The 144179-nt window shown below is 39.4% G+C and overlaps 1 protein-coding gene and 1 non-coding gene across 3 annotated transcripts; one reads left to right on the plus strand and one right to left on the minus strand.

Moving 5' to 3' along the window:
- The first annotated feature begins 4425 nt into the window (after positions 1-4425).
- Positions 4426-69172, plus strand: MREG (melanoregulin). Of its 2 annotated transcripts, none has more exons than XM_021002877.2 (5): positions 4426-5325; positions 25643-25802; positions 63175-63265; positions 64988-65151; positions 67873-69172. In XM_021002877.2, the coding sequence occupies exons 1-5, from the start codon at positions 5231-5233 to the stop codon at positions 68005-68007; spliced, it is 645 nt and encodes a 214-aa protein (XP_020858536.1). In that variant the 5' UTR covers positions 4426-5230; the 3' UTR covers positions 68008-69172. The 2 variants fall into 2 exon arrangements, with proteins under 2 accessions (XP_020858536.1, XP_020858537.1); XM_021002878.2 differs by having other exon boundaries at positions 5307-5397.
- Positions 23748-23850, minus strand: LOC144454928 (U6 spliceosomal RNA). Its single transcript, XR_013483475.1, has one exon. It is a non-coding gene; the product is annotated as a U6 spliceosomal RNA (small nuclear RNA).
- Positions 69173-144179: the final 75007 nt, after the last annotated feature.

Consider the following 144179-nt stretch of genomic DNA (forward strand, 5'->3'; position numbering starts at 1 on the left):
GAAAGTGATGCAGTTTACTTCTGCATTAGACCTTGAGGACTAGAGCTGTTTCATTTTTTTCTCCTTGTAGCCCCAATGACTAGCACAGTGACTATTGCGTGGTAGGGGCTCAATAAAAGTTTGTTGAATTGAATTGCATTGAAGAGGATATCCCTGAATTCTCAGGGGGTGTAGCCTGCATTTGGAGAGTACCACTGACATGCATGTAATGTTACTGGGACATGATTTATCTCATTGTCCTATAACCTCATAACCTAGTGATTCTTGAAGTAAGAGATCTTTCTTAAACAACTTTGGGAGGAAGGGATCATTCAACTATTCTTTAAATATCAATAGATTCCAGTTATGGTGTTTGGGGGGTCACAATAAAGGTGATTGTTAGTCAGCTCTAATATAGCTTGGCAAAGCTAGACTGTCCCTGAGGGATTTACAGTATTAGCCATCAGATGCTCTCTGATAATAGTTGGGGAAAAGGCAGGGGTGACCCCTGTAGGGCAGGGAGGTAGGGGGAGGGTCTGGACTTCCCACACTGAAGGAAGCTGGGAGGAAAATAGGTAGAAAGAGGATGAGTGTGAAACTGGAGAACTTTTTTGGAAGAGAGAAGTAAATAGCTTTAAAGTTTGCTCTGCACTGGAATGATGATTATTTCCATTTCCGTGGCTAGTAATGATGTGGCTGTCTTGCCTCTGTGAATTCCTTGAAGGTAGATGGATTTGCTTTCTAATATTCATTCCAGGTCAATCAATAATACTTTATTTAATATTTATACTTCTATATAAAATGCAAAATGTGTTCTATTCATTCATATGGCATTTCTTAACTCCGCTTGTCAGCTGAGTTATTACTCCACAAAGCAGATACATCACAGACCCTACATGCACCTAAGGGAAACCTTCAAGAACCAAGTCTGGGGGCACTGGAAGAGAAGGGGAGCTGGAAGTACAGAGGTGGTGGCAATAGGGTTTTTGTCTTAGGGTGGAAGGAATGTAAAGCCTCTATTCTGAAGACCAGAGGTCCCTGAGTCCTGGAGGATGGAGAATGGAAAAAAAAATCAGATGAGCAGCATCATATAGGACAAAAGACTAGCCAAAGTCAGAAGACCTGGGGTCAAATCCCAGAAGTTTTGTTTTGCAGCTGTGTGATCCTGGGCCAGTCATTTTTGAGAGACAGTATGGGAAATGTCATGGGAATCCTATGGGACCTAAAATCACAAGATCCGATCTGGAATCCTGGTTCTGGCTTGTCTTTCCTTGCTCCTATGTTATTTAGTCACTGCCAAAGTGATTTTCTCAAAAGTCCACCCATCGCCCCCTCACCCCCCATTGGATATACTCCAGTGGCACCCTAGTGCCAAGATTAAATACAAATTCCTCTATTTGCCATTTAAAGCTCTTTGTAATCTGATTTTTTTCTTCCCTTTCCAGTCTTCTCATTTTACTCTCCTTCACACACTTTATAAGCCAACTACTTGCTGTTCCTTACACAACATTCCATCTCTGAGAGTTTCTCTTGCCTGAAATGCTAAGAGATCTCAAATTGCACCTTCTTCCAGAGGCTTTTCTTGGTCTTTTGCCTACTTGTCTGGACAAGTACGCGTGCACGCATGCGTGTGTGTGTAAATATATATGTATATATGCACAACATGCATGCATACACATGTGCACATATGTGTATACACCTATATTACACACATGTACACACATATACTGTGTGTGCACATACACACCGTGTATAAATATATGCATACATATACAACACATATGCATACACACGTGTGCACATATGTGCACACCCATATCATACATGTACTGTGTGTACACACACACACACACACACACACCCCTTAGAGTCAACATGGAGTAGTAGATAGAATGCTAGACTGATGTAAGGAAGACCAGAGTTTGGATCGCGCCTCAGTTACTTATTGGTTGTTTGAACCTAGGTAAGTCATTTAACCTCTGTGAACCTCAGTTTCCTCATCTGTTAAATGGGAATAATAATATCAATCATCTCTTGGAATGCTTTATAAATGCCAGATATTATTATTATATCTCTGACTCCGTATCTGTGATATTAAGGGAAAAAAAGTATTGAGAGGGGAAATAAACCATGCTTAGATGCGACCTATTTTTCAAGTTGAGTTGGAGGTTTTCCCTGTCTTAAGGAATCTGAAATGTCAGCCTGAACTTTTGAAAATGAGGAATTACACTAGTGAGTCACCCGTGACTCTAGTATCAGGTACCCAGTGGACCTTCCTAAGGGTTAGCTTCTGCTGCTGCTGGTGGTGGTGGGTGGGGTTGGTTTCAAGAACACAGAATGGGAACAGCAGAGCAATTTAACTATTTTCAGTCAAAAGGGAACCTTGGTACTCCCCTGACCTGATGTCAGAATAGGGAAGAAGGCATTGGTGAATTCCAAACTCAAGTCCCAGCAGCTCTCTTGTTAACTAACAGGGATCTGATTTACAGAAGATGGAGAAATAGTCCATGTGTTAAGTTTTTGGAAGGAAAAAAAATCATAGAAATACAGAGTGGTCAGAATCATCAGAGTGGACAAATACTGGGAAATGACACCAAGCTAGCTGAGTAGAAATGGGTCTTAAGGTCATAGGATCATTGCTTGTCATCTCAGGGAGGGGACGAAGGAAGGTGATGAAAGGGAGAGGGAGGGAGAGATAGAATTTGGACCTCTAAACTTTAAAAAATGTAAAAAAAGTTTTAATATGTAATTGGGGAAAATATTATTTTTAAAAAAAGATTACAGGATCATGGGATTGAGGGCTGGAATCATCTAATACAACTTCTTCACAGGTGAAGAGACTTGTGCTCTCTGGAAGCTTCCATTGAGGCAAACAATTACAGAAGGGCACCCCAAAAGTGTAAAAGGATGAACAGTAAGTGAAATATTGACATTCTACATAAGCACAAATACTACTGTAAGGAACAGTTTTGGTCTGTTAGTTTTTGTCGCTGACCTTTGATTTGAGAAATTATTAAGAACAAGTTGTGGTATAGTACAGCATGTGTATACATATACATATACATACATACATACATATATACACACACACACAGATGGGACATTGAAAACTATCATGCTTTGCTTAGTGCTATAGTTATAGACTGCACATAACTGTCACAGCAGCATAGAATTTAGAGATGTCCCTTACAGATTGCTTAAATCCCTCATTTTACATCCAAAGAAAGTGAGACTCAAGGAAGTTACACGACTTTTCCAAGAGCTCAGTTATTAAGTAGAATGGCTAGGAGTTAGAGAACCCAGGGATTCTGACTCTTGGTCCAGTGTTCTTTCAAATGATTCCATGCTGGCTATTTCCTTGTGCCAACTAAGTGGTGCAGTGAATAGAGTACTGAGCCTTGGGTCAGGGAGACAGAATTACAAATTCTGTTCTGAGACACTTACTTAGCCAGGTGACCCTGGGCAAGTCACTTAATTTCTCTGTGTCAGTTTCCTCATCTGTAAAATGAAGGATAATAACACCTCCCTCCCTCCCAGGGTTGTTGTTGAGGATCAACTAAGATAATATATGTAAGGTGTCTACAAATGATAGCTGTTAGTATTGTGATATTTCTTGCTGTCTTGAACTGTGATTTAACTTTACAGGAGTATTTATCTTTTCACGAGTTATTATCCCATGTAGATGGGAAGTTTCTTACGGGCAGAAACCAAGCCTTAAGGGATCACAGAATCATAGATTTAGAGGTGGAAGGAACCAAAGAGATCATGTAGTCCAATACCCCTCATTTTATATAGGGGACCCAAACATAAGGAAGACTTGCCTAAAAATGTCATGTACTTAATAAGTGGCCATCTGAATTTTAACCATCTTCCAACTTGAAATTCCATTCTCTTTATACTGTTAGCCTGCCAACTCTTCTATTTCTTTGTACTCTATGCAACATTTGCCACAGTCCTTGGCACCTAGGTGATCCTCAGTAAATCCACAATGGCTCAGAAGGCTCAGGGTGGTACCAAAAGACCTTGTCCTTTCTTTGAAGACCAATTACACTTAATAATTGCAATAACAGGCTTTAAAACTAAATTCTATGTTTCTCTTTCTTGTCCTAATCAACATACCCCTATTTATTAATGGGTTATAATCCTGCTTCTGCTTTCTAAGTTTGGGCAAATCACTCAGTCTCCCGGCTTTAGTTTCTTCACTAGGCCATTGTCCCATGAACTATCTAATATCAGTATAGTATTTGCATTCAGTGGGGGGAGGGCAGAGGGTTTGCAGTCCGGAATCTGAAGACCTGTTTCCACCAGTAATTTTGAGTGTGACCTTGGGCAAATCGGCTCACCCCTCTGGTGCTGAGTTGTCTCCTGCAAAACAAGAGGGCTGGATAAGGATCTCTTCCATACTTTTATCCTATGACCAGGGAATCTCCACCGGCCTTTGCTGCACAAAAATTCTATGACTCTTTAAGACATCTGCCAAAAGAAACTGACATTCAGTCTCCTTTAGGAGGAAAAACAAAACCAAAACAAGGAAGAGGAAGAAGGCAACAGGGGAGGAAGCCAATAAAAAGGTATAAATAGATGTACACGCCACCTCGTCCTCGAATAGCTCCAGGGCTCCTGCCTCAGCCCAGCATGGGGTCCTAAGATCTTACCCCGAGGGCCAGCTGTGCAGAGAGCACCTATAGGCGCAGGGAGAAGGTTAGCTTGGCTTTCACATCTGGCTGGAGTCCCCGCCTTCCTCCTTAGAGGGCAGCAGTGGTGACTTCCCTCGGGCCGGAGACGCTCCCAAGCCTGCACGGGGCATGCGCTCCACTTAGCACGGGGGAATTGAAAAGGAAAAGCAACTAGAAGAAAAACGCCTCCGCGAGCCTCTTAACATCCCGCTTCTGGATTCCTGAGTAGCAAAAAGAGCTGCGGGGAAGGACAAGAGAGAGGAGCCCACCGGCCATGTCTGTGGCACGGCGTTCTAGGCTTCGTGCTGGCTGTCCCAGGTTGGAAGCTGCCCCGGCCAAGGCGCTGGTGACCGTGACCGCAGCGTGATGCACCCGGCGACCGGCCCGGCGATGCCTTAGCGCTGACTCGACTGGCAGTCCGGCCGGTTTCTCTGCTCTAAGATCTGGACATCCAGCTGCTTTTCGGGACCTCGGCTCGCGGCGGACAGGGACAGACAGAGAGACGGGGACGGGACCGGTTAGGCTCCTTTCCACCCTGTGCTGCTGAGTCTCCAGGAGGTCCTGGACAGCTCTCCATGGGGCTGCGGGCCTGGCTGAGGACGCTTTGCTGCTGCTGCCCGTGCAAATGCCTGGGAGACCCGGACCTGCCTGAGAAGGAGCCCCTGCTCAGGTAAGGGTGATGCCAGGGAGCCAGCCGGCAGCCGGTGCTCTCCAGGATGCCAGGCTGGCGTCGGCTACGAAGGTAGGACCTGGGAGACCGCTGGTCTAGAGTTGCTTGCCTCTGATACTGTTGCTACTGGTATACGCAGCTTTTTATTCCTTGCGTGTGTCTGGCTCTGTGTGTGTGTGTGTGTGTGTGTGTGTGTGTGTGTGTGACTCTGTGTGACTCTGTCTACCCGTCCTTCTGACTACACTAAGTAAGATCCTCTTGAGCTTAGCTCTGGATTTATACCGGGTTCACTGCCATCCGCAGCACTTTCTTGGCTGTGCAGTTATGGCCTGAGAACACGGAGAGAGGCTTTTGAAGACACAAGTGATGGCATATGCTTTTGAGAGGGGAGGGGTATCCGTGTGTGTTTGTAGACCTTTGAGCAGAATGCCCCAGTTTAGAAGAGAGGGCACTGTGAAGTTATCTTGACCGTTCTGGAACGAGCAACTACGAGTGATGGGTTTCTCCCTTGGAAAAGAACTGGGTATTGTGTTTCTGTCGTCTGCTTAGGAGACAACAAGGAAGGTTCAATGTAGTTACTACAGGAAAGCAATTCACTGATTTTTAGGGGTTGGGGGAGGGATGCTTTCTTTGTTAAGGACAGTTCTGGCTCTGGAGAAGCCAAGAAAAGCCAAGAAAATTGCTGGGAGGGAAGCATCTTAATTGTTCAGATTAGGGTCAGCCTAAAAATAATGGGACCAGAATTGGAGGGACAGAGTAACTGACTTGAACTTGAAGACCTGGGTTTGAGTCCTGCCTCAGATACTTATTACTTGTGTTACCCTAGGCTGATTAACTTCTCTGGGCCTCAGCTAATAATAGCTAATATCTTAGATTTATATAGAACTCACCGTATGCCAGGCACTGTGCTTTACAAAGATTATCTTTACAAATATCTCACAACAACCTATCTGGGGAGGTAGGTACTATTAATAATAACACTAATAATAAGTAACATATAGTGCATATTATGTGCCACAGACTATACTAAGGGCTTTACAGATTGTAAATTTATATTGTGACTTTGTGTATTGTGATTTTCACAGTCTTCAGAGGAAGATGTTATTATTCATAATAATGATATCCAGTATTATATAACACAACTTTGGGAGGTGGGAGCTATTATCCCCATATTACAGATGAAGAAACTGAGGCAAACAGAGGTTAAGCAACTTGTGTAGGGTTACATGGTTAGTCAGTGTCTTTGGCCAGCTTTGAACTCAGGTCTTCCTGACTGCCGGCCCAGTGATCTGTCTGCTGTTTCACCTGCCACCCCTCCACCTGTTTCCTCATCTGTAAAATGGGAAGGTTGGATGTTTTTAAGGTCCTTTTCAGGTCTAATTGTATGATCCTAGGCGTACACTATTTTTGGGGTTCCATTTTTTCTTTTAGGCAATTGGGGTTAAGTGACTTGCCTAGGGTCATTTCAAGTGTTTGGTCTGAGGCCGGATTGAATTGAGGTCCTCCTGACTTCAGGGTCAGTGCTCTACCCACTTCGCCACCTAGCTGCCCCAAGGGTTCCCATTTTTTAGGGGGGCAAATGAGACACTCGGGTTCAAATCCTTCTTCAGACAATTACTAGCTGTGTGACCTTGGACAAGTTACTCAGTTCTCCCTAGGCCTCAGCTCTTCATCTGTAAAATGATTCCTGTGATCCTGTGATTTCTTTGGTGTAGGAGACTTCTCCACTGCAGACTTTTTTTTTTGACAATTTCTAAACTTAGCTACCTGGGCCATTGAGGAGTTGTGTGTGACTTGCCCATGTCACTCAACAAATTGACACAAACAGGACTTAAATCCAATCAATCAATAAGTATTACCAAGGAGTACTTAAATCCAATTAATCACAAATATTATCAAGCAGGGCTTAAACCAGTCAATCAGCATTTATTAGGCACTCTTAAACTCTGAGGAAACAAAGGAGATAAAAGGCAGTCCCTGCCCTCAAGGAACTTAACGTCTAATGGGAGAGAAAACAAGCAGGCAACTATAAATAAAACAAGCTATATATAGGAAATAATTAATCATGGGAAGTCATTAGAACTAAGAAGGCTTCCTGTGGAAGGTAGGGTTTTGGTTGGGACATCAGGGAAGCCAGGAAGATCAGTAGTCAAGAGAAGAGGGAGATCATTCCAGACATGGGATATAGCCAGAGAAAATGACCTAAGTACAGAGATCGAGGGTCTCATTTGTGGAACAACTAGGATGTTAGTGTGTCGGAATTGGATTAGAGAGTATGTCTTGTGGGGAGTAAGGCATAAGAAGAATGGAGAGGTAGGTTATGAAGGGCTTTGAAGGCCAAACAGAAAATTTTGTATTGATCTTGGAGACAAAAGGGAACCACTGTAGTTGATTGAGGAGGGGACTGATATGATCAGAGCTGGCTTTAGGAAAATCACTTTAGAGGCTGAATGGAGGATGGATTGGAGTGGGGAGGGACTTGAGGCAGGCAGAGCCAATCAAACGTTATTTCAATCTAGGCATAAGGTGATGAGGATCTGCACTAGGGTGGTGGCAGTATCAGGAGAGAGGGGGGCGGGCATTAAGGAGATGATGCAAAGGTGAAATCGACAAGTCTTGGCTACAGCTTGATGATGGGGGAGGAGGTGGTGAGAGAGAATGAGGAGTCCTGAATGACTCCTAGGTTGTGAGCCTAAGGGACTGGGAGGATGGTATTGCCCTCTCGAGTAATAGGAAAGGTAGAAGAGAGGGGACAGTTTAGTGGGAAAGATAATGATTTGTTTTAGACATGTTGAGTTTAAGATGTCTACTGGACATCCTTATTCACCCATTATGCCAGGCTGGATCTCACTTTGCCCCAACCTTATGATTTTTTGTGCACTCTTTTAGTTTGAAAAGATATAAGTGCCATTAGAGTTAGAGGATCTTTGTTCAAATCCTAACTCTGCCTCTTACTGTCTGTGTGAAGTTGCTTTTATCTCTCTAAACCCAAGTCCCACAGAGTGTGTGGGTTGGTTCCCTTCAATAAGCAGTGGGTTATAGTCGATCTCACTAGATGATTCCAATATATTATCACACTGTGTGAACCCTGGGCAAGTCTCTGGTCCTCAGTTTCTTTATAAGCAAAATGAGAGTTGGATTATATGACCTTGAAGGTCCCTTTTATCCCTCAGTCTCTCTGTGTGTGGACTGCCTTTGGGTTAAGGATCCAGAAGTATAAATTATTATTTCATGCCACAAACATACTCCAATGTTTCATGAGAATATCCCTCTTTCGGGAAATTTCAGAAATAGTACATTTAAAGTAAGACAGAATTTTGGTGGCATTCTGTAGTTTAAAACCAGTCAACCTCACATAGCATTAGTAGCCTCATAAAAAGGAGCATCTTTGAAACAAAGAAAACTAAACCCCACCACTGCTTTCCAAAAATATGAATTTTATTTGTGAGCTGGCTCACCTTCCAAGGTTCAGTATTTCCTGTCACATCAAGTCTAAACACTTCTACCCAGTTTTCAAGGCTTTGTGTAATCTAACCCCAGACTACCTAGCCAATCCAATTCTCTGGTGTCCCCACTCTTCTAGCAACTCTTTGTTCTGATCAGTTCATTCTTTCCTTGGACTTTCCTTCACGATGTTTGCTGTACTGGGAATTCCCTCTTTTCATCATTGTATGTCTAAATCCTACCTATCCTTCAAAGTAAAGCTCATCAATCCTACTTCCTTTCTAAAACCTTCCCTGCCTACTCCCATGCTCCTCTTCAAAATTTCTGTATAATGTGTATAATTTCTATTCTATGGTTATATACAAACATGCATACCATATAGATAATGAGTCACATTTAAATTAGGTTTTCAAATTGCTTTCCTCAAACCAACTTCATGATCTAGGGAATATAAACATTGTCATCCCCATTTTATACATGAGGAAACTGAAGCACAGAGAGGTTGTGACTTAGCATGTAAATCTAGATTTAAATTGAGAAGGGATTCTATATGCCATCTAATCAAATCCCCTCATTTTACAGAGAAGGAACTGAAGCCTTGAAGGTTTTTGTGACTTGTCTAAGGTCACATGATAGCAGTGACTGGCAGGACAGCCGCTATGGTTCCTCTTGTGTCAATGAGCAATTATTAAGCACCTGCTGTGTGCTAGGCATCATGATAAGGGCTGGGGATACAAAGGAAGGCAAAAGACAAGTCTCTGCTCTGCAGGAGCTCACAGCGTGAAGAGGAAGATAACATATAACAATTATGTATGAATGAGATATATACAGGATAAATTGGAGATAATCAATGGGGGAAAGCGTAGACATTTAAGGAATCTCTTGTGGCTTTTTGTAGAAGGTGAGGTTTTTGCAGGGACTTGAAGGAAGCCAGGGAAGCCAGGGGTTGGAGATGAAGAGGGAGAGAATACAGGCCAGTTAAAATATTCAGGTGGGAGATGTGTCTTGTATGGGACTCCAGATTCACTATTTTAGTCTTGCCTCCATAAGGAGATTGTAAGTTCTTTTATTGTTTTTTTTTTCTTTTGGCTAGGCAATGGGGTTAAGTGACTTGGCTAGGGTCACACAGCTAGTGTGTGTTATGTGTCTGAGGTCAGATTTGAACTCAGGTCCTCCTGAATCCAGGGCCGGTGCTCTATCTACTGCACCATCTAGCTGCCCCGAGATTGTAAATTCTTTTAGAGGGCAGGGGAAAAAGAAAAAATTTAGGTGCTAACTGGCATAGTGGATAGAGCCCTGGGTCTAGAGTCTGAGTTCAAATCCAACCTCAGACACTGTACAAGTTGCTTAATCTCTGCCTTCATTTCCTTAACTGTAAAAACAAAAATAGGACCTACCTCCATGGGTTGTTGAGAGGATCAAGTAAGATAATATTTATAAAGCACATAGCATAGTGCCTAGACCATAGCAGGTACTTAATAAATACTTGTTTCCTTCCCTAAAAATCTGGGTAGTTTGATAAAATCCAAGTTTTCTTAGACTTGATACAATATAAAAACTACTTTTGAACCATGGTTATTTTATTTTTTTTTAAATTAATTTATTTTGATTTATCAACAATCACTTCCATAAGCTTTTGAGTTCTAAATTTTTCTCCCCTTCCCTCACCAAGACGGCATGCAATCTGATCTAGGCTATACATATACATTCCTATTAAACATATTTTCACATTAGTGAGGTTGTAAGTAAGAATTAGAACCAACAGGAGGAACCACCAGGAAGAGGAAACAAAACACGACAGAAGAAAAAAAATAGCAAATAGTATGCTTCGATCTGCATTCAAACTCCATAATTCATTCTTTGGATGTGGATAGCATTTTCCATCATGAGATCTTTGGAGATGTCTTAGATTCTTGTATTGCTGAGAAGGTTAAGTCTATCAATATTAGTACCTAACTGATTAAACTGATCAAACAATGCTCGCCCCCCTCCCTTCTTTCCCTCTGCTGTAATAGGAGTTTGTGTCTTTTCCTGTAATGTAATTTACCCTAGTCTGTCTCCTCCTTTCTCAGTACATTTTCTTAGATCAGGTTAATCCACTTATTTGGATCTATTTAACCCACTTAATTAGATTTTTTTTATCATTACATCAAAGTCAACTTATACCCACTCCCTTTGAGTATACCCCTTTAACATGGTGTTCTCAAGGGTTACAAGTGTCATCTTCCCTTGTAGGGATGTAAACAGTTTCCCCTTATTAATAACATGTTGTTTCTGTACTGTTTACCTTTTTATGTCTCTCTTGAGTCTTGTATTTGAAGATCAAGTTTTCTGTTGAGCTCTTGTCTTTTTATCAAAAAGGTTTGGAAGTCCCCTACTTTGTTGAAGATCCATCTCCTCCCCTGAAAGATCATGCTCATTTTTTCTGGGCAAACCATGGATATTGTGAACATTGTATCTAGGAACAATCTTGGTTTGCCTCTATAGTCTCTTTTGAACCCAGGACTGGCCTGTCTAGAAACAGACCCCCAAATCTAAGGGTTTGACCTATAATTCAATTAAGAACATAAGACTCCCTTAGCAAATCCTTCTGAGCTTGTGGCTTACCAAGGTGATGGGTAACTGGCTATGTAATGCTAGACTGATGTCAATTGGGTATGACATCCCAGTTCTGGGACAGGACAGGCTTGGATGCCTGGCCAGGGTTGATAATGCTGGTAGGATGTCTTTGAGATGGTTATATGCTCTTTATCAACCTAAATAAACTGTTGGAATGAAATTCCTTTTGGAATACCAATGCTCTGGACTCATGTGCCATGAGCCATGGGTTGTTCTTTGGAGGAGAACCTCACATTTTTCTCTGCTCCACAGTTAGCTTAAGCTATGCTATTGTTTTCTCTAATGTCATCTCAGGTTTTAATTCATAAACATTACATTTGTTCTTCCCCCCCCACCCTTTTTATTTTTTAGCCCATGAACAACTTTCTACTTTATCCAATGGTTTGTAGACTTGAGTTTCCCTAACACCCAGATTTATGTGTGGTATTTCTACAGGTTCCTTGGGAAAGTGTGTTGTCCACAGAGAGACAGTGTCATTTTGTGGAAAATGGGTCGATGCAGAGGTGGAAGACCTGAACTTGAATAATAACTGACAATTGCTAGCTGTGTGACCCTGGGCAAATCACTTAAGCTTAATCTGAGCCTTGGTTTCCTTATCTACAAAATGGGAATGAGATACCATGGAAGGCTCCCTAAGACTTGGAGTCAGACTATCTTGAGTTTGAATCCTGGCTCTGTCACCATACACAATCCTGGGCAAATCTTTCACCTCTAAGGGCTTCAGGATTGATCTCTTTTAGCTGAAAAATAGAGTTGGGCTGAATGGCCTTTCAGATCTCTTCCAACCCTAACTAAATCTATGAACCAGTGATCCTGTCTCCCAAGTCTTAAATGACTCGCTTATGATCGAACAGCTAATAAATGTCAGAAAAAGCATTGGAACCCGGTTTTCTCTTGACTCCAAATCTGGTGTCTCTGTGGTGAGGTATAAAGAGAAGAGGAATGCTCATCGGTTACTGACCCTGACACTTAGTAATTATCTGACCACATTGGAATCACAGCATCACAGATTTAGAGCTGGAAGGGACTTCAGAGGCTTAGACATCTCGTTTTATGGATGAGGAGACTAAGAGGCAGACTGATTAAGTGACTTGCCCAAAATTACACTAGTGATAAATAGAGCAGAGTTAGAATTTGAACTCAGGAGCTCTTTTCCCTAGACTGTAAGCTTCAGAGGAGACATTTGGACCTAGGTCCTCTGAAGTCTCCTTATGTGCCATTAAGGACTCTTTTCTATATACCACACCAACACAACAGTCCATCACTCAGATGAGAGGCCCGCTAACTCCTGGAGGCTATTCTGTAGTCGCCTGTAACCAAGAGAGCCATGTGACTTCCCTTGGCTGCCCTGAAGAGTCAAGCAGAACACAATATTCTGGTGCTGAAATTGGACACCTTAGAGAGGGAGCCCTGGGGTACGGTTGAATGAGGGGTAAGAGCTGTAGCTTCCCTTGCACTGAAGGAAAGTGGGGTCACAGTGCTATTGTAAATGTTTTCAGAGGAATATCATTCCTTTCTAACTTAATGCTGCCACCAGATGAACTGACAGAAGCTGCTGAAAACGAGTGGCAGTTATGAGGATGGTTCATCTGAAGGTATCACTTAACTGTTTTGCCAAATGCTTTGCTATATCTGTCCTTCCAAAACTTTGGGGGGGGGGGAATAACAATAAAAATAATTACAATAACTACTGACATTTATATATCACTTTAAGGTTTGCAAAACACAGTATCTCATTTGAGGCTCACAACAAACCCAGGAGGCAGGCACTGAAGGCATAAGCTAGCCTCTTTCATAGGTGAAGAAACTTTAAGATGTGGAGAAATAACCTCCCTAAGGTTTCACGGCTAATGTCAGAATCAGGATTTGAACCTTCTAAGCCAAGTACTGCTCTAGAATGGGCATCTAATTCACAATTCTTAAATAAGCTCCTTAAATGGACTATGTTCCCTTTCAAGTTTTCCATGTCTTCATCTTGCATGGCTTGCTTTTTTCTTGTCTCCAAGTCCATCTGCAGTTCCCATATATATTATTAGTATGAGTGGCTGTGGCTCTGAATGGAGAATAGATATTTGTTCACTTAAATTATTTTAATTTTGTTTCATCACCTTTGTTTTCATTTTTTATTTGTTTTTACATCACCTTCATTTCCCAATATGTCCCTTCTTCCCCCTTCCCCTTACTACAAGAGAGCCATCCTTTGTAAAAAAAAGAATTAAAAAGAGAGGCAAAAAACAGGTTAATAAAAATAATCAACACGTCAACTAAGTCTTTCATTTCAAATATATATGTGTGTGTGTGTGTGTGTGTGTGTGTGTGTGTGTGTGTGTGTGTGTATACCCACATATGTATAATACACACACATATACACATGCCTCTGCAAAGAAGGGAGGTAGATGAAAATCTATTTCTGCTTTAGGACCTAGCTTGGCAATAACTTTGTAGTATTCAGTTTGTTATTGTTGTTTTCCAATGACATTGCTGAAGTCTTTGTATCTTGTTTTCCTGGTTCTGTTTGCTTCACTTATGCATAAGTTCACTGAAGTCTTCCCAGGTATTCTTGTCATAGTTTCTTAAAACACATTGCTACCCTTTAACATTAGTATTAATGTTCATATACCATGATTTGTTCAGCCTATCCTTGTTTCTAGTTTTTGGCTACAAAAGAGAGTGGCATGCTTCATTTTCAATACATTACCTAGAAACTATGGTGGTAACCCATCAGAAAAACAATGTAGCCTCAGCTTGCTATGGATGACTGGGCTCCATGTCTAGACAACTGTTTCAGTGAAGAGCATATCACAACTGGGGAGTGTGTAGGTAGCCCAACTGGCTTGCCCTGTCACCATGTTTCCAGGAAATCACCCTGTTTCCAGTAGTTTTATTTGGTGATTCAGGGGTGGGATAATAATAGCTGACATTTATATAACACAGATAATAGGTGCTTACATTCCATCCAGCACTTTGGGCACATGTGATCTCATTTAATTTTCACAACAACCCTATGCAACATTGTTATCTTCATTCTACACCTGAGAAAGCTGTGGTTCAGATGGGGGTTAAGTGACTTGACCTAGGGTCACATGGGTGATTGGCCCAGCCAGGATTCAAACTCTTTATTTCAAAACTAGTTCTCTCTTTAGTAGGCCATACCAAGGATACTGAGGAAAGCAACAGGGGTTCTTAACCTAGGGTCCTCTACCTTTTTTTTCCAATTGATTTTTAATTTTTAATTGATAATAATATTTCAATATAATTGATTTCCTTTGTAATTCTAAGTATTTTCTGCATTTAAAAATATTTTTATGAGAAAGGTCCATAAACTTCACTGGGTAGCCAAAGGTGTCTACAACACACAAAAAAGGGTTAAGAACTTCTGTGGGTCCTCCAGCATTGAGTAAGGCATTTACATTTACTATGTCTGTGACTCACTTTCCCCATCTGTAAAGCACAGATCCTTAAGTCTTTGGTGGTTCAGTTCCTGGGGAGAAGCCAATACCCAGCTTGTAATCTTATACTCTCTTGCCTCTCCAATCTTCAGTCCTCCTCTACCCAACCTGGAAGGGCCTTATGCTTTATTTGAAAGCCATTGCTACATCCCAGCATGCTGCTGCCTGGGCATCTGGCTGAAGGAGCTCACGTGGCCTACTGAGTCACTCAGGCATGTGCTCTTCATACACCCAAGCAAATACATTCTTGGCAAATTGTCTGCCTCCTTCTCACTGCCTCTATTTCACCACTAAACTTGAAGACAGTGAAAGCATACCTTGAGACAAATAGATTATATTTCAGCTTGGTCTATGTGAGAAAATACCTCCAAAAACAAGAGCTGGTCTAATAACTAAAAAAAAAAATCCTCAGCACCAGCAGAAAGTAAATCTTGTGACTATGTAGCCTTCAGCCTAAACAATGCATTCCTTAAATTTTCGTTTTTAAAATGTTCCATAGTTGGGAATTTCAGAGTTTGACACATGCTTGATTTTAGCATTTTTCCCCCCAAAGGGTAAAATACCTTACAAGATTAACAAGAATATCGGGTGCCTACTATACATCTAGAACTATCCTTGGTGATGTGGGAGATACAGTAGAAGTGTAATACTAACTTCTGCCTTCCAAGGAGCTTTCTCTGTAATGGGCGGGGGGGGGACAGTTTATATGCACTTAATAGATGCCTGTTTCTTCCCTTTCAACTCCTAAATTCTTCATAATTGGATAATTCAAGTTATCAAGTTTGGATCAATTTCAGTGAGGTGGCACCTTGGACCTGGAATCGGGAAGAGCTAAGTTCAAATCTACCCGCAGATACTTACTAGCTGTGTGACCCTGGACAAATCACTTAACCTGGTTTGCCTCAGTTTCCTCATCTGTGAAATGAACTCAAGAAGGAAATGGCAAACCTCTCTGGTATCTTTCCCAAGAAAACCACAAATGGGTTCATGAAGAGTTGAACACAACTGAATAGACAGTGAATTAAATTAAATTCAACAAATATTTGTTTAGCACATTGTGGGCAAAACCCAAGGGAAATATTATAAGATTGTCTTTCATCATAGCAGAGTAGATGTAGAATTGAGAAGACTCTGAGAGGTCATCTCATCCAGCCCTGTCTTTTTACTAAGGCTCAGGGAAGTTAAGTGGTCACATTTAATGCAAGGCCAAGATTATAGTAGGTGGCCCAGATGTGATATGAACCTAGGTCTTCTGTCTCATATTCCAATACTTTCTCCTCTGTACTGTGCTACATTTTCAAATACCTTTTAAAATATAGGGAAACCAGAAATTTGCACTATTTGTTGGATTTTGATATAGGTATATTTGTTTCTAACCATATTAGAATGTGGCATGTGACATCAACAAATCATATGGAGGCCTATTTAATTTTTAAAGCTGTAGATTTGTCTATACCATGTGGAATCAGTAAAACTCCCCCTCCTACCCCCTAGTTTTGCTTTGAGTTCAAATTGATAAGTGACTGTTATCTTCCCCATTACAATGCAAGTTCTAAGATTCATTGTATTTGTAGCATGTTGCCTGGTATACCATAGGAGCTTAATAAGTGCTTAATGATTGATTTCTTTTAAAACCCCATTCTAAGTAACATAGTAGAATCAATTAAGTAACCAGCCAGAGCTCTACCCATGAAATGATCGAGAACTTGTGTGTGGTAGTCACAGATTGGGACTCATTAGATAGTGTTTCTGAAATATTTATTAGCACCAGATGCTTGCTGGTGGCTACTAGGAAAGCAGTTTATTTTTTCTCATTTTTTTTCCTGCATTTTGTATTTTTCCCACATCCTTATTTTTGGCGTCTTGTATTACATTAATATAGTCTAGATGGCATAGCTAGATGGCACAATGGATGGAGTGCCAGGTGTGGAGTCAGGAATATTCATCTTTCTGAGTTTAAATCCAGCCTTAGACACTTACTAGTTATGTGACTTCCCAAAAAACTTAACCGTATTTGCCTCAGTTTCCTCATCTGTGAAATGAGCTGAAGAAGAAAATGGCAAAGCACTCTAGTATTATTGACAAGAAAATCCCAAAATGAGGTCATGAAGAGTTAGATACACCTGACAACTCACCAACAACATTACATTGATACAGTATGTAAATAGGGCTACCAAGGTAGACCCTCCCTGCCTTTGGAGGATGACCAAAATAATACAACTAGTAAATGAAAGAGCTGGGATTAGAACCCAAGCCTCCTATGTCCTAGCCTCAGTTGCTTTCCTTTTTTTTGGGTGAGGCAGTCAGGGTTAAGTGACTTGCCCAGGGTCATACAGCTAGTCACTGTTATGTATCTGAGACAGGATTTGAACTCAGGTCCTCCTGACTCCAAGGCTGGAGCTCCATCCACTGGACCACCTAACCGCCCCCATCATTTGCTTTCCAATGTTTCTTCAGTGACCAGGATTTAGAGTGGGAAGTTATATTAAGGGTAGTGTAGTCCAGTCCCCTAATTTTTAAAGAAAAGGAAACTAAGGCCCAGTAAAATCTCATGCCCAAGGTTACTCTGCTATTTGCAGAACTTGTTTTCATCATGTTTGGTGTTGGGCTGCCTGGCACAGTAACGCATGAGGCACAGGCCAGGCCAGGCCTGAAGATTGTGGTAGAAAGCAGGCAATGAAGGGGCTGAGCATGGGATTCCTGAAGGTTCAGGCAGGAAACCAGAGTCCCAGGAGATCAGCCAAGGCAAAGGAGGAGGTAGGAGTGAATTGGTCAGCAGAAGCTGCCCTGGCAAACTAGGTTGTCACCTCTGATCCCTATATAGCCTCTTGGCTTTGTGCACCTTGTGCTCTCCTAGTGGACCTGGGCCACACTGAGGATCCCAGGGTCGTTCTGAGAACCACTGAGATCTCAGGGTTAGAAGCCAAAGAGTCCAATCTGTACCTGAGAGTTTAAGTGGTTTACCCCAGGTCACGTAGTGAGGTGGTTTATGAATCCAGACTTTGACTGTAGACTCCCTCATTCAGTCTCTTTGTATTGTACCGCACTATTTCTGGCTGACATGGAGAGCAGCAAGGCTAGCTTTAACCCTTTCATTCCTAGGATTACTACTTATCCTACCATTTTTTTTTAGTCTCTTCCCCCTGTATCCATAACCTGCTGCTCCTGCCCAGATTCCAAGAGCATGAACTTTCTTGTCTGTGCACAGGAGAATTGGGTGAATGGCAGCAGCAGGCAGATGAGCAGTGAAGACAGCAAAATGTGGATAATGGAGTCAGAGGGGGGGCCAGGAGTCAGCCACAGTGGAGACCAACAAGGAATAGGGAGCCAGAAAGTTGCTGCATAAGATGGATTCCATCACAGTAATGGCCTGAGTCCCGTGCAAGTAGCCTGATGCTAGAGAATCAAAGGGAATTTGAAGGGGACTTAACAAAAGCCAGTAAGATAAGAGCACACATATTACCAGATTAGTGAAATTTGATCACTTACGGTTTGTATTCCGTGTGACCTAGGACAAGTCACTTAACCTCTCTGGGTCTCAGTTTCCTTATTTGTAAGATGAGAGGGTTGGATTTGACCTCTAAAGGCTCTTCCAACTCTTAATCTATGGTCCTATGAAGTAGATAGTAGTAGTAAGGTCACTGTGCAAAGCTCTAGGGGATACAAATATAAGAAAGCAAGATGGTTCCTGACTATTGTAATGGGGGAAGACAACACAGAAAGAGGGGAATTGGAAGTAGACTTTTGGACTTTTCCATGGTTACTTTGTGGGGGGAGGAGCAGGGATCAGCCCCAGAGGAATTGACCTACGGTCTGGGGTGTAGGAAGAGGCAGTTGGTGATACCTAGCTAAAAATATGCTTGCCAATCACTGTTCATGCACAAGTAGCCCTTAACTTTCCCACCTTCTTGCCTTTGCCCTTGCTGTTACCTTTGCCTATACCGGGGGCTCTTTCTCTACCTCTCTGCCTTTTGAAATCTTGCTCATCCTTTAAAGATCCAACACAAAAACTGTTTCCGCATCCAGCCTTTTCTTATTTTTCTCCTTTCCCCAAAAGCCAGATGCAATCTCTCTGAAACTTGAATAGTAGGTTTTTTCCCCACCTCTCCCTGGAGACTTATCATATTCTACCTTGTTCTCTAGTTACTTAAGTACTTGTCTTATCAGCTTTCTCTTCTCTCTCTCCATGCCCCCATCCCAAACTATATTATAAATTCCAGGAGGAAACTCTGTCTCAATAACACTCAGAGAGAATGTGTCTTCTTGTATCCTTGGCTGTGAGCTGCAAAGTGCCCACAAAAATGTGTTGAATAACTTTATAGCTTTTTGGTAAGCAAATCTGGTAATGCCATAACTAGGTTCTAAGGAAAGCCATTATATTTAGATTACCAGTAAAGACACAGGTAACTAACATCCAGATTCCTGTTGTAAGGAAGATGTTTCTACTCTCTTTTACTTGGAAATTTATTCTCTCTCTATTGGGACAAAGAATGGGAGTTTATGCTGTCTATGTAGAAACGAGGATTCCCTACAGGGATACAGGGTGGTTTAGTGGTAGGAGATCTCAACTAGTAGTCACAAGACCTGGGTTCTGGTGCTAATCATTTACTAGCTGGGTACAAATTACTTAACCTTTCTGAACCCCATTTTAATCACCTGTAAATATGAGGATAATACTTCTGGGAGGGAGGGACTGAGATAGATCATGCATGTGTGAGGTAAATTATTGATGAATGGAATCAGTGTTATATAGCCGGTAGCTAGTATTTGTATACCAGATGCAGTGTTAAGTGCTTCATAAATATCATCTCATTTGATCCTCCCAACAACTCTAGAAGATAGGTGCTATTATTATCTCCATTGTATAGTTGAGGAAACTGAGGCAAACAGACATTAATAACTTGTGCAAGGTCATACAGCTAGTAAGTGTCCAAGGTTAAATTTGAACTCAGACCTTCCTGACTTTATGCCTACTGCTCTATCCCCAGTACCTCCTAGCATTATGTATAATGACAAAAGAAGCTGGGAATCTTTTATGGGACTATGAGCTAATCACTTAACCTCAACTTCCTCATCTATAAAATGGGGTTACTAATGCCTGTAGAGTCTATCTCCCAGGGTTATTTTATGAGGTTCAAATAAAATACAGGTTGTCCCAAAAGTTTTTGGTGTATTAAGGCTTAAAACTTCACCAAGACTTTTGGGACACTCTGTATTTAGAAATCACTTTTCAAATATTAAAGTGCTATATAAATTACAACTTTTCCTATCATAGCTGTTCAATAAAGGGTTACATTTATAATTTAAAAAGAGAAAGTGAGTGAAAAGTTCAAAGACTTGGTCTGCAGCTCAGAGTAAGGCACATGATAGGACATGTAGGACATGGACCATGAATGTGGTATAAACACCATCTGCTCAGAGTTTATATCAATTGAAGACAAAATAGCCAGGAGGAAATTCTCTGAACTGATACACTGTTAGTAATATCATACCCAATCATTTTCATGCTCTACAGCCTCTGTTAATGTGACTTGAGGCCCCCATTCCTAAGTATTGGTCCTATCATGGTGCTTTCTTTAGGCAAGTGGTTCTAGGGTTAAAGAACTTATCCCTTCTCAGCCTCAATTTCTCATCTGTAAAATGGGAGTAATAATAGCACATATCTCCCAGGGTTGTTATGAAGATCAAATGAGATAATATTTATAAGGCACTTAGCACATTGCGTAGTATGTAGTAAGCTCTTACTAAATGCTTTTTCCATTCTCCCTTTCCTGACTTCAAGGTCAGGGGTATATCCATGAGAACACACTGCTGTGTCCAGAGCAGCAAGTTGTTTTCATGTTAACAGACCAAGGTGCAAATTAAGGCTAAAAGCTATTCAAAATTAGGCCAGTAAGTTTATCTTGTGAATTTATTTTGCCTTCAAAGATGTCAGCTTCATAAGTGTTTGGATAAAAAGGCAGACCTGAGTTAGGTTGGGAATGGAAGATTTCCTTGGTTGATTTTTGAAGTCTCTTCATGCTGCTTTGAGCTTTAGTCTTAAGCAAATAGAATAAACATAGCCATATGACCTTTGGAGGTGGACAGAAAAGTCCCTGCAGTTTGTATCATCAACAAAAAAAACGCTGGACTCATGAGTGTGGGACCTTTAGGGATCTAGTCCCTGAGCTCAAGGTCAATGGTGAGAATTCACTTTGAAACTCTCTGTAAAGAACTTTTCTCCTTACTGATTAGACTTTGGACACTATAATGTCTCTCCCAGAGTCCCTAGCAGAGATGATCAGCCTTTCTAAACCGTTCAGCATCTTATTAGCTGAGACACTATTAAAATAAAATACCGAAGATCAATTTGATAATTGACCCTTAGGGGAATTTGGAGGGAGAATCTCTGGGACTTTCTCACCCTCTTTACAGGAGCGAAAAGCATTTGTTCGGTATATAATGTCATAGGGGCCTCTCAGTGTGCTTTTGAATGCCTGATGTTAATAAAATATTTATTATCAGCAGATGGTTGTGGGGACTGTGGGAGGGAGGGGTGCAGGGAGCAGTGTGTGTGAGGGGGAGTGGTAGGCATAGTAGAAGCTCTCCTTTTCTGTAGGACCTTTCAGGAACTATGTATTCAATTCTTAATCCCACAAATTTGTAAGGTCCCCCATCTATTCCAGGCACTGGGCTAGGTACTTGGGATTACAACGAATAAAAAATAAAACAAAACAGGAAACAGTTCCTGCCCTCAAGGGGCCTATGTTCTACCAAGGAAATACAAAATAAAATAAGGAGTGATTATGGAAAAGGAGAAACCAAGCAGAATCAATCCCCTAGGAAAATTGGAGGAGAGAGAGAAAGAACTTTTAGCTGGGTTATGGGGGGAGGGGCAGATTTAGTGAGGGTCTTTGTAGGAGGTGATGCTAGGCAGATCTAGGCCTTCGGAGGAAGAGCAGGATTCTGAAAGGCTCAGAAGAGAAGGCACTAAAGTGGGGGATAGGGTGGGGAGGAAGGCATGGGCAGAGAACAGAATTGGCCTCTTTGTCTAGCATGGTTTTATTCCCTTTCTCCTAATCTTTCCGAAGGTTTTTTCACTCAGCCCTAAACCCCAGTGGCTATTAGACCACACTATGTTTACTTTGTACAAAGAGGCCTTATCAGAACTGTCAGGACGATTCTCTTCTCCATCCTTTTGGTACTGACTTTTCACTCCTTTATTCTTGCCTTCCTAATGGTCCAAAGTTATATAAGATAATTCTCTCACTTTTGGTTTATCTTGAGGAGTGGTGCTGTCAATGTGGGCGAGGGGAGGCAAAGAGTGAATATCTCTTATGGGATATAAAGAACAGTGGGACCCCGTTAGTGGGAAGCAGACCCAAACAGGTAGGGCTCTAACAAACTATTTGTGTGATGGGCATCAGAAATCTGGGCAGGCTATATACATATTCAAATCAATGACAAAGGACCTATGAAGAAACCCACCTCCAGAAAAAGAACAGATACAAGGAGCTATGGACTGTATAGGTTCACATATATCTGTGCCAAAAGTTGGCCTTCTCTAGTTTGGGGTTGGGAAGACAGAGGGGAAAAGCTTGGATCTCAAATGTAGCAAAAGGGAAAAAAAAAGAAATCTAGGTAGGTGAAAGGTCCAGTCCAGGAAAGTCAGCTACGTCATGGAGAAATAGGCAGGAAATTGTAGGGACAAACAGACAAGGTCTAGGGACCAGGAAGTTAGAGAATATTAGCAAGAATTCATAGACAACAGCACTGTGTTGGAGACCACTTGCTTTATGCCTTATTTTACTAGTTTTGGACTCACAGGTGTTGCCTACAGTTGGAAAGAAAATAATTCAGGGACTGATGGGTAGACCCTGCCCTTGATTGGTGGGGCAAGGCCAGAAGTGCTCACATCAGTGGCCCTCACAAGACTTCTTGGGAACTTTAAATATAAAGGTTTCAGTTTCCTTGCATGGAGGAGGATACTGTGGGTTATGGTATTGTACCCAGAAGAGAAAAGGAAATTGTGGTCTGACAGAGAAAGAGTGGGTTAGGCCCATGGTCAGGACGCCATTATCATTGGTGAGCCAACTTGGGTTCTGGCTGATTTCTGACTGGGCTGCTTTGAGGAAGTTTTAAAAAGGTGGTGAAGCTAAACACCTCTTGGATCTTCTTCAGTGATTTTGAATATCTGTTCATTTTCTTCAATTCTTTCCCAATTCTTGAGGTAGCGAGGTGTGACATAGTGAATATAGTACAGGATCTAGAATCAGGAAAACCTGAGTTCAAATCCTGCTTCTTATATTTAATAGTTGTGTGGCCCTGAACATGTTACTTAACTTTATTCAACCTCAGTTTCCTCATCTCCAAAACAGAGATAATTTTGGTACCTACTTCATAAGGTTCTTGTGAAGATCCATGGGATATCCTTGTAAAGCACTTTGCCAAACTTAAAGCACTATATAAATTATGATTATTCCATAAGTATTTATTGTGTACCTTCCCTGTCCTTAGTGTAGAAGGAGACAGGAAAAGAGACCATTCAGAAAATATTTAGTAAGTGAACATTGTGTACGTAGTCTTCTGCTGGGCATTAAGGGAGATAATATCAATAATAATAGTGTGTGTCAGGTACTATGTTAAGTGCTAAACAAATAGGTAGTAGGTGCTGTTGTTAGCCCATTTTGGATAAGGAAAACTGAGGCAAGTTAAATGACTTGCCCAAGGTCATGTAGCTAGTGTGTCTGAGGCTGGATTTGAACTCAGGTCTTCCTGAAAAAAAACACAACAACTTAGATAAGATACAGTCTCTATCTTCAAGGGGCTTTAGTGTTAGTGGGAAGATAAGAACAAACACAGATAATTATAATGCTGTAGAATATTATTGCCTTAAAGAAGGATAAAGTACTGTGGGAGGATCATTACCAAAAAAGTAGGGATTGCTTCCTGAACTTGGGTGTCTTTCTTGTTCAGGGGCTGTGGTTTTCTTCTCTGCACTGTTCCAATTTTGGTGTCGGTGCTGCTGGAGCAAGGATATATGGTCCTTAACCTCAGTGATTTTTATCTTTTGGGAACTAAAGTGTTCCATAAGACCTATTTACAATTGTCAACTTGGTGAACTTGGCTAGCACAGACTAAGATGTTTATATGGCCCTAGTTTTATCTTTCTTTCAAATATTAGATTGCTAAATTCATATTAATAAAGTGACAGAAAATTAGTTGAACATTTTATTTTGGCCAGTAAAAGGTTTAGAATATCATCAGATATATCTAGTTGGATAGGACCCCCCCCCCGACCCAGATTTTTGGTTCCATGTGACGATGATGTCTTGTGAATGTGAATCATCTTAATACTGAGTAAAGGGGAAGCTGTGAGTCCACTAGGTTGCCCAGTGGTTAGAATGCTGGACTTGGAGTCAGAAAGATGAATTTGAATCCTGCTTCAGGCACTTATGGGTTATGTGAACCTGAGTCTCAGCCTCAATCTTCTCATCTATAAAATGGGGATTATGACAGCACCTACCTCTCAGCCTTGTAAAGATCACATGGCATATACATACATATATTATATATATATATATATATATATATATTATATATATATATATATATATATATATATATATATACACATACATAACTGTAGGAGCTCCAGGATATGGTGAGTCTTCTTATAGCAGCTGAATAGCATGGGCATGCCTTTTTTTTTTTTGCAGTCGATTAATTTCTGCAATAGAAGTGTGATAAGAGGAGCAAAGGACATTTCTGGGACAGAAATGCTTATAATCAGGTATAAGCCATAAGTCTTGAATCTGGGGAATTAATTTACTTGATCACTTTCGTGAAACAGAAATAGTATGGTGTTCACTTGGAGACAAAAAAAGCAAAACAAAAAGCATCTAATAGAACAAAATGGGGAGTATTAAAACTGACTCATCTCAATACTTATATAGAAGATATGCCCAAGAGAAGTATCTTGATAAGACTCTTCTAAATCTTTCTTGTATCTCCTAAGTTGTTTGCAGCCCCCTGTCAAAGCTAAGTTCATGATAAAGACTGAATGATTTTGGTCCTGGGTAGTCCCTTTGCTCTTTTAATACTACACTAAAGAATGATTGAATAACTTTTAGGTAGTTTCCTTGAGGGAACTGGAGCCTCTGCATACAGCCCCTCTTCCATCTGTGGTTCTTTCCTCTGATTTTTTTCAATCTGCCTCTATTCCCTTTAAAGGCCAAGACCAAGGGTGTAGCCCAGGTGTGTGAAGAAGCATCTTTCACGTGGTGTTAAAAGGGCAAGGGGACTGTCTTCCCAGGGTGAGGAGAGTTTTCAGTAAGCTTACTTTGTCATTGTGCACAGTTTCTCAAGGGCATAGAAGATGGATTCAGGAAGGTGTATGCCAGGTATATTATAGTGGAGATGTTGTTCATGCATGAATTGGACTGATAACATGGCCCCCAAGGTCCCTTCCAGCTCTCAAGCTCTGATTCTGAGAAAGCTTACCAGGCCTTCCTGGGCATATCTTCTTTGCTTTACATATTTGGCACTTTGTTGTAACCAGAAATTTGAAGTAAGCCATCAAAAAACCATTTTAAATTTGGGAAATTGGTAGCAAGTAGACTAATAACCCCAAAGGTATTGTGACTAAGTTATAAAAATTTTTGTTTATTTGCTTTTTGTAATTTTATTTTGTTATCATCTAAGTATTCCTGAAAGGCTAATTGTATACGTCAAAGAAAAGAAAGGTACTGCATACTTAAGTTCTCTAAACTTACTGTACTTTCTACTTCTTCTCCCTCCTTCTTTTTCCCCACCCTCAATTCTAGTGGCAACAATCCTTACTCCTCTTTTGGAGCAACTCTAGTGAGGGATGATGAGAAGAATTTATGGAGCATACCTCATGATGTCTCCCATACAGAAGCGGATGATGATAGAATATTATATAATTTGATTGTCATTCGTAATCAGCAGCCCAAAGATTCAGAGGTAAGTAATCTAGCACGTAACTTTGGAGAACCCACTCTTCACTTTGGTAGATAAAATCTTGGTAATTTGCATCTTCCTGAGATTGCAGAAAGTCTTAAGTTATCAACGGTTTGAAGATAAATGGACCTTAGTTTGTTTTTTTTTCTCTTAAAGACCAGCCTTAACTCCAAAACACTCTGGCTCTCATAGATTAGCCAACAATAGGTTCCAGGCCAAGTCCTATTTAGTCATTTTTGGACCCCAGTTGGCTCAGGATGAATGTAAATTGTAGTTGTTTCTGTTTTGGCCAGAATTCCTGAGGGTCTTCCTCTCCCAGATTTATTTTTTTTAAGAGGCCATTCTTTGCTTCATTTCTTATTAAGCCTTAATCACTGAATGGGCATTACTTCAGTCAGACTGAGACCTGGGAAAGACCTTAACTTGAAAAGGCCAAGGTCCTCCACTGCATCCTGGACCATCTCTAGTCATCCTGATCCATATCTGGCCACTGGACCCACATGGCTCTGAAGGAGAGAAGGGAGGCTGGTGACTTTGTCTAGCCCTTCCTCACTTAAATCCAATTCACTTGTATGTCATGGCATCACCTCCCTGATGTCATGGTCCTCTTCGAGAACAATGGAACAACAGCAGTAATGGCAGAGAGGCGGGAAAGGGGGCAGAGGGTACCAAGAATCACACAGGTTTTTAGATCACCAAGAAACTTTGATTACAGTCCGATGAGCAGTGGATTTTATATCCCTCATATTATTGGAGGAGCTGAATCGTACTAACTTGACATTTTTGCTATATATACATATAGTTCTATAAAAGAAACCAGAAAGAAGGAGGAAATTCCTGCTAAATGGAAGGATGGCTCACTGGTATTCCTTGTCAAGGACAAGAAAGAAATTGGCAAAATGGTTTTTATCATTTGTCCAAAGCAACAAGAAACACTATTTCATGGGATGTTTGATCATCCCATATTGTAGTATTAATGATGAATATTGACAAAAAGATCACCATGAAAATTACAATCTATACACCAGTACTGTTTGCTGAAAAGGAAGGGGTAGAAATTCTCTAAGAAGAACTTGATAAAATGCTACAAGTTAAACTAACATATATTCTTTTATGGGGTAACTTGTGTGCAAAAGTGGGAAAAGCTGAGTCTGGAGAGAAATATATGGGAAAGTATAGTTCAAGAAGAAGGAAACGGAAATGCCAAGGGCTTTTAAATTACAAAGAAACCTCATAATTCTAGATCATGAGCACTTTAAAAACTGGAAGATTGTGGACATGGCTAGCAGCGAATAGTACCATAAAGAACAAAATAGATTATGTAATACAAGAAAGGAAAAGACTTGTTAATGTTATGGGAGTTACTCCCAGCTCAGTAGCCTTTGTACAGTCAGACCATCCTTTATCAGAGCTAATTATTATAAAATAAGAAGAAAGAATAATAACAAGAAAAAGATGTCACATAAGTGAAACAACTTAACCCTGCAAAATTAATTGGAAATAAAAAATGGGAAATGGAAAACAGAAGCGATATCAATACTGAGTGTAATAATTCTATGTAGTGTAAATTAATTGCTACTACAAGGACACAAAAAGAGCCCAGAGGAAGCAAGTACTGTAGGACATATCTGACTTGCTTGCCAAGTGGAGAGAGATGGCTGCCAAAGGCAGTGGGTTAGAATATACACTTGTTTGTAAGATGTTATTTGTAAGGACAGTGGATGATCATGAGCAACATTATCTCATAAAGCAGAGGAAAGCAATGGAGGGTAAAAGCTGTCTGAAGAAATCTTTTTGAGATATCCAATTAAGCAAAATCATCATAACATTCAAGGATGAAAAGGGAAGGAGGACAAGAGATTCCCATGGATGGTGAAGGTACTCCAGATGCTCTTGCATCTTTGTGTTTTGCTTCTTGGAGCCTCGACATTATACAGCCTCCTCGAAGATACCTGTAAGCATCTGTTTGGTCTACCTATCCACATAGGAAAAACTAAATGTTTGAAGCCTGACTACTGCTCAGATTTCAGCATGCATTTGGATGGATACTTTATAGAGCTTGTCCAATACTTTGTATATTTGAAACAAATAAGACTGTGTCTTGGGTGCAGAACTGAATAGGAGAAAGAGAGTGGTCTGGATTTCCTTAGGGGCATTGTAAAGCTCTTTTGCTAATTCCAAGTTTCACAGGAAAGCAAAAGCCCATCTTTTTAGGACTGACATTTTACCTGTGTTGCTATATGGCAGTAAAGGCATGTGATAACTTGCCTCTGAAGAATTAAAAATGAGTGTCTCACAGAGGACAGTAAAGGTGCTTATGGTGGGCATGAACAGACTTCAACATATAACCAATGAGGAACTCTGAAGAACAGGAGTAAAGGATGATGTTGTCAGGGAAATGGAAGATAAGAAGAGAAGCTGGACTAGCAAGAACGAGGTATGAAAGGTGGACCACTTGAACTTTCCACTGTTACCACTGCATTGTCAGGAAAAAGCGAGGAACGTCTCCAACACTGACTGGACCTCTTATGGCAAATTGATGGGAGAACATGGATGAGAGTTACACAGGATGGGCAGCTAGGGCTGGGTTGTGATCTTCAAGTGTTGGTGGGAATTCCTGAATCAATGAAATGACAGGTACTCTTGCAGATTTAAGAATATACCAGCACAAACTAAGGGCTGTGTGACTTGGGGGGCAAACGATGGGTTCTGTAGCCTGCATATTCTAATTTACAAAACAGATGTGCTTTTTTACATTGCGTTAAAGTGAATCAACCAACAAGCATGTATTAAATTCCTACTTCAAGTACCAAACATTTTGCAAGGTCCTGGGGATACAAAACCAAAAATGATCCCTGTCCTCCAGAAACTTATTATAGCATATAACCTATTGGGGGTGGCAGCATTTACATATAAGGTGCGTGCATGTGTGTGTGTGTGTGTGTGTGTGTGTGTGTGTGTGTTTAGAGGAAATTGGGGGGAGGGTCACAAAGAAGATGGTATTTAAGTTGAGCTTGGAAAGTAACTAGTGATAGAGCTGAGGAGGGAATGTATTCTAGGCATGGGGGACAGGCATCCAGAGATAGGAAATGGAATTCTATGAAGTCAGGAAAAGGAAGGAGGAAAGAAAAGCAAGAAAGAGGAAGGAATAAGAAGGAGAAAAAATATGAGAAAGAAGAGGAGGAAGAGGAAGAAGAAGATGACTTCTATCATTCAGGGATATCCAAGGAAAGACCTCAATTAATCCACTTTAACAAATAGCTTAGATTCATTTGTAGTGCATTACCACAAATTTACGACTTACTATATTGCTGCAAATTGCTACTGTTACAATACTTGAAGGTGAGTTGCTCAATTAAGTACTGAGGAGCAAACATTTCACCAGAAATATTGCCCCATTTATTTGGCATGCCTTTTCTTCATAGATAACACAGAATTAACTGCTGGATCGAATCATCACCATGTCTGAACTTCAGAAGTCCAAATTAGGTTTTATCTGGCAGATTGCACCCCCAGAGTCCCTGATTTTGGACCATAACACCAACTCTCTGATTTCCAAAAGTAGCTTTTAGCACACATCAAAGCAGTTCCCACCCTCATGAGGAATGAGTTTAATGAGATCTCACCAAGCAACTTCAGGAGGCTTTTAAGCTTTTAAAGTTATTGACTGGCAAATTAAGAAATAGGTCAGAAGGTGAGGAATTAAAGTTTTGAGAGTACAAGCAGCTGAGCATGATGAAGTTTGGCTCTTTCCCCCCTTCATTCAAAAGAAAAGTCTTCGTTGTAGGTGACATTTGCCCATGCTTCATGACCAAGATATTCTGACCTCTGTTTATTTAAAATGTTGCTGAGTGTACCCCTATTGAGTATGCTGACTTCTCATTTTCTTTTTTAAAAAATATTTTCCCCAGTTACATGTAAAAATGTAAAAAAAATTGTTTTCTTTTAAATTTTGAGCCTCCGATTTTCTCCTCCCCCACCATTGAAAAGGCAAGCAATTTGACATAGGTTATACATATAGACTTTCCATTTTCTTGAGTCTTACAGTGAATGAGAAGAGCAGAAAATTTGTTATTTCTTGGGCTTTGGCTATAGAAAAAGCATCTATGTACCTGATGTGTACAGGTGCTCTTGGGTAGAAAATATCTTCTCTCTATTTTCCCATAGGACCTGTGCCATCTTTGTTATTGTTCTCTGGTGGAGGAAGATCCCACCCCAATCCCAAGCTCAATCCTAAACTTTAGCCACCTCTTTATGTGACTGCGGGCAGTGATTCGGGTGAATGACTTAGCTGGCAGATGAATAAATTTGTCTTCATTAGAAGTGCATGACTTGGGGGCTGCTAGGTGGCACAGTGAATAAGCTCGGGCCTTGGAGTCAGGAGGACCTGAGTTCAAATCGAGCCTCAGACACTTAACACTTACTAGCTGTGTGAACCTGGGCAAGTCACTTAATCCCAACTTCCTCACCAAAAAAATTGCAAAAAAAAAAAGAAATAAGATGTCTTTGGACTTTTTTATAATCAATCAATAAATGTTTATTAAATGGTTACTGTGTACCAGATACTATGCTGTGGATACAAATACAAATAATAATACTTAACACTTATGTATCAATTTAAAGTTACAAAGTGCTTTACAAATATTGTCTCATTTTATCTTCGCAATAATCCTGGGCAGTAGATACTTTTATTATCCTCATTTTATAGCTGAGGAAACTGAGGCAGACAGACATGTTTTACCCAAGGTCATACAGCTAGAAAGTGATGGAAACTGGATTTGAACTCAGATGTTCCCTACCCTTTATCTGTATCTCGATATAGACCTAACAACATTACAGGCAAAAGGAACAGTCTGAATAAAGGTCCAGAAGCTAGAGCCTGGGTCATGACAGCTTGTGGAAAGCCTTAATGCCACACAGAATTAAACAATAGGGAGCCTGTGAAGGTTTTTACTTGAAGGCATGTGGCATGGCTAGATCTTGACTTCTATGAGCCTCAGTTTCCTCATCTGTAAAAATGAAAGGGGTTGAACTGCATGACCTCTAAAGTCTCTTGTAGCTCTGTATTTGTTATAATCTTATCTATGCCAGAGAAATAATGAGATATATGTATATTTGTGCCAAAGCATATGATTCTTTCTCTCATGCAGAGGGGAACCAGTTGTGATAAGCCTTTCTTGGGAAGATCAGTTTGTGTTGCTGTTGGTGAGAGCAGACTCAGTTCTCCTTTGTCCCTCCCCTCTTACCAACCAAGAGCGCAGTTCTCAGTTCCCTATGTATCCCTGTACCTAAATTAAGAAGTGGGGAACGTCCTGCTAGAGTGGCTTATGTGGTGAGCAGGGCACACAAGACAGTCCCTGGAGGCCCACAACCACATTTGTCACACTTTCTGTAGTATGACTTTTTCAGTTCTAAGAGGACAGTGTAGGAGGCTCTGTGTATCATGAGAACTCAGAAGAGGCTTAGCTTTAGATCTGTTTGTGGATTCTTCTCTTTGCTGGGGCATAAGCCTGACCAGAGCCCAGGCCCTTTTGTTCCTGGTCCCATGCTTTTCCCATTAACCCATAAGGTTGAATCCATGTTGGGCGTTTGCTGATACTTTCTTGATGCCCCCTCTCCCTCTTTTTTTAAACTTGTTTCCCTCACAACGGTGGAATTTAGTACTACTAGAACATCAGATTTCTTATTTAGATATAGTTGATTTCCTCTGTTAGCTTATCCATCCATGCTGCTGACCAATAGTAAGGTTTAAATGTATATTTAAATATATCTATCGATATCTATCTACTAATACTATACTATAGACTAATAGCTAGCTAGCTAGCTAGATATAGGTAGAGGTAGAGGTAGAGATAGTTTCTATTATGTGGGTGTTTAGTGTCCCCTCCTCCACAGGTGAAATATTTGGTACAAATTTGCACAAGGCAGAAAATTTGGAGTGAGTCTAAAAAACTACTTTGAGGAAACCAATTTAATTCTATTCACATTTAACAAACACTTAAGTACCTACTATATGCTAGGCACTGGGGACAGACAGACAAAACCCAAAATAGTCTCTAGCCTCGAGTTTATGTTATGAGGGAACACAACATGTGAACTGATAATTTTAATTTCAAGATGAAATGAACTATACTACATGACACCACACTAATTAAATAGGGGGATCAGGAAAAGTGTCATGGAGGAGGTGGCATTTGTGTTAAGCTTTGAAGAAATATAGAGTTTCAATGAAGCAAGGGTAAAAAGGAAGGACATTCTACACATGAAGACCCTACAGAGATAGAGGGATGACCTCTATGAACTTGGGCAAATTACTTAATCTCTCTGGGTCTCAGTTTTCTCATCTGTGAAACGAAGAAGTTTGTCTGAGTCACCTCTTAGGTTTCTTCTAGCCAAAAATCTACAAGACCATGAAACATCAGGGCAGAGCTTGAACTTAGGTCTTGGTGATGCCAAATCAAGGGATTTTTCTGCTGTACCATGTTGGCCTCCAGGCTGATGCTCTAACAGAGTCAGAGTTTATCCAAATATTTAAATTACATAGTTTACAATGGTGGATCTGTGTAGCCTGACAGGTTGTGGTGACTCAAAATGCCAGGCCTGCCATCTTAATGATTCACATGCATAGATCTGGTAGTCTTTCATTTGGTAACATCTAATTTTCCCACAATTGCATAAACAGAGACTAATAGAGTCCTTTACTTGTGTGCACTTATTCAAACAAAACATAAATAAGCTAAATAAAAATAGATAATTTAGACTAATTATAATAGCTAGCATTTATGTAGTGTTTTAAGCTTAAAGTTTAAAGTTTAAAGCTTGCAAGATACAAATATTACTCCATTTTATCCTAACAACAACCCTGGGAGGTAGCTGCTATTATTATCCCTATTTTACAGATGAGAAAACTGAGGCAGACAGAGGTTAATTGTCTTACCCAGGGTTGCACAACTATTAAATGTTGGGAACTAGGTTGGCACTCAAGTATTTTTGACTCTGGGTCCCATGTTCTATCTACAGTGACACCAAGCTGCCTCGATTCCATTTAACCAGTTAAATTAAAATTAGCTTTTACAAAGGTGATGACATCAACAGAACTCTGAAGATACAGCATTCACAGATTATTACATTCACAGATTACAAGCATTCACAGATAATTCATTGCTCTCTCTCTCCCTCTCTTCCTCTTTCTCCTCACCACGTTCTCCCATTCCTCCCAACTTCTAGATAATAGGATACCAATTCCGGAATTGAAAGGGTCCTTAGAGGTCATTTAATCTAAGTCTATCATTTTTACAGTTGAGAAAACTAAGAACTGGGCAGTTTGGAATGACTAACCCAAAGATTCATAAGCATTAAATGGCAGAACTAACATTCGAACCCAGGTCCTGTGACTGTCTCTCTGTCAAAAGCTCAAAGCTTTTTCATTGGACCATAATTGGCCCAGTTCTACATTTTACTTTGCTAGAGAATATTTGGCCTTATAGGATTTAACGGGGAGGACTGAAAGTCTTTTTGTCTGAGAATGAAGCATTTTTACATTCTGTTCACTATTCAAAATAGTGCTTTTCTGTCTCAAGTCAACTTTCAAAGTATATCAAAGGAATCAGGTCTGTTTTGTAAGGCAAGCACTTCCCAGAGCCAGAGGCAACTTTCAGTAGTAACAGTCTTTTTTGACCTAGCCAATTTTGTCTTACTGAAGAGCAGATACATATATGTGGGTTGTATTTCTTTTGGCTGTGTTTGCCTGGGTTCTGCGTGAATTTAATTTTTTTTTTTGGCTTGACTCAACTCACATCAATCTGATATCTGCTCTGTTCTGTACGAGAATGTAGTCATCATGAACGTTCTAGGTCCTTTGTTCCCAATCATCTTCCCCCTTATCCTGCCTTTACACATAAATGATTTGGGGAATCTCTCTCCTTTGTCTCTCCCTGTTTTCCCCTTCACTTCCTTCTCTCTGTTTCTGTCTCTCTGCCTTTTTCTCTCTCCCTCTTCTCCCTTTTCTCTCTGTCTTTGACTCTAACTCTTTTTCTATCTCCTTTGGTACTTCATTCTTTTTCCTTTTAGAGCCTTTGGGGGCACAATTGTTGACTGACCCTTGTCTACCTCAGATTTTTTGAGACATTTGTTTCATATCGACATTTATGTGTAGGAATCATCTGGAACCCAGAACCTTTTACCATGACCATGGTTTCTTTGTGTTCAGCCCTGAGGTGTCTCCATGTTAGTATTTCAAGATCATCGATTCAAAGCTGGAAGCCTTTGGTCAGAGTCCAACTCCTTTATTTTTCAGCTGAGGAACCTGAGATCCAGAGTGGGGAAGTGACCTGGCCAAGAACATAGTTTTTGTTTCTGGAGCATCTTGTTGTCTGCCTAATTCTACCTCCTTTTATTATTGCTTATTCTCCCTTGTCCTTTTTACTCTTGTCTCGACTCTGACAGATGCTAAGGCCTTGGAGAATCTTTCTGATTCCTTCTTTTTTCTTTCTGTACTGAATGAATCATAGACTGACTTAAAGGCTTGTTTCTTGGTACCAACCTATGCTGGACCCCACACGTATTTTTCTAGTGTTCATGCTCTTGTGGAAATTTACATTCAATGTTATAGTTCTACATTACATATTTACATTCAATGTTATAAAATATCAACTGAATTTCCTAAATATAAAGCACTAGCTTTAGGTGCTAAATTCCATTAGAAAAAAGCAGACAAAAGTTTGTTTTTCTGACACTCCCTCGCCATCCCTTTCGTTCCTAGATTTTTTGAAATTTTATTTTAGGATTAGAAAAATACTGTTCTAAATTCATGTTATGTTGAGTAGATAGCATTGTTTGGTTCCACTTCACCAATCAGGGTAGAGGAAGTTAAGTGTTAGATAAATTAACATGGGTTAGGCATGTAGGAAATTAGAGATTATACTGGAAAAAAATGGTGTGGCTGTAATTCTTGCTACCAGGGAGGTTAAGGCTGATGGACCCCTTCAGTTTGGGAGTTCTAAGCTGGAGTGGGGCTAAGCCTAATTGGGTGTCCATACCAATATGGTGAGCCCCCATCATGGACAGAGGGTAGTAGTCCATGAAGCCTGCCTAAGGAGGGGTAAAGTAGATCGGACATAAATGGAGCAGACCAGACCTCCATATCCGATCAGCAGTGGGCTTGGGCCCATGAGTGACTGTTGCAACTCCAGCATGAGAGAGATAAGGTGATCCAATCTCAAAAAACCCAAACCCAAAACCAAACCAGAAAAACCCAAAAAACTCAGCAGGAAAATTATTAGATTTAGAAGTGAAAGCAGGAGAGAGAGAAAGTGTAAAAATGATCGAATATGCTTCTGTGAAACAGGAAGAAATGAAAGATATGGTAGAGAATCCAGTTTACTTGAACCTTGTCAATATGATGTAGCAGAAAGAATAGGAGAAGACCTCTGCCTCTAATCTCAGTTTTGATACTTATTAGATATGTGATCTTGGAAACCAGGACCCACTTTCCTTATGTGTAAGTAGAAGGGATCGGACAAAATGATCCCAAAAGTCTCTTCTGACTTCAGGACTTTGTGAGTTTGCCTCATTAAATTAATCATCTTGTATTCATCAAAATCAATTCCGCAGCATGAACATAAAACACTTACTAGATGTAAGCCATTGGATCAAGTACTTGTGGTAGGACACAGCATTTCCCTGAGCTCAAGGAATTTTCTGTTTAGTTGGGGAGTCAAGTCTAACACACATGATAATATTCCAAACCCCAGTGTCCTGATTTTTTGCTGCTCTTGGATCTGGACTAAATAAAGAGCTTTGGGGAAGAGACGCTGAGTAGGGGTGTAGGTTTTTTGTTGTCCCTAACAATGTGATGGTATATGGCATAAATTCCATCTTTTTTGGGGGAATATTATGATGAAAATTCCATAGGAAAAGTAAGTTTGTTAACATAATGCAACTTTATTTACATAAGCAATATTTAACTCTCCAACATTTTCAGTAATTCCTAGACCTCTTATTTGTAGAACTTTTTTTGACTTAAGTATACAATAGCAATGATGATGATGATGATGACAATTAACATTTATATAGCACCTGCTATGTGCCAGGCATTGTGCTAAGTGCTTTATAATTTTTATAATGTCATTTGATCCTCACAACCACCCTGTGAGGTTGCTATTATCTCTGTATTACAAATGAGGAAACTGAGGCAAGCAGAGGCATATCTTGTGCAAGGTAACCCAGCTAGTAAGTGTCTGAGGCGTTGAACTCAGGTCTTCTTGACTCCAGGCCTAGGACTGGGTTCATCTTTTTTTTTTAAATTAATTATTCTTTAGTTTTCAATGCACTGGGGAGAGGTCTCCCTAATGTTAAGTCCTGGGGTGAAAAAATAGGGAGGGTTTGTTATTAAAAAGGTATCAGTCCCTTTATACACATGTATATGTGCACTGGATATGCTAATAAACTGATCATTAATGGTTCTGAATTTTTGCTAAAAAGAATTGCAACTTATTTTCATTCTTTCAAGATTTAATATAAGTCCTGAGTAACATGAAAATTAGCCAGGTCATATTAACTTTAACTAGAATTTGGGATATATGCTTCTAGCTACTTTATTTAACATTAATTTTAAAATTTTTAGTTCCAAATTCTTTCCCTCTCTCAACCCCTGCCCACCCCATTGAGAAGGCAATCAATGGATACCCATTAAACTTGGGAAGTGATGAAAAACATTGCTTTTAGCTACTTTAGCATTTAACTTCCAAATCAAAGATAAATGGTAATTAATAAATATTGTGATGTTTATTGTTGAAATAGGACAGCCTTGTGATTTTTTTTCCTACTTTAATTGAACTCATTTATTTTGTGTATTGCTAGCTAACTTTGCTTATGACTTTTCTCAGCAATTAGATTGTAAACTTCCTGAGGGCAAAGATCATGTTCTTTACTTTTTGGTATTCCTTACAGCACATAGCATGGTGCCTGCTATGAAATAGATTCTCAAAAAATAACTTTTAATTGAATGCGTTTTTAGAATGGAACTTTTTCTCGTAGCAGCTCCCTTTGTACTGTTAGTCTTTTGTAGGGATGGACACTGGGCTAATGTTCATAGCACCTTAGATATAAGTAGAGTTGGAAGGGTTCTTAGTGATAATCTAGCCCAACCATTCTCAAAGTGTGGCCTAAGGACCCCTGGGGATCCCTAAGACCTTTTCATGGCGTCTTCAAGATCAAAACTATTTTTACAATAATAACATAATAATATAATATTACAGTAGTCCTCCCTTTTCAGACGACATATCTCTATGAGGACAGATTTTCCTGATATACTTTAAGCAAAACAACGTATTGCAAAGGATTGACTACAGAAGCGAATGTGAGAATCCAGCTGTGTCCTATTAAGCTAGATATTAAAAAGATTTTCAAAAATATGTAAAACAGTGCCATTCTTAATACATTTTTTTATTTTGGAAAATAGTTATTTTTCATAAAAATATTTCATTTATGTTAACATGTAATGGATTTATTATTTATAAATGAATTGATAAACATTTAAAAACCGTATAGATTTTTATTTCTAATGTGATAAATATTGATAGATATAACCCTTATAAACAAAAGCTCTTTGAAGTCTTCAGTGATTTTTAAGAGTATAAAGGGGTCCAGAGATTAAAAAGTTTGAGAAGCACCGATTTAGCATAACCCTCATTTTATAGATAGGAAAGTTGAGATAAAAAAGTATAAGTAACTAGTCTAAGATCCCATGAGGAATAAGCAGACCCAGAATTCTTCTGATGCCAAATTCAGTGTTTTTTCAACTACACTGCACTAATCCAGTTGCTAGAGAGGAATGGATTATAATTTGGAGGCTTAAAGTTAACTCTCTCTTCTTCTCTGTCTATCCAGCCTAATCATATTTGCAGATTTATTGCCTGAAAAAATATGCCTTCCTAGGTGGATAGCTTTTCATTTTCTCTACTTTAATATTCAACTTGGAAATCTGTACTGAGTACACAGAAGATGATTTTTTGCTGAAGGTCAACCTCTTATGACTTAGGGTGGGCTGAGTACCCAGGAAATGGATGCAATAGGGCTCTATCACCTGGATTCCAAATGTCAGAACTTGAAGCAGGCTCTTCTTCTAACTAGTCAGTCAGGCCATGATTCATTAGTTTAAAATTCACTGGGAGGCCCAGTTACCTAGTTCTTGAATTTAAATAGGGCAACCAGAACCCAATCCTACACAAAACAATGAAACAATAAACAAACACATACACACAAAACTGTAGGTAAATTTAAGCTTATCTCTGCCCTGGCCTGATTTATCAAGTTGGCATAACCAAAATCAGAGTATTCACTCTCTCCTCAATAAGTGAAGCTTTTTAGGAAGGTTAAGAAGAATAAACAGTCTACAATCAAGCACGCCAGCATTCTTTGATAACAGCATAATGCACACTGCAAAATTTCCTAGGAGGAACCAGTCACTGTGCTTGACTTAACTTTTAAAATGCTATATTTGATATACATTAAAAAAAAACTTTTCCTTAAAAAAAAAAAGGTTGAGAATGTATTGAGCCTTGCCTTCTTTCCCTCTTTTCAGGCACACACACACTTTTTTGTTCTTTCCAAAGGCGTTTATAAACATCTTTGTCCTTAACAAATCCTTTTGGGGGTCATGAGGATTCTGGAATGAATCCAAGTAACCCTTGTCATATTGAATTGTAGAAGAATGTGCCTTGTGTTCTAACAGTTTATCTCTCTAAACTTACAGCAATCTTCCTGCTTACAAATCTTGTTTGGTTCTTCCCTCTGATAATGAAGATAATAATTAACCAATTATTATTTGGCCAGCACAGTCACCCTTTCCTTTTTCTTTGTTCAGTGGGTCTAACTCCACTTTGAATAAACTGAAATGATCCATTCTTGTTACATGGAGCCCAAGGGAGCCTTTGATTCTCAATCTCCCTGGCTGTTCTCCCATGCTTAGAATGCTCTGCACTACACCTCCCACTCCCACCTCTTAGCTTCCCTGTCTTCCTTCATGACTCAGCTCAAATCCTGCATGAGGCCTATCCCAATTCCCTCCCACCTACTTTCTACATGTCTTCCTTATGGAAGATGGAAGTCTTACCTTACATCTGCTTGGCATATAACTTAATGACCATATATATCTTATATGCTCCTAGCTAATTATTTCCATGTGTAGAAGGTGAGCTTTTTGAGGAGAAGGATTGTTTTTTGCCTCTCTTTGTATCCCTAGCACTTAGCACAGTGCCTGGCATATAGCAAATGCTTAACAAATAGTTGCTGGCTGAGTTGACTGGCTGTGCTCTGCTGCAAGAATGGAAAAATGGAGCCCAAGGTTAGGGGCTCCATAGAAGGAAAGGTGACCAGTTGAGAAAGAACTAGTCAGTGAGGGCAAAGCTGCTCATGAGGGTAGCTTCGCATCCTGAAGATGTGGTTGAAAGGCTATACCTTTTACAATCAAATGAAATCATGTTTGCAAATCTCTTTGCAAACCTTAAAGTGCTTTATAAATATCCATTCTCACCATCACTTATAATTATACTAGTGATTATTATTGCGTTGAGGCTGAGCCCTGCTTTTCTGCTGTGCATCTCTGCCAGATGCAATTCTCCAAAGTGCTTTGAAATAAGACCACATATTTTTCTTAACACTAACTCTTCTATCTTGGCTCCATGGCCATAAATATTGGCCAAGTTATTACACATGTCTAATATTGCATACGTGGAATCCTTAAGCACATCAGAAGTGTTGGCTGTGTTTTAGAAGCCTGTCAGCATTTTGGGACCTGGGGTTGATGGTCCATTTTCATTTTCTGCAATATGAGGCAGGACAGGCAGCTTATGTCAAAAGTTGGTTACAGCCATTTGCAGTAATTACCACATCTAATTATAAAATAGTTTCTGGAGAAATAAAGTAGTGCCCCTCCCTTTTGTTGTGATTGTTTTCTATTATTTATGAACCACTTAGTTCTTGATTTTTTTTTCTCCCACTGGGCTTGGAATAAAGTTTGAAAATCTTCCTCCTACAGGGCAAATAATAGGTTTTTTGAGATAGGCAGTTGTATGTGCTTGGTGCAGTTACAGTTACAGTTATTTAGGGCATAGTTTGGTTGTCTCTGGTTTGGAGGATTGAATTTTGTATAATGAATGGTAAAACCTGGTCTCCAGGTATACTGACAGGTCTCTGCTGAGTCATCGAGGGGTGGGTCTGTGTTACCTTTGGGTAGTCACCACAGAAATGCTTGACATCCTTCTCCCTTAAGCCTAAAGAGGATTTTTCAGTTTTTCAACTTTGGTTCAATCGCTGAAAACTGTTGAAAATTAACAAATAAGGCAATAGTGATTAGAATGCCATGGGGGTACTACTGAAGGAAGGACAGAAGAGGACAATGTCAAATGGTGGGAAAAACACTGGATCTGGGTTTAAATCCTGCCTCATTTGGAAAAGTTAACCTCTCTGGGCCTCAGTTTCCACATTAATAAAATGAGAGGATTGGACTAGTCCCTTCCAGCTCAAGATCTATGATAGGAAACAATTTTGTTTCCCTATAAGACAACATGGATGTTTCTGGGGACAGGTGGGAGTTAGAAGGAAATCATATTAAAGTACTTTCACACTGAAGTGTAAATGGTTAATTGGTTTAAGGGTGGTAGAGGTAGAAATTTTCATTTCATTTTATTTTGTTCTATTTTATTTACATTTTTAGACAATTGGGGTTAAGTGACTTGCCCAGGGTTACACAGCTAGTATGTGTTGTTTGGTCTGAGGCTGGATTTGAACTCAGGTCCTTCTGACTTCAGGGCCAGTGCTACCCACTGTGCCACCTACCTGCTCCCAAAATTTTCATTTTAAAAGAATTTTGTTAACCTAAGGAATTCTGTAGTTGGTGGAGTGTATAAGTGTGGAGACATTTTTGTGTGTGTATGTGGGGAGGTAGCTCTAGAGGATGCTTCCAGTGTGTGGCATGGTGCTGATAAATGTTTATTAATTGATTGATTAGTTGGGCTGCCTCTCAGTCCACTTGCCTCTTGGATTTCCCCAGAGGATATCTTGGCATATTCATTTGGACTTTTATATGTTGGGAATTGCAAACCACTATAGCCTCCTACCCACTGGAAATAGTACAGTGCTGAGTTTCCTGGAATCATAAACATTTCCATGCTCTGACAGAGATGAATAGTTTCTTCTGGGATTAGGTGATGTTGGGCCTGTTGGTGCTTGGGGTGGGGTAAAGACTGAGCCATTTCATTGGCAGGCTCAGACAGCTTTCCCATCCCCAGACTGCTCTGGGCTGAGGGTACTAGGTGTTAGCTGCTCATTGAGTATAGATTTGTGTGGGGACTTCCCAAATCTGGAATTTGAACACCTGGTGGACTAAATGTAATAAGCTGCTTGGTGATTTCCAGGACAATGCTTTCCATATTCAGGTTGCAAAAACCAAGGGCATTATAGGTATCAGCTATTGATTCCTTCATTAATTGATTCCTGATTTAAGTACTTAGATTCATCTTCCCAAATTCAAATCTGGCCTCAGACTTACTAGATGTGTGACCCTGAGCAAGTCACTCAACCCTGTTTACCTCAGTTCCTCATCTGTGAAATGAGCTGGAGAAGGAAATAGAAGACCACTCTAATATCTTTGCCAAGAAAATCCAAAATGGGGTCATGAAGAGTCAGACGTGACTGAAAGATTTAACAACACCTGGTTGTTTACATGTTGTCTGCTTCATTAGGGTGTGAGTTCTTTGAGACTAGGGGTCATGCTTTTTTTCTTTTCCTTCTTTTTATCTCCAGTGTTTAGCTTAGTTAACACTTAAGAATTGCATATTGACTGAGTGCTCTTCTCTTAGCTCTCTAGCAACTGTTTGGGGCCATTAGAGATACAGTGGACCCCACTAGAGTTTGAACCTCTCTAGAGTTCACAACTAGGGAAATCACAGGTCCAGGCCCATTGCTGTGTTTTATGCAGGGAGGGGGTGCAGTGGAAGGAGTGGTGGACTTGGGAAGGTCCTGCCTCAGACACGTATTAGCTGTGGGATCCTGGATAGGGTTGTTCAATCTGTGGGTTCCAGAGGGCCTGGGTGGCACAGCGGATAGATCATTTAAGACAGGGGTAGTTTTTGCCTTGCTTTGTATTTTCAGTGCTTAGCATGATGCCTTGCACATAGTAAGTGCTTAATAAATGCCTCTTGACTGCAGGTACTTTAGCAGGTCTCAAGGTGGAGTCAACAGAAGGGGAAGGGATGGACATTACCCCCATCTGCACCTCCTTCCCTCAACTGTCAAAGAGCTAGCTCCCTTCTTTCTGCTTTACAGAAGAACAAAAGGTGTTGGAATCAGGTGTCAATGGCCCTTGAGAGCTGAGCTAGGACAGGTAGCTGGGCACAACCCAGGAAGATGACAGGATACCTGGGGAAAGGAAGGTGTCATTTAAGGACTACAGGTCCTGTAGGAGTCTTACCTCATTCTTACCTGGTGAGTAGGGGAGAGGTTTTACAGGCCAAGAGCTGGGCTCAGGATGCCAAGTAGTGATGAAATCATGGGCACATAGCCAATGTAGGGCACGTGAGATTGTAGATGAAGTCATTGACTCAGTATCGTAGTGAATCCAGGTCTGCAAGACAGTGGATGTAGGCAACTCTAGCTTTATTTAGTTTTGAACACATGGTTTTCAGAGAGTTCATCATTTTCTAAAAAGTGGTATGTAATTCAGGGTGGTCTATCAGGTGATGTGGAAAATCTGGGTTCCCTGTACCTTGTGGGGCCTCACTTTATCATTGTCCTCTTTCCTTCCTGCCTAAGTCTCTTCTGCTAGGCAGTCTGTGCTCAGGCCCTGAAAACAGACAGCATAGTCCTCCGAGGCCACAACCCTTTGGAGTCTTGTGCTGGGATGGAAGGCAGGACAGAGAGAAGTCAAGTCTGAAAGGTAGAGCCTCAGTGGAATATCAAGACACAGGCTATTGTTCACACCACCCTACCGTACCTGTTTCTCTGCCCTAGTTCTAGGAGATCTTATCCGTAACCTGTTGCAGCCTTCTTCCAATTTCTTTCCCACCTACACGTCTCCTAACTATAGAAATTCAGTAGATGCAATTTAAAGCAGCAGTTCTCAAACTTTTCTGTCTCAGGACTTCTTTACACCCTTAAAAATTACTGAAGATCCAAAAGAGATTTTTTAAAAATGTGGGATATATCTATCAATATTTACCATAAAAACTGAACATTTGAAAATATTTATTAATTTGTGTAAGATAATAATATACTCATGTTAACATATATAACGTTTTATGAAAAATATTTTCCCAAACAAAAAGAATAGTGAGAGGAGTGACATTGTTTTAAATAATTGTCCAAATCTTTTTTAATTTCTGGCTTAATAGAATACAGTTGGATTCTTATATCTTGCTTCTGCATTCAAATCTGTTGTAATATGCAGTTTTTGTTGAAGTATGTGAAGAAAATCTGGCCTTACACAGATATGTAGTCAGAAAGGGAGGAGTATTTTGATAGGCAAATGATATCAGCATTATTATGAAAAGAGTTTTAACTTTGGGGGCCCTCTGAAAGGTCTTGGGATTCTAGGGATCCACGGACTACTCTTTGAGAAGTACTGATATAAAGCCATGAATCAAATAACAACAGAGAATCTTTTTTAAAAATTAATTAACTAATTTTTAGTTTTCAACATTCACTTTTATAAGATTTTGAATTCTAAATCCCCCCCCCAAGACAGCATGCAATCTCACATAGGCTATATATGTGTGATTGTTGTGAAAGAAGAAGCAGAACAAAAAGGAAAAACTAAGAGAAAGAAAAAACAAACAAAAAAAAGAATGGTATGCTTCTGCCTTAGTTCCTTCTCTGGATACAGATAGCGTTTTCCATCATGAGTCTTCTGGAACTGTCAAGAGGGCCACGTGTGGCCTTGAGGCTGCAGGTTCCCCACCCCTGGTCTATATCATCACGTTGCTCGGATGAGCTGAGTCTAACAGAGTCAGCTAGTGCACAATGTTGCTGTTTCTGTGTACGGTGTTCTTCTGGTGCTGTTCACTGCACTCAGCATCAACTCATGCAGGTCTTTCTAGGTTCTTCTGATGTCTGCCTGCTCACCATGTTTTATGGAACAACAGTATTCCATTACATTCATATACCACAACTTGCTCAGCCATTCCCCAACTGATGGGCATCCCCTCAATTTCCAATTCTTTGCCACCACAAAAAGAGCTGCTATAAATGTTTTTGTATGTGTGTGGGTCCTTTTCCCCTTTTTATGTTCTTTGGGATACAGACTTAGTAGTGGTATTGCTAGATCAAAGAGTGTGCACAGTTTCACAGCCCTTTGGGCATCGTCAGGAGAGATTCTTTTTAAATTGCTGCCTTTATTTTTGGATAAAACCCTTCTACTTATTCATGTATGTCATCTCCTATGTTAATTTGTAATCTCCTAGTAGGCAGTTATAACGCAGTATATGCCATTCTAAATATCACTTTTATTATTATTAGTCCCAATTCACCTTTATCTTCAGTGCTTTACCATTTCCTTTTATATTGCTTTTATTAGAAGGAGGGCAGTTATTGGATAGAATGCTGAGCCTGGTGTCAAGAAGGCCTGAGTTCAAATCTGGCCTCAGACATTTACTAGCTTTATGATCCTGGGCAAGTCACTTAATCCTATTTGCCTCAGTTTCCACATCTGTAAAATTAACTGAAGAAGGAAATGGCAAACCACTCTAGTATCTTTACCAAAAAAACCACAAAAGGGGTCATGGAGAGTCAGGCATGACAGAAAAATGACTAAATGACTATTGCTTTAAGATTTGCTTTATGTCACAATAGATGGGCTTATACGTTAACTTAAGGCCTGTGTGAATGACAAAGTTTTGTAGTAGAAAATAGCAGGAATAGTAATAGTAGGAGGAATGCAAGTAATAAATAAAAAATAGCAGGAATAGTAAAAGTAGGTGTGTGGGAACTGAAGAGGTCACTCATTCAGTAAGGGCCAGAACACATTTTTCTTGTACTGCAGTTTGACTTCCTCAGCCTGCTTCTTCAGCCAGGTATAACTGCAGTAGCTCTGTGGTCCAAACCTTTATGTGTTTTGTGTAGGTATGGGAAAGTGTAGTTTTTGCAGGCCAAATCATAGAATTTTAGAGCCAAAAAGGGCTTGAAAAAAGAGATTATCTAGGTTGACCTCCATCATTTCCTACAGACGAGGAAATTGAGGACTGGAGAGGCAAAGTGATTTAAGATTAGATAACTAATTTGGGTTATTATAACTAAATGACTAGCTTCAGTTGTAAGGGTTTCCATTCATAAGGAAAACCTTGATTTAAATTTCAAAAACCACCCAAACAAACCCTTGAGGAAGCACCTCCTTATGTAAATGTAAATTTAGGAAGACCTGCGTTCAATATTATAGATTTAGATCTGGGTGAGATTTTAGAAGACAAGGAGTCCAGCCCTCCCATTTTGCTAATGAAAAAACTGAAGCCAAGTCCTTTTAAGCTGTTCAGTCATTTTTCCAACCTCATCCGATTCTTTGTGACCCCATTTAACGTTTTCTTGGCAGAGATACTGGAGTGGCTTCCTATTTCTTTCTCCAGGGCATTTTACAAATGAGGAAACTGAGGCAAACAGGGTTAAATGATTTGCCCAGGGTCACCCAGCTAGTAAGTATCAGAGGCTGGATTTGAACTCCTGTCCTCCTGACTCCAGGCCCAGTGCTCTGTTCACTGTACCACCTAGCTGTCCCAGTCCTCATAAAATAGTGCTTAAAAGAAAAAAAAACACATTCAAATAGAATTTCACAAAATTGTCTTAATTGTACTTAATATTTCTAAGCTTTAGATCCCCACCTTGCAGGGTGGTGAAGATCAAAGGAGATAATGCTTATAAAATGTTTTACACATCATAATGCAGTATGTAAATATCATTATTATTGATTTTTCATTATTATCTAGCATTATTATTCGTTTTCACAGATCATAGTACCCTGTAATAGTTATTATCATTATTTGACTGATTGACAGTTATTACCATTATTTGACTGTAATAGTTATTACCATCATTTGGCTGAAAAAGGCTAAACGGAACATAGCAAATTATCTTTTTGGTCTTGGGTCACTTTGTAACAGCAATTGTCAGCTATTATTAATAATGTTACTGGAATTCGCCATAGATTATATGACTCTTGGAGATGAGTAAAGGAGGAATTGTGTACGAGTCTCATAGTTGTTTGGTTCTGGGGATGGATATTTGTCCTTCATTCCTGACTCATTTCTTTCTTGCCCTCTGGCTTTTGCTGCTCCCCGTTTTAGCAAGGTGACATTTCTGGAGAGTCATAGACTGGGCTAGTTCTTGCATGCTCAAAATATCTCTCCTGCCAGGCTGGCTGAAAGACATACCTCTTGTCACTGCCTTGGTCTAAGCCCTTGGAAGCCCAATTAAAATGTTAAATCATTATCTGGGAAGGAGTAAGAATTTAAAAACTATTTTCTGCTACAAACCTGCTTAGCCTCACGTTAACTCAATTAGCCTATCATCTATTAATAATGGACCAGTTTGTTTATCTGGCTACCTGCCTGTGAACAGAGCCCTTAAGGGATGGGAATCGGGACTGGCCTGTTTTGAATGGAGGGAGGACCCAGGATAGGCAGGAATAGGTGCAGAATAGGCTACTGCTGCCGGGAGAATCTCTACAGTAGAGGACTCTGAACATGTGAGTAGTACCCACAAATAAGAGGGAAGCCATGAATAGGGAAGTAATGGAGAGCCAGTCTAGTCAAACTTTTCCCACTTCACAGTTTTACCTGTGCCTAGCTGCAAATATCAAAAGGAGAAACTAATCTAACACATAGAAAGATTTGATATTAACACAACATGGGGATAATATGTTCCCACATAATTTTGATTTCTTGTGTTGTCTCAGTATTTTTTCATTGTACTATAATTTAGAGGTTATGAGTGTTTAGCATGGCAACATCTATTAAAAATATTCTTGAATTTTTGTGGGTCAGTGTTGTGTGAGTAATTATGGGTGACAGTTTTATCTGTGATAATGCTCTGGTTCCAGTATATTATACTACTACTACTACTACTACTACACTACTACTACTACTACTACTACTACTACTACTACTCACATGCTTTATTTTTTTTAGTGGGATGCAGATGGAAACAATCCTGGGACAAGTTGCTATCCTGCTATATCATTCAGTGTTATATTGGGTCACCACATTTTATATGAATTTTTCTTGATGTTATTGTGTTGGCATGTTTTAAACAGTGAACAGTTTTCTACATGACATCAAATTTTGTAGAATTTTTGATATCCTTGGGTCTATTTTGTATATTTTCAGCAGAGTGCAGAACCAATTTGAATAATCAGTAAAGATAAAGAGATCCAGAAAGAGAATCAACAGAGGTAGTAAAGCCATGAGTGCAAAAGTGAGTCAAAGGTTTTGCAATAATCTACAAAGGCAATATTTATAAATGATGGTTGTTTGTAGTTTTTAATTTTTAATAGTATTGTTAATGGCATTTTTAATGGTAATGTTAAACAAAAAAACCCACAAAAATTAAACATTAAACCATTAAATATTAAAAATATATCTGTTAATGGTGTTAAAATATCACTTGGTAATACCACTTGGCAATTAAACAAAATCTATTAATGGTATCATTAAAATGTATCTTAAATATAAGAAAACAATGTATTGTCTGAGAAACAAAAAGGATGGAACAAAAAGTCCTAGGAATGTTAAGCACAATGTATTCTGAACTGCTTGAAACAGCTAAGCATATAAAAAGGTTCTTGTTCGGTCATGTCTGACTCTTTGTAACCTCATTTGGGGTTTTCTTGGCAAAGATACTAGAGTGGTTTGCTGCCATTTCCTTCTACGGTTCAATTTACAGATGAGGAAACTGATGTACACAGGGTTAAATGACTTGCACAGGGTCATACAGGTAGTAAGTATCTGAGGCCGGATTTGAAATCAGATTTTCCTGACACCAGGCCTGGCACTGAGTCCACTGCACCACCTAGCTGCCCTAAAGAGATCTTCAGTAGAGCTCTCTACTTTTGCCATGGTGGTGTTTGACATATGATCTCAGGGATGTTCTTTGAGAACTTCACCTTTCCTTCTATCATTCTTTTTATATTATCATGGCAGTGGCTACCATATATATTACTGTGCACAGGTCCTGAAATGTTTTTTTCTACTTTCTGTCAAATACTGTGGGAGAATGCATTTGTTCACAATGATTAGCAAAAAAAAGGAAAAAGATAGCAGCTTTTTTGAAATTACTGTATTGTTATAGTTGGTCTGGTAATTGGATTCATGCTATTAAGCTCAAAAAGGACTTTAAAAAATTCCAGTCTAAGTATTACCATCTCCTTTTCAAAATCATTGGAGATACCAGTATTGTTTTTGTCCTTCATGTCATTATTAGGTATAATTTCTGGAGTTTGTATTAAGGGGAGATGTTCCATGATTTTGAGGTCTTCAACATTTCCTTTTAGTAGCTCCTCAATACCATCTCTTATTTTGTCTAATCTAGGGATCTAATCTAGGGACGAAGTTTTCTATGATGATTTTCCTGCTCTGGTCATGATTGCATTGTTATGTCGCTTGGAGCTGAGGTTCCTAGTGACAGAAAGTCATATGAAGCCCTTTCCAATAACTATTGGGATCTGTTTCCAGTTTTGCTGAGAAGAGTGCTGGCACATAATGAAAGCAATCATTGTCTTCAGTCCATTTCACACCCACTTATGGTTTGTCTATCTTAGTGGTCAGTGCCATTGACATTGAAACATTTCTAGAAGGTGGGGTATTGGCATTTCTGTGCTTTTTGACACTTTGTGCCTTCTTGTGGTACCACAACACAAAGCTGCTCCACAGATTTCCCTTTCTTCCATTTTGATTAGGGCCAATCGGTAACCCTTTACCACCTGGCTTATGGATAAAGTGTTGGACCTGGAGTCAGGAAGACTCATCTTCCTGAGTTCAAATGTTGACTCAGACACTTACTAGCTATGTAACCCTAGGCAAGTCACTTAGCCCTGTTTGCCTTAGTTTTCTCTTCTGTAAAATGACCTGGAGAAGGAAATGGAAAACCACTCCAGTATCTTTGCCAAGAGGGATTTATTTGGATGAATTAAAGCCTTCTATACTAATGGGCAGGATATCCAACAAAGAAGTAATATATTTGGACTTAAAAAATGCTAATGGCTGTTGAATTCAGGACTCAGGAGATAGAGGTGATGACTTGGCCATGAGTCTCAGCTTGTGCCCATAACTAGCACCTAATAAAACCTGGTGTTTAATTATAAACAAGTGGGGTAGCCTGTGTTTCTAGAGGTAATTACTAAAGGGCTACTTTTTACATGGTACATAACTCCTAAATGTTTTTGGTATCCCCTGCTTCCCTAGAGCACTCAAATGTAATGTTTCCAGTTTATATGTTGGACCATGTCATTCTCCTATTGAAAAATGATCATTTACTCCCTGCTGCATTTAGGATAAAATACAAATTCTTCAGCCTAGCATTTAAAGTTCAGATTTTAACTTAACCTTTCCAAATTTATTTCATATCACTCTTCTTCATTCATTTTTGTGTGGGGGGGGTGGGGGGAGGGAATACAATCATTTCAATACATCTGGATGGACTGAAAATATAGAAATCAGCAAACCATTTTGTAGCCTAATATTAGGAAGTCTCCAATCACTATGTAAAGTAGATGGTCTCATTGGCTGTTCCAGCAAATACTTGCTGACCTTGGATAAGAAACTCTACAGTTTTATCTAAAAGGATTGCTTTCACAATTGTTAAAGCATTTGGTTTTTTCATCATGTCTCTTGCCTTTGAACAGGGAATGTTTTCTTATTCAGTTAATATAAATCTTGCTGCTTGCATTCCCCAAATTCCCCTTTTCTCCCTTGACTGACCCCTCTCCCCTTTTTTTTCACCCTACCATCTCCTGTGAAATGCTTTACTTTTCTATTTTATGGTGCCTCAGAAGGATGACAATTGGCCATATACTCAGGGCCTGAAAGGTTATAAAAACGAAATCTGTACCCAGCAATCTGAATTTGCTATCAGTGAGGGCAGACACTTACTAGCTGTGTTGTCCCTGGGCAAGTCACTTAACCTCTGTCTCAGTTTCCTCATCTGTAAAAAAAAAATGGAATAATAATAGCATCTATCCTCAGAGTTGATATGAGCATGAAATAAGATAATATTTATAAAGTACTTTGCAAAACGTAAGGCATTATATATTTGCTATTATAATTATTTGTTTCATATTTGTCTTTGTATTCCCAGAACCTAGCAAAGTACTTTGCATATCCTAGACACTGAATAAATATTTGTTGGCTTGAATTGGTAGCATTTTGAGACGTACTTGATTACTGGGAATGAAATAAGACTCTTTGTGAGATATTAAAAGTTCAATGGAAACCTTTTAGAATATTTGCCTTTTGAAGCCAGGAGAAAACCAAGATGTTGTAGGAATCCCACTTTCATGGAATGTTATGAATACTAATAGCTGATATTTATAAGGTTTGCAAAGCATGTTATATAACACGATCTTATTTGACCCTTAGAGTAATGTTGTGAGATAGGTACAATTATTGTTCCCATTTTATGGATGAGAAAACTGAGGCTCAGGGAAGTGAGTTCGTCTTGGTTACAAAACTTTAACTTCTGAGGCAGGATTCAAACGTAGGTTTTCCTGACTTTTAAGTTAAGCACACTTTCCACTATATGAAGTTGCCTTTTAAGATTGTAAAGACTCTTTGGGTCTTCTATTCTCTTCTATTCTTCTATATCTTTGCTTGAAAGCCACTTGTGACATTGAAATCTTCTTAATAGTATGCAGAAACTGTAATTAGATTTATTTAGAAATTGAATTAGTTTGGAGCTCCCTATTTAAAAAAAAGGTAATTTGGAGAGAGCTCAGAAAAGATAATAGAAAGTATAGAAAAGTTGGAAAATAGAACCCAGGAAGAAAGGTGAAAAGAGTTGGGATTATTTAGCCTGGAGAAGAAAAGGATCCTTAATAATAGACTTTGAATATAGAGAAGATAATTATAAGTAAGATAGTTCATGATAAGCTATTCTCAATTGCTCTTCTAAAGAAAACCAAGTAGAAGAAAGGTGCTAACTCTACAGTATAAGATATTTAGGCTACAAAACGAAAAAAAAAACCCTAACCTTTCAAACTTCAAGGAAAATCCTGGGACATCAAAATTACTTCACTAGATTAAAATGATAACTGAGCTGAAAAACTCTTCCTGTACTGCGTAGAGGGTGTTCTTTACCTGATTTTGATAGTTTGAATACAGTAAACTGCAAGCCTTCAGTGTTCTCCCTTCTTTCCTTCCTCTTTTTCCTTTTCTTTTTCCCTCCCTACCTAGTTATTCTAAATAGCCCTCTTCTGTCTAGCTTTGGTGATGAGCTCAGCTCTGCTGAGCCAAGGCCCATGTTCCAGCTTCTCCTTCTGTCTTTATAGGGCTGTGTTGACTCCTTCCTCTCTGTTGATGTCTTCCATCCCACACTCCCTGAAGGCCATGTCAAATAAATACTGAACAAAGTATGTTTTAGTGAACCCCAAATAATAGGTTTTCCAGTAAGTGAGGAAAGGATATATGTGTATGTGCATATACATGCATATGTGTATATATATACATACATATGTATACATATATAAAATACATATTATGTGTGGTATAATATGTAATGCACACATACACGCGTATACACATACATGTGAAGTTTTTGTTTAATAGATTTCACCAAAACCAGATCAATAATCAATCCACCTGTTAAAGGAATTTGTCTTTAATGAAGTTATTAGATACTGGACTGGGTTACTAATGGAAATGGTAAAAACTGCTTCTTGATGGCTATTTCTAACTCATGTACCTAGGTGACACAGTCATCTGGGAACACCTATTAGGTCCTTTGCACTTTTGAGGGGCCCAGAAAGTATAGGACCCTTCACTGCACATGGCACTGGTGTTTCTGGTAGTAAGAGGCCGTAGGGGACTGGACTCTTTTTGTAGAATTTTGCTGGGAGGCCAGAAATCTCCCAATAGGAAAAGTAGCATGGGGTGATGAAAAGAGAATATGTCTTAGAGTTTGGAGAACTAGGTTTGAAAGGTACCATGGGATAATGACTTTAGTAGCAAAAGACCTGGGTTCAAATCTTGCCTCAGCTTTCTACTTGTGAGACTTTGGACAAGCCATTTCACCTTGAACCTCAGTCTCCTCATTTATAATATGAAGAAATTGGCCTAGATGGTCTTGAATACAATTAACGTCCATATGTTGATTATACAATTTATTACAACATGGTAACATCTATATAGTGCCTACCCTTTGCCAGGCACCATGCTAAGCACTTTACAATATTATGTCATTAGATCCTCACAACGACACTGGAACTTCCTATCAGTGCTCCTAATTCTGCCTTCTGGGGCCTGGCAGATCAAAATCTAATTCTTTTTTCTCCCCCACATGAAAGCCCTTCAAATACTTGAACAGGGCTGGCAGTGAAAGAAACAAACCAGTAGATTTGGGGTTCAAGGTGACAATAGTATCATTCCAATACACCTTGCCATCCAGTGGGAACAGCCTGATCAGATTTATCCAACTGGCTTGGTAGAAGTGGGTGCCAAAGAACCCCTGAATCTGGAAAAAAAAATGAAACCTGCCTCCCAGTTTAATTTCCCTCACTACTCTGCCGGCAGACAGGTAGCTATAAACTGCCTCCTGATTATCTGAAAAACTAGATAAAGAATTAGGTCAAGGATTTCCCATGGGAAGCTTTAGTTTTTCTGAGCTTCTGCTGACCCCTGGCTGTGTGACGTAGTAGAAGCAGCAGCAGCAGCAGCAGTAGCAGCAGCATTAGAAGCAGCAGCAGCAGGAGCAGTAGTAGCAGCAGCAGCAGTAGTAGTTACAGCAGCAGTAGAAAAATTATAATGTGTTTTACTTATGTTAACTCATTTGATCCCCATATATCAAAATATACAGAGAGAGGTGAAAAAACCATGACTCTGGCCTTAACCTTTTGCTTCCTCCATATCAGACCTTTTGATGCCATAGACAGAAAGGTGAAACTGGCAAAGGCAAATATAGGATGTCTTCAACAAAGGGACTATGTTGTTGTTCAGTTGTTTCAGTCACGTCTGACTCTTCGTGGTCCCATTTGGAGTTTTCTTGGCAAAGATACTGGGGTGGTTTGCCTTTGCTTTCTCCAGCTCATTTTATAGATGAAAAAACAGAGGCAAACAGGACTGAGTGACTTGCTGAAGGTCATACAGCAAGTAAGGCTGGATTTGAACTCAGATATTTCTGATGCTGGGTTTAGAGCTCTATCTACTGTACCACCTAGATAAACTAAATGGTTGTGCCATTTGTAATTTAAATGTAATTATAGCTTAAAAGAAGCACTAGAATTTAAGAATACCTTTTAAGGACCACGCTGCCTTGGTGGACACAGAACATTTGCACGTACCAGAAAAAGGAAGGTGAAAATGTTTATTTCAAAGGAAAACTATAATACTTCTTGTAATTATTTGTATTTAAAGTACATTTGCACAGATATGAGAAATTATAACAAATTATGATAAAAATCATTTTAAAAATTCTTTATCAATGAACACTACTGAAGTATAAAGATAGCTGTGGGGTTTGGGGCCAAACTTCATAGAATCTTAGAACCTTAGAGATTATAGGATCATGGTACCAGAGTATTTAGAGCTAGAAGGTATAGACCTCAGATATCATCTGGTCCACTCTTATCATTTTACAGACATGGAAACAGAGAGTTTATATGACTTGGTCAAAGTCACACAAACTGGGTGGACCAACAGGACAAAAAGAATCTTCTCCCAATTGCTAGATGGTTTCAATAAATTGTTTACCAGACAGTGGTTCTAAATGCCCCCATGTGGCTCTCTTGGAGTTGCTTCATTCTTTAATCAAAAATCATCCCCTTTCTAGAAAGGCAATGTATATAGATAAGCACACTGAATCAGTCAAGTATGCTATTCACTGGGGACCCTGAATTTTGACCAGAGCTTTGGCTCTGAAGCATGCAGGTGATAGAGGAAGCAAGCAGACCTGAGGAGGTCTGCCCTCCTGTGGGCAAAGTGTAATGTTGCATGAGGCTACTTCTCCCTTACACAGTTCTCCCTGCCTTTTGGGGAGTGAAAAGGAGTAAGTCTCAATACCAGGATGTGCTGGTAAATAAAAACACCAACCAACCAAATGGAAAAAACAACAAACCAATGAAGTGTAAAATTAAATTGTGTGTCTGTGTGTCTGTGTGTGTGCGTGCATACACAGGACACATTTTTAAGTTCAATCTGTATTATTTACATTTTATCCACTACTTTCTTGTCTAGACAATCAACAGAGCGATAAACCAAGCCCTAGTTTGTAGCATATGCTGATTTCCCAGGTATAATAAGTGTGCCCACTGAAAATTCAGCAGGTGACTATGGAGAGCCAGTATGAGTGGGCTCCAACCACTGCCCTCAGTGGTGTTCTGTTCCGCAGCATCACACTTAGAAGATATCATAGTTGGAAAGGAGCTCAGATATCATGTAGTCTCACCCTACATGTCAGAACAGGGACTTTTCTTGTGATTTCATCAGCATGGGAAGTTCACAGTGGGGGAACTCCCTCTATCAGTGCAGATCAGCCTCTTCTCTGCAATTATTAGAGTCTTAGCTAGCTAGAACATGAGAGATGAAGCGAGTTGTCCACAGACAGCTATCCTGACTCCCCTCCATCGGTTCTAGCTTAACAAGAGCTGCTGGTCCCCTGGGTCCCATTGAGAACAAGCCTGGCTGAGTGTCCTCTCTGTGTGCTTGGCTAAGGGTTTATTCCCATTTATTCCCCTTTTCCTTCTACTTTAGAGTTGTCATTAATGCTTAAGGTCTAGTACCTTGCCTGCTCTCCTCCTATTCCCCCCCTCTTTTGTCTCTGCATTGGAGTCTCGATTGGGTAGTCAGGAACATAGTTGTAAGGGACAGCCTTAAGTAAACAATGGAGGCACCTCTGTGTAGCACATATGAATAGGTATACTAGCTACCCTTTTCTGAACATAGAGTAAATTGGCCATCACAGGTTACTCAGTTCTCTTTGCATCTCAGTATTCCATGTATGACCTGGTAATACAGTATTCTTAAGGAGAGGCAGTATCTTATTCTAGAAAGAGCAATGTGCCTCGCATCAGGTGGTGGGGGGTTTGAACCCCTTTCGTTTTACCTGCTGTCTGTGTGACCAAAGGCAAGACACTCACCCTCTAAGCCTCAGAGTTTCCCCAGTAATCAAAATGTTTATGATTTACTAAAGGTACAAAAGGTACTATGATTTACTGAAAGGTGTTTGTGAAAACAGCCTTTTGTAAAGTACAATCATGAGAGGCAGCATGGTGGGATGGATGGAGAGCTGGCCTCAGAACCATGAAGATGTGAGTTCTAGTCTTGCCTCTGACATATACTAGGTCACCTCTTAGTACTCCAGGTGCCTCTCTTCTGTTCATAAGGCGCCTACTGACATTGGTGGAGAGCCCCTTCATCTGGGATTTCCCTATGAACTCACAGATCAATGAAATCAAAGGTCCAGTCTCATCTCCTTCCTTCCCCATCCACCCCTCTCAACCACTTTAGAAATGTTGGATATTTTTACATTTCTTTTCCTAGGCATTACAATGGAAGGAGAAAGCATGGGTGAAAATGATTTAGCAAATATTGAATGCTATTGCTAGTGTAAGTTGTTGCTGGGAGATGAATGGAGGTGTCAAAGGACTGGGTTCAGGTCCTGCCTCTGACACTTGCTAGCTGTGTGACCCTGGACAATCATTCAAATAGACCTCAGTTCTTCATCTGTAAAATGAAGAGTTTGGACTAAGTGGCCTCCAAATTCCATTCTGAACCTGGTAATCTAGTAATCCTATTAACCTATTGCCTTCATACTGGAATCTCCTAGTGTTTCTTGACATGTTAAAGGAATAAGTCCACATGTTAAGGGGAACATTTTTCTAGATCAGAGGTTTTTAACTTTGAATAATGGATCCCTTTGGCAGTCTGGTTTAATCTGTGAACCCCTTCTTGGAATAATGTTCATAAATGAATAAACTAAAATATGTAGAATAACAAAGGAAACTTATTATAATGAAATAGTTGTAAAAATATTTTTAAAAGCCCAAATTTATGGCTCTCAGGTTAAGAGCTCCTATTCTAGATGAACAAATCACTCATTTTTGAAGTTAATTTTAAAAATGCAAAGAGTTTAAAATATTTTAATGGCTTATTTTAGTACAAGTTTGAATTGATATAATACTGTTTTAACAAATAATAAAAAAGTCACAAGTTTGCCTTCCCTTAGAGATCAGATTTTGTTCTTGATGGCATGTGAAAAAGCAGAAATTACTTGACACTTTTTAATAGATTAGACCTTCCACGATGCCAGCCTGACATTTGATCAATTATCTTTTAACTTGAAACAATTGTAATGTGCTATCTTCCATTCTTAGGCTCATTAATAATAGATGAAAGCCAAGGCAGCAGTTTGGCAAAATGAGTGGGTACAGCCAACGGTCATGCAGAATCCAAGCGAGTCCATATGCTTGGTGGTCACACATACTAAGGACGCTAAATGGATTTTGGACTCATTTTATGTTCACTTTCTTTTAATCTGAAAGCATCTCCTGAGGTGAGCTAGCACTAGCTTATAAGGGCTCTTGAGAGCTTATTAAATTTGCAGTGTGAACATTTACATCTAACAAGTCAGCAAACACTACAAGCCAGGGCTTAGTTTGTTGTTTTGTTCGTTGTGTAGATCTAAAAAAAAAAATGATGGAGAACATGTTAATGATGCAGATTAAACTTAAAAGGATATCATCCTTACATTTGGTTTTTGGAGAGCTGGTTGTTAAACATTTACCAGCATACCCTTCAGTATTTTTCTAGTTTTGGCTGTGACTTTACTGCAGATTTTTGATTCATTGCCTAGTTAGGCAGAGGTGGGAATTCAGGACAGAGTTAATGCTTTCTTGTGTGTTGTGTTTTATCATTCGGGAGGAAGAGCATGGAATTTGGAATTAGAGGGCTTGTGTTTGAATCCCATTTCTAGGACTGTGTGACCTTGGGCAAGTCTCTGGGTCTTACTTTTTTCATCAGTAATATGAGAGGGGTTAGATTTGCTGACCTCAAAGGTCCCTTGAAGCTCAAACCCTATAATCTTACATGATCCCATGGTTCATGAATGCTATCTTGTTATCTTTTATTAAATGGCATGAATTCATTCTCTCACATTTTGTTGCTTTAAGATATAAAACTTGGGTTTGCCTTGTTACTTAGCCTACTTAACCTCTCACAGTCTTAGTAACTTTATCTTTATTTTTTTATTTTTATTTTTTTTGGCTAGGCAGTGGGGTTAAGTGACTTGCCCAGCTAGTGTCAAGTGTCTGGGGCCAGATTTGAACTCAGGTCCTCCTGACTCCAGGGCAAGTGCTCTATCCACTATGCCACCTAGCGGCCCCCATAACTTTATCTTTATCTTTAAATACGGAGGTTGAGCCCTAGATAACCTCCAATACCTTTCAGCTCTAGATTGGTCTTTGTCTACTTGATGTATCTTTGATCACTTCACCACCCCAGTTTTTCCTGAAGTTTGTTCAATTCTGTTTTTGCTTTTATTTTTTAGTTCTGTTAGATTTGTCCAAAACTGATTGAGGGAAATTAAAATTGCCTGCTATTATTGTCAGTCAATAAATGTTTATTAAGTGCCTACTATGATCCAAGCACAAGGATTGGGAGTACAAATATAAATAAAAATAAAGACACCTTAAAACAAAGGAGCTTACAGTCTAATGGGGGCAGGAAGACAACACTCAAAGAAGCTGAAAAGTGGGAGGATTGGTAGGGGAAAGGAGAAAGAGGAAGATAGGGAGAAGGCACCAGGAGTCGGGGCATGATAAAGAAATCTAAAGAAGTCTAAAAGTAGGGTAGCGGGTGGGAAATGAGGAGAAGACTGCTGGGTCCCATCCTTAGATGGAGGCACTGCAGCTCATATCCCTATTTTCTAGTCAGAGAGTATAATCAGATGACTAGAGGATATTGATAAGATGTGAGTACCAAGGCTGGTTCAATCTTGCAGGAGAATGAGATTTCCCAATGATGAGTTTCCTAGGGAAAGAAGGCTAGATGAAGTCCATGTCTGTGGTTTTACAATTCAATTAATTTTTTAAAAATAAATCTAGCTGCTAAAGCATTTGGAACATTTAAGTTTAACATTGATATTATTTTGTTGTCTATATATGACTCCTTTTGGCAAAATGTTTTCCTTTAATTCTCTTTTTATGTTATGAATGTTTGTTTTTCTTTATCTGATAGCATAATTGCAATTCCTGGTTTTTAAAATTCACTTGAGCTATAGTAAATTGTGTTCTAGCCACTAATTTTTATTCGGTTTGTGTCTTTGTTTTTTAGGTGTGTTTCTTGTAAGCAATGGATTGTGGGGTCTTGTTTCCTTATCAAATCTCACTTTTTTCATTTTATTTGATTGTTTAACCCATTCACATTTAAAGTTATGAGAGATTTGTATTTTCCTCCATTTGTCTCTAATGATTTCCCCTCCCCCAATCAGATTTTCCTCCTTTATTCTTCTGAAAAGACATGTTGTCTCTAGTTATTTTTAGCTTAATATACTTTAACATAGCCCTTTTCCTAAAGGCTCTGTTCTCACCCTCAAAGCCATCTTCCTCCATTTGTTATCCCTTTTCCTAGTTCCAGAATTTTGTTTAACTTCTCACTTTTATGTAATCATTTAAATCTTCCTATCTTTTCTTAAGTAGTCAAGGAAATCCCTTCCCCTTCCTACTTCATTACTCTTCAGTTTAAAATGTTCATTTTCTGTGTTTTTTTTCTAAAAAGGATTCCCCTTCCCCACCTTGTTTTCTTCATTATTTTCCTCCTGTCTTTTCTAGAGTTTTTACTCTTTGATTCATGGAACTTATGCTTCTTTATTTCATCTTCAGTCTCTATATTTCTCTCTTGTAAGATAGGTATTTTTCATTTCTTCTTCTAAACAGCTCTTATATTGTTGTCTTACAGACCTTGCCTTCGGGGCCATTTCCCCACCTATTATATCTCACTTGTTGACATACCCATTTCTGCAGGAGATATGGTAGGAATGTTTTAAAAGCCTCTTTAAAAAAAATTAAGACTCTATTTTTTTCATTGTTTTCAGGCTCAGGTTTTCAGGATATATCATTTTGGGTTACTTCTTGAGCTCCTTTGCTATTTGGAGCCCATTTTCCTATTCCCTCATGGTTTCTAGGGAGGGCAGAATAATTTTGTTATTCGATTTTTTTCCTTTATGTTTAAAGGTTTTTCTCTTGGTTCCTTGAAGAATTTATTATTGTTAATGGAATTGTTAAATTGAATGACTGTGTTTTGGAGTTTTACAGCATAGGGTTTTTTTTTCTGTAGGCAATCTGGATAATTTTACTTGCCACTTTTCTACATTTAGAAATTTTGAGTAATTTTCTTATTTTTTCTTGCATTATAATGTTCAGGTTTTTTTTTTAATTTTTCATGTTCTCCTAGGAGACCTACAATCCTTAAGTTGTCCACGCATCATGTTTTTGAGATCAATGTTTTGCTTGTATAGAGATTATATTTTCTTAACATTATTGGTTTTTTGTTTATTTTCTTCCAGGCTGTCTTTTTCTTCTGTATATTTGCATTACCAATCAATTATCCTCTTTTGCTTCTTTGATAAGGTTGGCCACTATGAATTCAAGTTTTTCTATTTTGCCAATTATTTCTGCCATACAGGCCATAAATTCAGTCACTCAATCAACATTTATTAAGCACCTACTGTATGTCAGGCACTGTGTTTTATGTTTTCACAATTCTTATTTTTCTTTTCTATCATTATGGAACATCCTATTGTGGTTCCATTTTCTCTTAGGAATCCAATTTCCTCTGTCTAATCAGTTGTTGCTTTCATTTTTGTTTGTCTTATAATATTTATACATGTCTGTTTTTATTTAGTTGATCTAGAAGCTTTATTACTTTCTGTTTTTCATATCTTAAAATATTGAGCTTATGCTTGACAACTTTAACTGAGTTTTCTTCTTCCTAAAATATTTGCTAATTTCAGTTTTCCCCTCTTGCTCAGTTTTTGACTCTTTCCTCTTTGATGATTTCCCTGGGAGCTGGACCTCAAAACTAAATAAATCTTCAGCATAATGGGGAATTCATGTTTTGCAGGCCTCAATCTGAGCCCCCAAGTGGCTTATAGAGAGACAGAAATGGCACTGGCTGGATGCTGGGCTCTTTCCTTCAGACTTAGTGGAGTGCCAACCCTGCTGGCATTCTGCCCTAGGTTTCTCAGTTCTCTGGCTGAGCTCTGATATAACACAGAGTACTTCCAATTGCAGTCCCAGTCAGAACAAGCCATTTCATTTCTATGGCAAGACTTTGGATTGGCTTGTATAGCCCTTTCAGAGCATAGTGGCTAATGGGAAGAGTTGCTGAGTAATTACATTAGGGATTAGAGATTAGCCTTCTCAGCTGTTAGCACATTGAATTGTTACCTCATTTGGTTCTTGGTGTCCTAGACAGGTGAAATTGCTTTATCTTTTGCATTTAATTCCTATTTTGGAGACATTTGAGTCATTTTCAGGGTCAGAGAAAATGTCTAGTCCTCCATCTTGTGGTCACGGGACCTGGAAATTGTTGGAATTTAAGGCTCATAAGTTGTCATTAAATTTTAAGGATTTTAAATTTAAACACTTTTTGACTCTCTGAAGACCTTGTTTGAGCCTCAGTTTCTTCATCTTTAAAGTAGAAACAACACCAATAATGACTGTCTCACATAATTGTGGGGATCAAATGAGATTTTATACATATATACACATATACACACGTGTATGTATGTACACATACACATACACATGTAGCATTTTGAACGCTTTAAGTGCTATATAAAGCCAATAATAATAATGATAATCTTCTCATTTATCTCAGCTAGTTTGATAGGAATAGGTCTGGGTCAGGTCACTATCTTCCTATTATTCTTTTATGTTTAAAGTAATGTGTACCATTGCATGTAGTGGTGGAAGAGGCTTCCTGTAGAAGGTTGGATTGGAGCTGAGTCCTACAAGAAATCAGGAAAAACCAGGAGGGTGGAGGTGAAGAGGGTGAGCAAACCAGATATGGGGGACAGCCAATGGAATGGTATTGACTTGGGAGATGGACTGTCTCATGTGGGAAAGAGCAGGAAGGCCAGCATTACTATATTGTACGGTATGTAGTGGGGAGTAAAGTACAAGTGAGGTTGTGAAAGGCTTTAAAAGCCAAGAAGTGAATTTTAGACTTGATACTTTATTTTGTTGGTACTGTTCTTGGCAAAGGTGTGGGAGTGGTTTGCCATTTCCTTCTCCAGCTCATTTTACAGATGAGGAAATTGAGGCAGATGGGGTTAAGTGACTTGCACAGGGTCACATAGCTACTAAGTGTCTGAGGTGAGATTTGAACTTAGGAAGATAAGCCTTCCTGACTCCACACCTGCAAGTCCATCTACTGTACCACCTAGCTGCCCTCGATCCTTGACCTTGGAGGTAAATAAGGAGCCACTAGGGTTTATTGAGTGGGGGGAAGAAGTCGCTTTACATCTGTGGGTATCAGTTTCCTTATTTGTATAAAAAAAAGAGAGCATTAAATTAGGTAACTTCTAAGGCCTCTTCTAGTTCCAAATCTATACTTCTCTGATTAATATTAATATTATCAAATGGGATAATATTTGTAGAATACTTAGCACAGTGCCTGGCACAGAGTAGGTCCTTGATATATGCTCATTCCCTTCCCTTGCCCTTTCCACTATGATTTCTTGGGTCCAAGATCAATGCCTTTTCCAGGACATGATACCAGTACAAATTGATCGTTACTTTTCTCCTGTAAATCCCAACACCAAAGCTGGGGGCCACAAAGGTTAGTCAGCACATGTCATCATGATAAAGCATTCAAGGAACCCTCTCTTTATTTGTGACTTCACACAGTGTGAGCCGATCTGTGAGAATTAACTGGCCATCAAACTCTATGTGCGAGGAGCAAGGTTGGCCTTGAAATAGTAAACTAGCCTGGAGAATAAAGGTCTTCATTGAAGAGAAAAGAGTTTTCCATGAAATTGGAGGAGCCAAGGTATTATGAGACTTACCCCTTAGAGCATTTAGAAGCACATCCTTTTAGACAGAGCCACTGCAATAGGGCTTTATGGTGAATACATGGGGCCAACATTCTTGTTTTGTCAAGCTCCAGGAAACAGAGGGTTGGGGAGGTATGAAAATGATCATTTATAACGTGACCCCCTTATGGACCCTTGCAAAAACACTTCCCAGTAACTGCCCTTTTGAAAAATACCTAGCTCTCAAGTTTCCTTTGAAGAGAGTGGATTCAGATTTCAAAATTATGACCTACAAGGAGGCTTCCTATAAGAGCAGCTGAACAGGAAGTCTGCAGAATTGGGCAATTTTGGATAATTGAGCGCCTAAGAAGTACCCTTTGTCAAGAAAGGCAGGGTTAGCTCAGAAGATGGGGGCCTGGGTTTTGTTCTTAGGCCTGCTCCTGTCATGAGATACCTACCACTGGAGTTCTACCATCTGCATGGAACTGAGGGGGTGACCCCGGATTCTTGAATGCTACATCAGGGGAGTGCAAGCTCTGTTGGAATCCTACAAAGCTGGGAGAGCTTTGATTGCAAGGCCAGATTTCATGGGATCATAGGTTTAACATTCTTTCTTCTTATTAGCCTAAAGTTGGCACTAGTCTACCAGACATTGAGCCTACTTTTCCTTGAACTGGTCGGGTCATTCTAGGGCACTCTGGCAGGGGACTCCTACTGGTGTTGACGCCTTCGGTTCCAATTCAGCAGTGAAAGGCTCAGGTTCCACAGTGCAAGACTTCATTTGCTGCTGTAGAAATTCCTCAGGCAGGAAGTAGTCTAATGAGGGGGTGGACTGGGAAGACTTTATGGTCTCTTCTAGCTCAAAATCTGTAAGCTTTCCATTTCCCCCACAGTGGGAAGATAGGGCAGACTGTAGAGAAATGCAGCTGTTTGATGCTTCCTCATTAATGGCAGCCAGGGCTCTGCCATAGTAGGATCCGGGTGGTAGTGTGTTTGAACCTATGGCAACTGCTTTTTATACACTAAGGAGGAGATAGATGGCTTACAAGTTCTTTGGCCCCATTTGCTTAAAAAGCCTGGAAGTTGAGAGCAAGCTATAGGGACACTTTGGGAGGTACAAGTAAAGGTGACTTTTTGTTTTATGATTATCCTACAGGAGTGGCAAAAGCTCAACTACGACATCTACACCTTACGGAGAACTCGAAGGGAAGTGAGAAACAGATGGAAACGCATTTTGGAAGATTTAGGTATGGATTCTGGTAGGATTACCAGGCTCATTTTGAGGGGCTATGATTATTTAATGAGGTTTGGTGTGTTTTTTTTTTCACTGTGCACACATTCTTACAAAAATGTTCTGACATAGAAAAACATTTTCCTCCAAAATTATCTTCCTTGGATTTTTTGTTTTGTTTTTTTGATTTGACTAAAAGTGCCCCGGTAATTGCCTGATTACTCTGTGTGAATTATTTGCTCACTAATTTCTCTCTTAAAGACATGTAATGGCTTAAAAAAAAAGGCCCATAATGTTCTCATTATCTCATAATTCACTATGTCTCAGTGATATATACACACACCTTGGTTTTCAAGTACCATATTTTTATTCCACTAAAGTTATGTGGTCCTAGGGAGTATGTAGTGGGTAGAGTGCTGGACTTACAATCAGGAAGACCTGAGTGTAAATCCTGCCTCAAACATTCATTAGCTGCATGGCCTTGGGCAAGAAACCTAACCTCTCTGAGCTTCAGTTTCCTCATCTGTAAGATGGGGATAATAATAGCACCTACTTCACCGGGTTATTGAGAATCAAATAAGACAAGACACTTTGTAAACCTTGCTATATACAAAATGCTAGCTTTATTATTCTTATCACCCTGCTTATACAGGTATCAAATACAATAATTTTTTTTGCACTTTAAAAAAATCATTTATTTGTTAATAATAATAACGATGATGATAGTGTTTATTGTGCTTTTAGGTTTTCAAAGCACTTTATTTTACATTATATTATTATATGGTGTTACTTATTTATTGTATCCTCAAAACAACCCTGGGAGGTAAGAGCTATAATTATCCTTATCAGTTTTGGATAAAGCATTGGGCTTGGGATCAGGAGTTCTATCTCAGATACTTATTGGCTTTGTGACCCTGGGCAAATCATATAACCTCTGTTTGTCTCAGTTTCCTCATCTGTAAAATCAGAGGGTTGGATCTGATGGTCTCCAAGGTTCCTTCTAACTCTTGGTTTATGATCTTATGAATCTCAAAGGAGGCAAGTCTTCCTTTATGGAAGCAGAAATATGCTAAAGTGGGGGTTATAACCTTTTAATAACATAGAGTCAAGTGATTCTGCTCTCTTCTTTTGGCCTGGGGTTTGGTTCTGCTGGACTTATCATTGGAGATTCATATTAGAGCTCTCGTTCTAAAATGTGAACATTCTTAGAGAACCATACAATTCACACTTTAGCATGAATTATTTTAATTGGGTTGTTAGGGGAATGATAAGGAGTCACACACAGCTCTCTAGCTGGTGAAGCAGCTACTCCTCTGTTATCTCCATTTCACAAAAGAGGAAACTGAGAATCAGAGTTAGTCACACACAGCTAATAAATAGTAGAATTGGCATTTGAACTGGGTTTCCTAACTCCAAGTCTAGTGCTCCTTTCTACTGCACCACGTGGCAGCTTGGATCCATAGGTAACCAGAAGGAAGAGTGAAGTGCATAGTTTTAAGGAGGAGGGCTGGCTGAGATGGGTGGATCTTCCCACCTGTGGCTTTGGGTACCCAGAAAGAAGCATAAGGGTGTGAGGAGGCAATGAATACTCAGGGTTGTGGAAGAGAGGCTGCAAGGAGATGGGAGAGGGATACAGAAGATTTCTCCCATGCATCCCAATGAAAACAATCATTTCCCTGTAGGGAAATCATTTTCTAGTCAAACCACTGCTTTACAATTGTGAACTTTTCTGTTCTAGGCTTTCAGAAGGAAGCAGACTCCCTGTTATCAGTGACTAAACTCAGCACCATCAGTGACTCTCAGAACACGAGGAAAGCACGGGAGATATTGTTAAAACTTGCTGAAGAGACAAATATTTTCCCAACAAATTGGGAGCTCTCAGAGAGGTACCTCTTTGTGGTGGTAAGTAGATGACTTTTTGCTTTCTTTGCCCTAAAATTACAGCAAACTCTCGTGCCTTTTCTGCTTAGCGTGTGAAAGAATGGATTTTGGTATTTCCTAGACCTTCAAGTTGAAGGTGGCATGTGACAGTGGAATCCCAGGAAGCATTCTCTTTGTGATCTGAGAGTCAGTGGGTGGAGGGAAGGTGGTTGACATAATGACTTACACATAGGCTCTTTAAATTTTTGTCTTAAGAAGAAGCCTTGGAGGCTTGTTGACCTCAGTGCCTCCCTTATTTCTTGACTTATTTGCTTTTACTGGCCTAATATTTATATTAGGACTAGGCTTGGTGAGAGATTTCAACCCTCTCCACCAACTCATCTTAGACTTTGAGACAAATCTAGCTTTGGTATTCCTTTGTTGGCTATGAGCTGATGAGACAGTTCATTGAAGGTAGATTTTGTTCCCTGGATTTCCCTCTTGCCCCTTATACAAATAGTCTGAGACATTAAGATTTGAACAGGGCAAATAAGAAGGTATCTAATGGCATAGGGAATTGAGCTCTGGGTCACAGGTCATGGGATTTTAGAGGAATTGGGAAGGCGCCATAGAGATTGTAGCTGGGAAGGATCTTCCTTATCATTCCTTTGACTTCCCTAACTAAAACATGCTTTCCTGTTAATTATTTCCCATTTATCCCATATTTACTTTGTTTGTACATATCTGTTTGCTTGTTGTCTCTCCAATTAGACTGTGACCACACTGAAAACTTTTACATTTATTTGTATCTCCAGATACCAGGTCTTCTGAATCTGTCTAGTATACTTTCCACCGTATCATAGGATCATAGGATCATGGGATTTTCAAGCAGGAAATGGCTTTAATGATCATTTAACCTCACCCACACCTCCTCATTTTATAGATGAGGAAGCTGAAGCCCAGAGAGGTCAAAGTTACACAGGTAGTAATTAGCAGGCCTAGGATTTGGTCATAAGGTCTTTGGATCATAGGTTTAGAGCTGGAAGGGACCCAAGAGATTTTGTTTTGATAAGTAGTGAGTTGCCCATCCCTGGAGATACTCAAGTGGAGGTTGATGAGTCACACGTTGGGGACGTGTTTATAAATGAGCTCAGTCCAACCTCCTCATTTTACAGATGATTTACAGATGAAGAGATATTAAGTGACCTCCAAGATTACCTAAGTTTTAAGTGGCAGAACTGGGATTTGAACCCAGGTTTTCTGACTCCACATTTGGCACTCCTTCCATTGCCTCATCATCAGTCAGTATCTTTGCAATAGTCAACAAGTGAGAAATCCTGTTGGTGAAAGATAATGATAATGATAGCTAACATTCATATAGGTTTTAAAGTCACAGAGAATTTTTTCATACATTCTCATACATTTCTCATACATACATATTCATCTCTCTTGATGCTCACAAGAACCCTATGAGTTAGTCAGGGCACCCAGGAATCAGGCGGTATGGTCTTGGAACAATGGATCACAGAAGGTCAGGGTTGGGAGGGCCTTCAGAGGAAAAACCTATAAGACTGGAGATCTGGATTTGAATCTCAGCTCTGAAATTTTCCAAGGCTGATATTTGGCAAATCACTTTACTTCCCTTGACCTCAGTTTTCTCATCTGTAAAATTCAAGGAAGGGTAATTATATTTGCACTCACAGAGTTGTGAGGAAAATGTGTTTGTGAACCATGAAGTACTATATACAGGTGAATAGTTAATAATATTATGAACATCCTCATTTTAATAATTAAATTTAACAAATTTTATTTGAATTTTAAAATTAATTTTAAATTTAATAATGTTAATAAGTGCTTGTTGCTTGATTATTGATACAGCAATGCGACTGAAAAAAGAAGAGTTACAAGTAGCCTTGTTTAAATAGAAAAGTGGGCCTCTGTTTCTTCCTTTGTAAAAAGAGGAACTTGAGTAAATGATCTCTAAGGTCATATCTAGCTCTGACATTGTCAACTATGGACATATCTATGGGATATTTGTGTGTGTGTTGTGTGTGTGTGTGTGTGTGTGTGTGTGTGTGTGCTCATGTGCCTGAAGGAGGTCAGTGTCTAACAGGAAAGACAACATCTGAACAACCATGTATCAATAAGCTATAGACAGGATAAATTGGAGATATTCAACAAAGGGGGAAATACTTAATAAAATTTAAACAAAGTGTTAAATAATTATGTATTTATTGACTAAAGGTAAATGTTTATTTAATATTTTAGTTTTTCCTAATTACATGTAAAAACAATTTTTAAATTCATTTTAAAAAAAATTTTGAGTTCTAAATTATCTACTTCCCTCCATCCCTCCTTCCCTTACCCCTCTCCATGAATAGGCAAGCATTTTGATATACAGGTGCAGTCGTGCAAAACGTATTTCCATATTAGTCCAAGAAAAATACAGTAAGAAAAAAAAGTATCCTTTGATCTGCATTCAGACTCCATCAGTTCTTTTTCTGGAGGTGAATTGTCTTGGGTCATTGTATTGCTGAGGATAGCTGAGTCATTCACAGTTGATCATTGTACAATATTGTTGTTACAATGTATAAGTGTTCTCCTGGTTCTGCTCATTTCACTTCGCATCAGTTCATGTAAGTTAAAGGTAAATGTTAACAAATGATGTCATCATGTAGGAATTTCAGCTGTGACTTTGAGAGTCTTTTGTCACTACCCTGAGAGAGCAGCCCTGCCTCACGCCTCTGCATTTTGCTTTGACAGGATCGTCTCATTACTCTTGATGCCGCAGAAGAGTTTTTTAAAATGGCCAGCCTCACTTATCCCAAAAAGCCGGGATTGACCTACTTGGCCGATGGCCATAAGGAACTGTCCCACCTTCCATTTCCAAGCCCCTAAAGAGATGGACCTGGAACAGAACTTGAATTTTCCCTTGGGAACTCAGGGCAACCAGCCAAAGTACCATGGATTTTCTTTGCAGAATTATAAGTAGGAGAGAGACAAGGGGAGAGAATAAGAAAAATGTCTGTGTTGTGATTAGGAAACACATGTCCATGTGCAGAAGGATCCAGAACCCTGCCCAGCTCCAAGGAAGGACTAAACTAGCCCTACCATTGGCCTTGTTCTAAGAGATGATTACAGTTAAGATTATAGTCCTTAGTTAGGAGGACTCATCATGTGTATTTAAACCATCAGGGAAACCTCATGGTCTCAGCTCTTCCTTTGGAGAACTTTAAACTCGAATTCTCACAAAAGGAAAGTTCAATAATTCCACGCACTCAAAACAAACTTATTGAGTGCCTCCTATGTGCAAAGCACAGTCTTAGGTGCCGGTGGATACAGAGATGAATAAGACATGCTTCCTGCCATCAGGTAGCTTACAGTCTAGTGGGGGGATGGGGCAGTAGAGGGGGTGGCAGGGCAGAGAAGGCTAAGACCAGGTAAATGGATCTTAGTTGATAGGAAGCTGTTGGTTATCCCATGTCAGGATGAACTACTTTCAAATAGTGTACAATAAAATCTGCTGAACCCAACACTAAATCTAAACTGAATGTGGTGTAATCTTTCTGTGGTCATTCAGAAAACACATCACTTCCTCATGGTGCCTCAGGAGCATCACTAGCAAACATTACTTTTTATGCAAAAAAAAAATGTTGGGCCAGTTACTAGAGATGTGTAGAAATCCTGTTTAGAAGCTGGTGGGAGCAGTCCAAAAGTGGTGCAGGTTGCTTTGATGAGTAGTGAGTTACCCATCACTAGAGGTATTCAAGTAGAGGCTGATGAGCTACACATTAAGGAGGATGTAAAGGGGATTACTTTTTGAACAGGAGCTACAATATATGACCTCTGAGGTTCCTTCCAACTCTGATCTTCTATCCTTTCAATTACTAGATTGCTAGAAAGCTTGGGTTTATTGTTGTTAGTGAGATGGAAAATCTGGACTTTACCCACATGTGAGTGTAGAGATAGCAATTTCTCAGATCTAATGATAGCAGGTTACCTCATTCTTCCTATTATGTATAAGAGTCAGAAAAATATCTAATAAAAAGCTGTTTTTTTTAAACCAGATTTGTTCATTTTGTTTCATTTCCAGTAGAATGTAAGTCTCATGAAAGCATATACTTATGTTTTTGTATTTGTGTGCCTAGCATCTAGCAGAAACCATATCATAAGTGCTTAATGAATCTTACTGAATTGCTGCCATGTATCAACTGAAATAGATTACTGCTGGGTGTTTTTTTTTCTTTCTCTGTTGCCCATACTCTTTTATTTCTTCCTCAACCACTGTAGTTAGTAGACAAAGGTTGTTGCCTAAGGAAGATGCACAGTGCTTTTGTTTACTTATATGAGCTGCCCTTGACCTGGAACCTACCGAAAGTCTGCAGCCTTCATGTCTTGGCTGTGTCTGAGACCTTGTTCTGCCTTCAGTTGTGAAAGAATACAAAAATGAAATAACATAACTGGGCAAATCCCTTTTGACCAACACTTAAGATGTTCCTTGGATAACTGAGAAATGAGCCTCGAAATCTGATTGCCAGGATTATCTAGATGAATGAGCTCCTCACACTGACCCACTTTTAAATGTTAGCATTTTATTTTAAAGGTTTTAAAGGACTAGAGTTTATTAGTTGATTACTATGAAAAATCATGGCACTTCTAATTTTTTATTTTAAATTCAACCCCACATGGTTGACCCCAGTCTAAAAGGTGCTGACTATTTAGTTTCTCCAAGAGATTGTGTCTTGAATATTTTTTACCCTAGCTTTTTCTTTTGTCGATTCAGTGCATTTTATAGAAGAAATTAAGAGACTTTATTGCTGTGTGACCCACTGACATGATAGACCAGTTAAATATAATTCCTAGTTCAATATACAGCAAAATAGAAGGTTTGCTTCTTTATACATGGTATTTTTGAAAAACTCAACTTAGATACATTTCTAAAGGCAGCTTTCCTATCTTATCTCTGTGTTGTTCCAACAGCTCAATTTGGAGGAAAAAAAAGATTTTGAAAAGAAAATTGTTTTTATCTCAATTCTTTTCTCTTTTCTGCTTTCTGCCTTCTTGTTTTCCTGAGTAGATAAGGTTGGTTGCATTTATGGAAAACGTAAGGCTTAAGAAACTATTTCTTTACTTATGGTAATGAAACGCAAATCTGATTGGAAGAACACACTGAATTATACAGTTGTTTTTTTTTCTCCAAAATGCTAATGGGTTTTTATACACACCTCTCATTTATTCTCGATATTTCTGTGGAATTCACAAGAGCAGAGAATATATGAGTGGCTGTCTATCTACATCAGTTTCCTTTCCCTTTCCATTGTACTTTGTAATTCTTAATTTGTTGATGGATAATGTGAAATATGGAGAGAGCCATAACTTGCCATTTTTGCACCTAGTGTGAGCAATACAAAATGTGTCCAAGGCTAATGATGCAAAATACCTCAAATCAACTTCTTAAGACAAATTCATTTGTGAGGTAGAGGCAGGGGAGACAGGTTAGGGAGTCCAGGACACTGCCAAGCTGCCATGGGATAGAGGGGTGTGTTTGTGGAATTTAGGAAGGAGAGTAAAGCTGGTCAAGAGAAGCTCACCGGAGGTGTGAGAAAGCAGAGAGGAAATGTGCCACCTGAAAACTTTGTGTTTTAACCAAAGTTAAATTGATACCTAAGGGCTAAGTTCAATGATTTCTATCTGCTTATAGATGTCAAGGATAAATGCCTTCTAAATTTCAGTGCCCTAGGCCACCACACCAGTCACTCCACCATAGTTATGGCTCTACATATAGAGTAGTTTTGTGAGGGAAGCTTCACATCATTAATCAAAGGCAGGAGTGGAATTCAGTAGGGGTTCATTGGCAATACTGACAAAGCTGCTCCATAAGCCAGATGTCTCTATATATCTCAATAAGGTCCAGATACAATCCCTCTCTGGGAAAGGAGAGAATATTATAACCTTGTGTTTTTTTCAGCTTCATCTGTAGTCTAATGATTCACTGATACCGAGATCTGTCCTGCTGGATGCTTGAAAGTACTAGAATGCAGGCTCAGATTCTTAAAATATGGCCAATGGTTGAGATTCAATCTAGCCCACTTGTCAATACAAGCGTCACAAGTGTTCAGATTCCTTAAGAGTCTGGCCAATATGGTGAATCTTTAATAAACCTTGTCTTTGGCTGAGAGAAGGCTTGGATGAAATTCATTTGGGCAGGACCTGCATGTTGCTATTTTGGGGTCTTAGCACCCCTAAACTTCAACATTTTTGGTTCCCTGAGACTGGGAAAACTGCCTAACCCCAAGTTCCTCAGCCAAGATTGGAAAGTATGTAAGCCTTCCTTCTCTCCCTCTCACCTTCTCTCCCTGCAGTTAGGGTTGCTTTCTAAGCACCTAGGAAGGTTTGGAGTTGCTTTTTGGGCAGACAGTCACTCAGCCTGACACACTCAGGCTCTCGGTCCAGTGGTTTGGTTCAAGACCATGGACCTGGGCACACCTTCTGCAGATCTTTTCAGGGTTCTGATTGCACCTCCATTCTCCCCTCAAACACTGGGACCCAAATTCCTTTGGGGTAAGGGGAGAAGGTCTCGGGTTTTGAAACTGCTTCCTGCTGGCAAGGGGTGTAGAGCTATCTCTGCCTCGAGGGAGTCCAAAAGAGGAGGTTGACTGGAATGGAGCACAGGCTGCATCCAGAGGGTGCTGCATCTAGGGTACAATGTGGGGGGGTGGACTTTCTAAATTAATGGTTGTAAGTAAGGTGAATTTTAGTGTGTGTGAAGTGGATTTTTTGTTATTCTTTCTTAGAGTTTTCTTCACAGGATTCACAGCCGTAACAATTCCTACTTCCCAGGTGTTAGATATGAGTTCTCACAATCATGGTTGAAAACAGTTTCTACTGCAGTCACAGTAAATATAGAGATGAAGTAAGGTAAAATTGTGAGGCTATTGCTGGCAATATGCCTTCTTTGTCTGTTGCCCTATAAAGCAAGTGGGCACTGGTCAGTGATTAGGGACCAATATAGGGTTGAACGTGCAAGCTGGAATGCCTTCATTGGCCCCTGTCAAGGCTTCAGAGGGGGAATCTGTGTGCTTGCCTCAACTGGCTCCCATTAAGGCTTGAGGAGATTTAGGGGAGTGTACAAGTTGTGCTTGTCTCAACTGACCCTATTGCCCCACCTCTTCATGCCAGCCCTTGAGAGAAGAGTTGTTAGGGAAGGCTGTAGGAGTTGGTGCTCCCATTATCAGCAAAACCTCCCTTTGAGAAGACTAGACCAGAATAAAGTAAGCTTATTTAACCGCTTATTATAACTCCAATCCTGTCTTCCTGTCCGACTGGATCAAAAGTGAACCTGCTAGTGAGAGAGGTGCTAGAAGCCCTTCTGTGTCTCTTTCCTAAGAAATGGTGTAGCTTACTTGTCCAACAACAGTAAATCCTTAATGAATACTCTTTGGGTCAGTTTAGGGATGCTAGGACCTTAAGATAGTGACACAGGTCCTACCCAAATGAATTCAATCCAAGCCTTCTTTCAGCCAAAGATAAGGTTTATTAAAGATTCACTATATTGGCCAGACTCTTAAGGAATCTGAACATTTGTGACACTTGTATTGACAAATGGGCTAGATTGAATCTCAGCCATTGGCCAGATTTTAAGAATCTGAGCCTAGATTCATAGTTCCTAGAGAGCCAGGTACTCTCTCTTTCCTTCTGCATATTATTTCCTGTTGGTGCTTTCCTTCATGTTGTGTCCTTCATTTGCAAACCATAAAATGACTGATGACATTTGAAAGTTACCCAACCTCTAGAGATCCTGGTAGCTTGCCCTGACTTTCTGCTGCCCCTCCAACATTGACTGTTCCCTTATTTTTCATCTTTGCCAGTTTGTAGGCAATGAAATGGATTTGTATGCATTGAGTTGTTTCAATTCGCACTTCTTTAGTCATTTGGAACAGGAATTTTCACAGAATCACAAAGCCTCAGAGTTGGTAGGGACTTTAGGGGCCATAGAATACAACTAATTCCTGAACAATATCCAGGTGGTCATCCTAGTTACCTCTTGAAATCTCCAGTGAGGGGTAACTCTTGGGAGTAGGTTCTCCATTTGTGGAACTCCCCAAACAGAGTCTGGATGACCAGCCATCAAGCCTACCCATTCATTGCTGCTAAACAATATATACAATATATCATTTAATATACAAAATACAAAACCATATTTTTGAATTCTTTATAAAGAAAAATATTATTTAACAGGTCTTATGAATATCTAGTGCATCCTGTATTCTGTTCAAGACACATTGTAATTGGATATATATTTCCAGGTACCTATTATTCAAATCTCTAGCCATGTTTTTTAGTTTAAAGAATACTAATTGAGCTGAACAAATCTGGTGTAAAGGACCTTAGAGATCATAGACTTGGAAATGGAAGGTTCCTTAATGGTCATTTAATCCAACCCTCTCATTTTATAGATGAGGAAAGTGAGGTTGAGATAGGTCATCTCTTTGAAAAGGAAAGCTGTGTAGTTATACACTGAGAAGTAACATAAAATTACTATATCCGAAAGGCATTTATTTTAAAAGGATTTTAAACATTTCTTTGAATTCAAATAAAGATTTTTATTCACTTTAATATCACTATTCATTTTGTCTTTGTAATTCTCTTTCCAATCATTCTGCAATATATACTGAACACATTGTTTATGGACCACTCAGATTTTAAACAAGTAAAATGTGGGTAAAATGTGAACTATACTAGGACCAATATAGTATTTAATGAAACTCGATTAGGAGAACTTTCACAAAAATGTTTCTTTGATGACACAGTGTATCATGGAAGAGAGAAGATTCAGGATCCTTAAAAGCTAGGTCTGAGGAGTGTGGACTCTGACAGGTTCTACAAAGTTGGGCAGTCTTTGAGAATGGCTCAGGAATAGACTTTGTCTGCTATCCATGGATGAGCCAAGCTAAGCATGGAAAGGCTTAGAAGGTTGGCTGGTAGGTGAGAAATCTTTTTTTGTTGTAGACACCCACGAAATGGACAAAAATGCAAAACAACTCTCAGTCCTTTATGGCCCTCTTCCAGTTCTCCTACAACAGTGATTGAATGGTGGAAAAAGAGCAGAAGGTTCTAGGAATCATACAATTCTTACCCTTTCTATAAACTCAAATTTAATTGTTGGTAATCTTGTATGTTTGTTTTTGTTGTTGTTCTATGATTCCTGACTTGACACATCAGTGGAGGGATTGAATCACATCCATAATGACATTCTTTCTATAAATGAAACTAGAAGACAAAGACATTTCAGCTCAATGGAAGCATGACTGATGGGTTTTCCACAGAAAAATAAAGAAGTTTATAGACTTGGTTTCATTGTATACTTGAGAGGCAGCCTGATGCAGGGGAAAGAACATTGGCTTAGGTATAAAAGGACCTGGATTTAATTCCTGTCTCTGTCGCTTACTACCCATGTGACTTTGGGCAAGTTGCCATGTGCCAACATCTAGAAAATGAAGAATTATCTGAAGAATTTGATAAAATCCTCCCAAATGAAATCAATCCATACTTTGATACATTGGTGATTTCAATACAAAGATGGTCATAGGCACGGAGAGTTAAAAAATTATGTTGGAAAAATACATGATAAAAAGATGAAAGAAATCAAAGAATTCTAGGCTAGCCAATGGCATCATGCCCATATAACATGGATACTACCTTCATGAAGAGATAGGAGAGAAACCAACTCAACAAAAATTCAGAAAACTTATCTTCCAGATTCAGAGACTTACCAGCTGAATCACCTTGGGCAAGTCATTTAACTTAGCTGAGGCTTGATTTCCTCATACAGTAAGCTTTGCAATGCTTACATTACAGGGTTGTTGTGAGGGAAATACTTAGCAAGCACTACACAATCCATTATCATGATATTTTGCTATAATCATTTATCCAATAAATATATATTGGAGCAGCATGATATAGTGGTGACAGCATTGGATTTGTGGTTAGAAAACGTGGGTTTGAATCCCAGCTTTGGTACTCACTACGTTTGCAATCTTAATTCACCTCCACAACTGTAAATGAGGGGTTTAGATTACTTGATCCTTAAGATCCATCAGCTTCAAAATGTGGAGAATGAACAAAAGCGAAGACATCAACTCGATTACTTTAAGAGGTCTAAAGGATAAAGCCAGTCACTATAATGGAGAGCCTAAAAGAACACAGAAATCACTCTTACTCTCTTTGTCAAGTAAAGAAATAAGGCAGCTAAAGACAACATTGCTCATTTGAACAAAATTACAGAGAAGGATAACAGAAGACTGAGCAATTCTGCATCACCAAAACAACTTGAAAAGAAAATGAGCTTGCAAGGGACCTTGGTGTGGAATCCAACTAAGTATCCCAATGATACTTAAAAAAAATTGAACTGGGCAACAAATAGACATGAAGTAGAATAAATCTTCTAATGCTCGTATTCTCATTCATGATAATGGTTAAACCAGCCAACACTAGGACCCATCATGTGCCTTTGCATAGCAAGGGAAACTGGCAGACTACAACTCTGAGAACCACCATGTGGTTCAGTGTAGCCCCAGGGAAACACAGAAGCACCCCACTAGGCCTAAGCACACACTAGACACCATAACTAGGACCCCAGCTTAGCACCAGGTAAGCTGTCAGACCCCTATGGCCTCCAGCAGTGCCAGCCACCCCCCATTACACCCTTTCAACACAGTACCAGACAGGAGAGCTCCCTGTGGGCCTCAGGGCAATATCAGCACAGCACCAGGTAAAAAGTCAGGGCCTGCAGCCACCGGCACAAAAAGCCTGAGATAGAACCCCTTCTACCCTGGGAGCTGAGATCAAATTTAAAAGAAAGGAAAAAGACAGGGGGAAAAAAAAAGATGAGGAAAAAACAACAACAGAAGAATCTGACCATAGAAAGTGACAGGGAAGTTACAGTGACAGGGAAGACCAAGACACAGACTCAGAAGAGGATAACAATGTCAACATACCTATGGGCAAAACCCCAAAGAAAAATGGGAAGTGGTCTCAGGCCCAGAAAGAACTCATGGAAGAGCTCAAAAAGGAGCTTAAAAGTCATATAAGAGAGGTAGATAATAGTGAAACTATCACATTTCTATTCTGTTATCCCAGTACTGTACCCGGTATACTATATGAGCAGATGGTAATGATAGCTAGCAAAATGAATTCAGGAACAGTGCCTGGAACTGATCAAATATAAACAGAAGGAATCTGTCCTGGAGATGATATGATTTTAAAGGTTCTTTTTTCTAGTCCATAGTAGTAGCTTGTGGGCTTGGCAGGATTGGTTTTACAAAAAAATCTGGCAGGTTACTAATACTTACAACAACCAGTCTTTACTATAGAGTATGTTAATTCATACATGGAAAAATCTCAAAGTCTGATTTTTTTAAATCTCATTTTTATTTAATTTTTAAATAATATTTTGTTTTCCTCCAGTTACATGTAAAGATGATTTTTAACATTCATTTAAAAAAATTGAGTTCAAATTTTCTCCCTCCCTTGTTTCCCCCCTCCCTGAGATAGTAAGTAATTTGATATAGGTCAAATTCAATCATGCAAAACACGTTACTATATTAGTCATGTTGTGAAAAAAGACAGACCCAAAGGGAAAAAAAGCCACAAAAAAATACGGGAAGTGAAAAATAGTATGCTTTGATCTGTATCCAGACTCCATCAGTTCTTTCTATGAAGGTGGAGAGCATTTTCATCATGAATCACTTAGAATTGTCTTGAATCACTATTGCTGAGAATAGCTAAGTCATTTACAGTTAATTATTATACAATATTACTGTTATTGTGTAAAATGTTCTCCTGGTTCTACTCATTTCACTTTGTGTCAGTTCATATAAGTCTCAAAGCCTTACTTGAGACACAAAGTATTGGGACAGGGGTAATCAAAAGTACAACCAGGCAAATCACCAGACCCATAGGTGCAGGAGTCTTCAGGGAATAGCAGCAGCCCAGCAGCAGCAGCAGCAGCAGCAGCAGCAGCAGCAGGAAAGGGGTAGATAATGCTCCTATGAGAAGCTACCCTTTGGATTCAGCCCACTCAAGTTCTGCCAAACTCTCATCACTCTTCCTAGTCAAGTTCTATTGTCATCTTCACACCAGGGGAGCTTGATAATGTGTGTAAAGGTCATGGGTCTTATAGGGAGAGAGGAAATTTTTGCTCAAGCATATCTGAATGATCTTCCATCTCTCTCTCTCTCTCTCTCTGTCTCTCTTTCTCTCTGGCTAGACAGTGGGGTTAAGTGACTTGCCCAGGGTCACACAGCTAGTAAGTGTTATGTGTCTGAGACCAGATTTGAACTCAGGTCCTCCTGACTTCAGGGCCAGTGCTCTATCTACTGTGCCACCTAGCTGCCCTGATCTCCCATCTCTGATGTCAAAGATAAAGACACGATAGAGATTAGTCAGTGAAGCTGATTATTGTAAGTCATGGAAGTTTTTGGAAAAGAATGGAGGTTGAAGAGGGGAATAATATTAAGTAAGAAGAAGAGTTAGGTCCAGAATAGAGGCAACCTGCTATAAAATATTTGGCCAAAAAAAAAATACAAAGAGTTGTTTTGGACAATCATAGCACTCAAGAAATCGGTGAGAACAGACTCTATGTCTACTTTCTGTTCTTCATAGAAGCACTATGACAGGGGTCTTTGCAGGCATGTAGGCTAAATTTGTTGAGACCATGAGAAGTGAATCAGGTAGACAAGATGATTTTCTGCAGCACATCACCTCTTCACAGTCACATGACTAACTGAGATAAGTTGAGAAGACAAAATCTTGCTGGGTCTTTGGTTTACTTGGTCAAGCATATATAAATGAATTCCCATCTATCGTGTCAAAGGCAGAGACACACTAGGAATTAGCCATGAGGGGTTTTACTGATTTTACTATGCTCATGTTAAAATTATATAAAAGTCTGTGCAACTACTGAGATTTAAATAAAAAAAACACCAAACAAACAAAAACTTTGCTAAGTAACTCTAAGTGAAGTATGAAATAGAAAGATATAGATACTTAAGGTCTGCCAAGGTCATTGCAGGTAGCCTATGCAGGGTCTACACAGTAAAGTAAGGTCCTTCCTAGGCTCTTATTTGCAGAACACATTAAGTAGGCTTCATTAAGCCCCCTCAGTGAAAATCAGAGAGTCTTCTGGGGTGTCTTTCAAGAGATATATGTTGGCCAGACACTGCAGAGGCACAGTGCAGTGGTGCCAGTGTTGAAAGGAGGAAATCAGACTGGATAACATTTAGGAATTTGTTTAGGGTTTTTAGAGATCCTAATGTGCTCTGTACTACAGGACTCTGTTTATAGAATGCCAATATTCTCCTGTAGTTGCTAGATAGCTGTAAGTCATGGAATCTCCCAACCTCGAAAGAATGAAATAGTTGCTGGTGACCCAAACAGCAATAGAAAGATATATAATGGGATTAAGAGGCTTGAAGCCTCTTATTACCAATGATGGTTCATGTTAAAGAAATGTGAATCTAAAACATTCACACTTACCAGATTTGCAAAGCTGACAGAAAAAGAAAATGACAAATGCTGGAGAGGTTGTAGGAGAGTAAGTATATTAACACACTGTTGGTGGATCTGTGAACAAGTCCAGGCATTCTAGAAAGCAATTTGTCTATTAAACTGTACAATACCACTACTAGGTCTACACCCCAAAAAGATCAAAGAGGAAAAGGATCCACATATACAAAAATATTTATAGCAACTCCTTTTGAGGGTGGCAAAAAATTGTAAACTGAGGAGGAAACTATCAATTCAGGAATGGTTGAACAAATTAGGGTATATGAATTTCATGGAATACCATTATGCTATAAGAAATGATGAAAGGAATGGTTTTATATGAACTGGTGCACAGAGAAGTGAGCAGAACATTTTATACAATAACAACACCATTGTAAAGACAAGCAACTTTGGAAGATTTAGGAACTCTAACCAGCACAATGACCAACAATGATCCAGAGTACTCATGAAACATGCTGCCCACCTCCTGAGAAGTGATGGACTCAGTAGATTTAGACATTTTGTAAACATGGCCAAAAATTGTTTGACTATACAAATTTGTAGCATGGGTTTTATTTTGCTTGCTTTCTAAATGGGGTGGAGGTGGGATGAGATTTGGGATTTGGGAGGGAGAATAGGCAGATTTTTGCCTAAAAAAATAAATAAAAGAATTGATAAGAAAGACAATCAAGATATTTATGATTGGAAAAGAAAGTGGGCAGGTCTTATAGAATTGTGGTTCCCCAAAGGGCTGGAGAATGACTTCAAGGGTTGTATGATCAATAGTTAAGATGGGAGGATGTGCTACATCCTATCCAGAATGCAATAGCCATTTGTGGGGCTTGTTTAACATAGCCACAATTCCCCACTCTGCCCCACTGCAGAACTTCATTATTATTGATCCCTGAAGGATCTCACCTAACCCAGGTGAGAGCACCTGTAGCTGTTTGGACAAAATTCTACTCCTCAGGATCTTCCCCCTTTGATTCTCCCCTCTATCACCTCATGGCTGTGTTCGATGATTCTCGAAGAAGTGGGCTTTGGGCTTCAGGGCAATGACCAGTAAGTATTTTGATGGGACAAAATGAATAGACATGAATTTCATTAGATCATTAGATCATAGACATTAGATCTCATTGCATCATCTTTCACCTCAAACGAATTCTTTTCTGAGTTTCCTTACTGTTCAAGGCACTACTATCAATTAGTCAGTCAATAAACAATGATTAAGAGCCTACTATTTGCCAGTTACTGTGCTAAGCACTGGGGATACAAAAAAAAAGGCAAAAGTCAGTCCCTGCCCTTAAGGAGCTTGCAATCTAATAGGGGAGACAATATGCAGAAAAGTATAGAAAACAAGTTATATACAGATAAATAGGAAATAGTTAACAGAGAAAGAGCATTGGAATTAAGTAGTGTTGAGGAAGATTTCCTCTAGATGATGGGATTTCAGTTGGGGACTTAAAGGAAGCCAGGGAGGTGAGTAGTCTGAATGGAGAAGGGAGAACATTCTAGGTATGGGGGACAGCCAGAGAAAATTCTGGCAGCTCAGAGATGGAACATCTTGTTTGTGGAACAATTAGGATGCCAGCGTCACTAGATCAAAGAGTAAGTGTTGGGGAGTAAGGTACAAAAAGACTGGAAAAGTAGGAGGGGGACTAGGAGCTTTGAATGCCAAATGACATTTTGCATTTGACCTTGGAGGTTAAAGAGAGTTACCAGAGTTTATTGAATAGTAGGGGTGACATGATCAGACCTGAGCTTTAGGAAAATCACTTTTGTGGTTGAATGGAAAATGGATTGGAGTGGAGAGAGAGTTGAGGCAGGCAGACCCACCAGTAGGCTATTGCAATAGTCCAGGCTTGAGATGATGAAGGCCTGCACTAGAATGATGGCAAAGGAGAGAAGGGGGCATATTTGAGAGATGTTGCAAAGGTGAAATTGGCAGGCCTTGACAATAGTTTGGATATAGGGGTTAGAGAGTGAAGAATCCAGGATGATTCTTGGGTTGTAAGCCTCAGAGACTGGGATGGTGGTGTTTCCCTCTACAGCAATAGGCAAAGTAGGAGGTGGGGGAGGTTTTAGGGGAAAAGATAATGAGTTCTGTTTTAGACATATTGAGTTTAAGAAATCTACTGGATATCCAGTCCTAGATGTTTGAAAGGTAGTTGGGGATGTGAGATTGGAGGTCAGCAGAAAGATTGGGGAAGGAAAAGTAGATTTGAGAATCATGAGTATAGAGATGCTAACTAATCCATGGGAACTGATGAGATTACCAAGTGAATCCTGAATATGAAGGACACCTAAGGTTAGAGGAGGGGGATTCATCAAAAGAGTCAGAGAAGGGACAGTCAGATAGATAGGAGGAAAACCAGGTGAGAGTGGTTTCCCAAAGACCCGGAGAGAAGAGAGTTTCAAGGAGGAGAAAGCGATCACCAGTGTTTAAGGCTGCAGAGAGGTCAAGGAGAATGAGGATTGAGTAAAGGTCATTGGATTTGTCAACTAAAAGATCGTTGGTTAACTTTGGAGAGAGAAATTTCCGTGGAATGATTAGGTCAGAAACCAGATCATAAGGGCTTAAGAAAAGAGTGAGAGGAGAGAAAGTGGAGGCATCTATTGTAGATAGACATTTTGATGAGTTTGAGGAGCTAGAAAGAGAGAAGAGATATAGGATGATGTGAGGAAGGAAGGATCAAGTGAGAGTTTTTTCAAGATGAGGTAGACATCTTTGTAGGCAGTAGGAAATGAGTTGGTAGGGAGATAGAGACTGAAAATAAGTGAAACGACTACAGTTCCTGACAACAAGGCTTGCAACCAGTGTCATCCTCAACTCCTCACTCCCCCTCACTTCATACATCCAGTCAATTGCCAAATCCCTTGCATCTGGATCCTCTCCACTGGCCTCTTACCTGGTCTATTACAAAGTATTGCCTTTGACTTGGTCTCCCTACCTCTAGTCTTTTCACATTCAGGTCCACCCTCAACAACTACTGCAGTGTTGTCCCTAATGCTCAGAGTACTCCTCTACATAATCAACTCTAAGGGCTTCCCGGTTTTTTTTTAAGATCAAAAAACCGGATTAACTTATTCCTGTGTTTAAAGCCCTTTACAACCTGTTCCCACCCTACATTTCCAGCCTTATTATGTTTTATTTTCCTTTGTGTACATATGCCATGTTGTTGTTGTTCACTTGTTTCAGTCTGTCTAACTCTTCATGACCCCATTTGGGGTTTTCTTGGTAAAGATACTGGAGGGCTTTGTCATTTCCTTCTCCAGCTCATTTTATAGATGAGGAAACTGAGGCAAACAAGGTTGAGTGACTTGCTCAGAGTCACCCAGCTATTAAGTGGCTAAGGCCAGAAGATGAGTCTTCCTGATTTCAGGACGGTCACTCTATCCACTGCTCTCATCCAGCTACTATCATCAAGCCAAATTGGCTTTATCAGTCCTTCTCACACATCATTCCTTCTTTCATTTCTTCTCTTTATACCAGCTATCCTCCATTACTCTAATGCACTCCTTCACATCCTTAGAAACTCTTAAGTTTTTTTCAAGGCTCAGATTAAGTAATCTCCTACATGAAGTCTTCCCTGATTTCACCCAAAATACCTTCCATCTATTTTATGTGTCTCTATATAAATACATATTCTCTTCCTTTCTCCTCTACAGCAACCCTCCCCCAAACTTCTCGAGGGCAAGTACTGTTTCATTTTGTACTTTTCATCGGTGCCTAGGACATAGCAGGTGTTTAATGTCCAGGAATAGAAACTTCATTGTGATTTCATTGATACATGAAATGTGATTTCATTGATATAGGGAACTCCCAGGTGAGTTAGCTCTCTCTATCAATTCAGGTTGGCACTATTTCTGTAACTTAAAGACTTAAGAGTTGGTCAGAACACTGAGAGGGTTAAGTGATTTGCCCACAGTAACACAGCCAGTATGTGTGGGAAGCAGGACTTGGAATCTTCCTGGCTTTGAGTTCAATTTTCTTCTATCCATCCTGCAACACTGCCTCTCTGTTAACAAGCATAATAAATGATTAATGAGCATAAGAAATGCTTGTTAATTTATTGATTGATTTTTCCAATTCAAAATCTACTGTTAGGATAATAGTTCTGAAATAAGCAGGTCTGTATTAAAAATGTCTTACTGAGCCACCACAGCCCTCATTCATCCAGAAAAAGCAAGTCGAGGGGTTCCATACGTGAGTCTACTTAGAATTCCCTCTTTGATTAAGCTGGAGAGCTATGGGTTTAATAGGAGAATACTTTCAAATCAAAATGAACTCCATTAAGAAACACAAAGTTTATATATTAGGACTCTATTAAGTAACACAAAGCCAGGAATTCCCCTCCATAGGAATTTTGAAGACCTTAGTACCTGGGATGGTTGGGGTGCGTCCTGTCTGGACACAGAATAATGGATTCATAATGATGGCTTGTTGAGGTCCTGTTCAATATCATATTTCATGATTTCACATATCCTTATAAACAAGACACTCCGTGCCATTTTCTTTTAAGCCAATATGACAGGTGTTCACACCGTAGTGACTTGTCAGCTGCCTCTGTTGTAACCTCTAGGCCCTTCCTATCTCTCTTCTAAGGGCCTACAAATCAGCCTTTATCTGCTGTTATAAATCTCAGTAAACACTAGAGGTCACTGTTGACTCATGCTATATTCTGTCCAGCGTCAGACTTTTTTTTTTCTATTTGCAAGCAGGAATAATTCCAAAGGCCTAAGTCAGTATACAACAGTCTATTGATTTCCCCCCCATTAGTGATTGATTTTGAGAGTCTATTTTGATAAACACTTTTATCCTTCCAAAGAACATTTTTCTTATTGGCAGAAGGAGAGATGGAGGGTCTTGAATGCTTCCCTGTGGGGAAAAACCCTTCATTCCCCATTTACTCTTTATTTTAAAAAAAGGAAAAAAAACATAAAAAATACTTTCCTTCTGTGTATTGACCCAGCTAGTTTCTTTTCTTTAACAATAGCTGTAGTTTTATCTTGGGGTGGGGGAGAATCCTAGTTATTTCTGAGTCTATTTTTTTTTCTCAGTTATTTGGCAAAATTGTTAAAAATTTTTAAATAACTAATGCTGAAATCAGTTATATATTTAATCTATTCCTCATCTTTTCTATTGTGTGAATATTTTAATAGTACTATGCTTGCAGATTACCTCAATAACAAAATATAATTAATAATTTAAATTACTTCATTTTTCATCAATGGTTACCTTTATAGGTAGAATGAAGGAATGATGGAGTTAAAGGGCCAGAGCTCAAATCTCTGCTTTGTTATTTACTCTCTGTGTGACCCTGGATAAATCTCTTCACTTCTCAGGGTTTCAGTTTCCTCATCTGTTAAATGAGAGGTTTATATTAGAAGGATCTTTAAGGTCTTTCCTGGCTTTAAACTAAGGACCTTTGGGTCCAGAATTAGAGAGAAGGAGGAAAGCAGGCTGAATTGACTTTGGACAATCACAAAGTTATTTTAATAGTCTCCCAATTCTCCCTAAAATAGAGCTTCTTCTTCCTTCCTTCCTTCCTTCTTCCTTCCTTCTTCCTTCCTTCCTTCCTTCCTTCCTTCCTTCCTTCCTTCCTTCCTTCCTTCCTTCCTCTTTCTTTCTTTCTTTCCTTCTTTCTTTCTTTCTTTCTTTCTTTCTTTCTTTCTTTCTTTCTTTCTCTTCTTTCTCTCTTTCTTTCTCTCTTCCTTCTCCTCCTCCTCCTCCTCCTCCTTCTTCTTCTCTCCTTCTTCTTCTTCTTCTTCTTCTTCTTCTTCTTCTTCTTCTTCTTCTTCTTCTTCTTCTTCTTCTTCTTCTTCTTCTCCTCCTCCTCCTCTAATATTCTTCCAGGTATGTTATTTGGCTGTAGCTCATAGAAGACTATAATCTCCAAAAAACTGAAGTTGAGCACAGCCCAAAGGGAAGTGGAGAGATGCATGGTGGATGTGAGCAGGTCACAACCCATGACAAATGAGGTATTTGGCAGGAAAATTGGTATAAAGGGTATTGTCAAAGACATGTATGACTGGGAAACAAGAGGGCCAGCCATATAATAAGAACCAGAGATACTAAACCGACAGCTTATATGGCCCTTTAAAAAATCTATGTGATGTCAAGAAAATATGAGTAAGACCCCTGGTACATTGGATGAATCCTCTCTTACAAACCTATAGGAGGATAAGGACAAGAACTTTATGGAATGAGTAGACATGGACAGATTGTCATCTGCATCATTCGAGAGTTACACTCTACATAATGAGATCAGAGGTTCATTGGGGTATTAACTAAGTATTGGAATACAACCTAGGATTCCCTTCCTGCCCTCATCACTGTATCAGACTATATAATACTCATAACTACTGTATTATAAAGTTGGCAACATTTTTATTCATGTTTCTGTAGATTTAGCATCACAGATTTACCCTTAAGAGTTATCTATTTTAAGTCCACCATTTTACAGCTGAGAAACTAAGGCCCATAGAAGTTAGGTCAGTTGTCCAACTTCACAGTGTAGGGCCCCTACAATCAAATGGAATGGGAGCCTATTAAGAACAAGACAAGTGCTGTACCAATACTTATCACATGGTTTGTGGAGGAAAATATGTTCCAGGTTTTAGACATTTGACTTTCAAATCAATTTTGAAAACAAAGTCCATTTCTAAGTTGGGGACACTTTGTATTTATAAGGGAAAATTTCCAACTTTGGGTGTTTTTGTCTTCTTTTTATAATTGGCATGTCCTTCTATAGGACAGAAATGAATGTATATCCTCCTCCATTCTATTCCTTTGAATATGCTAAGACAATGTGCTCTTTTAGATTTATGAGATAATGAATGACTCAGGATCAGTCTACTCACTCAGTCAGTTTAGAATGAGGATGAGACTATCATTCTGCTTTGGAGTACAGTCTAAAAGCAGGACTACCATAGCATTCTTTGAATATGTTCTTTTCCCATTCTATCTAGATCTTGTTTTCAGAATTGCAACTAGGGTGGGACAGTCGGGACTTTGGCCTATAGTGCTGAAATTTAAAGAGTATTGGCAGCATTTGTATTTCAGTAGGTAGAATCAACATAAGAGATCTTATTTAGCAAGCATAATTAGTTAATTACCTAAACTGGGTGAGGGGATGGCTCTACAATATGGCACCATACCAGATGGTCTTCTTCCTCCTTCTGGTAGCTACCCTCTTGGGGCCCCAGACCTATTCTGGGCCCCTCTCTTACTGGGTTTTCTTCCACTGTGGCCCTTGTACCCTCCCCTCCAATTAGCTGTCTTAAAAGATTGATTTAAGGGCCCTTCTGGGGGGCTGCTTGCCCAGGGTAGAAGGAAGTGGAGGGTGCATTTGTGACAGGCACTAGAATTGCTAGTTATAGTGTTGCTTATTTTCTTCAGCAGTGAAAGCTCTCACTGGAATAACTGTTTTCTCTGCATTATGCACAGCTTTAGCACTCCCTGAATGACAGATGATAATACAGGAGATTCTCATTTCATGGCCATAAATTCAGCCGTCTCTATACTCTGGGCATCAGTTAAGTATAGTACTAGGAAGCTGCTGATATCATTCATTCTGTTAGCCAGAACAAGCTATTGCCAGCTACTTCTATACATCCACAGCAAATGATAATTGATATTCCTAATATGATTCTGAGGCATGGCAGGCTTCTGAAGTGCCTCGTGAATCACCAAGCAGAGATTGGGCTCCACACAGTTTTAGTGTTAAGCGTATTTTATGGAATGTTCATTTAAAGCACAGGTAATTGAGTAGCAAGATGCCTGCACTGAGTCAGGAGTCCTGAACTCTAATTCAAGCTTTGCCCCTAACTTGCTGTGTGACCTGGAAAAGATCACATCATTTCGCTGGATCTCAGCTTCCTCATCTGAGAAGGAATGTAAGTGTTTCCCAGTCTCTAATCTGTGTCAAATTTTCACCAGTCCCTCACCTTTTATTACCAAGAGTTCTGACTTCCTGAAATCATCATTTGAAATACTCAGATGGATCTGGGATCTTGCTTTTTTGAGCATGCCCTCCAAAATGCAGATTGCAACCCATTCTGTGACTCTCATCCAAGTGCTTCCATAAGTTTTCTGTGGGGAGTCTACCCAATGTCCTGGAAGCCTTCTTGACTTTCACCTAACATTGGAAGGGTATCACTGGAGTACTTTGGTGGTCCACCTGAGTTCCCTCACCTTTGTCCTATGACTAGTCCATCTTCTCTTCCCATCATATAATTCCTTCATCACATCTTTTGCTGCTGTTCTTCTTTGAAATATCTTGTTCATTATATATATTACAATTTGCTCGTATCCATTACAATGCCTTCCTGAAAGAGGATAATCTGGAACATCTCATTATTCACGGAAAAAACCTTCTTCAACTTTCTTACGTATTTCTAAATTGTTTTCCAGAATGGTTGGATGAATCTATAGCTCCACCAGCAATAAATGTTATTGTTTCTGTATTCCCACAGCCTATCTCCTACATTGCTCCATTTTGGTCATCTTTGCCAGGGTTTAGGTTGGGAGACAAAATTTCAGAGGTATTTTAATGTACATTTCTGTGATTACTAGTCATTCGGAACATACTTTTACGTGATCATTCTCTCATTAGCTATCTTCTTAGCTGAGTTTAGACTGAATCAGATTGTATACTTCTTGGGAGTGTGACTATGTCTTTCACTGCCTTATATCCTCTATAATACTTCAAACTTAGCAAGCATTCAGTAAATGTTGGTTGATATCATAACTGATTTGTTTGCCAGCTGGTAGTTTTATGGCCCCATGAGATGACCCTCCATGCCTAATGCAGCATCAGTTTGGGCATTCTGGTCCCTGCTAAGGAGACTGCTTAGCTCGAGCATCTACCCTTGCATGAGCAGGGAAAAGTGCAATATATCTCCAAGTTGATTCACAAGTTTCCTTTCAAGCAGAAGAATTCAAAGTATGTAAGAAGAGCAAGGAATATAAAGGATAGACAGCTCAATAACTGCACTGTTTTCTAAAAAAAAAAATTAGAAAAAGAATAAAATCAAAACCAAGATGCCATTTAACAAGCAAGTGGATCCTCTCTGGATGACTTATGGAAAGGCATAAATAAGACTCACTCAGGATGCAAAGGCATGAAGAGGCTGCAATCTGCACTATTGAAGGAACTACCTGCACTGAGGAGGTCCAAGAGCCATTGAAATATCTAAATTACTACTTTTTTTTAATGATAAGTACATAGAAAAAGCACTGACTCTGAAGTTGGGAGATCTATGTTCAAATCCCACCTCTGACATATAGGCCCTGGGACAATCTATTTGTCCTCCCCAAATCTCAGTTTTTTCATCTGAAAAATGAGGGGATTCAATTGGATGGTCTCTGAAGCTCCTTCCAGTTCTAGATTCCTGATCTCACCATTTTTGTCCTTTGCTAACTCTCTTAAACAGGAGATACCTAGAAATATTAATCATCCTCCAAAGATTAGGGACTGGCTCTTCTGCATCCTTTGTCTCATCTCTCAACACCTCGGATAGTACAGCTTGTCCTGTTGGCAGGTATCTGCTCACTAAATGCTGCTGACTCACAGGCTGAATTGGCTTTGGAATTTTCCCCTCTGTGGCTGCATTCATTTAAAAGGCCTGCAGATTCAGGAATTATTATTGGTGCTCTCAACTGTTTACTAATGTGGCAGCTATAGTGATTTGTGCTTTAATATTTTTCAAAGTTCATTTCCTTGTAAGCACAATTGTCAAATTGCTTATGTTGGCTCTATCTGGTGACAGACTTGAGTGGCCCAGAGACTCAGACACAAATCCAGAAGATGGCAGTAGAGACACGTTCATATGCTCCCCTAAATAAAGAAATGTCATCTTCTTATTCTTCAGTGTGGCTGAATATTTGTGACCTTGTTTGCTTAATTTTGTTATTGTAATTGACCTTAGAGGTGGCTTAGGGATGATGGGAAGTATGCTGGATTTAGTAACAGAAAGACCTGATTCTGATCCTGCTCATGGCTTACTCAAATCTGGACACCAATCCCTCTCAATGTATCTTGCATATAAATTGTACTTATCTGTGTACATGTTGCTTCCCTCAGTAGAATGTTAACTACCTTGAGGGTAGAGACTGTTCCACTTTTGCCTTTGTATTCCCAGGCACATAGTAAGTCCTTCATCAATGCTTATTGAATGAATAATCCTGCATGGTTTAACCTCTAAGTCTCAGGTAACTCTAGACCACAGTTCTTAACTTGGAGTCCATGAGTTTGTGGTGTTTTTTTAAAAAAATCTTTTGATAGCTGTATTTCAATATAATTGTCTTCAGTAATCCTGTCATTCATGTTATGCATTTAAAAACATTATTCTAAGAATGGTGTCTATAAACTTCTTTAGACTGCTAGAGGGGTCCCTGATACACAAAAGGTCAAGAACCCCTCTTCTAGACCTTACCAACTAAGTCATAAAAGGTTTGCAATCTACACTAGTAGAGTGAGTTACCACACCTGGAGTTCTCTACAGGGATGAAGTCGCAACTCCTTTACATGTTCATAACTAGCACAATCTGTTTTTGTTTTGATATAACAAGGGAATCATACACTTTCACACAGTGAAAGGTTGAAGGATTTTCCTTGAAAAAGCCAACTAGATTGCAAGCAGGGAATAGTGTCTTACATGTCTCTTGTATTCTGCATGGTGCTTATCACAGTGCCAAGCATATAATAGGTGCATAAAACACTTGTTAAATGTGACATACTTCTGGAATTCAAGAACCAAAGATGTAGGCAGGCTAAAGGAGAAAGAAACCAGAGGGCTAACCTTTAGAAAGCATTTATCATCTTTGACCCTTGCAGAGATCCTCAGGTAAAGCAGAGTGATGAGAAAGAAAAATAAAGGGACCTTTCCCAGCTCATTGGCTGAAAATTAAAGGCATTTTCAAGGATTTGTCAATTTTAAGGAAGATTATATAAAAAGAGAGGCTGGATTATTCCTGTCAGTATTATGGACTTCACTATTTTTTTCCCTCTAGAAACGCAATAACAATATCCATGGAAGAAAGAGAAATCTCTTTCCAGTCTCTTGTTTTTTGGGGACAGCTCTGGCTAATTTAGAACACACCCAAACTGCTACCTAAGTCCTACTCTTGCCTGTATGATGACTGGGTAAGTAGTAAATTCATATAGATTTTTCTTTTGGGCATTGATGGAGGAAAGGAGCAAGAAGCTTATGGAATCAGAGACACCTTGGAGAATATATGTTGTAGAAATAGACCCAGACCACAGCAGTGAAAGGAAACCCAGGGATGATCTTGTCCAGCCCCCTCATTTTCCAGATGAGGCAATTGAGGCCAGACATGAACATACTTTTCACTTCCTCTCTAGGCATGCTCCAGTCTTTCCTAAAGGTCTGTTCAAGAACAGCTGGCCTATATAGTCAATCCTATGGTGATCATGGAAAGTATGGGTAAAGAGGCGGAAAGATGAAGACTTGTCCACTTCTGTGTAAACCACAAAGGGAGTCCCTCTGGTCTTCTTTTTTCGCAAGATAGATACAAAATGGAAAGAGTGGAGTGGGTGGAATTGTGGTTTGTTCCTTTTTTTAAAAAAAATTCCACTGGTGACTTCATCAGTCCTCATGACTTTATCAGTGTGGGGAATTCCACTCCTACCATCCTCTCTTCCTTCCATCAATGCAGATGGACAACTTGTTAACAATGTATGGTCTTAGGGATTTGACTGGGGCTAAATGCCTTGCTGTGGGGAGTGTGGGGGGGTGTCACACATCTGTGGTAAATCTGAGGTAGAATTCAAACTCACCAGGTCTTCCTGACTCCATGGCCAACCCTCTATTCATTTAACCCACGCTATTTCTTACTCAGAATTAAAAAAAAATTAAGAAGATATCTTCCTTGATCTACCTCTTTGTGTTCTCATGTATAGTCTCAGTTTCTTCACCTGTAAAATGGGGATACCTGTTCTTTCACTATTTCATGGGATTATTGGGGGGTATCCTTTGTAAAATGTAATGAGCTATAGAAATGTTAGAAGAAGCAGAGCAGTCATTTCAGTTTCAATATCTTCATCTGTAAAATGAGAGGTTAGATTAGATGGTATTTGAGGTCTCTTCCATCTCTATAGCTCTTATTCTATCCCTTTATGTCCAGGGGGAGGCGAGGAGAAGGCAGCAGAAAAGTGAAGCAGCATAGTACAAGCTCTGGTTTAAGCTAGTGGACTACGGTTCAACTCTTGCTTCGACACTTTTGTGTTCATAGGCAAAACTTGTGTGATCTTAGGCAAATCATGTAACCTCTATTTCCTCATCTGTAAAACTGGGGGAGTTACAATTGTTAAAGTTCCCTTCCGAGAGTTCAAGCATCAGTCCTAGATTCTTCTTGCTTCTCATAGAAATTTCTACCAGTGTAAAAGTCTGACTATAGCTGGAGATATAGCTTGATATTTGGTCTTTTTTTTTTTGCCTGTGGAAACATGATGAAACCATGGGAGTCAAGTTAAGTTAGCAAGCATTTGTTAGGCCCTTGCTTGAAACGGAGCATTTGGAAGGAAGCAACTAATTAGAGGAAGAGACCAAAGGGATGGAAAGAATTTCCAGCGTAAAAAGCCTGTGGCATGGTGGAGAAGGTCTGCAGAGTCAGGAGTGCAGCCCAAAGTGGAGTGAAGACACAGAACAAATGTTTTGAGCTGGATATCCATCCAGAAGGGATAATGCAAGGGAGACATTAAGCCAGAGCTTTCTATATATGAAGAGTGTCCCAGTGTAAGTGGATGAATTTCACAGAGTAGTTTGACATGAGTCCTGAAGAAAAGACAGCCTTGGAGTGATGCCCCAAGTAGGGAGGAGATCCCAAAGTCTTCTTGTGAGGGAAGGGGCTGGGGGTGCGGGCTGGCTCTGGGTCTTTGGCCTGCTAATTTGTTTTCACTCCTCAGTCTCTGTTTTAGGCCTTCATGTTGATCTTCCTCTTTAAACCTTGAGCGTGAATAAGTCCACTTAGCCTGAGGGAAGGAGCAGGAAACATGTATGGCTGTTTGTACTGTAATGAAATATAAAGTTGAAAGGCTGAGGGAAGTAGGAGTAAGTGGAAAGAAAGAACAAACAGGGAAATGCACTTTAACAATTTTCTTTGAAGTATCAGGGCTCCAAAGTCTCTTGGTGGTAGAGTAAGGAAGAGTGGATTTTTTCATGTGACTTATTCTGAACTCCTCCAAGCTATACTGTCTCAAAAGATGCTCCTCTAAATCAAATGTCTAGTTCTGTTTTATCTCCTAATTTAGATTTTTCTTTTTATAACTCTGGGTTAAGTTCATTGCCTTGAAAACTGTTTGCCCTTGCAGTGAAGTACAAGGAGAAGAACATTGGCTCTGGGAGAGAGAAGAACTGAGTTCAAATTCGCTCTCTTTTGTTTACCACTTATGTGAGGGCCTTGGACAAATAAATCACTTCACCTCCGTTTCAACGTCCTCATTTGCAAAACAAAGGGTTAGATTAGATGGCCTTTGAGGTCTTTTCTATCTCTAAATCTCTGATCTATCCCTTGTATGTCCAGAAGTATATAGTTCTGTGGTGGGTTGGCTGGTTGGTTTGGTGCCAGTGAGGCCCAGGTTGCAGTTTTGATCAAGATGGCACAGTGGACTGGGAGTTAGGAAGACTTAAGGTGGAACCCTGCCTCAGACACTTACTAGGTGCAATAAACTGGGAAAATAAATGTCACCTCCCATCAGCCTTAATTTTCTTGTCTGCAAAATGGGGATAATAATGGCACCTACTTCAAAGGGTTGTTGTGAGGATCAAATAAGACAAGATTTATAAGGTGTTTTGCAAACCTTGAAGTGGTATGTAAATGCTGTTTATCTAGCTATTATCATCATCACTACCACCACTCTGTGAACCAGCCAGCTTTGTGACATGGCTATAGGCTAGAAATCTTATTCTAGGGAGCTACCTTTAAATGTTTGCTATTATCTGAAAGCACAGCCTCACTAGGCTGCTCTCTGGACTTTTCCACCATGCCCCAGAAACTTCTTCAACAGAGGACACTTTGGCCCTGGATTCACATCTCAGATATGCCCTGCATCCCTGGAACCCCTCTCTCTGATTGGATAGTTTCCCTAAGAATTTCCATTTAAGGAAGGCACACAGGCTGCCCATTTCTTCATTTCTCAGCAGGCAGTACTCAGGACTTTTCCATCTTTACTGTTACAGGAACCTTCCCTCTTTCTTTCCCCTCCCCCAAACCCTCTTTCAGCTACCTGTCATCTTCCTCATTAGAATGTAATAACTATTCAGGAAAGTGTAGGACCCTTGGCCACAAGTTTCTCCAGGGCAAGAAGGAAGCTGACAAGGCTATGGAGGAGAGGACTGAAGAGTTGATGGTTCTTACCCTTACACTAGAGTGTTGCTTCTTTTGTGGGACATCACAAATCATCCTCATTATTGAAAAACAACTTAAATTACATGCCCAAGAATGCAAAAAGTGTTTAAATGTTGTGTGTTAAAAAAAAAAAACTATCCCTTCCATCTTTTATGATTCTCTTTATTCCAATTAAAATGCAGCTAGGTGGCTCAGTGGATACAGCACCAGGCCTGGAGTCAGGAAGATCTGAGTTCAAATCGAACACTTAATAGCAGTATGACCCTGGGCAAGTCACTTAACCCTATTTACTTCAGTTTCCTCATATCTAAAATGAGCTAGAGAAGGAAATGGTGAACCACTCCAGTATCTTTGCCAAGAAAAGCCCAAATGGGTTCATGAAGAGTCAGATACAACTGAAATAACTGGACAACAACAACCATTCCAATTGGTCATGAGTTCTTCCCCTATCCAAAGTTTTGAGAAGTATTTTCTTCCTCCTCAAAACTGTTTATGATGTAAACTCTTATATCTAAGTCATGTATCTGCTTGGAGCTTATCTTGGTAAGAGTCTGAGATGTTGGTCTCAGCTTAATTTTTGTCAGATCATTTTCCATTTTTCCAGTAGATTTTGTCAAATAGCAAGTCTTTGCCTCAGTATTTGGAGTCTTTGGGTATATTGAACATTATCCTAAGGTATTCATATGTTGTATGCACCCATTCTGTTCCACTAATCAACTTTTCTATTTGTTGGCCAGTATCAAATAATTTTGATGATTACTGCTGTAAAGTGTAGGCTGAAATCTGGTACTGCCAGGGCCCTTATCTTCACATTTTTTACATTACTTCCCTGGCATTATTAACTGCTTTTCCCCCAGATGAATCTTATTCTTATTTTTCAAACTTTATAAAGGAATCCTTTGGTTGTTTGGTATAGCGCTGAATCAGTAAATTAATACAGCTAGCATTGCTATTTCTGATACATTGAATTTATTTGCCTATGAGCCATTCATAGTTCCCCAACTATTCATGTCTGTCTTTATTTCTGTAAATAGTTTTTATAGTTATGTTCATATAGTTCTTATAAGTATCTTGGTAAGTAGATTCCTAAATATTTCCTCCCTTCTGTACATATTTTGAATTGAATTTCTCTTTCTAGCTCTTCCTTCAGGATTTTGTTGGTAACATGAAGAAATAATGATTTATGTGGGTTTGTTTTATATCTTCGGATTTTTCTGGAGTTAGGTTCAATTAATTTTTAGTTGACTCTTTAAGGTTTTCTAAATAGACCACCATTTCATCAAAAGAAAGCAATAGTTTTGTTTCTTCTTATGTTTATTCCCTCAATTTATTTTTCTTGTCTTACTGCATAGCTATAATTTCTGGTACTATTCAATGGTAGTGGACATCCTTGAGTTCCTCTTACCTTTCTCCACTAAATATAATGTTGGATATCCATTTTAGATAAATATTATTTATTATATTAAAAAAGATATATTTTATTCCTGTGCTTTTGAGTGTTTTTAAACAAATGGATATTGGGCTTTGACAAAAGTTTTTTATATTATATCTACCGAAATAATCATTTGATGTTTATTATTTTTGTTATTAATGTGGTAGATTATGTTTATAATTTTTTTTTTTGCTTTTTGGTGAGGCAATCAGGGTTAAGTGACTTGCCCAGAGTCACACAGCTAGTAAGTGTCAAGTGTTTGAGGCTGGTTTTGAACTCAGGTCCCCTTGACTCCAAGGCCAGAGCTCTATCCACTGCGCCACCTAGTTGCCCCTAAATTTTTCTTACATTCAACTAACCTGGCATAAATCCAGCCTGGTCATAGCATATAATCTTTTTAATATGTTGTAGTAGCCTCTTTTCTAATATTTTATTTAATAATTTTATGATGATATTCATTGGGGATATTGTTCTATTTTTTTTTTTGTCTTGTGCTTTGTCTCTCCCTAGTATAGGTATCAAGACCATATTTATATAATAGTAAGAGTTCAGTAGGATCTCCTATTTTCCTACTTTTGTAAGCAGTTTACATACTGTTGGAATGAATTGTTATTTGACTGCTTGATATAATTTAGTTATAAATACATCTGATCCTTTGGGAATTCATTTATGGATTGTTCAATTTCTTTTTCTGAAAAACGGGTTAAGTTATCTATATCTCCTCCTGCCAGACTAGGTATTTTATATTTTTGTATATATACTCACCCACTTCAAATAAGTTGATAGTTTTGTTGGCAGATTTAGAGCTGAATGGGATCTCAGAGGTCATCTAGTTTAACACCCTCACTTGACAAATGAGGAAACTGAGTCTGAGAGGGGTTGTGACTTGCCTAAGGTCATACAGGTAATAAGTGGCAGAGCTAGCATTTGAACACTATGTTTCTATCTTCAAATCCAGTATTTTTTTTTTAGGCAATTGCAGTTAAGTGACTTGCCCAGGGTCACACAGCTAGTAAGTGTCAAGTGTTTGGTCTGAGGCTGGATTTGAACTCAGGTCCTCCTGACTTCAAGGCCAGTGCTCTATCCATTGCACCACCTAGTTGCCCCCTCCAGTACTCTTTTCACTGTACCATGATGCCTCTATTGAAGAACTGGAGCTATATTGCTGGATAGAGGGGAGAAGGGAAAGGGAAACATACTTTTTCTGGAGCAGGGGCAGCAAGGAGAATTATGTAGCCATCAAATGATCCAAGTTCTAACCCAATCTTTGTCACTAGTTCACTGTGTGACCTCTGGCAGGTCACCTCTTTTCTCTGGTTCTTAGTTTCCTCATTTGTAAAAGGTGGGACTTGGATTAAATGATCTCAGGATATCTTCTAGCTCTAACATTCTATGAGTCAGACACATCCCCCATTTTTTATGACTATTAAAGATGTTAAATTATAGGAGAATTCTGAAAAGCAGACATAATTTATGGATGTAACTAAGTGCAATGATTTTACCTTTAATTCATGGTACCTGGCATTTTGGAATTCCCTTAGCCTTTACTCTTAGAGGCAGTTTGAAAGTATAAAAACGGAACTATACATCATCTCCCCTCTGAGTAAACAAAACCAGACAAAATATATCTGTGGTGTATTGAGAAGTCATTTGAGGGATTTCTTGCTTGCTTCTTTTTCTTTCTTTTTTTTGTGAAGTTTTTTTTTTCAACAAAGTCGACTAAAATTGTGGAATTATTTTTCAGCTGCATTTTATTGTAAAGCTAACAAGAGCAGCATCTCAGGAGAAATCAGTTGAAATGTCATTAATAAACAACAGTTTGTTGATGAAGTAATGGAAGCCAATCTCCAAAGGTTTATTCTCGACTCAACAAAATAAATAACCCAGCTATTTTTCATGTTGGACACAAATGCCTCACTTTGCCCACCAATGATACTGAGACAGTATTCATCTAATCAAGGACAAAGAACATCATTTTGACAAATGGAATGATTTGTAAGGAATCATCCATGGAAAAGCAAACCAGAATCAGTCCAGGCTTTTCCTGTGTATGCTATGTACAAAACAAAACAAAAAAGACTGGTTCTGGATGAATACGTGAAGCCAGTCATCCCAGTGAATTGAAGCAGTTCTCCTCACATTGAGGGGACATGGTTGTAGAGGGTAAATAGGCCTCATTGTACCAAGCTGAATGAAATGCATTGAGTGACTACTATAGAACTGCTTGAAGATTCGGAGATTTCTTAAGAAATGTCCTTGACTTCTGCTTACCTAAGAAGATTGAGGTTATTTTCTACATGAGTTCATTCAATTTCCTTCTTCTGTACTTCAAAACCTCTCTGTGTCTTCCCCTAACCTTTTCTCTTTATTTCCTATATCAGAGAAAGTGCTGACCTTTCTTCTAGACAAGATTAGCTTTCTCCTTCTGACTTCTGTCTTTGGTCCTGTCCCCTACCCTGTCTCCAGAATCCCCTCTCCTACATCTTCTGTCTCCTGCTCTTAACTAGCTCTTTCTCTTCTACTCGGAAACATTTTCAGATCTCCCCTATCCTACAAATTCAACAACAACAACAACTTTCCTTGGTGTACCCTCTAGGGATGTACCATTGGGATCATCCATCAAAAAGGACATTGGGCCAGATTATCACCAATAATTCTTTCAGTTCTAAATCTAATGATCCACTGATTTCTACAGGACATCTGGGCCATTTCAATGCCAAACTTCAATTCAGAAGCAGCATTTATTACATGCTTGTAATTATTATGTTGGGTGCCATGAAACATAAAGTTTAGATGAAACAATACTCCATAGCCCAAGGTAGCTAAAGTCTAGTAGGAGGGCAAAACATACTTATGTAGCATATGACCCAATTATATATAAGTACAGTAAAGTCCCTATACCAGTCCTGAAACTGCTCTCTCCAAGGTCATCACTGATGTTTTAACTGCCAAATCCAATAGCTTTTCTTCTGTCTACATTTCCTTGTCCTCTCTATAGCATTTGGCGCTACTGATCATTAACGTCTTAATACTGCCCCCTCCTTCTGTGTCCATCACATTTCCCATCATATTTTTCCTCTTAATTCTCTGATGCATTCTTAGTATCTTTTTGCTGATTTTTCAAAAAATATTTTATTTTTTCCCCATTTACGTATAAAACAATTTTAAAAATCCACTTTAAAATTTTGAGTTCCAGATTCTCTCCCTTCCTCCTTTTTCCCCCCTCCTTGAACAGTAATCAATTTTATATAGATTATACATGTGCAATCCTGCAATACATATTTCCATATTAGTCATGTTGCAAAAGAATATACAGTCAAAAAAGGGAAAAAATAAAGTGAAAAATAGTATGCTTTGAAATGCATTCAGACTCCATCAGTTCTTTCTCTGGATGTGGATAGCATTTTCCATTGTGATTCCTTTGGAATTGTCTTGGATCACTGTGTTGCTGAGAATAGCTATGTCATTCACAGGTGATCATTGTACAATATTGCTGTTACTGTGTACAATGTTCTCCTGGTTCTGCTCACTTCACTTTGCATCAACTCATGTAAGTTTTCCCAGGTTTTTCTGAAAACATACTGCTTCTCATTTCTTACAGCACAATAGTACTCCATTACAATCATCTACCAAAACTTTTTCAGCCATTCCCTAACGGATGGACATCCCCTAGATTTCCAATTCTTTGCCATCACAAAAAGAGCTGCTATAAATATTTTTGTACAAATAGGTCCTTTTCCCTTAAAAAAATCTCTTTGGGATACATAGTGGTGTTGCTGGATCAAAGGGTATGCACAATTTGATTACCCTTTGGGCATAGTTCCAAAGTGTTCTCCAGAATGATTGGATCAGTTCATAACTCCATCAACAATGCATTAGTGTCCCAATTTTTCCACATCTCCTCCAACATTTATCATTTTCCTTTTGTGTCATATTAACCAATCTTATAAGTGTGAGGTGGTGCCTCAGAGTTTTTTTTTTAATGTGCATTTCTCTACTCAATAATGACTTAAAGCATTTTTTTCATTCTTCCAGTGCCTAAATGCAAGTATCTTCCAAGATTATCACCTTCCCTCTTCTCTTCCTTTGCTATACTTTGGTCCTTGGTGGTACATTCTGCCTCTCTTTCAGGTAACTACCTTGGCCAGAAGTCCATAACCTACATTTTTCAATGCATCCCTCCCCTTTGTTTTTCCCAGAAAGTCATCCTTTATAATAAATACCAGGAAAGATGGGGAAAAACAAATGGGCAAAACTGACCAACCTTAGTAAAAGCCTGATATAGTATTTCACACACATACACCCAAACCTATAAGAGAGATGAAATGCCTTCTTTGTTTCTGGAGCAAGCTTTGCCATTATAATTTTACAGCATTCAAGTGTTTTTGCTCTTTCAATTTTCATTGCGCTAGTCATGTGTATTACTTTCCTGGTTCTGTTTATATCACTTTGAATCACTTGTTCATCTAAGTCTTCCCATGGTTCTCTGTTTTCATCATATTCATCATTTCTGATAGCACAGGAGTATTTCATTGCATTCACATGCTGCCATTTCTTTAGCTGTTCCCCAATTGATAGACATAGACTTTGTTTCTAGTTCTTTGCTACTACAAAAAAAATTGCTTCTGTAAATATTCTAGCTTATATGTAGCTCTTGGTATAGTTTAATCATATTTAAATTTCTGTTACAGTTGTTTGTGTCCATGCCTTACTTATCTAGCTTGTTATTTTCCAGGAGAGTTAAAGGCTGTGAGGGGAAGGATTCCTTTATAGGTATAAGTTGAACTAGGAATCTTCTCAGGTCTCTTTCAACTCTGAGAGTCTTTGATTCTATGATTTATTTATTTGTTTTTGTTTGTTTGGTGAGGCAATTGGGGTTAAGTGACTTGCTTAGGGTCACACAGCTAGTAAGTATCTTGTGTCTGGGGCCGATGTGAACTCAGGTCCTCCTGACTCCAAGGCCAGAGCTCTATCTACTGTACCACCTAGCTGCCCTTGATTCTATAATTAAAAAAAAAATCCATGCCTCCCTCACCAGCTAGCACATAGTAGGAGCATAAGAAATGTTTTTTGTCAAAAGAGCAAGTTGTAGTTTCTGGAAATTACTTAGAGTGAGTTTGCCAATGGGAAAGGTGTGGAGGAAGGGATAGTGAGTAAAAGAGAGAAAATGAATGGGGATTAAAGTCCTCTGTGGCCATTTTTTTTCCTGGTCTACCTGGCAATAGTACTGCTCTTCACTTTTTGGTACTGGAATCCTTTGCAGATTTGTGAAAAAGATTAAGGGTAGAATAGCTCCCTTAGGTCACAGAACTATCTCCTTTTTGCTTAAACTGATAGAACATGAGGGCTGGAACCTCCCAGAATTGTAGGTTGGAAAATGCCAGAGTATCTTTCTGCTGCTGTTATTATTAAAAATTTATTTCCCCTCAACAGCGGAGGCCACTGCAAAATCTTCTTCCTGCTGACAATTGTAAAGAGGACCACAGCTGCTGGAAGTCTCCAAATGTCTGTGCACGGCTGGGTTTCTGGTGTGTTTTAGACAGTCATGGGAATCCCCTTTCCTGGAATTTTACCTTCTTCTCTGAGGTGTGGGATTGGCTACTGGGAATGTGCCAGCTCAGTGGGCTCCCCAGGGAGATGCTGTGGAGAAAGGCTAGGATGAGCTGCAAGAGAAAGGATCTGATGTTCTGCAGCATTAGGAATTCTGTCAAGAGGGTTTGGAGCCCCTGAAAGTTGGCAAGAACGTTTGCTAAGTTCACCTGACCCATAGCTCCTGGCTACTGATCCATGACATCTGGAGCCCAAAGAACACAAAGTCCTGGCTAGAGAAACTCTCAGTCTTTATTGTAAAACCAAGGATATGTAATGCAGAAGAAGTTAGAAGCAGTGGGAAACTGAGTCTTGTGCTGTAGCACCTCTCTTCCTTTGGGGTCTGCATGACCTGGGGCAGATCACTAAATCTGTAAGCCTCCGTTGTTTTTCTCCTCCGTGAGATAGAACCATTGGACCAGATCAGGAGTTCTTAATATTATCTGTACCACGGAACTAACAAGTCACCCTTCCCCTTCCACTCTCCACCCCCCCCCCCGGCTGCAATCCCAAGAAAACCACAGACAGGGCAAAGAAGCCCTTTGTCATCTTCGAAACTAAATTTTTTTTTGCAAATTTCCAAAATTGATTAATGCTACATAAAGTCTCCATTTGGGATTTTTTTTGTTTAGTTTGCTGAAATCTAAGGACTTCTTCTAAGAATTACATTTCTAAATGTATGAAATAAAATGCATAGGATTAAAAAGGAAAACAATTGTGTTTATAGTTATCAAAATATTTAAGAAACAAGTTTACATATCCCATATTAAGACTGGACCAAATGACCTTTTACATGTCTTTCAGCTCTGATTCCCAAGTGACTTAACCTCCCTGGGCCTCAGTTTCTTCATCTGTAAAATATGGGGATTGGACTAAGTCTCTGAAGTCACTTTCAGCCCTAGAGCAGATATCTTATGGCTCTCTGTGTGATTGTACCTTGTAAGCAATGTAACTATGAAGTAATGAGGCTCCCTGTGTGGAGTGTGGAAGCAATCCCCTTACTTGGTAGTCAAAAATCATGGAAAGGTTCTCAATGGAAATGAGATAATGATCATATATATATATGTAAGATTTCAAGCAGAAATGGGGAAATGGTATACAGATAAAAAGATAATTTAGCACGCTGTCACTTGTGTTGAATACCAGTTTATTTCTTACTCTTAACTAAATATATATTTAAACAGGTTTTTGGCAAGGCTGGCTACCAACTTGGGAAAGCACTCCTTTATGAATATGCCCCTACCCACTAAAAAAAAAATCCACTGGGACCTTATGCAGCATTAACCAATTTTGGAAACTTTGCAAAAAAAATTTTAGTTTCAGATGACAGAGGGCTTCATCACCCTGTCTGGATTTTCTTAGGTGTGGCTTGTTCTGGGAAGAAGATTTTATGTTCAGTGGCAGAGAAGGATACTCTCCTTTATTTGTGTGCCAAATCCATAGCCTTTTCTCAGTCCTGATACCTTTTTGACCTCTCTACAGTGTTTGATCCTGTTGAACACTCTATCTTCCTGGTTGATTCTCCTCTCCATGCCTTTTCTTGGCTATTCTGAAATATGCCCGATTGCCCCTTCTTAGCAGAGCATCTTCTATGTCTCAATCATATGCATACAGGGCTCTGACTTAGAATCCTTTTTCTTCTTCCCTTTTATTCTTTCTCTTAGTGTATCAACCCCCATTAGTTCGGTTCATCCCTATATAGATGACTGTAAAATCTACATCCTGAACTCTAGTCTTACATCACCAAACTATCTGATGAACATCCCTGCATGGAAGATACATAAACATTTCAAGCTCAACATATCTGCAATGGAACCAACCCACATTCTTTCCCCTTAAACCCACCCTTCTTCCTAACTTCTCTCTTTCTGTGGTAAGCAACACAATCCTTCCAGTCAACCAGGTTGGCAGCCTTGGGATCATTCTCCATTCCTCATTCTCCTTTATCCCTCATGTACAATCAGTTGCCAAATTTTGTTTATTCAACTTCCACGGCATATCTGTCCCATTTTCTCTCCTCACATAGCTTCTACCCTAGTTCAGGTCCCTATCTAGGCTTGTGTGGAGTATTGCAATAACTTTGCAATTGATATCCTTATCTCCAGGGTTTCTCATTTCTTATTCATCCTCCAAAAAAGTGCCAAACTGATTTTCCCAAAGCATTGGTTTAATCTTGTTACTTCCCTGTTTAAGCTTCAGTGGTGCCTTCTTTAAAAAAAAAAGAATAATGTTTAGTTTTCTACAATCCCTTTTGTAAGGTTTTGAATTCTAAATCCCCTCTTCCCCCAACCCCCTCCCCAAGAAAGCAAACAATCTGATATAGGCTATATATGTATAATCATATTAAATGTATTTCCACATTAGTCATGTTGTAAAAGAATAATCAGAACCAAAGGGAAAAATTATGAGAAAGAAAAAAACAAAAAACAACAACAACGAAAGAGAAAATAGTATGCTTCAATCTACATTCAGACTCCACAGTTTTTTTCTCTGGATGTGGATAGCATTTTGCATTGTGAGTTAATTGGAATTGTCTTAGATCATTGCATTGTTCAGAAGAGCTAAGTCTAACAAAGTTGGTCATTGCACAATATTTATGTTACCGTTTACGGTGTTCTGGTTCAGCTCACTTCACTCAGCATCAGTTTATGCAAGTCTTTCCAGGTTTTTCTGAAGTCTGCCTGCTCACCATTTCTTATGGAACAATAGTATTCCATTACATTCATATACCACAAGTTGTTCAGTCATTCCCCATTTGATGGGCATCCCCTTAATTTCCGATTCTTGGCCATCACAAAAAGAGCTATACATATTGTATGTGTGATTCCTTTTCCCTTTTTTATGATCTCTTTCAAATACAGACCTAGTGGTGGTACTGCTGGATCAAAGGGTAAGCACAGTTTTATAACCCTGTGGGCATAGTTCCAAATTGCTCTCCAGAATGGTTGAATCAATTCACAACTCCACCAACAATGCATTAGTGTTCCAATTTTCCCACATCTCCAACATTTATCATTTTCCTATTTTGTCATGTTAGCCAATCTGAATAGGTGTGTGGTGGTACCTCAGAGTTGTTTTAATTTGTATTTCTCTAATCAATAGTGATTTAGAGCATTTCTTCATATGTCTATAGAAAGCTTTAATTTCTTCATCTGAAAACTGCCTCTTCATATCCTTTGACCATTTATCAATTGGGGAATGACTTGTATTCTTATAGATTTGACTTAGTCCTTTATATATTTGAGAAATGAAGCCTTTATTGGAGTCACTGGCTATAAAAATTATTTCTCAGCTTTCTGCTTCCCTTCTAATCTTGGTTGCATTGGCTTTGTTTGTGCAAAACCTTTTTAACTTTATGTAATCAAAATTATCCATTTTGCATTTCATAATGTTCTCTATCTCTTGTTGGTAATAAATTCTTCCCTTATCCATAGACCTGACAGGTAAGCTATTCCTTGCTCTCCTAATTTGCTTATAGTTTTATCCTTTGTCTAAATTGTGTACCCATTTTGATCTTATCTTGGTATACAGTGTAATATGTTGGTCTATGCCTAGTTTCTGCCATATTGCTTTCTAGTTTTCCCAGCAGTTTTTGTCAAATAGTGGGTTCTTATCCCAGAAGCTGGAGTCTTTGGGTTTATCAAACCACATTACTATAGTCATTATACTATGTGTCTTGTGTACCTAACCTGTTCCATTATCTACCACTCGATTTCTTAGTCAGTACTAAGTAGTTGTGATGATTGCTGCTTTATAATACAGTTTTAGATCTGGTATGAATAGGGTGGTGCCCTCTTGCCTCTAAATTAAAATATAAGCTCCTTCACAGAGTCCTTTGTGGTGAGTAAAAGATGAAATGACTCAGGAAGCAAAGGTTCAGGCTTCTGAATATATAGATTTATCAAGAAATGCATGCCAATTGCATAACAAATAGGGACCAGGCCTCTTCAGCTTTGGCACTGGACCCGGAAAAAGGGGGAGACAGATTTTTATGCATTAACAACTGTTAATCAGATAAGACCAACGAATTAAAAGAAAATAATTAACCAGGATACAAAATTAGGTAATCTGATTTCTAATTGGAGGAAAGATTAAGCTTTTATGTTCAATGCCAGAGAAGGATACTCTCTGAGAGGGGAAGCATGAACAGGTTCAATTCCCTGAAATTAGAAAAAGAGGTGTCCCATTCCTCACATGTTTGTATTTAATCAAAGGAACATGGAAACAGTAAGTGATTGACTAGTATGGTGCCAATTTTCAGATAAGACATGAGTTTCTTGAGCTATATAATTGTGAGAAAACTCCTTCCATTGATTTTGGACCTGACCAGTTGACAAGGTCAGCATAACCTAGGTCCTTAGTTAAAGGTCTCTAAGCAGCAGTAAGAGGTGGTCCAGCTTCCCAGCCACTCCGGGCTAGGATCAAACCATACAATAAAGTTGTTTTTTTCTCTCTCTCACACAATCCCCATAATGCAATAGAAAGGGAACTGAGCTAGATTCAGAATTGAGTAACAAGATGGAGTCAGTGTGGCTTACCCAATTCCCACAATCATTTGCTGTTTCAATTCCCTCCCCTTCTCATTCAAGCTCCAACTTATCTTTCTGGACTTGTTTCTTCCTAATCCCATTAGACACACAATTCTAAGCAAACTGGCTTGGAATTTATGGTTTAGTTGGGAAACTCTTTTGAGTTTGTTCCTATTCTTTTACTCAGAGCTCCCAGTTTTCAACTGCCTACTTCCTATAGCTTTTCTGAGCCTGGGGGATTAAGCCCTACCACTCTAAATGGCTCTCAGCTCTATGACATACAAACAGGGTGATTTTTGCTATATTCAATTCAATTTAATTTAATAAACATTTATTAAGCACCTAGTATGTTCTAGGCACTGTACCAAGTGCTGAGGATACAAAAAGAGTCAAAAGACAATCCTTGACCTCAGGGAACTTACAATCTAGTGGGGGGAGAAAACAAGCAAATGAATATGTACAAAGCAAGCTAAATATAGGATAAACAGGAAATAATTAAGAGAGGGAAAGCAGTGGAATTGAGGGTTTAGAGAAATCTATAAAGTATGAGTATTGATTATTGATTATTATATTCATTGCACCTGAAGTGATTTTGTAGAACTCTACTTGAATGTATTTTCCTTTCTTCCTTTTAATGACTATTTCACAAGTACTCAATTTCCCTGAACCTCAGTTTCCTCCGTAAAATGAGTAGGTTGGACTCAACTTCTATGGTCCCTTCTAGTTCTAAACCCATGACCTAGGACTGAATACATCATCACATAGTTCATGCCTTAACTTAAAAAAAAAATCAAAATTCAAGAGAAAGACTTGGAAAAAGATTGAATAAGAGATTACTCCAAAGGTTTGGAGGGGAAAAAAAAACTATGTCTGAATGTGGTGGAGTTAACCTAGAGTTGAAAGAATCCTGGCTCTTTCCCTAGCTGTGATCTTTACTTCTCTGCTTCGATTTCTTCATATGTAAAATGGGTTTAAGCATATCTATCATCCTCACTAAGTTGTAAAGTAGGTAGGGACATATGCCAAGCACAGTGCTCTGCATACAGGAAGTAGGGATTTGATAAATATTGTTGAATGAATGGATGATTTTTTTTTCTGAGCATATCTAACTTCAGTGAAAGTCAGCATGCACCTGTGTTCAAGCCTAACCCCCCCCAAAAAACAAACAAACAAACAAACAACAACAACAAAAAAACCCTGGGTGGACCAAACACAAAAAGTACTAGAAATAAATTGGAGAAAACCTGCAGTTCATTTCTCCTCTTCCTCTTCCTTTTTTTTTTTTAATAATTTGAGTCTTGGTTGATGACAAAAGGTTAGGGGGGTTCTCTAAGCATGTTAGAGAACCATGTTCTCTAAGCACAGTAATACCAGGGTGAAAAATAGGAGCAAAGGGTAATTGGGAAGGAAAGAAGGTAGCATTGGTACATATGGGTGGAACCATATAAAATTTTGTAGGCCACATGGTTTTTTCTTTAATCTGTTAGCAAGTCTGGTACAAACTGAGTGAGAAGGGAATGTTTGAAAGTAAAAGCCCAGGGACTCAGATGAATACAGGTATTTATGATCACCCAGGTCTGTTTTGGTTTTGAAGTGGCCCCTCTGCTTGTCGGACACATATTCAAGGTAGCCCTGGAAAATTACAGGCTGACCAGGAATAAAAATGAACCAGGGAGCCAGACAGCACCCTGTGTGCAAATCCCATTTCAGGAAAGAATGTAAAGCTTGTTCTCTTGATCCATTTTCCATTTGCACTACTGTTCCCCGAGGCATTAGGGAGCTGTGCAAACCCCTACATGGTCAAAGAAACTGGGAAAAGCACCATCTTGTTCATTGAGTGTGTCTGTGCAACCCCATTAGAAAGCAGCTGCAACTCATCTTGGATCATTTCTGGGAGCAGACTTGGGCCCCCCAAGGTTCCTTTTTGTCTCAGAAGGAAAAGTGTTTCCTTTCTCCAAGTTTCAGTTCAGGTGACCTCTAAGGCCCTTTCTTTTCTAAATCTTATGGTCTTACTGTTGACAAAAAGGACAGAAGAAGCCTTAAGAGGTTAGGAGCACTGGGGAAGTGCACAAGTCCCTTCCCCCAACTCCCACCAGACTAGTTTCGGTGTGTGCTTCCCCTTCATTGTTTTTGCTTCTATTTAGAAAAGATCAGCTATCAAATGGAGGTTTTTAGATACTGGGAAAGATGACAGGTGAAAAGTGAGGGCAGATTCTGGGGCCAAAAAAGTCCTTTTGCCATCTTGAAAAGATGCTAACTGGGCCCTTAGAAGCATGACAGCTCCGAAAAGTTAGATGGGCCCTTCAATTTCAATAAGCATTTCAGTGGACATTTATTGAATGCCTATTGTGTGCAAGGCACTGTTCTTAAACCATGTAGCATCGTCTCTGACATAAGAGGTGTACTTCATACTTACAGATTATTTGTAAATACAGATAAAAAGTGGCACTGTACAGTGGAAAGAGAACTGGATTTGCGTACTGGATTTGAATCCCAGCTCTAAATCCCCGGAAGACCTAGGAACAAAACCAGCCTTGGACATTACTGGTTAATCCGGAAATAACTTAACCTATTCTAGTCTCAGTTTCCTAATTTATAAAGTAGTACCTACCTCACAGGGTTGTGTGAGCATCAAATAGGTAGTCCTTTACAAGTTTAAAGTGCTATGCAAATGTGAGTTACCTGTTATTGCTGATACCACCACTTCTATTACTACTAGTACTGCCACCACAACTACCACCACCACCACAACTGCTACCACTCTTCCTCCTCCCTTTATTAGTACTACTACTACTACTACCACTACTACTATAACCACCACCACAACAATTACTACCATCACCACCACTACTTCTACCACTCCTTTTCATTCTGCTCTTACTACTGTTACTACTGCTGCTGCTGCTCTCACTATCACCACCACTACTACCACTAACATTCCTTCTCTTCTCACTATTAGTATTACTATTATTACCACTTCTTCTTCTACTACTACTACTACCACTACACCACCACCACCACCACCACCACCACCACCACTACTATTAACACCACCATCACCATCATCATGTATAGTCGGGCAAATAACTTTCTTTCTCTGGGCCTCCATTTCCTCATCTGTAAAATGAAAGGGTTAGAAAAAAGGATCACTAAGTTTCCTCTGTGGGGTGATCCTATCCCCTTATTTATAAGAATCTCCAAATACTTCATAAATAGGAGTCACCACTATTTAAATTCACTGACATTTATTCTATGTATGGAACATAAAAGAGAAAGGGCCTAAGGTGGAGAGAAGTCATAAACCCAGACTAGTAGTCTGGGCAAGCACTTAGCATTTGGAAGAATTGAAGTATTCTGAAGCAAGGGAATGGGAAGCTTCTTACTGAAGAAAAAGTATGGTTTCCTTACCCAGGTTTAGACTAACTTTCTTCTTTCCATATGGTCGTGACCACAGACTCAATTAACAAAAGCAAAAATGCAACCTTTCCTTTCCTTTTTTTTTTTTTTAAAATGGCCTTTGATTGGTTATAATGAACTACAGCTGCAATGGTTTCCTCACTCTTGTTTGGCCTCATATCACTGCAACCCCTCGCAGGGGAAATGGGCTATAAACTCAGACTTCTCTGGAGGTGTGGTGGGAAGGAACTGTCTGGGTCCTCACTTGACACCTGCACCTTAGCCTGGCTCCAAGGGAAAGTCGTCAACTCAGGTGACTGAGAAAAGCAGCTGTTCTCTGTAGCAAAGTGCAAAGTATTTGGGGGTGGGGGTAGGGAATGTTTTATGGGCCTTTGGCTGGGACTTTCAGATTTGAACGTTATAACAAAGGAAGTCATCTGGTGGCAGAACAAATATACTAAGCAGACTTCTCTGTGTGAGGGAGCCGATTTTATCATTGGTAGGCAGGCACTAACAAAGGAAAATGAGGATGTGCATATGTTTGATCTAAGAAGTCAATGAACGGGGGGGGGGGGGGGGGGGGGATTGAGGTAGCCCAATCTAATATAAGATCAGGTCCCAATTAATGCAAATAATTAATAATAGTTGCATTCAAATTTGCACTACATATTTCCATTGGTCTGAAATCAAAGACCATATTTTATATAAATATACATTCAAATAATATAAATAAATACACATATATATAAATAAATAAAAATATAAATATACATTCAAAAAAGAATTCACACACATGCAAACACGTCATGGGATTCATTATTCATAGTGATCAGGACCTAGCTGTGGTGTGAAAGCCTTGGCTTCCTTTCCTTGTTTTAAACATAGGTCCATTATCAGAGGAACTAAAGATAACAGGAAACTTAAGGTGACAAAGACTGATCCAGAAGAAGGGTTGGTCTCAACAATGATGGAGAAGGTGGTTCATTCACTTCTCTGGTGCCCTTCTTCTGACTAGAACCTGTCCCAAAGTAAGGTGACACAATGGGTAGAGTAAGGGACCTGGAATTAGGAAGGCTTGAGTCCAAATCCCCCCACAGCTACTTATTAACTGCATGACTCTTGGTAAGTCACTTAACCTTCTTCTGGCTTGGTTTTCTCATCTGTTAAGATGAGGTGTCCTTCCAGGTCTAACTATATGATTGTATATTTTATATCCAGAGAATTATTCACTTTAGTTTTTCTAATCATTTGTTGAAGTAGAGGGTATCTCCAAGGTTTCGAGCCTTGGTGAATGAATGGGAAGATGAAAGCACCCTTGACCTTCATCAAAGATGTCTTTTACTGATTTAGTTATGCTCCTTGGTCACAAGAAGGAAGCATGGGAGCCCCTTCGAAGTAGTAATAGAATAGCCACACCAACCTGTACCCCAATATTATTATGGTGGAGAACCTTTTCTGATTTTTATCAGTAGAATCTCAGATGTAGAAGGGTGGGAGTCAGATTTGCCAGGAAGCTCAAGAACAGGTTTGTGTGGTTAAGAAGGCAAAATAGAAGGCTTGGTTTGCATTGGCCGGGGTGGGGGGTGGGGGGCTGAAATGAGGAGGAGGAAGTATCAAATCACATAACCAGACACTATGACTATAAAAAGCAGACAGAAGAAGGAATGCCTTAAACTAGGTAATTCTACTTAGAAACCAGACAGGTGCCTTATTCGAGATAAAAGCCAAGATTGGTCTATGTTCATTTCCCAGCTCTGTCACCTAAATGAAAATAGAACAAATGAATAGCTCATCTGTTGTAATATTCCACCCCCACTCCCATCCCCACCCCGACAACACACATACTATTTTTTTTTAATAGACTTACTGCAATCCTGACCTCCCTGGTCTCTGAAGGCTTTGATTCTAACAAAGCAGTCATTCGAGAAAGACTGCATTTAATTTCCATACCTGAGTTCTCACCCACCAATGTCTAGGTCTCTTGTTTATGAATAATGAGATGGTTTAGTAATTTTGCTTCCCTAAAGCTGCTCTTTACATAAATCTAGTTGCACTGAAAGCATGTGAATATCAAAAACCTAAGGGGGCAAAAAACCAGATTTTTAAGACTCGTAGCTAGGCAATACCCTGGCTAACATCATCTTTCCCCTTTCCAACCTTAATGTTCATTCCCATTCAGCACAGGGCTCTATCTTAAATCTTCTATGCTCTCTGTCTCTTGGTGACTCATAAGCTCCCATAGGTTCAATGGCCACCTATGCAGATGTCATTCAGATCTACAGATCAACTCTAGAACACTAGTCCTGTATCAAAAACTGCCTAGTGGACAGCTTTAACTGGATGTCCAAGAGGTAATTCAAACTCAACATGTTCAAAACATACTTAATTATCTCCCCTCTCTTCCAAATCCTCTACTCTTCCTAATTTTACCACTTCTGTCAAGGGCACTTTCATCTTTCCATTCATTCACCAAGGTTTGAAACTTTGGAGATACCTTCTACTTTACATTTTCACTGGACCCTCAAGTTCAATTAGTTGCTAATTTTTGTTGATTCTGCCTCCACAGTCTCTCACCTCTGTCCTTTTGTCTCTACTATTGCAATTACCACAGTCCAGGGAATCACTTCTCAATTAAACCAAAGGAGTCAAAATGAGGGGCTGAACTCCCAAGCACTGCCCACACCAGGTCAAAATGTAAGTGGGAAATGTTTAACAAAATAAATAAAAATACAATATAACATAACACAATATACAATACAAATAATATTTAATAATACAAACAACATAATACAACATACAAGATAATATTTATTTGTGGTTTTCTAAATCAATGGGAGGAAGGGTAGTGTCACCTCTGACTATTCCAATTACATCCTAAGTAGTCTCCCTGCCCCAAGTTTCTCTCTACTTCAATCTGTCCTCCACAGAGCAGCCAACTTGGCATTGCTAACACATAAGTTGACTATGTTAGTCTCATATAAAGTTCCAGTGGTTCCCTCTTGTCTTTGAGAAAAAAATGAAAACTCAGCTGGTTATTAAAGTCCATAACAATCTGGGTTTCTGCTTACTTTTCTAGACTTCTCACATGGTACTATTCTTCAGCCAGACCAGGTTCCTTGTTCCTAGCTCATAACATTCATTCCCTGCTGCCTCCCTTGAAAGGAATTTACTTTCTTCTAGAAGGAAAGATTCTCTTACTGGAACCTCTCCCTTCCTTCAAAGCTTGACTCCATGCTATCTTCTGCATGGGGCCTTTCCTAATTCATTTGTCCCAGTTGCTAGGGCTCTTTCACATCCAGAAATTATGTTGCCTATTTGGGTAGCTAGGTGGTACAGTAAGCAGCTAGATGGCAAAGTGGAGAGGGTGTTAGACCTGCAGTCAGGAAGAATCCTGTCCCAGACACTTATTAGCTGTGTGACTCTGGGGCAAATCATTCAAACTCTTTTAGAGTTTAAGAGTCTTTGAATATTCATTCAGTATCTGTAACAGTGCTTGTTACTTCGAAGTAGAGATAGGGCCTGGGCCTGAGATTTAATTGGCATAGGGAAAGAGAAATTATTATAATAGTAAAAATAAGCAAACAAAAGGGGTCAATAAAAACAAATTAAGTATAGCTGACTGTCACAGATATCATCCCTGGGATAATATCTATAATACCCTCTATAATACGTATAACGAGGGGCTGGATGTCTGTCCACTTGTCAGGGTTACTGGAATGGGGATTCTTGCACTAGGTGGAATGTTTGACTGAATGATCTCCAAGGTCCCTTCCAACATGAAGATTTTCAACTTCTCTCCATAAAGCAGGCCCTGCCTCACCTTGGGGTTGCACGTCAGACCGACATCACTCACAGAGAAACAAAGGGTTATTGCTGGAAAAGATGGAGTCAGCAATGTTTTCTCTTAGGGCTCTTGGGGTCTAGGGTGATGTTTCTGTGACTGAGGGCATGCTGTGGTTGTGTGACATGATCCAGCTGTCTGCCCTGTGTGAAGGCGGATGTCTAGCCAGAGAACATAGCCAGCTTCTTAAAGCTGCTGCTCTAATTACTCAATATTTTCCTCTTGTCTCCAGACACCACTTCTCATAAATCCCTTTGCCTTGCAACTTTGGAATGGAGCTTGAGGGTTTAAACAAATTTGTTCAGGGGGCCTCTGGGCTTCATGCAAACAAGGAGTCATTTGAAAGAAACTGGGAGTTGCCCCAGTCTTGAGCAAGCAGCCTTCCAGAGGACAGTGCAGACAGCCTTTCAAAGAGAGTTTGTTGGTGGTATGTACACCTCACTTGGCTCCATAGATACTCAACGTACAGAAGATAACCCCAGGTGCTCGGCACTGGTCAAGAGAAAACATTCTGGCCCCGGAGTGTATGTGTCATGGGTGTCCATCCACCTGGTGAAGAGGATGTATGTTTTTCCACTTCAAACTGGAAGGAAGCTGAAATTGCCAGGCTCTGTGTGTTTTCCTCTAGGCTTGGCATTCCTGAGAAACCTACTTTCCTCTCAGAACACATGAAAATATGAATGCCAATGATTTGAAAGCTTCACTATGCCAATCATTTAGGATTCTTCACAGTTGGTGGTGGACAAAGGCATAATCTGATGAGGGTTGGGGGATGGAGAAAGGTGAGGTCCTGTCCTATGCTCTGAACCAATTTTTTTTTTTCCAGCAATGAGCTGCACCTGCCCCATGGGCTAGATTTGCTCCTGGTTTCAAGCCATTCAGTTTTAATTGACCAGAACCATGTTTGATTTATCCAAATAGAATAGAGGTGATAATAGGCTCTGACTTGTGCTAACACTCTCCCCAGCTTTTGACTGGGGAGGAGGTCATCAAACTCTCCTCTAAGATGAGATGATTTCCATGAAGTCTTAGCATCAGCTGCAGGAGTGGGTTGGGGCATTGAAAATATAACTCACTAACTGGAGGTGTTGTTCTCCACTGAGAATCTACTTGAGCTATGAGATGTGGGCTAGTAGTGACCAGGATGGTAAGATTTTAATCACAGTCTATCATGAGTGGTCTGGAACTTCTGCGACAAATGAACAATGAATGGTGGTGTGCTAATTCAGCAATGTCCACGGCAGGGATCCTTAACCTTTTTTTTTTGTGCATGTGCTATGGATCCCTCTGGCAGTCTGGTGAAGCCTATGGACCCCTTGTCAAAATAATGGGGTGGGTTTTTTTTTAATAATTAAAGGAAATATCAAATTTAAATTAGAGGTTAGTCAAAACAGAGATGCAAAGATGCAATTTTTTCCCCTCCAAGTTCATGGACCCCCAGAAATCTACCCCTGTATCTCTTGGGAGTCAGTGGACCCCAGGTTAAGAACCCAGATTTATACCTTCAAAATCTTTTCAGACTGGCTGGCAGCATGTTGTTTAGTAACCATTGGGCACCCATAGCATGAAGGTTAAAGAAACAGAAAAAGCCTCTGGCTTAGCTCATTGACTCAATGGGAGGCATTCGGTAAATGGCAGCTGAAGGAATGAATAAATGAATGCTGTCTGTCTGTTGATCCTGGGATGACCTAGTGCTAAGCACCCATGTTTGAGAAAGACACTGAGACTAACAATAGACTTGCCCTTACTTGTAGGCAGAAGAGATAGTCACCCACATCTGCTGACTTAAGAGGCTCTGGAATAAGAATAACTCATATTAATATACTGCTACCAAGTCTGAAGAGTGTTTTCCTCCCAACAACCCTGTGGGGTTGATATTAAGAGCATTATGACCCCCATTTTACTGATGAGGAAACTGAAGCTCAGAGAGTGTTAGTCCCTTGTTGATGGTCACACAGCTGACAAGCCAGGGTCCAGTGTTCTCGCCATTATATCGCACTGCCTTTACATGACTTTACAGATTGAAAAGAATTCTTTGTCAGACTGCCACAGTGCCTGAAATTCCACCATTCATCCCTTTGGTTTTCTATTTTAAACTACAAATACTCCAAAAGGAGGTAACAGATATAACAATTATCTAAATATTATTCTTTTCATGACAGAAGTATTTAGGGCAAGGATAAAAGGCTTCTGGAGTGAGAAATAAGTGAGGAAAAACAGGTGCTAGAAGGAGAGGGGGAGAGCACAGCAAAGAAAAAGGAAGGACCCTAAAACAAACTTTGATTGCTTTACATTTTATCCAGGGCTAGCCTTGGTTGCCTAATAAATTTATTGAAGATAGACAAGATGAAAGGCACTTCGCTGCCAAATGAATCCTGACAATAGACAAACACAATTCAATCAACATCAAAATTGAGTCAAAAATTATCTGCCCCTAGAAAGCAAATGAAGTGAGAATAGACTGCACATGAAACTAGTAAATCAGAATGGATGCTGTTGTCCCCTCCACATTTTGTTTATCTGCGTCGGCCCGCAGACTATGGCTTGGGAGACAGTCCCTCGAACCACAGATGCCAAAGTTGTTCCATCTTTATCTATGGTTGTTGTTCAGTTGTGTTTGACCCTTCATGACCCTATTTGGTGTTTATTTGGCAGAGATACTGAAGTGGTTTGCCATTTCCTTCTCAGGCTCATTTCACAGATGAGGAAACTGAGGCAAATAGGGTTAAGTGATTTGCCCAGGGTCACACAGCTAATAAGTGTCTAAGGCTGGATTTGAACTCAAGAAGATGGGTCTTCCTCACTCCAGGCCTGGTGCTCTCTCCACTGTGCCACCTAGTAGCCCCATTATCTATGGTTGCTGTTCCCATATTATGCTCTCACTATAATTTCCCCGTCTTCTTCCATGCCATCTTCACACAGGCTCTTGAATTAGGTTGGAACTCCGACTCCGTACTCATACTCTATCACCATATTGCCTTTTCAGTCATGTCTCCCACTGTTGGCCTGCTTTCACTCTATACTCCAGCCAAATTAGATAGCTTGTTATTTCCTGATCATTCCTGACACTTTCCCTCCTTGACACCTTTGGGCAAACGGTTCCTTCCTTCTATTCCCTTAAAATGTTCTTCTCTGCTGTCTCTGTCCATCAAAATCTTATTCATCCTTCGAGGCCCCATTCAAATGCTACCTCCTTCATGAATCCTTCCCTAAGCCCCTCAGTTCGAAACGAGTTGTGTGTTCCCACAGTACATTATTGGTATCTCTCTTTAGGTACTTGCCTTTTTTCTGCCTTATTTTTGGTGATACCGTGATTATATTCTATCTCCTATATTTAACAATGAGCTTTTTGAGATAGGGACTATATCTTATTTATTTTGCTCTTGTACACATGAGCTAATAGAATGCGTAACTCTCTCTGTTGCTGTCTCTGTGTGTCTGTGTCTGTGCCTCTCTCTCTCTGGCTCTCTGGCTTTCTCTGTATTTATAATCAATGATCAAATAAATGCTCAAATGTATGCATCGGCCAATTAATCCTGTCCATATCTTGTCTATACATGGCTGTTGATGTGTTATCTCCACTATTAGACTGTGAGCTCCTTAGAGGAAGGAGTGTTTTTGCCTTTCTTTGTATTCCCAGGGCTTGGTACAATGCCTGGCGCACAGTAGGAGCTTAACAAATGCTTGTTTGACTGACTGCCCAACGGTATTCTCAAAGGACACACGCCACTCCTGCAGTATTGGGGTTGTACCCCTCCTAGTCATTTTTCACTTTTTGCATCACATCCTGATGGAAAAGGTGAAAAACATCAATGACATTCATAGCAATGCTTGTTGCTTTTTGTGCCTGTTCCACTCACTCAAGAGGGAGGACTCCTCCTTACTTTCCCCCCAACTAGGTATGTAAACATTAGAATTTATTCATTTATGTTGGTTTATGTACACCACATGATGGTCATAGTTTTGTATTCCATTCTAGGTCAGACATGGTTGGTCTCCATTCATGGTGTGTTAGCTATGTATATTATTATATAAAAAGAAAAAACAATGAGGTGTAGTGGTTAGAGACCTGGTCTTAGTGGCAGGAAGATCTAGGTTCAAGTCTTGCCTCTGATATGTACTGATTATTTCCTGACTATGTTAGTTTCTCTGACTATATTAGCCTCTCAGGGCTCTAAGCAACTTTCCAAGATTGTAAATTAAGAGAAGATATCAGCCTACGTCTATAGAGGGCGTTTCTCCTCTAGGGATTCCCTATATCCATGAAATCCAGTTCTAGTCTCTATTTCTATCCTATAAAATATAAATTAAAATACATATATACATATAATAGCTGATATCCATATATATGTATACATGTACACTTTAAGATTTATAAATGACTTTACATACTTTTTGGGGGGGCAGCTAGGTGGCACAGTGGATAGAGTGCTGGTTCTGGAGTTAAGAAAACTATCTTCATGAGTTTAAATTTGGCCTCAGACACTTAGTAGCTGTGTGACTTTGGGCAAGTCACTTAACATTATTGTCTTCAGTTTCCTCATCTGTAAAATGAGCTGGAGAAGGAAATGGCAAGGCACTCTAGTATCTTTGCCAAGAAAACCCCAAACTGAAAATGACTGAAGAACAACATTACCTACTTTACCGTCACACAGCTAGTAAGTGTCATGTGTTTGAGGTAGGATTTGAACTCAGGTCTTCCTGACCACAAGGCCAGAGCTCTATCCACTACACCACCTAGCTGCCCCTCCTACTTTACCTAATTTGATCCTCTCAACCACACTGGGAGGTATTAATACTAGTTAGCATGTAAATAGTGCTTTAAGGTTTGCAAAGCACTTTAGATATGTTAATTCATTTGATCTTCCTAACAACCTGTGAAGTATGAGTCTATGATTATTCCCATTTTATAGATGAAAAAACTGAGACTGAGGGACATTAAGTGACTTGCCCAGGACCACACAGCTAGTAAATGTCTGATCCTGGATTCAAACTCTGGGCGCCCTGACTCCAGGTCCTGTATTCTATTTACTGTGCCACCTAGCTACTACTTTAGATATCATTTCTGTTGAATGTATGAACACACTGTGCTTTAGAGAGATCAGGAGACTTCTCTGTCATTGCCTGGCTAGTATGTGTTAAGAGCTGGAATTCAAACACAGTTCTTCTGATATTTGTGGAGGGATTTGAACATAGGTCCTTGCTGGCTTCAAGTGCTTTCTTTCCATCCCAGTTAAAGACATGCCAATGATCTGTTTCCTTTTCAGGAAGAAAAACCAAACTTATGCTTACAGGGAATTATTTGGTTATAATTAATTGGTATCAAAACTAAGGATCCATCTAGTGCTTGAGCTAGAATTTGAACTCTGGTTTTCTTGACTCCAGGGCACTGTGCTAAGCACTGATGATACAAAGAGAGGCAGAAACACTATCCCTGTCGTGAAGGAGCTCACATAAGAGTGACATTTGTTTTAAACATACACCTACTGAGCAGAAAGACAAATGACAAAGAGTAGCAGATAAGTATCATTTTCTCACCTCTTCATCTTTGCTGCTGCTGTTCCCTCAGAATGCCCTCCCCCCCCCAACTCCACCTACCTGACATGATCTTACTCATGTTTCAAGGGCCCATTCAAATATCATCTATTTGATAAAGCCTTTCTTAACTGCCCCTCCCTGCCAAAGATGAGCTATCTCTTTTCTGTACTCCCATGGTTCTTTGTTTATGCCTCCACTATGACAATGATCCTATTCTGCCTTGTATTATCATAACTATTATCTACAGGCCTCATGTCCCCTGTCCAATGGGAACCCCATCTGCATTGCTGCCATTTTTTTTTTGGAGGACAGCCATATTTGTGACTTAAAAACTTAACCCAATGAGCTAAAATTTGCAAAGCAGACCAATTCAGGTTGTCACCTCCAGCTCCGAGCATTTTGTAAATCTGAGATTTCATAAAGAGCTGATGGTCAGATGTTAGGCACTGTGTCCCTCAAACTGCTTGAAGCAAAGCCACCAACCACAGCCCCCAGAATCATCCCACTCTGCCAGCTTTCCCAAACTGTAGCCTAGTTTCTGTGAATCCCACCTGGTTGGCTTTTTCTATATTTACAATGGTGTGGTTTGTGGGGGTTATAGCGCTCTGATGTACGAATGGTGTGGTGTGGTGTGGTGTGTGTGCGTGTGCGTGTTGGGAAGTATTGGGGGAGGTAGGAGAAAACAGATGCATACACACACACACAGCTCCCTACTTGTATAAGGATCAAAAGCACTTACTGAGCTGAGAAGTCACTGACCTGACTATCCTAGCCATGACTCAGACCAGAGCTACCTGATTCTCCAAATACTGCACCTGCTTCATCTCCTGCCTTGTCAAATATTTGCTGTCTGTCTGAGTTCACAGGGAATGGTTCACTAAAAACAGATGCAGCCACTTGGGAGAGGATGGCTCAGTCTTGTCCCATCTTCTTTCCTGTTAAGGAGAACTGCAGATAGTGAGTGGGAATGTCGAAGCAAAGACTCTTACCCTAATACGCCATTCACAAAAATGCCACACAGCCCACTGAGAAACATTTTTGTCTTCTCCAATGGCTTTCTGGCTGTCTTGTTTGTTCACCTGGGGCAGATGTACTTGAATTCCAGATGTTGCCAGGATCTTTCTTAGGCAGCCTTGCATAATGGATACAATTACAATAAATATTTTTAAAGGCCAGTAGGTTTTTTGGGGGGCTGACATTCTGATTGCTCATTGTTAAGTGTCTGTAGCTGCTAATTAAGTTTAATGCTAAAAGCTGGTGAGGCCTCTGGGCTTACAAAATGACTCCATTAAGAAGAATTTGTTTTCTACTCAACCAGCATAGTTTTTTATCCTCTCTTCTAGAAGCACAGTATTTGCTGACTTTCCTGGGTCCTGAATAAGGGATGCTTCAGACTGGGAATGATAATAAAAATATCAGAGTTTCATTTCAGTAAAAAGATAATGTCTAACAATAAGGAACCTGGGGAAAAGTAGTATCTAATTCCCAGACAATCTCTTCCTGGTAAAGAACATGCTGAGTCTTTCTGACACTATAGGCATGTAGGCTGCTAGGTGGGAGGTTTTCTTCTCAACTCCACTTCAAAAGCAGAGAGAACCATGGGGAGAGAGCTCATGGGACTTGCTCATTGTCATGTCATGAAGCTGTGGAGGCAGTGGGAGTAAAAAGAGGCCTCTTTCTTTGCATTTTGCTGTTTTAATAGATACTTTGGTTTCCATGTTGGAGGATAGAGAAAGCAAAGATATTATTGTTAAAATACCTTTCCCCTGGCATATAGTGGTACCTTGGTGATTATAGATATATAATCACCATCTTTATCATCATGGAATGGTATTTATTAGGTGCTAATCAAGACATTAAATAAAGAAATTTGTCAGAAACTCTGGACTGGGAGTATATAAAGCAAGTTAAACAAATGCTATTCCTGCTGTCCAGGAAATTACATTTCATAGCAGACAAATATGTAAAAGGACATGAAATTCACATGGATTACTCTATCAATGGTAATGGGAAAGGGCCAAAAGGGAAAACTCATTTATTTTATATATGTGATACATACACATATATATATGTATGTATATATGTAGATGTATATGTATATATGTATATATGTATAAATGTGTATATATGTATATGTACATATATATGTATATATACACACACACATAATTTTTTCCTAGTCTAGACACCAGGAAACCCCTTCCATTTACATACGTTGCAAGTTATCTGTAGTTTATAGTCTTAGAGAATATCTTGGGCCCTGAGAGTTTAATTGACAAACCCATAGTCACATGGCTAGCTTTTATCAGAAGTAGAACTTGAATCATTTTTCCTTACTATAAAACCTTCCTTCTGCTATGCTATGCTGATCTATGTACATGCATATGGTGGAAAATGTGTTTGAACTGAAATCAGGATGACTTGAGTTCAAATCTTCCCTCAGATACTTTCTAGCTGTGTGTGACCTTGAGCATGTAAGCTCTCTCTGTCTCAGTTTCCTCATCTATAAAATGGAAATAATTGTATCTCAGTGTGTTTTGCTGAGGATCAAATTTGATAACGTATCCAAAGCACTTTGTAAACCTCAACGTGCAATATAAAGGCTATGATGATGTGATAGAATCAAGTATGCGTACTTATTGTCTGGATTTGAGCTCCTTGCCAGAATCTCATGGTAGGGGATAGTCACTTGTTTTCCCACAGTGAACTCTATTCCTAGAGAATTTTAAATATTCTGGTTTGCCACAGGACCAAATGGATAATTTGTATTAATTGTCTCAGAGCAAATAATCTCTGAGTAATAAGGTTACTGGCAAAATAAACAAAAGGGAAACACATAATTCTAAGTCTTTGACACAGATGAGAAATTAACATTACCTCCAGACTCTGGTTAGGGTGCTAGACAGGAGACAGACACGCTCATCTCTTTGTGCTTCTTTTGTACCATGGCATACTCTGTTATAACAATACCACAATAATGAAAATCTCCCTTTAACAAACAGATCGATATGCAATTATGTGATGCCTAGGCATTAAAACAATTTTAAGTTTAAGGAAATTCTGCCAAGTTGAGGAACGCTAACAGTCCCTGGGAGTTAATTCGCTGTAATGGGAACCTACCTGTCTCAGGGGACTTGTATTCAGCTTTAATTTGCTGTCATCATTTTGTGGCATGCTTTCCAATCATTGTTTTATTAATGATTTTTATTTATTATTTAATGATTTTTATTAGAAATCCTCATGCTCTGGGGATGAAAAGGGGGCAAGTTGTTAGTACAGTTATGATTAGACAACTTCTTGGGATTAGAAGAGCTATCTTACAGTTATAGCTAAATATAAATAAATTTATAATAAATAATATAATATGATATATAATACAAATATAATATATAATATTAATATAAATAAAGTTATAGCTAACTACATTGTGGTTGTCAGTTCTTGGGATTCTAGTCATGAAATTGGATTTGGGCACTTTTTTGGTTACTACTGGTATCCTCTTTGTTTACACCATCCAAAGGAATAAAAAGGATTTCTTCTGTAGAGACCATGGCTTTGACTTCCTTTTTCCCTCCTCTCTATTCCCTGTTATCCTTCTGCTGCAATGACTTCAGCACAACACCTACTTGGCAGGTTATCATGCACAAAATATTTCACTATAGGGTCTGAAGAGCATAGACATTCTGAGCTGGAGGGGTTCCCTTTAAATTTTTCCAGATAAAGAAAGTGAGGGTGAAATGACTTTTGTCATCATATAGCTAGGAAGTGGTAAATATTTTTCCCTATAATTCAGACATTCTGTCTTTAAATCTAGAGCTCTAGATTCCATACTGCATTGGTTCAAGAACCACATATTGGGAGGCATGTGAAAAATCAATAATCTTTCCAGGCAAGGGCAGGGGAATGGAGGAGACCAAGGCTTTGCTGGGGTTTTTTGTTTGTTTTGGGGGTGCCTTCCCTCTTTCTACTTACCTGACTGGGAAAAGGAAAGAGTTTCAGAATCGAGAACCTGGGAACCACAAGAGCCCTTGGTAGACAGTACAAGGTCAACATCTAAAATGGCACCTCTGTGGGGTATAATTCGTGTGCCAATATTAAGCAGTTAACTATATAGATCTGTTGACCCTAAATTAGAGCAGGGTCTCTGATGGAGATGTAGGCCTCAGTGATCAGGAAAGATGGGGCAAAAATTAAAATCATGATTAAAGATACTAATTGAGACTGGCTCTGTCTTGGGCTTGGGTGAAGAATCTCCTTCTGGAGAGGAAAGTCCATTCTAGCAAAACCCTCAAAGAGATAGATTACTATTTATGCAAGGAAACAAAAAACAACCCTGACATTTTTCTTAAGGAGATTTTTTCCCCCTTAGGTGGGTGATTAGTGAGTTGCTAAGGGTGAGGGGTCAGCTGCAGCACTTTCCTCCCTGGCCTATAGAGTTTCTGGTTGTTTGTCTTTCTATGCATGTTTGTCTAAGGCCCTCAGCGTGCTGCAACCTTCCCTTTTGAATGGCTTGCTACTGCACAATTAAAATTCTCTCTCTATGGACATTCCTCCCTTGCAGACTGGCCCAAATTGATTTCTGCCAATCCTACTCCCTGTGCTAGCCCATAAAGCCCAGTATCAGATGACATTCAGAGCACACTCATCCCACTGTGTATCCAGGCCACCACTAGCATGCTCCCAGTGGGACTAAGTTGGACACAAAAGGGCTCATGCATTCTACTCTCCTGAGTTGTAAGTAATGAACATTCGCTTCCAAATCCTCTGGTGTTCAGTGTGTCCTTCCAATCTGAATTCCTATCAAACAATTGGGTATGCTAGGGCTTCAGCTTTCTAAAAGAGTTATGGAAGAGAAAGCCTCAGGGCTTTAAGGTAAATGAATCATGTCAGAACCCATTCATCCCCCTTATGAGGAAGAGATTGCATCCCAACTAAGGATTACAGGCTGCTAAAGCCATAAACTGAAAGCAGAGATAAGCTCCTACAACCTCATTCTTGTTATAGCTGCACCTGGTAGTGATTAGCTGAGGACATGGGCCCATTGGAACAACATTGAGCATCAGCTATATGAGAACAATAGGGAACAAAACCTTTAGAGATTATGGACTTGACATTGTCTACATGTCCAGAAAAGACTGTATGACGTATAAGATGAGTAGGAAGCATTGTGATGATACCACAGAAGATCACCAGATATCACCAATGGCCTGATGAACCAGGTATTTGAGTTATCCCTTCTCTTCCCATCTTCCCTTCTCTCATGGCCTGTATATGTGACAGATTTCCTAGGTGTCTACCTTTCCACATGTATTCCCTGTGTATGTATACTCTTTCCTCTGATAATGTATGCATTTATGGGAAAATGTGTCCCAGGTTTATAGGGGGCATGTTTTATTGTAACTTTTGTTATTATAATATTTTATTAAACACTTTTACATTAAACTAATTATGTTTTCTGGCCAAATAGAAAAGGTTAACCCAAGGATGGGGATTCATAAGTTATGATTTTGAGCAGATACAGACTGACAGAGTAATTGAAGCCCAGGGTAGCCTTTTCTAGGGGACCCATTCTGCTGGTTGGGGAATATTCAGAGGTTCTCTATTTGTTTCTCTATACTTCAACTAGTTTGGTATAGCTTCAAGATTGAAGCTTCTCAAAAAGTTGTCACATTTCTAATAGTAAATGTAGATATTAAATTTCAATGTTTAAAGAGTTAATTCACTTCAATAATTGTTTATCTTCCCATACTCTTCCTACCACTCCTTCTTCAAGTTACAGGCAAGGAATCACATTTATGTGGTTCAAAATCATTTCAAGGTTTAGACTCATTGGAAATTAAAGCTTAGAATACCCTTTCCCTTTATAAGCACATTGTACAAAAATGAATCTATTAATTAAAACTACTTAAAACTATTTATTTAGAAGCGGTTATCTTCTTTGGTAGGTAGGAAAATTAAGTATCAGAGTCAAGACTTGATCTTATGTTATAGCATTGTAGTGTTAATACCAGGAAAGGACCGTAATGATCATCTTCTCTAACCTCATTTTATAGATAAGGTAATTAAGGGGCAGAGAAGTTAAATAACTGGACCTAGATTACACAGGTAGTAGGGACAGCTATGTGGTGCCATAGTGCGTAGAGTACCAAGCCTGGAGTCAAGAAGACTCATCTTCCTGAGTTCAAATCTGGCCCCAGACACTTACTAGCTTTTGACCCTGGGCAACTCCCTTAACCATGTTTGCCTCAGTTTCCTCATTTGTAAAATGGACTGGAGAAGGAAATGGCAAACTACTCCAGATATTGTCACAAAGAGTCAGATATAACTGAACAACAACACGGAGAGGAAAGCTTTGAACCTGGTCTCCTCTAATTTGAAATTCAGTGCTCTTTTGTTTACATCATTCTGCTTCTCTGCCTAATCACTTCCTCACACTAGACATCCCATGAGTACTTATCTTAATACAGTCGAGAAGATCTGAAATAGGAAACAGGTAGCAATCTCCTTTATCTGCCACTTATGTCACCAGGTGAAAATCCTAAAGGGCATGTAATTTGGGGCCGAGTACCTAGTCATAACCCTGGTATCAGAGAGAAGGAGGGAGACCCTGCTATGGAGCCTTATGTTTCCTGATTCAGCCCTTATTTTTCTGTATTCCCTCAGTCAAAAGACTTGGAAATCAGGTGCAGCCTGCCAAATTGCTAGTCATAACCCTGGACAGTGGTTTGAACTTCTAAGAAGAGAATTGTTGTGGCTGAAAGGCCAACCCCCCCCCCAAAAAAAAAGCCAATAAAACAAATACAGATGGAGGAAGGATCAGATGGAGAGAAAGTTCAACAAGCCAGCTTTATTAAGGGGGAGATGTACAGTGCAGGGGTGGTCAGTGAGGAGGAACACACATTGAGGTCCTGGATAGAGTTAGGCACCCAATGTTGGGAAAGGGTATAGATTTTAATGGGGTTCTTAGCTGGATTAAGCAGGACCAAGTGGTGGGGCTATGGGTCAGGACATCTTGGACTTGAGATGTGGGTCAAGGCTGAAGACTGGTGTTGATGCATGATGTGGGAACTTGGGAGGAAATTGGTGGCTAGTTGATATTCGAGTGGTTTGGGGCCCTTATTGCTTGTCACTCTAACAGAGTGACTCAGGTCTTTTTTTTTTTTAAAGCTTCTTCAGGGTCTGTAAGGGAGGCTACTGTATCTTTCACAGCACACATATGAATGTGAGCTCTTTGAGGGAAGGAAATATTTTTTCTTTGTACCTCCAGTGCCTAGAACAGTTCCTGCCACAAAATTGAAACTTATTACAAGCTTGTTTACCTGACTTGAATGCATTCCAGTTTCAATTCTTTTCCCCCATTGACCCATCATAGAAAACAAAATCCCTTGTCAGACCACATGTTTCAATTTTTGGCTACAAATATTTATATTCTTAGTACCACTTAAAAAGAGTTGGGGGAGAGAATCTATCATAGTCAGTCCTGTTAGATTTTCTGATCTGTATATTTAATTACTAGGAGTAATTGCCTCTAGGGTATCCTGGCAGGACAGGATGGTTCTCTCCCTTCTTCAATTCTGACTTCAGGACCACCGTGCTTTCCATGACACTATGGGAAGCAGCTCTTCCCTCTCTCCAGAGTGGGCCTCTGGTAAAACAAAAATAGCTTCTGGATAAACATATTAGGTAGCTTTAGAAACAGTCTCTGAGACCCTTGAGTCATGGTGGTTTTTTTTTCCTACTTTTAAAAAAAGTTCCCTTTAGGAGTAAGAAAAATCATTCTTTCTGCTTTCTGTTTCTTAATCTTCATACAGATGACTCAAGTTACAGATTTAATGGCCAGCTAACAGTTTGTCATAGCAACCCCCCCAACAATTGGTTTAGAAATAGATTATTTTTCCTTAAAGCAACAGAATGTCTCTTAACAAAACAGCAAACCTAAATGGAAAATTAACTTGTACAGCACAACTCAGACTGAGTTCTACTTCCTAATTTTATCTTTTATTTCTAGCTCCAGATCAAATAAAGGTCACTGCTGATCATGGCTGGTCAGTGTGGAAGCAAGGCCCTTTCTGTCTGCATTTTCAAATCCTTCCCTTACACTAAAGTTGAAATGTACTCCAAATAAACCTCAGACACCCCGAATAATAATTCTTCCCTGGCTTTACCTCTGTGTGTTTCTCCTTCCTGCTTTTCTAGATATCAAATTTTTCCTAATGGCTCCTCCCAGTATCAGGTGATCAGTTCCATATAATACAGTTGATTTTTTTTAAAAGCCTCTTCTGGATATTATTTATTCTGGAATTTCTTATATTCTGTCTTTTGAAAACAATTTTCTTTTAGCTCTCTATTCTTGTCCTTGGACTCTTAACCTGGGCTAAAAAGTTTGTTCCAATATTTCACTTAGTGCAAATATTAGTGTAACCTTAATGTCAGTGTCAAATTGGGAACCTTTTACTTCTTTTCCTACTTGTTGAACCTTGAGGATTTTATTATCTGGCCCATTTTGCCCTTGAAGGGGGGCTATTATCTCCTTTGCAAGCATTCAGGCTAGCAAGGCATCACACATAGAACAGTTTTTATTTACCCTTTAAAGAAAACAGAAATGAGTCATCCCTGAACCTACTGAAAGTCGAGACCTATTATTTCCCTTCCAGTGCCCCATTCCTCAGGATGAAGTTGTCTTGCTTTTGATACCTTATTAGTCTGAGTGCTTGTAGAGGAACTGATAGATCACTGCTGGGGCAGGCATGAGCCACATACTGAAGTTCCCAGGGTTCACCTGGATAGGGTAAGACAAGCCAAAAACAGCATTGCCCTAAGCGGGGCCCCTGCAATGGAGATATTTGAGGCTTATTTTTTCTGCTGGCTGTGTTCCCTAATACCTCCTCCAAGGTCTGCATATTCATCTATTTTCTGGCAGTGCTGTTCTCTCTTTCTCACTGGTAATCTGTTACCCAGTTCATGTTTCTAGCTCCTGATAGCTTTCTGCCTTTGGTTCCCAATTTCTCTCCCACTTTCTAGCTCTTTTCCTGCTTCTCTCCACATCTGTTTGGCTTGGCTTTAATCTCTCTCTCAAGATGACCCCATCTTATCCTCCTTCCTAATCTAGAGTCTTTCCCTCTCTTTCCAGCCAGAGGGACTCCTATGGCACCAGAATTTTCCTCCTCCACTTAACCCTGATTTCTCACAAAGGTCAATGATACCTTTCCCATACATGTGTCTGGGAATCTGTGCTACATTAACAAAACAAATAAACCTGCACACACAGATTTGTACTTTGTTTCTGGAAGCTTGAAATTTGTGGTAATAATAATAATGAGCATCTAGCTTTAGTTAGCATCCTAGAGGATAAGAAATAACGAGCATTTATTAAGTGCCTACTATGTGCCAGGCACTGTGCCACACAACTATAATCTCAATTTGATTCTCATGACCTTAGAGTTCATAATGCAATTTTTACAACAACCTTGTAAAGTAAGTAGTACAAGTATAATTAGCCAAATTTCACAGGTGAGGGAACTTTATTTAAGTGAATTTAAATGACTTACCAAGGTACCCTATAATAAATGACAGAGTGGACTTTTCACTGTTCCTCACTTCCTCTCTAAAATAATGTAATGTACTGTGAGAAAAAGCCAGATTTCTATAGCATCCCCCCCCCCCCACATAACAGTTTGGAAGGAGCATTTAAGAATAATTCAAGTGATTTTTCTTCTTCTATTTGCCAGTTTCAGATATAAAATTCACCAAAAATTCACAAAGAAGACTTTAAAAAAGGGGCTGTATATGAACATAGCAGTTACAGCTAGAAGTTGGGGTGTGCTGGAACCAGCTTTTATTAGTTCATGAGAGCTGGTTGTTAAATTTTCAGTGTAGGCATTTATACTCTTTCAGTGTGGGCAAAGGCTACAATAAGGATTTGATTTATTGTTTTGGTAATTTCTAGGCTTAAGAAAGTGATGGAGAAAATATAAATTATACAGATTAAACACTAAAGTATTTCCTGGGTGTTTGGTTGTTATTTTTTTCCCCTTGGAGAGTAGGTTGTTAAACATTTAACATCATAATGCTGGCTAGAAAGTATCTCAGAGATCATCTAGTCACTCCTCCATCAGTTTACAGACAAGGAAACTGAGTCCCATGGAGGTGAAGCCAATCAGTCAATAAACATTTATTAAGCACCTATTATGTACCAGGCACTATGCTCAGGACTGAGAATACAAAGACAGGCAGAAGATGGTCCTTGCCCTCAAGGAGCTCACAGTCTAGGGGAGACAACATGCGAACCACTGGGCACAAATAAGCTATATACAGAATAAACAGGAAATAATAAACAGAGGGAAGGCACCAGATTTAAGAAAGATTAGGAAAGGCTTCCTGTAGAAAGTAGCTAGAACTTAAAGGAAGTCAGGGAGGTAGAGAGAAGAGGGAGAACATTCTGGGCTTTGGGGACAGTCAGTGAAAATGCCTGGAGCTACGAGAGAATGTCTTGTTGAGAAAAGGCCAGTGCCACTGACTTCAAGAGTATTAGGGAGTGAGGAGGGGAGGAGACGTAGTAAGACTAGAGGTGGGGGGTGGCTAGGCTATGAAGGGTTTGGACACCAAATAGAGTATAATTTTGTATTTTATCTTGGGAGGCGATAGGGAGCCACTGGAGTATATTGAGTAGGGTGGTGACATGATTGAACTGTGTTTTAGGACAATTGTTTTGGTGGCTAAATCAAGGATGGATTGGAATGAGAAGAGACTTGTTGTAGGCAGACCCACCAGCAAGCTGTAACAATAGTCCAGGAGTGAGATGAAGAGGGTCTATTTCAGAGTGGGGCAGTGTCAGAGGAAAGATGTGTTTTAAAGATGTTGCAAAGGGGAAATTGACAAGCCTTGGCAACAGATAGGGTAGGTGGGGTGAGAGTGAAGAATTCAGGATGACATACAGGTTTCCAGTGTGGGAGACTGGGAGGATAGTGATTGATTCAGGTTACATACGTAGGAAATAGAAGACATGGCATATGAAGCTAGGTCTTCCATCTCCAAATTCAGTGCCCCTTGCAGACTCCTGTTAAAAAATTAATGACAAGCATAATAGTGACTTTTTAAAATTTATTTATGATCATCCTAGCCCAGCTGACATATATTTCACAGAAAATCATTCCTGAGTTCCATTTTCATATTCATGCTTATTTTTAAATCATGCATTGGAGAGCTTTGATAGCAGACTTCCTGGAATTTCCCAAAGTCACTGTCTAGACTAGAGATAAGGAATTTGAGTCTCTGTGGGCCAGCTTCTTATTCCATGAGACATCTCACCAAGAAAAGGAACTGATTCTCGGTCTCAGAGGCCTTTGGAGAAATACTTTGCTTGATGGCAAATAGGAATTACTTAGATGAAAGAAAGAGATGGTTATTTCAGATAAAAATTTGGTAATGGGTTTGAAAATTACTGACATAAATGGAGAAGAGGCCCCGATATAGTTTTGTTGTTGTTCAGCCAAATGTTATGTTAGCTGCACAACTGACATGACTTGACTGAAGAGGCTGATGAAAGAATATTTCAAAACTTGTTGGTTATATTATTATATACCCAGAAGGTACTGTATCCAACAGAGAGTGATAAATTAAAAATTAGAATCAGTTTTCTTAAGTACATAGCCATCATATTGAATACTGACAATTCAGACTTTAATTAAGCACATAACCTACCAACAGAGGGTTATAGTTATGTGAGTCTGACTCTCCTGTGAAATGAAATGACCCTGGTTTCAAACCGTCTCACACTTTGTTTTTTTCTTTTCTTGGCTCCTTTACTATAGTCAAGTTTGCTCTCCTAATACTATGTGTCATTATTAAAATCAAAACATTTCAAGGATCTCCATGTAGATTTAATACCAGAAGGGACCTGAAAAGACATTTTCTCCAACCCCCTCATTTTGTTTTTTTTTTGTTTGTTTGTTTTGGCTAGGCAATGGGGTTAAGTGACTTGCCCAGGGTCACACAGCTAGTAAGCGTTATGTTTCTGAGACCAGATTTGAGCTCAGGTCCTCCTGAACCCAGGGCTGGTGCTCTATACACTGTACCACCTAGTTGACCCTCAACTCCCTCATTTTGGAGATGAGGAAACTGAGGCCAGGAGAAGTTAAATAACTTGCTCAGGGTCACACAGCTAGTAAATGTATGAGGCAGGATTCAAGCTCAGGCCTTCCTGACTCCATGCCCAGTACTCTGTTGTATTAGCCAGCTGCCCTAGTACCTAGTGTATCTAGCTATCTAATCTATTTGAGAACATGAGACAGATGGTTTCATTGGTCTAAATGGGGAGTTCCATGTGTGGAAATCTTTTTTCTAAAGCAAATCATCAACTGTTATTTAATTTATAGTCTTAGAGGGTTGCCTCAATTGACTTGCCCAAAGTCACATAGTTGGTATGTATATATTTGCGGAATGACTTGAACCCTGGCATTCTTGACTCTGAAGCTAGCCCTCTGTTCACTGTGCCATGATGTCTTTCATCTCCTCCATAAAAATTATTAATAAATGCTTGTTGGATTGGATTCCTCCCCTCCCCTTCCCTCCCCTTCCCTCCTATCCTCTTCCTTTTGCCCAATGCCATGTGCCATTTAGAAATCATCCTTTTTCGCAGCCCAGTGTAATCTGGTCCCAGACTACTGCTTCTATTTACATAAGTCAGCTTCAGAGCCCATCACTATCTTGAAGAAATTCACAATGTGGTAAACAGAATGTAAAAGCTGATACTGTTGCCTTAAGACCCACAGAGAGACTTCTTTTCTGTTTTCTTATCCAGTAAGTTGCTGCTGCAGAGTAAGTCTTCAAATGCCGATAGAAATTTTGTAGGTTTGTTTTTTCTCTAGGTACTCAAATCTTTTTCTTTGATTGTAGAATCATTCAGATAGAATAAAGAGAGAAAAGAAGTCTCCTTTAGATAGTTTAATATGAAATGACATATCAGTGTTATGTTTTTGACTTTTCATAATGTTATAAATTTTAAGTGACTGTCATAAAAGATGTTGGATAGTAAACATATTGGAACCTCCCTAAAACATTGTTTGCCCTAGTGTGGCATTCAGTGTGGAAGATGAATCCATTCTTTTCCTTTTCCAAGGGAGTTTAGTTACCAAAGTACCTGAATTGAGTCATTGTTATAACCCCATTTCACTAATTGGACAATTCTTTGGTTTAGTTCTTAAGCATTTCTATGTAATTAGGCTCTAGGGTAAAGAACTAATCGATCAACAATTATTTATTGGGAGGCCAATAAGTGCCAGTTAAGAAGGCCAATACACCAGTCAAAGAAAAATAGCAACACAGGTGGGGCAAGTGGGGTTCTGTCCTAAGGTGGTTGAATTTCAAGGCCACCATATTGCTAGGAGAGGTTTGAGTTCAGGGATTAGGGGTTCAATGTATAGAAGGTGATGGAAGACGGCAGGCCTGTCAACACTCTGGGTTCTACCTCTCCATCAAGGTCTATGATGGCAAACAGCTTCATCTTTCAGGTCACCTAGACTTTAACGTTCTTGACACTTCCCATTCAAACTGAGGCTGCAGGGGATGACCTTAATGTCTGGGTGCAGGGAATGAGGTGGGGAGCGGGGGCAACGTAGGGTTGCCTCACCTTCAATGATGACTTCATCAAGGCTCTGGTCTTCTGTAGGTGGTCAAGAGGTTTTGACCAGAGAACCCACAGTGGTTCTTCATGGATTGTTGCAGGGAAGTAGTTGGGCAGGTAACAGAGGGCAGTATTTTCTCTTCTATCTCTGAATTGCCTCAGCAAAAGGAATGAGATCTGGAACCAAAGGACCTAGCTCCAAATCTCAGGCCTGTCACTTGGTGTTTAGGTGACTTTGGCCATGTTGCTTCATCTTTCTCAGTTTCCTCATCTGTGAAATAAGAAAACTCAGGCTCAATGATCTCTAAAGCTTCTTTTAGCTCTAAATCTATTATTCTGTTCCCATTACTGTTCGGTCTCTTTCCCCATGCAGCTAGATCTCCCTTTAAGACAGGAGAACAGGTCCAAGCTGCCTACAGTCACTGGTCGGGGTGAAGGTCATCTTCAAACATAATGTTTCCTTAGCAATTTTTTCATCTGACAGTGGTGGCAAGACTACCTCATCACACATCTGCTTGGCTTGGGACAGGTTGACAGGTAGGTTCCAATTACAGCTGCAATATTACCTTGGTGGAGGATCCCCAGCTAGGAAGTGAGCCTTACTCCAGGTCAGTGAAAAGAGAGAGAGGAGAGAAGGGGCAGGGGGGGAGAGAGACAGAGAGAGAGAGAGAGAGAGAGAGAGAGAGAGAGAGAGAGAGAGAGAGACAGAGAGACAGAGAGAGGAGAGGGAGAGAGAGAGAGAGACAGAGAGAGATAAAGAGAGAAGAAGAAGAAAAAGAAGAAGAAGAAGAAGAAGAAGAAGAAGAAGAAGAAGAAGAAGAAGAGAAGAAGAAGAAGAGAAGAGGAAGAGGAGGAGGGGAGAAGAGGAGAGAAGAGGAGAAGGAGGGAGGGGAGAGGAAAGAGAAAGCAGAGAGAGAAAAGAAGAGAAGAGGAGAGGAAAGAAAGAGAAAGGAGGGAAAGGTAAAGAAGGTGAGGAGAGAGAGGTATGGAGGAGAGGGAACAAGGGTGGTGGGCTTGAAAGCAGACAGGAATGGAAACTGTGGAGGGGAGAAATAAGCATGTGGAGAAGGATGCTGATATCATCCCTCCCTGACCATGCTAGTTGGGTAAAACATAGCCAAACAATCTAGCTAGTAAAAAATTCAAATAAGAAGATATACCTTTATATCTCTCCTCCCAGTTACAGCCAAACTTTTAGCAAAATCTGTCTATACTCCTTGCATCTACTTCCTCTCCTGCCACTCACATCTCAGCACTTTGCACTGTGGTATCAGATATCACCATTCAACTGAAACTCCTCTCTCCTTTTAATATTGTTGACTGTCCTTTCCTCTGATTTAGATACTCCCTCTTTCAGTTTTATTGAATCTGTTCTTTCCCAGTTCCCTTTCTACCTGTGGGACCATTCCTTAGCAGTCCCCTCTAACTTGGAGTGCCTCTCAGGTCTCTGTCCTAGTCCCTCTTTTCTGTTCTTTCTGAACCTTTTCTATTGGTAATCAGCTCCCATTGATTCAGTTATGATCTTTTGGTAAATGACTCCCAGAACTGTATATCCAGCCTCAATCTAAACTCCAGTTCTATGTTATTAACTGCCTATTGGACATCTCTATATGTGTGTGTATGTATGTATGTATGTACATAGATGGATATCTATATCTATACCTACATAACATACACGAATACATGTACATATATATGTGTGTATGTGTATGTATGTATACATATACACACATTTTTCAGTGTCTGAAACAGAATTAATTGTCTTTTTTTTCATTAAATCCACCCTGTCTCTGGGTTTCTCTGTTTTGGTTGAGGGCACCATCATCTTTCCAATTATCCAGATTCACAACCTCAGAATTATTTCCCATTCTTCTATCTCCCTCCCTGATCACACACCTCACCCCATATCATAGCCAATCATTTGTCAAATGTTGGAGATTCTACTTTCACAATATTTTCTGCACTTTGCCCTCATATGGCTACTCTCCTCCTGCTGTCTCATCTGCACTATTGCAACGGTCTCTTAATTTAATTTTTAAAATGGTTTCCATTTTCTCCTCTTCCTAACATGTCCTCCACCCAGGTTCCAAAATAATGTATTCTCAATACATGTCTAACCGTGTTATTCTCTTGCTTAAACAGCTCTAATGGCTCCCTGTTGTTGTTTCTGAGACAAAAGATACATTCCTCAGCTTAAAAGTTAAGTCCTTCATTATCCGACCTCAGCCTACCTTTCCAAATATATTTCACATTACTCTATACACTCTCCATTCTAGCCAAACTGGCCTGTTTGGTGTTTCTTGAGCTCTTTTTCTCTTCTACTTTGGTGATCTTGCTCTATCTTTCCCCCATGGAGTCACTCATCATGGTACCCTCTTGGAATCCTTAACTTCCTTCAAGGCTCAACTTGTATTCTACCTCCATTAAGAAGACTTTTCTGATTCCCCTAGTTGTTATTGGCAGGTATATGTGGCAGCCAGCTCTCACCAGTTTGTCAGAAGTGATTGTCAAATTTTCACTGTAAGAATTTAGATCTTGGAAATTGGGAAGGGCAACAAATCAGGGCTGGATTTATTTTTTGTTGATTGTTTAGACTTAAGTGTTAATAATTCAGAAAGTGTTAAGTTTCACTTAAAAGTGAAACATATACTATATAGCTAAATATATACCACCACACCCCAGTGTTGTTCTATAGATATTGTTTGAGCTCAGCAGGAGTTCAGTAGAAAACATAGGGAAAAAAGTCATCACTAGATCAGAGGCTTGGTGACTGGAGGTTAATAATAGTAGTATTAATAACAATTTTTAGAATAACTGGCAATTATGCAGTGCTTAAAGTTCTACAAAGTCCTTTATATCAATTATCTCATTTGAGCCTCATAACAGTCATGGTTATCATTCTCTCCTTCCTCAAATTACCATATATCTAGGTATCTGTTTACATGGTCTATCCCTCAAGTAGAATGTAAGCTCATTAAGCAAAATTCTTAGGGTTTTTGTTTCTTTGTTTGTTTTGTTTTGTCTTTGTCTCACCCATAGAAGACACAATATATACCTTTGGATTAGGAATTAGCAGATGATCTTCAGGGCTGATCTCTTGCTCTTTGCCCTACATTGGTGTCTCAGTATTTCTGACTCCCCTTTGACCTCTATGGAGGACGACTTTCTTGACTCTCCCCAGGTTCAAAATTTCCTAGTTATAACTCTTTATATAAATCATCATCTTTGACTTCAAGGAGTTTGCAGTCTTTTTGGGGGAAAAAAGAATAAAGGATATTAAATAATAACGACCACTTCAAGATTATATGATTACTTGTAAAGAGGGATTATTAAGGATCTCTGAGTTAGGCATGAGATTTTGGGACCAGAAAAGCACCATGGAGATTGTGGGCATACCCACTAGTGCCTTTGAGAGACATGTTGTGAGGACACAGGCAATGCCTGACTGATTTCCAGAGATACCCCAGAATTAACTGGCTCAGATTCAGGGAGACAGACTCTGGATGGAAGAATTATCCCTTTGTGCTGGTCTATAAAGCAGAGCAGCATATGGCTTGCAGCCCTTTATGCATTCTTCCACAGCTCTTTTCTTCTGGAGAGCCTTGGGGTTTGGGGTTAGGGAAGTATCTGTCCCCACCCACCCTTCATTTCAGGAGCTGTTGATGGCGACTTAAAGCAGAAGTACTGGTATTTGCCCACTTGTGTTATGGTGAAATAAAAATTCTGAGACACATTCAGACAGTAATTTATTTAGAAAGGCAAATGATTGCAAAACAAATTGAGTCCATGGCTCTTGGTTAGAACAAGGACCCAGAACCTTGGTTTCTACACTTAATATGCAATTAAAGAAGTGAAAAACAGGATATAGGGAGCCACCTTGTTTCTTCTTGGTAAAGATGATTGGGAGACACTGAGGAGGGGAGAGTACTCTTATGACTTTCCCCAAATCAGGTGACTTATTTTAAGTTGGAACTTAATTTCACAAAATGGTGAATAAGGGCAAAATGGAGTCACTCATGCTACTTTTAATGTATCATTTCCCCTTTGATCCTGGGGTTTTCAGCCCACAGGATCACTTATTTAAACTCTTATCTATTAGGGATTACTGGAAGGAATGATGGTCTGCCTTAAGAGGCATCAAAGGGATGGGGAGAGAGGCACAAAGAACTATAAGAAGAACAACAAATTGAGAACCTGTAATTCACCTGAAACTTGAGAGAATTTAAGATTTTACCTACTACTTGCTCTTTTTGTCTTAACCTGAAACCTGTGTTTGATATGGACAATGTCATCAACAGGCTGAAGGAAGAATCTCGAAAAGAATCCATGAGGATCTGACTTGAAAAATTAGTCCTTCTGTCTCTTAAAATTATCAGACAGATACTTCAAGAGAGGAAAATTCATTTTCTTTATAATTTTAAACACAATTTTATATATAAAATCCTTAATCCAATTTTGAGAACTTATTACTAAAATATAATCAAAGCCTATACATCCCATTAGAAACATTTGGAAACTCTGTGTGTGTGTGTGTGTGTGTGTGAGAGAGAGAGAGAGAGAGAGAGAGAGAGAGAGAGAGAGAGACAGAGAGAGAGAAAGACATATATACATGTATATATAATGTATATATATACATTATATGCATATATATTTATGTATATAGTGAGAAAATTAAAATTTTGCTGTATCATTTAATATTTGACTCTACTCTGTAATTAACCCTATCCTCCATTTTGTCAAACCCCATTTTTCAGTTAAGCTAAAAAATTCAGTCTCTCCCAGTCCCAATTAAAGGCATGGCTGAACGATGTTATCATTCCCTTTGAACTAGCTCCTGGGACATTTACTTGCTAGGCAGTTTAACCTAGGACATCTTTTTTTTGTTAATTGTAAATAAGCAACCAAGTTAACCCAGATCTCCCCTCTACCTCCTCCCACCCATCCCCCCCCAAAAAAGAGAATTCTTCAGTCCTTGCAGAAAATGGTGGGGGGGGTGTCTTGATTTTCCTCAAGGGAATGACTAACTGGATGACCTGATTTGTGTGGTTCTGATTTTCTAACCAAGATTACTAGAGGCAGTTGAGGTCCATAAAGCAATTAACATTCCATAATTGTCAGAGAGGAGTGTGATCAGCCACACCTGAAAGTCAATCATTTTCCCCAGCTGCAACCAATCTTAAAGCTTCACAACTACCCTAAACCTCTCCTTTCCTTTGTCTCAACAAAAATGTTTTTTTTTTCTGTACCATCTGGACCACTGACCTAATTGCGGAGGCCGGTCTGACCCACTTTATTAACAGCTATACCTGTCACTGTTAGTAAACTGTTGTCTTGCTCAGAGAATGTCTCAGTCAGTTTGCCTCAGTTTAATTGCGTGTGTGTGTGTGTGTGTGTGTGTGTTGTGTGTGTGTGTGTGTGTGTAGCCTTATTCTTAGAGAAAACAGTGTGATCCTGTTGCTTTTTCAAAGTTTACTATTCTATTTAATTAGAAAACTTTTACATCTTTGTCTTATTCTCCTCTTTTGAGGATATTATCTCCATATTATCTGGAAAGAATGAAATACTTCCAGGACCTAATCTTATACATGGATATATAACTATTAAAAAGGAGATGGGAAACCCAAGAACTCATTTATCTAGTTGCTTAGGATATAGACTTGGTTACAGATTTAGATTAAAATTGTAAGATTTTTTTCTACTTATATCCTATTATAGTAACTCAGATATTTTAGTATTAATCTATTAATTAATAGGTTTAGTATTACAATTTTTGAAATCATATTTTATTTTCTTTAATTACATGTTAAAACAAATTTTTTAAAATTTAAGTTCCAAATTCTATCCCCACCTCCATCCCTCTCCTACCCTGTAAGCAATCCAATATAGGCTGTGCATGTGCAATCATGTAAAACATTTCTGTATTAGTCATTTTCTACAAGAAGAATTGATAAAAAAAAAAAAGAATGAGAGAAAGAAAGGAAAGAAGGAGGGAAGGAAGGAAGGAAAGAAGAAAAATAGTATGCTTCAGTCTATATTCAAACAATATCAGTTCTTTCTCTGGAGGTGGATAGCATGTTTCAGCATGAGTCCTTTGGGATTGTCTTGGATCATTGTACCACTGAGAATGGCTAAGTCATTCACAATTCTTCATCATACAATATTACTATTACCATGTACAATGTTCTTCTGGTTCTGCTCACTTCATTTTACATCAGTTCATGTAAGTCTTTCCAGGTTTTTCTAAAATCATCCTACTTGTCATTTCTTATAGCACAATAATATTCCCTCACAATCATATACCATATTTTGTTCATCCATCCCCCAATTGATGGGTATCCCCTCGATTTCCAGTTCTTAGCTACCACAAAAAGAGTTGCTATAAATATTTCTGTACAAATAGTTCCTTTTTCCTTCTTAAAAAAAATCTCTTTGGGATACAGACCTAGCAGTGATATTGCTGGATCAAGGGAGTATGCACAGTTTTCTAGCCTTTTGGCCACAGTTCCAATTTGCTCTCTAGAATGGTTGGATCATTTCACAACTCTAACAATAGTGCATAGTGTCCCAGTTTTCCCACATCCCCTCCAACATTTATAATTTTCCTTTTTTGTCACATTAGCCAATCTGATGCATCAGAGTTATTTTAATTTGCATTTCCCTAATCAATAGTGATTTACAGCATTTGTTCATATGACTATAGATAACTTTGATTTCTTCATCTAAAAACTAGCTGTTTATATCCTTTGACCATTTATCAATTGGGGAATGACTTGTGTTTTTACATATCTGAGAAATAAGGCCTTTGTCAGAGATACTCGTTGCCCCATCCAGTTTTCTGCTTTCCTTTTAATTTCGGCTGCATTGGTTTTGCTTGTACAAAAACTTTAATTTTATATAATCGAAATTATCTACTTTACATTTCGTGATGATCCCTATATCTTGTTTGGTCTTAAATTCTCCCTTAATCCATAGATCTGACAGGTAAACTATGCATAAATCATGTATACATTTTGACCTTATCTTGGGATATAGTGTGAGATGAACAACAAAAAAATCTCTTACTGTTCACCTGCCCTGATTATAAAAATCTTCTGTGAAAGAAAAAAAGAGGGACACACTTATAACAATATCAAGATTACCACTTCAAGGACCTGAGGGAGACCTGACACAAGCCATAGGTCAAAATTCTCTTAGTTCTTTTGATTTCAGAAAAGAGTCATAGTTAATTCCTTCTAGGAAAACCTGAGCATTTTATGTGTTTTTATTTAATGGTCTGCTATAATTCTCCTACATCTTCTGCACTTCTTAGCTACACTTTATCTTATCTCTTCTCTTACTCCAAGATGCAGCTCAAGTATCATACCTTCTAGACAGCTAGGTCATTCAGTGGACAGAATGTTGAATCTGGAGTCATGAAGACATGAGTTCAAATACAGTCTCAAACACTTACTAGCTGCGTGACTTTGGGCAAGTCACTTAACTTCTATTCACCTCAGTTTCCTCATCTATAAAATGCAGATAATAGTAGCACCCTACCTTATAGAGTTGTTGTGATGATAGGATGAGATATTTGTCAAGTCCTTTGTAACTAAAGTTCTGTTTAAATGCTTGCTATAATTATCATCATTATAAGAAAACTTCCTTGACTTTTTTTCTTTTTCTTTTTAGGATAAAATATAAATTTACCAGTTTGGCACCTAAAGACCTTTATGATAGTTGTATGCCATTACAGGTAACTGAGAAAATAATAGAGGACAAAAAGTTTCTCAGACTTTAGTAAAACTTTAAAATGAATTTATGTTTTGTTAATCACAATAGCATTTAAGAGCATTTAAAACAAGAGCAACATACATATGGGTAAGAGGACTAGTTAGCCTGTAAGGACCCTTTTCACTCTGAGATTGTGAGATTTCTTTAGTCTAGGGAGATACTTTTGCTTCTGACACTGAGTTCCTAAATAAGATGGCTAGTACTGTTCCATAGGTATCAGAGGCTGTAAATGTGGTTGGAGCAATGAAAGGCTTTGGAGTTGAATGAATGAATGAACCAATGAGTCAAATTGAGCTTTGGGCATACCCAGATCATCTAAGATGGAGGCACCCATTTGGAAGATGCCAGCAACCTGCTTCTGGGGGAAGACATTCCATGTTCCACTACGCAGTGATGTCAAACAAATAGAAACAGTACATAAGGGATCTTTGTTTTTTAATTTTTTAATTAATTTATTTATTTTTAGTTTTCAACAATCACTTCCATTAGCTTTTGAGTTTTAAATTTTCTCCTCCTCCCTCCCTAAACAGCATGCAATCTGATTTAGTCTCTACATTTACATGCCTATTAAACATATTTTCACTTTAGTCATGTTGTAAAGAAGAATTAGAACCAATAAGAGGAACCACAAGAAAGAAGAAACAAAATAAAACCAAAAGGAAAAAAAAAGAGCAAATAGTATGCTTCAATCTGCATTCAGATTCCATAGTTATTTCTCTGGATATGGATAGCATTTTCCATCATGAGACTTCTGGAGATGTCTTAGATCCTTTCATTGCTGAGAAGAGCTAAATCTATCAAAGTTAGCCATCGAACAACGTGGTTGTTACTGTGTACAATGTTCTCCTGGTTCTATTCATTTCACTCAGCATAAATTCATTTAAGTCTTTCCAGGTTTTTCTGAAATCTGCCTGCTCACCATTTCTTATAGCACAATAGTATTCCATTACTTTAATATAGCTTGTTCAGACATTCCCTAATTGATGGGAATCCCCTCAATTTCTAATTCTTTGACACATAAAGGATCTTTAAAACCACATATTGACTTAGCAAACTGCCTATTGAATTTGTATTTATTTTATTAAATATTTTCCAATTACTTTTAATCTGGTTCAGGCTGCATTCAGGTGGGTAGGCAATGACATGATGCCTGAGGGGTGTGTGTTTGGCACCTTTGGACTCATGGATGGGAACAGACTTTTTCCTCTCTTTGCAGCTGCACGCAGAGGGTGAAGCTGCTATTAAGATGAAACTTAGACACCATGAAATGAAGGAATGGGGTGTGGGAGGGGGAACCCTTCCTTCCTGACTCACACTCTGTGGCCTGAGAAAAGGGTTTCAGGTTTGGTTTAGTTTATTTGTTCTTTGCAGTTCTAGGTACAAGCATTGGAGTCAATGGAACTGGGAGCTTGATCTATGGCTACCTTGGAGACAGGATTCCAGGCCAGATGTTGTAGGTAGCCCAGCAGGGATGCCCTGAGAAGCTAGCATTCTTGGATGCAAGCCCAAGGTGGGGTAGACTGGGAACTTGGTGGGACAATGCTATATAGGAACAGAGTTAAACTGTGAACCTAATTCCCCTTCCCTCCTCAGACACTATGATGGTATACAGGGATTATTGACCCCTAGGTGTTAGAGGGGACAGGTAGCAATATTTATATGTTTGTATTTGCTATGGCTCTGAAGTAAATATTCTTACATTAAATATAATCTGTTAAGACATTAGATGGAATAGAAGACTCCTAAAATTGGGAGAACACCATCAGTGAGGACTTGAATCAATGGCAGAGAGAGTGGATACCTTGTCCCTCCCCTAACCTCTTTAAGGGTTCTGGGGTATGGATCGTTGGTGTGGGGCTTGCCAAGCCCTTTTCAGGGCTGCTTATTCACCTTTGGTGTCCACCTTTTTACTCAACTTTCACCTGTGGTTCCAAGAAGCTGTAGAAGGTGCAGGCCACACACCCTGCTAAACTGCTTCAGCAAACTGGCTAAATCAGGTTATGTATAATCAATAGGCCTTAAATCCATCGGTGAGTTAGGGTGATATCTACCCCAAGCCTTTATGTGAAAACTTACACTAGTGGAATGGGTAGATGAGGAAAATCTTGTTCCAATGGCCATGAAGATGTCTGAAGCAGGTGCTATGGATCTCTTAGAGCTTGGGCAGGCATCAAAGATGCCAACATCATCTACTGCATCCCAGGCCACTGGACTTGGATGATTCTGGAAGACAGAGTGAAGCTGATGACTTTGGGCAACTCTGCCTCACTTAAATCCAATTCATGCCAAATCAAGACATTCCTTGTAATATCACTGGTCCTCTTTGAAAACAAAGGACAAGCAAGCATACTTGAACTTGAAGAGGGATGAAATATGGCCTTTAGGCAGTGGGTCCAGGGTAGCTGTGTCTATGTGAATAAGCATTTGGGTACTTGCTATGTGATAAGGACTGTGAATCAAGATGAAAATCAGATGGAACATGACAACACTTGATGCACAAATGGATTGAAGATCTTTTACAATAACTGAGAGATCCTAGCCCCTAAGTTGGTGACCGCTACCCAAGGGCCCTCTCCCCTTTGTACTGGAGCTGAATTATCAAATAAACAGCAAGAGAACCAAATTAATCAGAGTGATTCAATACTTTTTAACAGGGTAGTCACAACCCCTCCATTTCTGTTAGAAATCCAAGATTATATCATCAAATAAAATGACTTCATTCTCCATCCTATCCCATTTTTTGTAAGCTCATATCAATAGGTCAAAAATGCTTTAATTTCTCTCTGTGTTTCTCTTTCTCTCTGTTTTTTTTTAAACCTTTTTTTATGACACCCTTGTGAAGTAGTTTAGGGTTTTCAAAATGAAGCAAGGGCCGGTTAAGTGATTTGCCAGGGGCTACACAACAAGGAAGGTCAGGCCAAATTGAACCAGACCAATAATAACTCACTTCTGATTTTCCAAAGTCAATGTATTAGACCTTGCGATTTATGCAGCCCAAGTGAGTTTTTCATTAGCAAATATGAATACATCAGTGAGCCTGTCTAACCAAATTCCATTGTATTATTCTTACCTCCTCTAATTATATGGAAGAAGAATATGGGAGAGGGAGCAGGGTGTATGTAGTGTTGGAGACCATGGGCTCAGGATGTAGGAACCTTGGACTCTGCTACTCACTATCTGGGTGACCTTAAGCAAGACTCCTTCTTGAGTCTCAGATTTCTTATCTATTAAAGGAAAGATTTAGACTAAGTTTCTTTTGATTTTAGTATTTTATGCTCCAAGATTTCCCTCCTGTTTTTGTTCCTTGTCTCAGCACCTGGGGCCTCCTCACCCTTGAATATCCAAACACTCCCACAACCTTCTAAAGAAGAGGAGGATCCTCGCCTTGAAGGAGCTACTGGTGAGTTCCTTCGGAAGCTTCTAATTTTGTGGAGGGGCCCAGGTTTGCCTTCATTCACCTCCCAGTCCTGTCTCTGGCTTTTAGACTTAAAAACCATGACCCCGTGCAAGGCATCTCTCTTCTCTCCACCTCTCCCCCTCTTTAAAGCTTTCTTCTGCATATTATATTCTCTTCCCCATTACAATGCAAGCTTCTTAAGAGCAGGGGCTGTCTTTGTTTTTCCATTGCATTTGTATCTGTAGGGCTTAGCACTTAATAAATCCTTCCTTCCTTCCTTCCTTCCTTCCTTCCTTCCTTCCTTCCTTCCTTCCTTCCTTCCTTCCTTCCTTCCTTCCTTCCTTCCTTCCTTCTACAGGTGGGGAGTCAAGTTTAAATGTAAAGAGGTGATGTGTTTAACTTAGTTCTAAACTCACTGGTTTAGTGCTGGAGCAGTAAGGTGGCACAGTGGATAGAGCACTAGCCCTGAAGTCAAGAGGACCTGAGTTCAAATGTGGCCTCGGATACTTGACAATTACTAGCTGTGGGACCCTGGGAGGTCACTTAATCCTATTGCCTAGCCAACCCCCCCCCCAAAAAAAAAAAAGAAGAGTCACTTTTAGCAAAATTATAAATTAAATGAAATAGTTTCCAGTGCTCTGTGTCTCCTTATCCTGTGACTTCTTTTTCTCCCCTCCCATCCCCACTATTTGGTCTCTTCAGGCTTTCTCTAAATTTGTATTAAACTCCTCCCCCAACCCACGGGTGTTCTGAAGCTCAGTTGTGATAATGGATGTACAGCAGTCTGCAAACTCAGAAGTGCTATAGAAATTCTAATTGTTGTTGTTGCTCCAGGTTAGAGTCATACTGAACCTCTGTTGAGTTCAAGCCATGTTTATAGAACAATACAGGGTGTGCTGGTCAATGTTTAACAACTTGACTCCCTGGGGGAAAAATATGCACACACACTTTTAAGTTTAACTTGCGTTATGAATATTTTCTTAAACCTATCATAGGTTCCCAAAGTGGGCGATACTGCCCCCTGAGGGGCACTGGAATGATCCAGGGTGGGGTGATAGTAGCCTTGTGCAATTGGGGAGTATTGAATAAAAATAAGGGGCCTGAGGAAGCGTAAGGAAAGAAGAGAAGAAAAATTTGAAAAAAACATTTGTACAAGTTTCATCTGTGTAACAGAGTTAAGTTGTAGTGATTACATTATTTTCCAAATAAACACACAATATGCAAATTACAAACAATGAGTGGTCAAGTTCACCGACAGATCTTAACAAGCCTGTGTTGGCAGGTAAGCATGTAGTGCGTTGTCCAGGATGCATAGGCAGGAATATGTGCACATAATGACTTATTTATGTTATAAATGACCTCCAGGACTGGCAAGATTAGGGAGCTAGCCTGGGACAGGCTGCTGCTGCCCATTGCTTCCCTAGTTGCAAGCCAGCCCAGAGTCAAAATAACAGGATACAGCTCTTTTAGAGATGCAGGCTACAGCTCTTTTAGAGTGAAGGAAGAAATTCCTTTATTCAGTTCTTGAGAGAATAAGGTGTATTCCCTCCCAAGTAGGAACACAATGAGCATAGAAGCTAAAGCGAACTTTATACTATTATTCTGGTGTACTTACCCCTCCCTCCAAGACTCAGATTGATCTGAGTTATGATCAAAAGTTTCACAATTGGTTAGGTCCACAATTCCATATTCTAATTAGAGAAACCACAATCCAGGTTACAATTGGTGGAAATACAATCCTGATTCTTTAGCTGATAACGCATGAGATTCACTGATCTCCAATAGCAGCAGATTCTTGTGCAGGGGACATTGACCCCCAACTAGCTTGGGCTGGTTTGGGCTTTGGGCTGCAAAAATAGTAACCCTGCTGTTAAATTAACCTAGCTTAACTGGCCCGAGGATTGTCACTCTCTCCTTAAACAGTTAGCCATTCAGCGCTTTTCCTGTTTTTTTTTTTTTGGCAACTTATGTGGGAACCTAATAATTCAGCATTTCTCACATTAACAATACCATACTATATGGTTATATGAGGCAATAT

This window comes from Phascolarctos cinereus, unplaced genomic scaffold (genome assembly GCF_003287225.1).
Source record: "Phascolarctos cinereus isolate Bilbo 61053 unplaced genomic scaffold, phaCin_HiC Scaffold_7;HRSCAF=346, whole genome shotgun sequence".
Classification (NCBI taxonomy): domain Eukaryota; kingdom Metazoa; phylum Chordata; class Mammalia; order Diprotodontia; family Phascolarctidae; genus Phascolarctos; species Phascolarctos cinereus.

Coding starts and splice junctions, on each gene's coding strand:
- MREG (XM_021002877.2), top strand. CDS start 5,231: ATGGGGCTGCGGGCCTGGCTGAGGACGCTTTGCTGCTGCTGCCCGTGC. Junction 25,803..63,174: donor AGCAGCCCAAAGATTCAGAG/GTAAGTAATCTA, acceptor ATTATCCTACAG/GAGTGGCAAAAGCTCAACTA. Junction 65,152..67,872: donor AGAGGTACCTCTTTGTGGTG/GTAAGTAGATGA, acceptor TTGCTTTGACAG/GATCGTCTCATTACTCTTGA.